The sequence below is a fragment of the Pleurodeles waltl genome, chromosome 1_2 (assembly GCF_031143425.1).
Source record: "Pleurodeles waltl isolate 20211129_DDA chromosome 1_2, aPleWal1.hap1.20221129, whole genome shotgun sequence".
Taxonomy (NCBI): domain Eukaryota; kingdom Metazoa; phylum Chordata; class Amphibia; order Caudata; family Salamandridae; genus Pleurodeles; species Pleurodeles waltl.
This window is the reverse complement of record NC_090437.1, coordinates 437,584,651-437,728,829: the sequence shown is the minus strand read 5'-3', so window position 1 is coordinate 437,728,829 and position 144,179 is coordinate 437,584,651.

Genomic DNA, 144,179 nt, shown 5'->3' with positions numbered 1-144,179 from the left:
TAACTGGGGGTGCCATCATACTTCCAGACACAGAATCAATTCGACAGTGGTGGTAATACGGTTGCATCTATATACCCTGGACATCCCATCCAATTTCACATATGCAATAGAATTATTTAACCATCAGTGAGACCCTTAGATTTTGCATGGTGACAATGTGCAACACATCTCCGTACATTGTGAGCACTGACGTGTTAACAATTGACTATGCACTAATTTCACATGTCTGACAAGTGCACTGCAGACCTATTTTCCCGTCCTTGCCAAGTCAACTCAGGTTGTAAAATGTACCTATACTACTGAACATGTTCTAGTTCAGATGGCTAACTTGGTTGTGAGGTTGTCATTTAGAGTTTCAGAAGGTCCGTATGCCAGTACATCTGTTGTGTGTGTGTTAATTTGTCACAATGCGTATGTGTAGGAATGTACACTTTCAAAATTGTCCCATCAATATGTGTTCTTCGCACAGTCCACTTGCTTATTGGTAGTGGGCAATGTGAGAGCAGGAGTGATGTGAGATATTGGTACAGCCTCAATGACTGCATGTGACCTTCATTGGAGTCATCATCATGCTATGTGTTTCATGGTGTTTGACCTACAGCAAAAAACATTACACACCCCTTACACAGTATGTATTGGTTTGAAGGGTGTTGGATTGAGTGTTATTGATGTGATATTGAAAGATTAATCTTCCAAATTGGGGCCATGTCTTTGTCATTGTGTTGTTTTAAATTTTCCCCTTGTGGTTCTGGAGTGACATCTGTTGTTATTTGGAACTGTCATTTGTCCCTAGGTGTGTCTCCCATTGGGTGAGGATATCAAACATGCCTAGCGGTGTCACAACCTCAGTGTCTTCCTGTCCACGTGTTGATGTCATGGTGTATGTGTTGTGTGTCCTAAAGGGTTCCTGTGCAGTGTGTATATAACTGGGTTTCTGTACTTACCAACATGTAGTCCATTTCCATATCGTCCATCCTGGAAGTGTTGATTGATGGTGCAGTGATGGAAGATGAATGAATCATGTACACTCCCAGGATACTTTGCCACAATGTTGGTGATCAAACCCTGGTGATCGACAATAGCCTGCACATTGATGGAGTGTGTGTGCTTCCTGTTGTGCTATAGACGTTCAGTTGCAGCAGGTGGCACAATGCGGACATGTGTGCAGTCAATGGCACCAAGGACGCATGGGAAGTCATTAATTTGGTAAAACCCCTGTTTTGTCTCCTGCTGCTTCTGCTGTGTGTTGGGGAAGCTGATGTGGCAGTATGTGAGGGAGATGATGGCATCCAGTACCTTGGGTAGGAAGGCGGAAAATGATGGCTGTGAGATCCCAGCAACCAGGGCGCCAGTGGTTTGAAAGGAGCCACTTGCCAACATGTGGAGTACAGCTAGCAGCTTGGTTTCTGGTGGAATGGTGTGGGGTGTCTGCAAGCTGGGTGCCAACTGTGGCTCAATGTTGTGTAGCAGCTGCCTAATGGCTTGCCAGTTAAGCCTGTACCTCTGAATGATGTCTTGTTGGCGGAGTCCCAGAAGGGTTGTCCTGGTGCAGAATATCCTCTCCTGCCTTCTGCGTTGCCTTTGGGGTCCCTGCTGGTGTTGTGGAAGCTGCTGTTGTTAGTCCTCTGCTCTGCGTCTGCGTGCATGCTGGATGAAAAGCACCTCCATTTCTTCCTTTTGGAGCTCTGCTGTTGCTTCTGTGTGTTTTCATTAAGTACAGGTGTGTTTGCCACATTTTTTACGCAAATCGGGCTGTGCGTCATTTTCCAACTCCGCCTCCCGGCTGTGCGTCATTTTTGTGCGGTAGCATAAATAAGGCGCACAGGAGTTTAAGTCATTTTTTGGACAGGAACGCCTACCTCGCATGTCATTAACGCAAGGCGGTTTCCCGCATCCAGAAAATGATACACATGGCGGAATTTTGGCGTTCGCGGGCAGCAAAGTTTAAATATGGTCCACGGTCTGTGCCGAATGTGCGTCTAAATTAGGCGCAAACAGAGTATAAATATGCCCCTTTGTTCTTGCAAGATAGATGTTCGCCCTTGCATGGCTGCTGCCTGTTCTGCAGATGACATCATGCACGAATTCACCCCCTCTAGGTTGGCTGCCATATTTTGCATCCCCACCCGCACCTCTTTGGCCAGCTCCTGCTGTACTCCAACTACAATCCTCTCAAAGCTGGTGCCAGTGTCGTCAGAGTCCTCAGCTTGGTTTGAGATGGCAGGTTGTACAATTTGGGTGGTGGGTGGTTCCTCTGTGATGGCTGCTACTTCTGTGCTCCTCCTTGTGTTGTGTTCGAAGGTGGGGTCTGGAGGGTTCCAAGGACATCTTGGAGGGTCTGCTGGCTGATGTTTGTCAGCTCTTCATCGATGTCCTCAGGGAAGTCCAGGACAGACATATCCCAAGGAGAGTCATTGTCCTCTGCAATGAGATATTGTGCAATTAGTGTGTTGTGGCATTTGTAATGTGACGTGTCTGACTTCAAATTAGTTGCAAATTGTGATCTTGGTTCCTGTTCATTGTTCCTGTCATTAAGATTAGCATTCTCCCAGGTCTATGCCCCACCTGCATGTCACATGTAGTGTGGGCATTTTGGTTAATTGTCTGCGTCACATTCTCTTGGTGTAGGTTCTGCCCAAATTGTATGTTGCCACCTTATTGTCCTACTCAACCCTCTGTCTACTTCCAATATTATGGTGTGGCCTTGCACTGGCTGTGGGTGTTCTGATGGCACTTGCACCACTCTTAACAATCTGGAACTGACCCAGTCTCTGATATTTTACATCCAACTATATGTTGCTGAGACCTAGCATATATTATGTATAGCATTGGCATGACACAATACAGGTGTCAACATTGGTAGTGTGTAATGTTGATGCTGGGGAATGTGTGCTACATTGGATTGCACTGATGGTCCTAGCAGGTGTGTTTCACTAGCCGGAAACATATGTCCTCCCCCTCAATGCTGTTGTCTTCGCAGTAGGACAGTTGGGATGTTGCATGGTGGCATTGCAACTATTGTGACCCAGGCACAGGGTAGACCCTTCCATGTGCAGCATGGGTATGACATTACTGCTGTGTACCTCATAATGTTTATGACAATGTTTGTAGCGACTATGGACATTAGCATTTGACAGGATTAGCACATTGTTATTCATTACAGGGGATTGATAACGTTGTCATCCTGAACCCTCTAATTTGGGTGTGTTTGATCCATGGGCATGTAACTGCCATTAGCTACTTGACCTGCACACAGCAGAGGTGGTAGTGGCAACTGTTGTCAATGTTAAATTCCACTTCCGGATATGGCCTGAGACTGTTAATTGAGCCCTAGTTCATGTAGTGACAATACCAGCTGTTGTGTGACAGCATGCCAGTTTTATGTTGTACCCTACCCTCCTGGACTGGCTTTGCTTTTCCTTGGCATGGCATCCTACCTCAATGCAAAGGTTGTTGGTGTATTGTTGTGCTGTGCCCAGGTTTGACCTGCACAGCCCATGCCCCCATGCCGTGACCCTTTGCCCTTTCCACTCCCTGATTACCATGACTTACATGCATTGTGTAGTAGGTATGTCCCCCCGCTTGCACTTAAAAATTAGACATTTTAGTTCCCCATGCTATTTACCCTGCATCTGTGTTGTATCCTGGTAGTCTGCGCTGTCCTGTCCTTGAATCCCTGTAACGATCCCCTCTGGGATGATGGCTGCCACCATCTCCTCCATGTGGTCCAGGGCCTCCTGTGGTGCTGGACTCCCACCTATAGTCTGCAGTGCTGCCTTCCTATTTCTTGCCATCTTTTCCTTGGTCCTGCACTTGCAGTCATGCCAGCGCTTCTTGCACTCGGGGACTGTTCTCCGTACTTCGGCCACAGTGTTGATCTTATCGGCAATTTGTTGCCAAGTTGCCTCTCTCCTCCCAATTGGCAATTTAGAGGTGATAAAAAGTTGGTGCTGGTGTTCCGTCACCTCTTTCACCAGTATTTCTTGCTCCTCTGCACTGAACTGACACTTCCTTTCCTCTTCTCCCTCTCCTGGGTCTTGTGTGGGTCCTCCTGGCTGGTTCCTGGTCGGTTGTCATCTTCCTTGGGTCTCTCATGGCTTCTGGGATCCATTTTGGCTCTCCTTTTCACATTTTGCTGTGTTTGCACCGCTTTTTGATGCAATTGTGGCAAAAAAAAGGCGTGTATCCGGTTTGCGACATCGTAAACCAGATAAAAGTCATTTTCGCCGCATTAACGTTGATTTTCTTTACGACGTGGCGCATTGGTTTGAGTAAAAACAAATGACTCTAACCAGTGGTTTGTGCCGCTGAGCATCAAAGTATAAATTTGATGCCCGAGCGGTGCTAAGAAATGGCGTTAGCCGACGTTGAACTTTTTGATGCAAAACTGGGTCGGCGCAGTTTTGTGTCAAAAAGTATAAATATGGCCCTAGGTGCTTGAGGTACTGGGCTAGGGTGGTGGGACCTTCCTCTTACGGGCAGGACAGGGGGGAGAGGGAAGGAAGAGGTCAAGGTGGGCAAGGAAAAGCTTCTTAGGTCCAATGGGGCGTGATGTGGAAGGAGGGATGGGAGTGGAGGTAGAGGGAGCGGTTGTAGGAGGAGGAGGTATCCTGGACTTGGGTGTAGGTGCACGGACAGTGTGTGTGTGAGGTGGATGGCTGTTGGGGGTCTGAGTGTGCGCATGTATGTGTCTCTGGGGGTGAGACAGGGTGAGGGAGGACAAACAGGATGTGTGGATGGATGTTGTGGTGGTGTCTGCAAGTAAGGTGGGTGTGCTGCATGAGGTGGTGGTGGTGACTGCACATGTGGTGTAAGGGGTGCATGTCTGCGTGTCTGCTGTTGTGGTGACTGTGGGCAAGGCTGTGCGGGTGGCAGGATCTGGGACTGTTGATGCAGTGCATGTAGGTGTGAGTGAGTTTGTGACTGTGAGGGAGGAGGCGGAGGAGGAGGGGGACACAGTGGAGGCAGTGAATGATGTTGTGTGTGCATCTGTGTGAGTGCTTGTAGACTGAAGTGTGCTGCCTTATTTGTGCGAGTCTTGTGTGTTGTTTTGGGTGCATGTTTGTCAGAAGTTGTGTATGGGATGGGTTGGGGGTGAGGAGGCTGGGACAGGGTAGTGGTACTTGGAGGGGGACGGATGAAACAGGGACACTCGCTGCTGTCAGTGAAGAGGCCAGAGCCTGAAACAATCTCTGTAGGGCTGCGAACCACCGTGGATGCCCTCCAGAAATGCATTGCATTGCTGTATCTGGGATGCCAGCTCCTGGATGGCATTCATTATGGTTGACTGGCCTAGAAAGATGGATCTCAGGAGGTCAATAGCCTCCTCACTGAGGGCAGCAGGGCTGACTGCGGCAGGTCCTGAGGTGCCTGCGGCGAAGGTGACCCCCATCCTCCTAAGTGAGCTGGCACGGACAACTCAGTGGGGGGCTACTGGGAGGGCGGTCCTGGTATGGGGTTGGCAGTTGAACCTGTAGCTGAGGTGGTCCTAGAGGGGTCTGCCACCACTAGGGAGCTCCCACTGGAGGAAGAATCAGAGGCAGTGGTATCAACTCCTGTCCCCGCTGTGGTGCTCCCCTCACCCTCCGTCCAACTGGTCCCCTTGGCTGCAGCTCCCTCACTCACCAGTGCCCCTGCTCCTTTGACAGTTGATGCTAATGGACACAAGGATAGATAGACAAAAAGAGAAAGGGGAGAGAGAGAAAGGGAGCACAGGGTCAATCAGAACCAACAGCACAGATGGCAGACACTTCACTGTCACACACTGAGACTGAGAAAGGGCAGTATGGACTACAGAGGCATACCACTGGCTAATTACCACAGCAGGTAGGAGACAAACATTGTGAGCTACACACCAACTGGGACCGGCTAAGCCCTGTCTGAGATGCGAAGCCACCTACCTAGCAATCTAATACATGCTTTCCACCCTATCAACATGAGCTGGGCTATGTAGCAGTGTCTGAATTGGCATTTTGGGGCATCCACTGACTAGTACCCTGCACCCAAATTCCATGCCAGGCAACAGAGTTGGTTGAAAAACACACTGTACTCAGCCACTTGTGGCTTCCTTGATACCCTCAAGCTCCCCGCCAGCTCTGGATAGGCCACCGCCAGTATGCGGGCCATCAGGGGGGTCAGGTTTCGATGGGCACCCCTCCCTCATTGGGAGGCCATCTCCAGTTGGGCCTCCACGGTCTTCCGGGCCCAACGTCTCAGGTCCTCCCACCGTTTAATGCATTGGCTGCTCCACCTGCCATAGACCCCAAGGGTCTGCACGTCCTATGCGATGGCATGCCACAACCCCTTCTTCTAATGGGCGCTGGCCTGCAGAGGAAACACAGAAGGTGGGACACCATGAACCAGACAATCCAGCCTGTCACACACATGGCCCACAATAGCATTATCCCCTCATCAGGCACACACATCACCCCTGCCCCTGCATTAGCACTGCCACCAGCCATACCCCCCATCTGACACACTGCCAGCACACACACCATGCAGCCATGTCGCATGCAATGTACCCATGGTGTACTCACCTGTTGGTCTGGAGGCCCAATAAAACTGCCCATACTGGGGTAGGACACCATCTCCAACTACTCTGGCGTGAAGGCTGGGGCCCTTTCCCCTGTTGCACGAGCCATCGCAGGTTCCAGACACAGGTCACACCAGTTCAAGCAGTGGAGATGTCGTCCTGTGGAAAGTCAGGAATCAAGTGAAGTGGTAGAAAGGAAATGGCAGTCACGTCCGCGGTGGTGAACACTGTCACCGTCGACGTTGATCATCATTGGTTCCCATTCTCCATAAATGGCCATGTTAGCCAATGAGGAATTGCACGGCGGTGCAGACCGCCTTCCACCATGACGCCAGTGGAGTGAGGTCGCTTCCACCTGTCCATGAATACAGGACAGGCGGGTGCCATTTTCTAATGCTGGTACACATGTACAGATTGATAAGTGCGTCATTGTAGTCGAATGTACTCACCTACACAATTCCAATGTCCAACATACAAGCATGCTCTGGGTACCCTGCTGTAGTGTGCCCATGGTTCCTGTTGTCACTGCTTTCTTACATTTGGGTCCCTTAGGTACCAACCACTGCGGAGGAATAGGAGGAAGCAAACACCCATGTACAAACCCCTTGTGGACTTGGCTACACTGGAGGACCGGCACATCATACTCACCTATTGTCTGGACAGGAACACATTCACAGAGCTGTGTGAACAATTGCAGCCTGATCTGCTACCTGCTATCCATAGCACCACAGCAATCTCCCCTCTTGTGCAGGTACTCTCAGTGCTCCATTTCCTGGCAACTGGCTCTTTCCAGGTGACAGTAGGCTTGGCTGCAGGGATGTCACAGGCAATGTTCTCTATTGTGCAAGGGTTTGGCAGTCGTGTTCAAACATGTGTAGCTACATCTCATTCACACATGTAGATGATTTACCCACTGAAAAGGCTGGATTCTATGCAATGGGACATATACCACATGTTATTGAGGCCATCAACGGGATCTATAGAGCCTTAGTCCCCCCCCCGGGCCAATGGACAAGTGTATAGGAATCAGAAGAGTTTCCACTCACTCAATGTCCAGATGGTGTGCCTTCCTCACCAGTACATCTCCCACATCACTGCCAAGTATCCAGGGTCGGAGCATGATGGTTTTGTCCTGAGGAATAGCAGTGCCCCACAGCTGATGGCACAACTACATAGGCACAGAGGGGCATATTTATACTCCGTTTGCGCCGAATGTGCGTCAAAAATTTTGACGCACTTTCAGCGCAAACGTTGCCCCATATTTAAACCCTGACGCCCGATCCGGCGCACAAGGAAAATGGCGCTATGTGCGCCAGTTTTTGGAAGCGGCACCCCGCCCTGCGTTAATGACATGCAGGGTAGGCGTTCCCGTCCAAAAACCGACGCACACAGAGGTGCGTCGTATTTATGCTTCTGGGCAAAAATCACTCCCGCGCGGCAGGCGGCGCAAAAAAATCACGCAAAGCACGAATATCGTGAAATTTGAACGCCTGGGTCAGGGCAGGCATTAAAATGGTGCAAACACACCTGTACTTAATCAGAACACACAGAACAAACAACAGAGCAGCAGGGCAGCAACACGGAGACATGGAGGTGCTTTTTCTTCAGCGTGCACGTAGACGCAGAGCCCTGCAGCAACAACAGCAGCTACAACAACAACAGCAGGGACCCCAAAGACAGCGCAGAAGGCAGGAGAGGATATTCCGCCCAAGAACAACCCTGCATGGCCTCAGGGAACGAGACATCATCCAGAGGTACCGGTTGAACTGGCAGGCCATTCAGCAGCTGCTGACAAATATTGAACAGCAATTGGCCCCCACTTTAGTGACTCCACGCACTATCCCAACAGAAACAAAGCTGCTTGCCGTACTTCACATGCTGGCAAGTGGCTCCTTTCAGACAACTGGTGCCCTGGTTGGTGGAATATCACAACCATCTTTCTCCGCATTCCTGCCTAAAGTACTGGATGCCATCATTGGACTGACACCCCGCCACATCTGCTTCCCTAACACACTGCAGAAGCAGCAGGAAACCAAACAGGGGTTCTACGCCATCAGTGGCTTCCCGCACGTCCTTGGTGCAATCGACTGCACACACGTACGCCTTGTGCCACCTGCTGCGAGTGAAAACCTCTACCGCAACAGGAAGCACACACATTCCATCAACGTGCAGGCCATAGTCGATCACCAAGGACTGATCAGCAACATCGTGGCTAAATATCCTGGGAGTGTACATGACGCATTCATCTTCCGTCACTGCACCATCAACCAACACTTCCAGGATGGACGGTATGGCAATGGACTACTTGTTGGTAAGGACAAAAATCTACTTATATACTCACTGCACAGAAACCCTCTAGGATAAACAACCCATACACCACAATAGCAACACCTAGACAGGAACACACTGAGGTACTCACATCACTAGCCATGTTTCACAAGTCACCATTGAACCTCTCACACATTGGAATTTACTCTACAGCTTAGTGTGAAGACATTAATGACTGTGGTTGCCTAAATGTCACCTTGCAAATTTGAAGGCTCACAATAACCTGTACAGTAATACAATGCATAAGTTTTAAGGGATGGGATGGCCTGGGTATGTTCATATGAACGTTTATAATACACTTTCATGTTTCAACTCTGCATGGAACTATCATCACACCACCAGTGAGGACACACGGACACCTGTGTCACAAGTCACAATGCAAGGAAGGGCACACTGTACTTGAGAAACCAATACATCCTGCTGACAGTTAGCCAACAAACACTTGCTCAGCCAAGGAAAAAAAACAATGCCAAAGTTTTCACCAACAACCATAGGTTGTCACATTAGTACACAAAATAGTCACAGACAACACAACACAACTACTGCCATCAAAGATACGTACAACAGTGCCTCCTACATCTAATTGATACCATTCTGTGTTTCTCTTTCAGCTGATCAGGGGTATGGCATCCAGCCTTGGATAATGACACCATATGGGAACCCAAACACTGCTGCTGAGCGGGCATACAATGACGCCCACAAGAGGACACGCAGCATTGTGGAGCGGACCTTTGGGATCCTAAAGTCAAGGTTCCGCTGCCTTGACATCACTGGCGGTAGCCTACTATATTCCCCAGAGATGGTCTGTAAGATCATACTCACTTGTGCCATATTACACAATATTTGTGTGAAAAGGAACATTCCCCTCCTTGAACCGGACCCAGACATGCCTGAGGATGACGATGAGGAGGATGCTGGCCTGCAACAGGAGGGGGAACAACCTAACACGGCAGCAGGAGTGCGTAGGCGCCAACAGATTGTCAACAATTTTTTTACTTAAGTTATTATAATCACTTGTATTCCACACTTGTAAATAAACACAGATAACAAACACCACATCATGCTTTGGCCTATTCATTTCAGACCACCTTTAGTTTGAAATTGCTGAAGATGAATGTCGTCTCATTGAGCAAGAATGCTATAACATTCATCACACCAAAAATAAACATCACAAATGTATGCATGTGACATGATACATTACCATACCCAGAGCCCAACAAGAGTACAAATGTGACAATTACAGATGCCGGATCCAAACAACTGAAACAGTCTCTCATCCAGCCCAAAACTGGAGATCATTTGAAAGTCACATCACACGTGTTCAGAGACAGGGTGGGACCATCCATGTGTACGTGACCATGTCATCAATGGCTTCTCTCAAGTGTGTGATATGAGCAATACACAATTGGTACAACATCAGCTGCCACTAACTCAGCCGGAGACCTTGAAGTTACAGTGACAACATACACCCAGACAGGTGATAGTGGATCCACATTCCCACACACATGTACACATATGTCATACAATCAACCTAATATTTGAAAGTAGACCATCACAGTTGTGTCCCAGTTTGAACCTAGCAGGAAGATTGTAACATGACACTAAACCAGTTTATGCAGAAAGGGACACAGACAACCAAAACATTATTATTCTCATTATCACATCGGGAACGCTGAGAGTCTTGCAAACATAGTCATAGGAAAATGGTATGCAAGTTAGCTCCAATTCATCATTACTGCAAACGTCAAATGGGCTAATGAGATGAATGAATGGTCAACAGTCATTCATACCATATGGCCTTACATTAGCCTGCTGCTGCAGGTTTGCCATGATATAATAAATATACTCCATGGATACAGTAGCTATTCTGGATGGTCAAATCCTAGGGTGCTGGGGGCCTAAGTCCACCTCTACCGCCCCCAAAACATACAAGAATCATGTACTTGTGAACTAAACACATGCATAAGGCACACGTGTGGCCTCCATGTCATAAGTCCAACACAAATCTGAAACACAAAATCATAATGGGACATGGTTAGCCCTATAAAAACTGTGAGTGACTCTTCCACTCCCTGTTAGGACTACAGATAAAAGCATCACCATCATAAATGTGGACACATTTTGGAGACGGAATACATAATGGTATCCCATCCATCATTTCAAAATAGCCATCAGCAATTACACCAAATATGTCGTCAAATATGGTCAATACATTAGTCAACGTATCCCAAACATTACAGTGTGAATGCCTTCTATACATAAAACAACGGACATATGTCATATCCAAACACAAATGTGTATCACATCGCACCGTTTGACCATGACAAATCACCTTTCCAAAGGTAAAAACATGAAGACATAAGGATAAATTTGCTCCATATTCTACGCATACAGCATGGGCGTCATAATTTGTTCACGTACATGAGTGCACACAATGCAGAGTCAAATACAAATGTATCCAAAAGTGTCTTAATATTTCGCCTTCAAAGTATATTTTACATCCAGAATATTTTTGACTCCGCATCATGTGCACTACTGTACGTGTAAAAAAATTGACGCCCATGATGTATGCGTGGTAAAATTGACGCTACATGGACAATATGTTGGTCATCTCATGTACATAAAAAATTATCAATATTCATATCATATTTTTTCACTCCGCATCATGCGCACTACTGTACGTGTAAAAAAATTGACGCCCATGATGTATGCGTGGTAAAATTGACGCTACATGGACAATATGTTGGTCATCTCATGTACATAAAAAATTATTAATATTCATATCATATTTTTTCACTCTGCATCATGTGCACTACTGTACGTGTAAAAAAATTGACGCCCATGATGTATGCGTGGTAAAATTGACGCTACATGGACAATATGTTGGTCATCTCATGTACATAAAAAATTATTAATATTCATATCATATTTTTTCACTCTGCATCATGTGCACTACTGTACGTGTAAAAAAATTGACGCCCATGATGTATGCGTGGTAAAATTGACGCTACATGGACAATATGTTGGTCATCTCATGTACATACAAAATTATTAATATTCATATCATATTTTTTCACTCTGCATCATGTGCACTACTGTACGTGTAAAAAAAATTACGCCCATGATGTATGCGTGGTAAAATTGACGCTACATGGACAATATGTTGGCCACCTCATGTACATAAAAAATTATTCATATTCATATCATATTTTTTCACTCTGCATCATGTGCAATACTGTACGTGTAAAAAAATTGACGCCCATGATGTATGCGTGGTAAAATTGACGCTACATGGACAATATGTTGGTCATCTCATGTACATAAAAAATTATTAATATTCATATCATATTTTTTCACTCCGCATCATGTGCACTGTAATGCGTCAAAAAAAAATGACGCACAACTGTGTATGCGTGAAAATATGACGCATAACGGGAAAATAAAAACGGCGGCCTTTTTTGCAGGAAGTGATGTAATAGGATATCCTGTTTACCAAATCTGTACTGGGAGTTAACTTTCACTTTCACTTTGCAGTCTCAGATTTATCTAGACTGTGTGGTTGTGTGAAAGGTGTTGTCCTGTGTTTTACTGCTTTAGTGTCCTGTGTGCCTTGTATTTTGTCTTAGTGTCAATCTATTATTGTTGTATAACATTGTCTCAGTCTGTTTAGTCTTGTTTTGTCTATACCTGTGATAGTTTGTATTGTCTGTGGGAGTCTGTTGTGGGTAGCATAGTTTGGGGGGTTAGTTGGGCTATTTTTCTCCTTCTTCTTTTTCTTTCACACCTCTACCTTTCCCCATTTCCCACTTTTACTTTCATATTTCATTTGTCCATTTTTAGACCTCTCAATATGTCAGGTAGGCCTCGCCTGTCCAGGATGGGTGAAGACGAATTGGGGGGGTTCATATGGCTAGTAAGCCATTTCCTCCCACTGATGCTGGAGGCTGGGGGCCGTGTGATACAGGGGTATCACACGGAGGCGAGGAAAATCCGGTGGGAGAAGGTGCGCCATCACCTGGTCCGGGTCTACGGGAGTCTGCGAAATGTCCATCAACTCAAGCACCGCTGGGCAGATCTGATCACCAGGGAACAGGACCTGCTGGACCACCTGGGACTCCGGATTGGTAGCCATGTTGGTGAGTACAAATCAATTACATGGGAATAATAGAAATCTGTGTGTGAACATGTGATGATTGTTAGCCAATCTGCAAAATAAGTAGCTGACTGTGTGTAATGCTAGGGAAACCTAGGCCCATGGTCATACACATAAATCCCCATTTTTGCAACACATGTACACGCAATAACAGCAGTAAAATCCAACATCTATTTGTATTTTGCTAAGTAGCCCCCTCTCTGCGTCACAAAATGATGCAAATGCTGCGATACAAAGGTATACATATGTGTCCTAATGTGTATTTGTTGCAGAATGTGTATGAAGACTTATGCTACCAGTCCGATGGCTCATTTTTGCAACACATACCAGATGCCTATAGCTGCATGTAATGTAGTGTTGCATTTGTGTCAGAAAAGCAACACGTGAACTGCTCTATTTGTACTCTACTGGTCATAATGGCCAGTGAGTACGTCATGTAGAAACAACATACCTACATATGTAGACGCCATAGCTAGACAGAAAATTGGAAACACATGATGATGCTATACATGTGTGTTGCCTTCACGTCACATGAAGTTAGTCATGTTGTCCACACATATGTCGCATGTGTGTCTGGTTGCTGTGTGTTGAACCTGTCCACATAGCCTGTTTGATTGTGAGTGGTCATGCAGTCCTCATGGAACCAGTTTTGGAATGTCTCTCTGGGATGCACATGCTGAGATGTATGGATAACATTATTGTTGGGGCATACTAATGGAGGATTAACTTGGACGACACATGACTGTCCTGGCCACTGCATGAGTGTAGTAGGGTGTGTCACTGGAGCAGGAGACTCATCCAATGATAATGTTGAATACAAAGTCATCCATGCAGGATGAGCATGTGTGAAAGTGTATCATTACCATGTCATATTCACACAGTGTCATTGTAACAGAAATGATTTGTCCGTTCACCCAGTCTGAGTATATTCTTCCTTTCATGCTTTACAGGTGGACCAGCCCCGTACACCGTGGGAGAGGTGGCCCATTTTGACGACCCCGATACCTACAGTGAGTGTCGCCTGAGTGCTATTTTCATTTTTGGTAATGAAGCATGATGGATTACTGTGTGTTCAAGAGAATTCATGATTTGATGTGCTGGCCGTTCATTGGCTTGGTTGTTTTAGTGTGATATCAAATAGGAATAATGTTTCTGTAAAGCAATACCTAGTCATCTCTCAGATTGAGGGGCTGTAGGTCATTCAATTAGGGCGGCAATTGGGAATGGTATGACTCATTTGGAATACACTGGTCAATGTTAGACTTGGTCAGGGACTTGCCATTAACTGAGTCTGCATATCAGACTGACAGTCTCCCAGATAGCTTAGGCACATGGCTTTGATGACAAGTGCTTCTTCCTAGTTGAGGATGGACTGTGTACACTGTAGGTCGGATCTTCCGGGGGCATGTACTTCCACAAGGTCAACTCGAAGTGTGTGTGACTTGAGTGCAATGGCCTAGGTGTTCTGTTGAATCATGTGAATGGGTGTTCTACCTCCTCTGTGTGTGTTGTAAAACATGCCTCACTAATAGTATGTTATGTTGGGCTAAGTCATATCATTTTGACATGTGTGGACCTGGGATGTGACAAGGTTGGGCTGACTACAACGTGTTGCTAGCCCTTCATAGGTGTTGTGTGTGAAGGCACATACTTGTTGAACTTTCTGTACACTCCTGGGTGTGCATTGAACATGGGATTGTTGGTTGTTCTTCCCACACCACCCACAAAGACTGGGATGTTACTGTGAAACAGGGTACCTAGGACTGTAGCAACCAGTATGTTACACGTACTTAACACCTTTTGTGACTTGAGTTAGTACCTAGGGCCAGATGTAGCAAAATGTCTACACGTTGCAAATGGCATAAATTTCTGTTTGTGAGTTGCAAACGTCTGTTTCCTATTCCAAAATGTATTTGGTGGTCATGTACATATTAGCAAAATGCTTTTCAAAATGCAAATAATAAAGGGGTTTACCAGACCTACTTGCAACTCACAGTGGTAGGCAATCCCATTTGCAACCGAGTACGTGGTTGCAAAGTGAGTAGCTGTTATCATCCACTTGAAGTGGATGGTAACCAACTTGCTGACTGGAAGGGGTCCTCCTTGTAAAACTTCACCTTTGTGAGTGGACCAAAATAATCCTGCGCAAAACAGCCAGTGGTCTAAGGGACCAATAATTACCGTGAAAATTTCCAAGTTGAATTGTTGTGATTTTTAACTAATTGCAGCTCATTTTCCTTTCAGGTAAACGGCCTACACTTGGGGAAAAATAACTTGCTTTATTTAAAAGCAGTCACGTCTATGGAGTTCTGCTGTTCCCAGCAGGCCTCCATCCCCGTGAGTGCCCATAGTTGCTAAGGTGGGGCAACTTGGAACCCACATCATTGATGTTCATGAGGTGGGTTTTAGGGACCCCATAGCGACTCGCAGATGGTGTCAGAGACACCGTTCTGCTTTGCAAATTGCTAGTTGATTTTTCAAAATTCCTACATCTGGCCCCTAGTGTGGACATATGATTCTGGGCCAGGGGTTCAATCTTAGCACACAACTAATTCCAAATGCCATTGAGTGAGGAGTGTGATTGTTATCACATAGAATGACATATGTAGTGAAGTCAGTATGTGGAAGAGCTGGTGCCATAATGTCTAATGCCTTAGGTATGATTTGGATGAGTAGTTTAGGGTGATGTCATCCATCATGTAGAGACATGGATATGCTATGTGTGATATGCCCTTATGTATGCATGATTCACATGTACTTCGACCCTGCGGCCTTCCAGGCATTGTCCCGAAAATTGGACAGGTTGATTTGAAAGGTTGACAACCTGACGGAGGACATGAATGAGGTCAAGAAGAAGGTGCGCTCCATCCGGCGCACACTACGGAGGGCAAATCTGTAGTCATTTTGACCTCCTGAACTTTTACCCCTCCCCTCTCACCTCTTTCCTATTTCATACTGTTAGTTGGGTTTGGGGGGTTAGTTATAGGATAAGTATAGAAAATTAGCTTAGTTAGTGTTAGGTAAGAGGGTGGGGGGTCCTTATTCTTTCTATCTTATATTTTTGTGTGGGTGGGGGGCAATGTTGGGATTCATGTTTAAAAAAAAAAAAAAAAAAAAAATATTCAAAAAAATATATGTTTGTTTAGGATAGTATAGTATGTGTGTAGGTTAGTAAGTGTTGTCCTGCATGTGTCTTGTCTCATAATGGTGGGTGGGGGGTTGATGTTTAGATCGTTGCGTTACATGTGTAGAGTAAGTTTAACTTAGGTTAGTTAGGGACAGTTGTGGGTTAGTAGTAGTCAGGTTAGATTAGTGTAGGTTTACCTTTCCCTTAGTTGCCTCTTTTATTACTACTTTGAAATAAAACATTTGTTAACCCTTTACATGATGCGTTAGGTGCTACCTTTTCATGGCCTTGACATCAGTGTAGCAGAAAGTTTTAGTACGACATTTGTGTCCTATGCTCGCTATCCCCAGGCTATTGAGGTTTTACATGCCAGCTACCCGTGTGCTAACTTGGTAAGTATCCACCATGTGGGAGAGCCACCATTGGTAGTGTGCATTGATCATCAAGGTTTGGGGTTGGTATGTATCCTACTTCACAAAGAGTGCTTCCAGACTTGTTATTGTAGGTAAATAGATAGGTCGGACAGCAGTGTGAAGTTCAGGGAGATCTTTGTAGATGAGGATTTGTTCACACTCTTGTCTTGTTGCTGTCATTGCTGACCTACATCATGTGTGTACTGATTCAGCATGACTTTCCTTCATGGAAGTATACGCCGTAAGGGTGATTGATGCTGTGTAATTTGTTTATCATTCCTTTCATTTTACAGCATAATTTCTAATTTTAGTATTGCATGGTGCCTACATTTCTCAGCCACCATTAGTTGTCTAGAATAGCTATAGATGGTGCATCATTCTGTCCAACACAGCATGATTGTGTGTGCTTAGTCCCTTCATCAGTTATTTTCCTCAGTATAGTAAAGCTATGATGCAATCCTGGCCACTGCACAGATGTTTCAGTATACATGAAATCAGGACAGTAGTATAGAGAATCGACATGGTTGCCACACAGCAACTTTGGAGTTATGTACTGCACAGTTGAAGTGTGAAATAACACAGAGACACAATAGGTGTGCAAGTGATATTTATTTTTAGGTGGTGTAGTGCAAAATGTCCATTCACAATGTTAGCTGAGTCCGTTCTGGTGCATTCTTACATGGTGATCCTAGAGACGGGGTGTGGATGATGCTCCTGACATGCTGGGGTGATGTCACAGACAGTGCAGAGGAACAGGAATTGCCAAAGAGTAGGAGAGAAACATTCACTGCCAATGGGGACAAGTCATACAGTGGATTGCCGAACAGTCATTGAGGGTAGTTGTAGTGAGACTGGCATATGTCAAAACGTAGGACCTTGGTCAGAGTAGGCCATGGTGCAGGGACTAGGGCTTCCGGGTACTCTTGCGTGTGAATGTTATCTGTTCCATGTCTTCTTCTTCTGATGTGTGTGTTGCCTGGTGTATCCTTGTTGTTGTTGGTTGTGAAGGGGCAACACACACCTCAGTGTTAGAAGACATGGAGGCAGACATCCCGGGGGCTGATCCCTGTCGAGTAATGAAGGGCAGTACTGCAGCAAGGAGGGCCTGCTGGTTTTTCAGAATGGCAGCCACATCCCGATGGTAGGCAGCCAGGTCGGCCCTGAGGGGTTCTATGTTGCATTCGTGCACACGTTGACTGGCTTGCAGTTGGAGTTGTTGTGTCAACTGGATGACAGCTGTGCAGATTTCCTTCTGTGTTTTTAAAAGTTCCTCCAAGAGCGATGTTCTGGCTTGCATTGCAGCTGCCTGATCAGCAGTTGACAACATGCACGAACGCACCCCCTCAAGGCTGGCTGCCATAGTTTGCATCCCCACTGCACCTCCTTGGCCAGCTCCTGCTGGACCCCAACGACTGTTCTTTCGAAGCTGGTGCCAGTGTCGTCAGAGTCCTCAGCTGTGTTGGAGCTGGCAGGTCTTACAATTGGGGTGGCGGGTGGTTCTACTGTGGTGGCTGCTTCTTCTGTGCTCCTCCTTGTGACTGAAGGTGGGGTTTGGAGGCTTTCAAGCACCATGTCAATGGTCTCTTGTGGGAGGTTGATGGTCTCGTCATCCATGTCATCAGGGAACTCATGGACAGGCATATCGGCAGGAGATCCGTGTTCCTCTGCAATGAAACAGGGTACAATTAGTGTGTCTGTGTTGTGACAATTTTGCACTAAGATACAAGCCTTTGGATGCCTTAACTTTGTACTCTGTGTTTGTCTTGGTATCTGCTGTCCGTCATAGGACATTGTTGTAGGCCTATGGCCCACCTGTGTGTCACATGTATGATATGGAGCTATCAGACATGTCTGCCAGGTCGCCTCTAGGTGTTGCTTTGTAATTATTTAGGAATAGGCGTGTTTTTGTCCTACTCCTCCCTCGGTGTTTCACTATTGTTATGGAGGGACATTTTGTTGGGTGGGCTCTCATTATCCTACATGTGATTCTTGGCTTTCTAGGCAGCAGGATAGCTAATGGTGTGGGGGACTAAGTTTGACCCACTTGTAAATAACTCTGTCACCCAGATATTCAATTTAGCTCAGACAGACTAGCAGTGCCTCTGGTCTCCCACATCAAAGGAATGTTTAGACATCCGAGCGCATGACATCTTTGGAACTTCTCAGGGAAGTGGTGGTCACTCAGATCCTACACAATTCGATCTTTTCCGGTATGTTCCCATACACAAATGACAAAGACAGTATTTGTTTAATATGAAGTTTCATTGTACAACTGACTTGTAGAAATTTAGGTGTGAGCCCTAATAACCCAAACAATACACGCTGTTAGAATTGAAATAGTCCGCAGGAGAGTAATACATTAGTACACAGCTATCATGGTGCCTAACAGTTTCTACTCTCCCTCTGCTTGTTCTATGTATAGCACAGCATGTTAAGTTTGGAGCTTGCCTGTCTGAATCACAGGGGAGACATCATCCCTCATATCAGAGGAATGGGCTGGGATCTGGTTGTGCATCAGCAGCAAAGCAGGCAGCATCTAGTTGTGATTTTCTGTTTGGAAACTCCCCCATGCATGTCTTGGGACGAGGAAGTGAATTTAAAAGACATATGTCATGGTGATGACAAAGTTTCCCTACGCAGGAATGCCAAACCTTAACCCCTACCACATCTATCAGCAATGTACCAGACGGTATCCTTGACTGGGGCACAGAGTGAATATGTTCTGGCAAACTCCAGTGCAGTAGTAGGCAAAACAGTGTGATTTGACTAATTGACAACACCTTAGGACTGACTATTTGATACATTAACTGATAGGAAGGGCAATGAGATTCATTTAGTGCAAAGTGCTCTGAGGCTCTTAAATGTGAGCAAATGAGTATAAGTACATTCAGGGTAAGATGCACAAAGGCCTCCAGCCTGAGACTAATGCGCAAAGTATACGTTTCACTTGCCACACTACACTTTGACTGACTGTGGGTGTTGTGACTGCCCTGCCAGCACACTTGCCTCTCAGGCCCTGCCCCATACACTTTTTATTCACATTGCATGATCTGTACATGTTACGTGGCATTACCTATGCATGTCAATGTTAGGATGTGGTATGGATGTAAACATTGTTGATGTTTGAATATGATGGGGTATCATGTGTGTCTTACTGGATTGGCCTGTTTATCGTATGAATGTCCTATTTGTTTGTCAGACTGTGCAGATGTGTTTCAGTGACCAGTTGCCTGTGTCCCCTCCTCAATGTTGTTGTCTGACCAGTATGACATTAGTGATGTAGCCTTGTTAGCCAGGCACATGAGGGACCCTGATGTATGCAGCATGTGTGTGTTGTTGGTGCTGTGTGGCTCCTTTTGCTGTTTACTTAGGGTTATGTATGTGTCAGTTATGGACATTCGGCATTTGAGTGTACTGGTACCTTTGTCTTATTTCTAGGAGTAGTTGCAGATGTCATCCTCACCCCCTAATTTAGGTATGTATGTTCCAGGGTGGGGTTCCTGCCATTTGGTACTATAGCTGCACAGAGATGAGAGATGTTATTGTCAACTGGTGTGGCAGTTACGTTGCAGTTGTTGTATTTGCTACTGCATGACAGGTAGGGACCTAGTTGATGTAGAATAGATTTTGCAATACAAGTGCCTGGATGTGGATTTGAGGTAGTGTCCTTCCCACCTGTCACTGCTTTCCCTTGGCTCTCTTGTTGTAATTACAGGATGTCCCCGTGGGACTGTTGTTGTTGCTGTATTGTGTCGTGCCCCAGCTTCGGTCAGTACTGGGCATGCCCCCCTGCCGTGCCCCTTTCCCCATGCCACTTCATATATGTGCTAAGTTACATGCATTGTGTAGTAGGTATCCCCCCCCTGCTTACAGTCCCCATTATTGCATTTGAATTCCCCATGCGACTTACCCTGCATGTGCGCTGTGTCGTGGTAGTCTGCGCTGTCCAGTCCTTGAATCCCTGTGACGATCTCCTCCGGGATGACGGCTGCAACCATCTCCTCCATGTGGTCCAGGGCCTCCTGTTGTGCTGGACTCCCCCCTCCAGTCTGCATTGCTGCCTTCCAGTTCCTGGCCATTTTCTCTTTGGTCCTACGTTTGCAGTCATGCCAGCGTTTCTTACACTCGGTGACTGTCCGGCGTTCTTCAGCCACACTGTTAATCTTGTCCACAATTTGTTTCCAGATGGCCTCTCTCCTACTGAGTGGCAATTTTGAGGAGATGAAAAGTTGGTGCTGGTGTTCCGTCACCTCTTTCACCAGGATTTCCTGTTCCTTTGCACTGAAGCGACACTTTCTTTTTTTTTAAAAAATGTCCTGGTTCCTTTATGGATCCTCCTGGCTGGTTCCTGGTCTGCTCTCATCCTCCTGGGGTCTGTTGGGGCATCTAGGATCCATTTTGGCTCTCCTCTGCTGAAAGGGCAGTTTTCGCGCAAAAATTAAACGCAATAGCGTGAAAAAAACGGCGTTTTCACGATTGCGCTGTCGTAAATCGACCCACAGTGATGTGCGTCGCATTTACGTTGGTTTCCTTTACGACAGACGGACGCTGTGTGCGTCACGAAATAATGACTCCCACCTATTGGTTGCGCCGCGGTACGTCAAAGTATAAATTTGATGCCCGCATGGCGCTTCAAAATGGCGTTAGACGGCGCAAATTTTTTTGACGCAAAACTGCGTTAGCGCAATTTTGCGTCAAAAAGTATAAATATGGCCCAGAGAGTGGCTAATAGGTGAGCTTGAGTCCCCACCCAATGTATGTCACTGAATGCCTTTAGGAGTCATAGCCTATGCCATTGTGCAGGGCTAATGTGTGTCCCTTACTTCTTGCAGGTGACTCTGGCTACCCAAACATGCCCTGGCTCCTGACCCCTGCAAGGAATCCGAGTACAGGGGCTGAAAATAGGTGCAATGATGCTCATGGGCGTACCAGGAGGATTGTAGAAAGGACATTCGGGCTCCTGAAGGCTAGCTTCAGGTGCCTCCATCTGATAGTTGGATCCCTATGCTAACCCCCTTAGAAGATCTGCAGAATTGTTGTTGTGTATTGCATGTTGCACAATTCGGCCCTCAGACAGCATGTACCATATCTGCAGGAGGAGGGGGTGACAATGCAGCTATGGCAGCAGTGCATACTAAGGATAGAGAGAAGGAGGAATAGAAGGGGGATGTGCATAACAGGTCACATTTGATCCTGCAGTATGTCCAATGACACTCAGGTAAGTCTGTTGAAGTAAACATTTCTACATTTTAGTGTTGTGCTGTGTGACTGCAGCATAAAGCAAGTCATTACTGTTGCATCTCACCTGACTGTCACCTAAGCCTTCCCTTATTGAAGATGTTAGTGTTGTTCCAACAGTGTACTGCTGTGATGTGTATAGACTGCTGAGACACATTTTTTGGATGGATCAACATGTTACTGGACATTTACACACGATCATGCACTTCATCACAGTTCAATACATTATACATTACCTGTAGAGAAAGCACTATTACTCTCAAGTTGTCTCCAAGGTTGTTCATTGGAAATTGGTAGACAATGGGATGTTCAATAGAGTGGGGTGATTGTTGGGAACAGTCCAGTGTAGTGGTCCAGTCTGTTTGTTCCACAGGTCCAGTGTCCAAGGGGCCATAGGGAGGGGAGCATTGGCAGTTCAAAGTGGACAAGGTGACACAGTGGAACACAAGGGGCACATTCAGGAGGGCCTCATTTCATGGCTGTGGTCTTTGTCTTAGCAAGTGTAGGTGGTGTCTGTCTGGGTCGCAGGGACCATTTGCGGGGTGGTTCACCTTCTGCAGGTGGAGGGTCGCTGGTGGCCTGTGGGTCCTATGGCAGAGCCTTCTGTCCACTAGCTGCAGCAGATGTGGAGGGCTTGTCAGTAGACTGGGTAGTGGAAGGGACCCACTGGTTTGATGTGTAGTCCCTCATGATGTTGGCCATTTCATCCAGCACACCTGCAATGGAGACCATGGTGGTGTTCAGGGCCTGCAATTCTTTCTTGATCTCCTGGTGGTGTTCCTCCTGCAGCCAGTGGTTCTCTTGCATGATGTTTATCACCTGACCCATCTTGTCCTGGGAATGTTGATAAGCCCCCAGGACATTAGTGAGTGCCTCCTGGGCAGTCAGTTCCCTGGGCCTGTCCTCCCCCTGGTGCCCAGCTGTCCTCCGACTGTCCCTGGCCTCCTCAGCCTGTGTCCCCTGTATGGGGTGCCCACTGCCACAGACCCCAGGACCCCCATTGTCTTGCCTGCGAGGTGTGGACTGGGGTCCCTGTACAGGTGAACACAATGCTGATTGACGTGTCCTGGGGACGTTGGGTGGCTGCTGTGGTATTGGATACTGAGGGGGATGCTCTGTGGTGGACTGGGTGTGGGCTGGGGTAGCAGACTGACCAGTGGTCCCTGATGGGCCAAAGAGTGCATCCAGATCCAGAACTCTAGAGTTTCTGTCATCACGGGGGCATCTTCTGGTGGGGGCCTGGGTAGCCGTGGCACCTCCTCGTCGCTGAGATTGGCTGAGGCACCTGTGGGGATGTAATATTCTACATCCCTAGCTTCCCCTATATTATTGCTGTTGCCCTGCCACCTTTGTTTGTGTATGGTGATGGATTATGGGATTGTTAGTTCTCCATGCTGTGCATGCATTGGTGATGGCTGTACATACAGGGCTGGAAGGGATGTGCATGCAGTAGGTATGGCATGCAGGGCTTGGCATTTAAGTTTGTTAATTTTTGTGGTGCACTGTGTGGGATGGAGTGGGGTGATAGGTGTCAGGGTGAGGGGCGGTGATGTCATGCTGGTATGGGGGTGATAGGTAGTCAATGTTGACTCACCAGTGTCCAGTCCTCCGACAACTCTAGTGAGTCCCTCAGGATGCAGGATTGCCAAGACGTGCTACTCCCATGCTGGAGGGGTTGGATGTCCACCGCCAGTCCTCTGGATAGCAAGCTGGTGCCTTGCTGCTATGGAACACACCTTCCCCTGTAGGTTGATCCACCCCTTCCTGATGTCGTCCCTTGTTTGTGGATGCTGTCTCATGGGGTTCACCCTGTCCATGATCCTCTGCCATAGCTCCACCTTCCTGACAATGGATATCTGCTAGATCTGTGCTCCAAACAGCTGTGGCTCTATCCCTACTATTACCTCAACCATGACCTACAATTCCTCATCAGTGAAACAGGGGTGCCTTTGTGGGGACATGGGTGTTGTGTATTGTGCAGAGGGTGTTGAGTAATGTGGTGGGGTTTTGGGTTTGTGGTGCGTGATGGATAAATGGGTAGTTGAAGTGTGTGTGTGAAGTTGTCTCTGTGGTTTGCGTGCCTAGCTGTTGCGGTCTTTTTGCGTTTGCAAAGGATTGTGGGTAGTGTGGGTGTGTGTTTTATAGTGTTGTTGGTGGGTGTGTGGGGTGTGTGTATTTGGCCAATGTTGTCTTGTTTTGTATTTGTGTGGCCATATCCACTGCGGCAGTGTTCACCGTCAATGGTCGCCTCTGTGGTGATTGGTGGGTCATTATTTGGAGGGTGTAGTATTGGTGGCATAACAGTAGGGGTGGCAGTTCTGTCAGTTTAGCACGTTCAGTGGGTCTGACAGATTTGCGGTTGTGGCTGTTTTCTGTCAGTTTTGTGTGTGTGTGTGTCATAATCTGGCAAACAGATTTTCGCCTCCGCAGCGGTATGTTGGTTGCAGTCACTGCGGCTTCATTTGGAATTTATCTCCAATGTCATAATGAGGGCCTATGTCTTTTTTCCAACACTCCCAAAGGTCATGCCTTGCTCCTCTGGAGAGAGGATACAAGCCGGTATCTCTAGACCTAAACATACACCTGAGGATGATTACCCATACTGTTGGGCTTTTTAGAGTCATAGGGCTAAATTCACAAAGATTTTCCTGTGGAAAAACATGGCTTACTGTTGCAGAACTACAAGAGTATATCATAGCTGCTCAAAGCAAACTCTGTGAATCGGGTCTATAGGCTGTGTTAGTGGAAACATTCAAAGGCCCTGATTCTGTGATTAAGGCCCTCATTACAACCCTGGCGGTCGGTATTAAAGCGGCGTTAATACCCCAAAAAGGCCGGCGGAAAAAAAATTGGGATTACAGCCTTGGCAGAAACCGCCAACATAGACAGCCACTTTAACACTCTGACCACCACGGTGGTAAAAAAAAAAAACAGCGCAGCGGTCACCGCCAACAGACAGGCGGGAGACAAAGTACCGCCCACCCTATTACAAGAGGCCTATCAGCCACCTTTTCCGGGGCGGAACCAACGCTATCCAAAGCACGGCAGAAACAGTACACAGAAGGGAAAACACTCACCTATTGACACCCAGTGAGGAACCAGGACACCATGAAGCCTGAATTTACACGTACTGCCCATGTTGGTTTACCTCCTCTTGTACCAGGAGTACGAACGGCGGCGACCACGGTGAGTACTACACCTACAACACAGGGGAGGGGAGGAGGAAAGAGAGTGACACACGCACGCAACACGCAACACCCCCACCCTCACCCTCACACACAACAACAGAAATACAAATACATGCAGCAACATTACATATACATCCCCCATCCCCTGGAAGAATGCAAGGACAATAGGAAATGATTAAAACCATTGTAATCAAGAAAAAAACATTATTCCAAAGTCAAAATTAAGTATATACAAATATGTACACCAACAACACAAGTCCGGATAGTGTACTAATCATTTTCCGTGGACCACTGGGCCCAAAATACATGGGCGAGGCCCACACATGATACCTGACTGGAAATGGAGAGAACACTGCTGGGGCATCAGATTGAAAATATACAGGCACCTCAGGGGTAGGGGGGGCACCTCAGCCTGATGAACGCACTACGCCACTGCTGCACGAGGGGGCTCCATGCCCATTGATGTATCTTGGGGAGTGCAAAGCCACAGTCTCTCAAGTCTCTCCAGTGGGTGGTTTGCCGGCTGCTTCATCCTGGGGAGTGCAAAGCCACAGTCTCTCAAGTCTCTCCAGTGCATGGTTTGCCCACTGCTTCATCCTGGGGAGTGCAAAGCCACAGTCTCTCAAGTCTCTCCAGTGCGTGGTTTGCCCACTGATTTATCCTGGGGAGTGCAAAGCCACAGTCTCTCAAGTCTCTCCAGTGGGTGGTTTGCCTACTGATTTATCCTGGGGAGTGCAAAGCCACAGTCTCTCAAGTCTCTCCACTGGGTGGTTTGCCCACTGCTTCATCCTGGGGAGTGCAAAGCCACAGTCTCTCAAGTGGATGTGATTCTCCACTGGTTCTGGAGTGGGCCTGGTGCCCAGAGTGCTTCATCCTGCCAAGGACTGAGGTAGTGGATGTCATTTTCCACTGGTTCTGGAGGGGGCCTGGTGCCCAGAGTGCTTCATCCTGCCAAGGACTGAGGTAGTGGATGTGATTCTCCACTGGTTCTGGAGGAGGCCTGGTGCCCACAGTGCTTCATCCTGCCAAGGACTGAGGTAGTGGATGTCATTATCCACTGGTTCTGGAGGGGGCCTTGTGCTCAGAGTGCTTCATCCTGCCAAGGTCTGAGGTAGTGGATGTCATTCTCCACTGGTTCTGGAGGGGGCCTGGTGCTCAGAGTGCTCCACATGCAGTGTGGCCAGTACAATTCTCTCACCTGGGCGTGCGTGCCATGGAGGCAGCGACATACCCCACACTGCTGTGGCTGCGCCTTCCACCTGCAGGTGTAAACAGTGATGGAAGACATGCCTCATGGAAGCTGCCCAGGGTCCAAGAACTCTTCTCCAGCCTCAGACGAATGACCACTGGGGATGGTAGCCATGTCAGCAGTTGAGCCTGTGTCCGAGGACGCTGTGGGGCCAGTGGCGGTGCTTGTGGCAGTGTCTGTTGCGGCAGTGCATTCGGCGGGGCTGGCGGCGGTGCTGGTGGCGTTGTATGGGTCAGCACCTGCAGAGGGACACAGCAGGATGTTTCCTGCAGTCTTGAACGGCTGCCCACTAAGGAGGAGGCTGGGGACTTTCGGTAAGGCTGTAGACGTGCCGGGGGCGGTGCAGGTGTCGGTCCTTGCGGTGGTGTCTGTTGCGGCGGGGTCTGTTGCAGAGGTGCTTTCGGCGGGGCTGGCGGCGGTGCTGGCAGCGGTGCATGGGTCAGCACCTGCAGAGGGACACAGCAGGATGTTTCCTGCAGCCTCGGATGGCTGCCCACTGGGGAAGAGGCTGGGGTCTGTCGCTGAGGCTTTAGACGTGCCGGGGGCGGTGCAGGTGGTGGTTGTGGTGGCGGGGCAGCTAGCGGTGTTCGCTGCCGTACAGGTTGGCGTGGTCGTGGCACGAAAGTGTGACAATGGTCCCTCAGTTGGTGCCACCATGCCCTCTCCAGACCTGCTCTTCAGCTTGTGGCTCTTCCCCAGCTTTGATGGTGCCACAGTTGCCTTGCCACTATCCCCTTTGGTTTTTGCTGAGCCCTTGGTGGCTGGTACTTTCGGCTTCTCCCTCTGGGATGTGGGCACCTTTTTCACCTTGGCAGGTGGTGGAATGTCCTTGCCCTCGCTACGTGGCACACTGGCAGCCCTGATGGGTGGCGCACTCCATGACCCCGCAGTTGCTGGCACCACTGTGCCTGGGGATTTGGTGGCTGAGGTGCTGGGCTGGGACCTGGAAAGCCTGGCCCTAGCCGAAGGATGGGGGGGAGGTGTAGGGAAGAGGTCAATGTTAGCCAGGAAGAGTTTTTTAGACACACTGGGACAGTAAGATGGAGGGGGTTTGGGAGTGGAGGTAGAGGTAGTGGTTTTAGGAGGTGTACGTCTGCTGAATTTGGGTGAAAGTGCATGGGCCGAAGGTGGATGGCTGTTGGGTGGTTGTGTGCCTGCGTTTGTGTACTTTGGGAGGAGGGCTCACAGACACACTGGGAGAGGACACTGGGGATGTGTGAATGGTAGTAAGGGTAGTAAGTGCACGTGAGCGGTGTGTGGTGATGGGCATGCTGGTGATGGAGGCAGTGGCTGAGGATGTACTGCATGCAGGTGTGAGTGGAAATGAGACAGGGAGGGAGGAGGAAGACGTGGAGTAGGGGGACACAGTGGAGGCAGTGGATGTTGCTGTGTCTGCATGGGGATGGTGCTTGTGTTAGTGCCTGTGGGATGTATGGTGCTTATGTTTCCCATGTCCACTCTTGTGTGTTGATGAGTGTGCATGCTGGTCTGATGGTGTGCATGGGATAGGCTGAGGTACAGGGAATTGGGTCTGGGTGGAGGAAGTTGGAGGGGGAGGCTGGACACAGGGACATTGGCTGCCATCAGTGCTGAGGCCAGAGACTGAAATGCTCTCTGTTGGGCTGCCTGCCCAGAATGAATGCCCTCCAGGTATGCATTTGTTTGTTGCAAATGCCTCTCTACACCCTGGATGACATTCACAATGGTAGATTGCCCAACAGTGAGGGATCTCAGGAGGTCAATAGCCTCCTCACTGAGGGCAGCAGGGCTAACTGGGGCAGGGCCTGAGGTGCCTGGGGCAAAGGAGATGCCCACCCTCCTGGGTGAGCGGGCACGGGACACACGCTGAGGGGCTGCTGGGAGGGCGGTGCTGGTGGGGGGGTGGCGGCTGTACCTGTTGATGGGGTGGGCACAGAGGTGCCCACCACCGCAAGGGAGCTCCCATCAGAGGAGGAGTCGCTTTCACTGCTGTATGCTCCTGTTCCCGCAGTGGAGCTCCCTTTGCCCTCCTGCTCCGGTGCCAATTCTCCTCTGCCTGATGATGCTATTGCACACAAGAACAGGGAGACCACATAAGGGGGGAAAGACAGAAGAAAGACACGTTCAGTGCATGCAACACCACTACCGTTGGCGACACAACACCAAGGGAGCAGCCCTCTGCACTACGCCATGCACTTACAGCTCCTAGAACTTTCAGCTGACCATGGGGTATGAGGCCTAAGACCAATTGCTGGACACCTGGAAGTCACAGGAGTCTGACTAGGTGTAGATGGCTCTTACCACTGGTGGGGTTGGGGTGCCACATAGCCTACCTCACAAGGGACCTTGCCTACCAGCTTTGCCCTGGCCTAGGGGAACCCACTGCCCACCTCCCCCACCCAGACATCTCGTTATGCACGCAGAGTCAGCTGAATGAGAGTGTACTCACCCCCTTGTGGCTGCTGTGATGCCCTCAAGCGCCCATCCAACTCCGGATAGGCCACCGCCAGGATCCGGAACATCAGTGGGGTCATGGTGCGACGGGCAACCCTCCCACGTTGGGAGGCCATCCCCAGCTGGGCCTCCGCCGTCTTCTTGCTCCAGCGGCGCAGGTCCTCCCATCTTTTACGGCAGTGGGTGCTCCGTTTGTGGTAGACCCCCAGGGTCCGGACGTCCTTGGCGATGGCACACCAAATACCCTTCTTCTGGTGGGCGCTGACCTAGAGGAATGGTACAGGGGGAAAGGAAATTACTTTCCCGTCCGAACCGTCATACTCATTGCCCCCCAGTTCCCACCCTTGCCCTCACGCACATACACTCCCCATCTGCACATGCAGGCCTCAGCCCCCCCCATGTATCTTCCATCCACACCACTCAAAACAGGCATTGCCCATGCAGCATGCTCACAGTGTACTCACCTGTTTGTCTGGAGGACCGTACAGTTGCGTGTACTGTTTGAGGACCCCATCCACTAGTTTCTCCAACTCCTCCGAAATGAAGGCAGGGGCCCTTTCCCCAGACACATGAGCCATCGTCACTTCCAGACTGAGGTCACAGCAGCACTTGCAGTGTAGGTCCTCTCCTCCTGAAGGTCAGGTATCAAGTGAGTGAACAGACAGAAAATGGCGGTCACGTCTGCGCGTACCGTCACTGCCGGCATTGGCTCCTGGGACCCATAAGGCCCAATGTTAACCAATGCAGAACAGCGCTGTGGAATTCCTATAGCCCGACGCCCAGGACATCTTGTTTGGGGTCAAGGGCAACAAGTTTTTATGTTTACTTTGTCCTTGGGACAAGTAGGCCCAACCCTCTGCAGAACAAACCCTTTGGCTGCCTGTTTACAGAGAGTGGAACTCTCTACAGTTGAGGTAATGTGTTTCCAAAAGACAATGCTGTTCGAACTTGTATTTATGGTTCATTATTTGAAAACCTTCATTATTAGGGTGAGTGCTGTAAATAAATGTTTTAAGGTCACACTTCACTACTGACGTTGGTTCCAGTACAAATAAAAAAACCGTGTATACACATGTTTGAAAAGTTTAGGCTATGAGGCTAAGTATAATGCTCCCAGAATGCTCTCTGATTAGATGCAAATGAGGTGTCATTTAGTAAAATGTTTTGATGCATGCTAGTATTTCCAAAAATATTTCTAATGGAAAATCAGTGTAACCATTTTCAACACGATTATGGGAAGCATGAAAATAAACAAACACTGACAAAGCCAACTGATCTGACATATTTTTATAAGTCTTTTAGTTTCATCAATGCGTGTCTTGTTTTGACATGGCTTTTGTAACACTTTATTGTTGTGGGAGCTACCAGGCCCTCAACATTGTAACAAACACTGGCAAAAAAAAACCAAAACGTTTTTGAACTCTAAAAGCACACGTTGCCACCAGTGGCATAACAAAGGCCCCGCAGCCGGCCTCCAGGGGGCCCCTTCAGCACAGCACCTGCCCTGAGTGAGTCTGGTGAGGGGGTTCCTTCACGTTCTTTGCAAAGGGGCACCCTCCAGTTTTGTTACGTCACTGATTGCCACTGTAGTTCCTGACACTGAACAAAACTACTTTGTGTGCCAATATGCTCCTTGTGGAAGAGAAGAATGCAATCACTCACAGTAAAGCCAGCCGAAAGAGAGAGAAATAGAAGTTTAATAAAAACAAAATGTCTTTAACACCAGACCTAATTAGGGACCAAGACCCACATGTAGGTAGCTTTTTGCATGTCGCAAACAGCGACTTTCGCTGTTTGCGACGTGCAAAAAGCACATTGCGATGCACAAACCCAGTTTTGCGATTCGGTAACCTGGTTACCGAATCGCAAAACGGGTTTGCGACTCGCAATTAGGAAGGGGTGTTCCCTTCCTAATTGCGACTCGCAGTGCAATGTAGGATTGTTTTGCGAACGCGGGCGCAAACCAATCGCAGTTTGCACCCATTTCAAATGGGTGCTAACACTTTCACAAAAGGGAAGGGGTCCCCCTGGGACCCCTTCCCCATTGTGAATGTCACTGTAAACATTTTTTGAGAGCAGGCAGTGGTCCACAGGACCACTGCCTGCTCTGAAAAAATGAAACGAAAACGTTTCATTTTTCGTTTTTGTAATGCATCTCGTTTTCCTTTAAGGAAAACGGGCTGCATTACAAAAAAAAAAAAAAACTGCTTTATTGAAAATCAGTCACAGACATGGTGGTCTGCTGTCTCCAGCAGGCCACCATCCCTGTGAGGCCGCCATTCGCAAGGGGGTCGCAAATTGCGACCCACCTCATGATTATTCATGAGGTGTGCATTTGCGAAGCCCTTGCGAATCACAGATTGTGTCAGGGACACCATCCTACATTCGGATTTGCGACTCGCAATTTGCGGGTCGCAAATCTGAACCTACCTACATGTGGCCCCAAATTCTTAAAGAAAGTCACAAAAGTGCACCCATGGTATATGTCGTACCCCTATAAAATATTTGTGAACTGTATTTTAGTATGGGTAAATACGCATGTGTGGATTTGCTCATGTGAAAATCTATTGAGCATTTGCAAGTTCATTTTCCCTCCAGCCACTTGCTTCCCAACCCTGGAAGAAGTTCTAATTCTGCCATTGTCAGGAGTAAATGTCCAACCTTTCTTATTATGGGAAAATATTAGAGAGAAGCTGGTGAAGATCTTTAAAACATGCAGGTTAGTAGGTTTGCAGACTCGAAGGCATTCCAGCCCTGGAACTATTGATTACTGCTTCCTCCAGCCCCAGTATGCAGATCTGCAGAAAGGTGGAAAAATAAGGAAATTGCTACAGTAGGGATTGAAACTGCAAGTATTCAAGCCCTACTATGGTAGTAGCCCTGGCATAATTAGAGAGGCTATTATCAGAGCTCCTACATAATGAGATTGCTGCCATAATTTGGCGCCACACTACATGGCACCAAAGGGACAAGTAGATCTTTTTACAGGACAAGTAGATTTGAGAAGCAACCTGTCCTGTGGACAAGTAGATATTTTAATAAATTCCACACCCCTGTTACCTCATATCCCCTTGTCCCACCTTACAGGTCAGGCAGCCGCCATTTCAGGAGGCCACATGGGATGGATGTTAACTGCGTCACACCTATCTAGGCCGGGAATATAGAGAGATACCGGCACATTGTGGATTAATAACGTTTCTGAAAATAAGACGTTGTGATACCTCAGTGTTGGATGACTCTCTGCTCGCTGTTCTCCTCCATAGGGCACATCCGCTGCGGTAGGTGATGAGATGGTGGCATCCTCCGGTGTACAGACACCTGGTGGACCTGTCGACAATGGAAGAGAGACACATCCTGCTCACATACAGACTTGATCGTGCAACAGTCCAAGAACTTTATGCCCAGTTGGAGCCAGACCTGATGTCAGCTATCCGCCATCGCACAGGAATCCCCCCTCTAGTGCAGGTCCTGTCTGTACTCCATTTCCTGGCCAGTGGGTCTTTTCAAACAACAGTGGCCATGGCATCAGGGATGTCCCAGCCAATGTTCTCTAACGTGTTGTCCAGAGTGTTGTCTGCCCTGCTGAAACACATGCGCAGCTACATCGTTTTCCCTCAGGTGGAGAATTTGCCCACAGTGAAAGGTGACTTCTATGCCCTGGGACATATCCCCAACGTCATTGATGCCATTGATGGTACACATGTGGCATTTGTACCCCCCCCCACAGAATTGAACAGGTGTACAGAAACCGGAAGAGCTACCCTTCTATGAATTTGGAGATGGTGTGTTTGGCAGACCAGTACATCTCCTATGTCAATGCCAAGCATCCTGGCTCTGTGCATGACACTTACATTTTGAGGAATAGCAGTATCCCTTATGTGAAGGGCCAACCTCGGAGGCACCGTGTGTGGCTAATAGGTGAGGCCAAGGTTCCAATACAGTTGACATAGGTTTCTGGGTATGGGGCTGTCCCTAAGGGTTAGTGTGTGTCTAACAGTTGTCCCTCGAAATTTGCAGGTGACTCTGATTACCCCAACCTGTCATGGCTACTGACCCCAGTGAGGAATCCCAGGACAAGGGCAGAGGAACGCTACAATGAGGCACATGGGTGAACTAGGAGGGTGATCGAACGCACCTTAGGCCTCCTGAAGGCCAGATTCCAGTGCCTCCATCTGACAGGTGGCTCACTATACTACTCACCGAAGAAGGTGTGCCAGATAATCGTGGCCTGCTGTATGCTGCACAACCTGGCTTTGCGACTCCAGGTGCCTTTTCTGCAGGAGATGGGGCAGATGTTGGTCTTGTGGCAGCTGTGGAGCCTGTGGACAGTGAAGAAGAGGAGGCAGAAAAAGAGGATATCGACAACCGAAACAACATCATCATGCAATACTTCCAGTGAGACACAGGTAAGAAGATACCACTGCTTCCCACATCTAATTCTGTTGTTGGAACTAGCATAAGTGTGTCATTTTCATTTAGTGTATGGACCCTGACCTGTCACTTTGACTTTCCATTTCACAGATTTAGGTCCCACTTTGTGCCCTCTGCTATGTTTACTGCTGGCATACGGCTGTGATACATTGGTATGTGAACAAGTAAATTGACATTCCATAGTTATTGCAATTACGCATTTGTGAAAGCCTAGACTGACTCTAGATTATTTTGTGATTGAAGTGTGTTTATTCCTGTGCAAATAAGTGGAGGGGGTTGTAAAATGGGCTGGGGGATGGTGGAGGAATGTCCATGGCAGAGTCCAGTCTATTTGTTTCACAGGTGCATTGTCCAAAGGGGCATAGGAAGTGGAGCAATGGCAGTTTAAGGATGGACAGGGTGACATAGTGGGACAGAAGGGTGACATTCAGGGGGGTCTCATTTCCTGGCGGGGGTCTTAGCAATGTTCTCTGTCTTGTTCCTGGATCTCAGGGACTGTTTGCGGGGTGACTCTCCATCTGCAGGGGGTGGGGTGCTGGTGTCCTGTTGTTCCTGTGGCGGTGCCTCCTGTCCACTAGCGCCGGTGGAGGTGGATGGCTGTTCATCATCCAAGCTAGTGTCAGGAGCCCCTTGTTGTGCCACTATGTCCCTCCTGGTGTTGACCAGGTCTGCCAGCACCCCTGCAATGGTGACCAGGGTGGTGTTAATGGACTTCAAGTCCTCCCTGATCCCAAGGTAGTGTTCCACCTGCAGCCGCTGGGTCTCCTGAAACTTGGCCAGTACCGTTGCCATTGTCTCCTGGGAATGATGGTAAGCTCCCATGATGTTGGAGAGTGCCTCATGGAGAGTTGGTTCCCTGGGCCTGTCCTCCCCCTGTCGCACAGCAGTCCTTTCAGTTTCCCTGTTATCCTGTGCCTCTGTCCCCTGAACCGTGTGCCACTGCCACTGCCCCCAGGTCCCTGATTTTCTTGGGTTGGTGGGTTTGCCTGGGTTCCCTGTAGTGGTGGACACACTGCTGATTGACGTGTCCTGGGGACAGAGGGATGGGCCAGCTGGGTGGGTGCTGTGCTGGTGTTTCCTGTGGGGGAAGGCTCTATGGTGGCTTGTGACAGTGTCAGGGGAACCGACTGTCCCGAGGTCCCTGATGGGCCGGGCTGGTCATCTTGATCCAGGTGTGCAGAGCTGCTGCCATCACTATGGGCCTCTTCTGTGGGGGGACCGGATATGTCTGGCACCTCCTGTCCGGTGACGTTGGGTAGAAGTTCTGTTGGGGTGTAAATGCATAGTTATTGCATCTGTGTGTGCCATCGTGTGCAATGGGTGAGTGACCCTCTACTCCAGTGCTTGCATTATTGGTTTGGTCCTTGTGTGATTGCTGATTTTGGGGCATGAGTGAGTCTCTGTACTGGACATGCTTGGGTGATGGGTGTCCATGCATTGGTGTTACATGCAGGGCTTGGTTTTGGGATGTGTGGGTTGTGTTGGTGGGGTATCTGTGGGTTGTTGGGGTGATGGGTTTGGGGGTGAGGGTGGGAGTATGTGATGGCATGCAGGTGGGGTGGGGAGATAAGGTAGTAAAGATTTGCCTTACCAGAGCCCAGTCCTCCTCCTCCTCCTGCAAGGCCCTCAGGATGCAGTATTGCCAAGACTTGCTCCTCCCATGTTGCTAATTGTGGGGGAGGAGGTGGGGGTCCATCGGCAGTCCTCTGTACAGCAATCTGGTGTCTGGAGACCACGGAACACACCTTCCCCCGTAGGTCGTTCCACCTCTTCCTGATGTCATCCCGTGTTCTTGGATGCTGTCCCACTGCGTTGACCCTGTCAACAATTCTGCACCAAAGCTCCATCTTCCTTGCAATGGAGGTCTGCTGCACCTGTGATCCGAATAGCTGTGGCTCTACCCGGAAGATTTCCTCCACCATGACCCTGAGCTTCTCCTCAGAAAACCTGGGGTGTCGTTTAGGTGCTATGATGTGGTGTGCGTGATGTGTGAGGTGGTGTCTGTTGTGATGTGTGAGGGGTTTGTTAGTGTGTGTTGTTTGAGGTGCGTGGATGTTGTGTAAGTGATGGTGTTGTGTGTCTGTGGATGCTGGTGTTGTTTTAGGTAGTGTCTCTCTATGGCGTGCTTTCAAAATTCTAGTAGTAAGGGTTTGTGGGTGATGTGGGTGTGTGCTGTATATTGAATTGGGTGCGTGGGTGTGGTGTGTGTATGTGTATCAAGTGTGTATTATTTGAATTGTCCAATGTGGCTGTGTTTTGTATGTGTGTGTATTTTGAGCACGGCGGTGTGTACCGCCAATGGATTACCGCGGTTGAAAGACCGCTGCGTTGATTCGTGGGTCGTGATACTGTGGCCATATTCCTATTGGCGTGACGGTGTCGGTTTTGTTATTGCCAGTTTATCACTGACCTTTGGTGTGGCGGACTTGTGTGGGTGTCTGTATTGTGGCGGATTCCAGGCTGTGAGTCGTAATACCTGTAGCAGAATTCCGCAGCAGCAGCGGTATGTTGCTGGTCTTCTGCACGGGATTTACCGCCCGGGTTGTAATGAGGGCCTAAATGTCTTGGGTCAAAAGGTGGTTTGAAAATGAGGACCTGATTTGCAGAGATTTTATTGTGAATCACTATTATAATCTTGTAGTCCTGGCTTTCTCCTGAAATTCAGGAATAATCCAAGAGAACCAGAAGTGTAAGTCACACCTACTCACAGCAAAATCATTCTGAATTAGGTCCTACACAATTGAAGAATGTGAAGTAAGAAGGAGAGTATAATATTTTTGTATGGTTCAGAGGTAAAAAAATCTCCCATTGGTATGGTAATCGAAACCTTGAGAGCAAATGATACTATAAAAAATGTGAAAGATTTATTTAATCTAGTATTCTCCTTTTTTAAGAAACCCACATATGATAGTGGGAAGAAGCAAGTTTATTATTGTCACCTGGACAGGTGACTGAGCCACCGTCATCAGTTTAAATCATCTAAGAAAGCCAAAATTGCAGGTGAATGGGTGTACACATAATATATAATAAGACAATATGTGCTTCAACTGCATTATTTATCAATTTTTATAAAGTTTAATATAGAACCAACATGTACGTTCGGTCAGTTCAAACTCAAGGAAGGAAGGGAACTGAGTTAATGAAGTGAGAGCTCCACTGGATGTCCAGAAGGTCTGAGGACCTGCATTCAGCAATCACTTCCTTTGGTGCATTGGGTTGTGCCTGGACACAGCTCAGAGATGTGCAAAGAAATACATATGTTCTGGCAAATTTGCATCTCTTTGCAGATGTTCTTCCAAGATGTAGCACCAGTGTTTGGCAACTCTCATGTTCAAGAGGAACTGTTTAAAAATACATTTGGACAGATTTAAGAAAAGTGTTGCTGCACTTAGTGCAGAGCGTCTTTCATTGCGCCCCTTAGCGCCCCCTACTGCCACCATGTATGTGCTGTATTTAAAATATGGCGCACCATGGCCCAGGGTAGGGGGCAATAGCGTCAGAATTTCTGATGCTATTGATGTGCTGTTCAAGGTTTGTGCCAAAATTTTGGAGCTAACCCTGAACATACATAGGGGCTCATTGTGAACAATGGTATGCACCCTATTAACACCTGCTCTGAGCAGGTGTTGAAAGTGCCGAAACAAATGATGCAAAGAAATCTTTTTTTGGCCATCCCTAACGGGGGAACACCCCCCTTGCATACACTATGCCTGTTGCAGGTATAATGTGGCTCAAAGGTTTACAAAGTGGCACAATGAATACATTGCGCTACTTTGTAAATGTGGTGCTGCAAATTTGGCCTTGTTGAGCAATATTAGCATCATAAAAAATGATGCTAATGTGGTGCAAGGAGGCGCTAGGTCTTCTTAAATCTAGTCCATTGTTTTTGTTAAAATCAATTTTGTTGGCACATACAAACAGCACGTATCAATCCGCCGGGCTCTGCCTCGTGCCACTTCATGTGCAGGCACAATCGCATGTCTGAGAACATATAGCTCACCTAAAAGAACATGGAAAAAATCATGATGTTTTTCAGACAGTAGTAACGCAATATTGTGGTAACACCATATTCTACCCGTCACAGTTGGCCGTGATATCAGCTTTACTTAAGAAATCTGAGCACGTGGACCTACCATACTAATAAAAAATATTAAGATTCTCTTGATACTTTTTGGAGCACAATGAAAACACATAATTGGAAACAAGAATGTCCATATTTTTAAGAACACTCGAGTCTGAATCAAAAATATTTTGCTAGTTACTCCTGTACTGCCCCTGTAGTATCCCTGACATACTGCTGTATGAAAGGAACCTTATTCACGAAGATGTTGCTGTGGCTTTTTCTTGTGTTACACCCGAAATACTCCTGGATTCCTTGACTGAGTCGAGAACGCTACAAGAGTAAATCACAGAAAAACAATGTGAAATTGATCCACGAGTGATCAGATCAACAGGTTTCAATGACTACGCTCAATGACACTGTTATGTTCTACTGTTATGTTCTACTGTAATGTTATGGCAACAGAACCTTAGGAGGACTGAGAACTCCGGTAACCTTGGGTTCTGTGTGCCAGTTTGTTGTTGCTTGATGGAAGCTGCCTGCTTCGGTTGGTGTCTATCCAATAAACTTACTTTGAATCCCAGAACAAGGAGGATTCAACTTTATAACACTGGCTATGACTTGTCTGGGAAGAAACAGGCAAAGAACACTAACCTTTCCTGACAATTACCCATGTTTGAAAATATTCAAGATTACTGCATTCTCCTTGTAAGGAGTTAGGATGGTATCTACGTTTCTTGGAGTTTTTTTTGGGACCATATCGCTGTAAGTCTACTCTTATTTAGCACCCTGCTGAAGTCAACTGCGTCTAAATTGCTCCGTGCTTCCCAGCCGGCTTAGCGTGTATTCAAGGAAAAATGTGGTGTGTGTGCTCGCGCTTCAAGAGTAAACTTCTGCTTATATACATGTGTGAATCAGACATTCTGGAAAAGAAGGAAAAGCAATATTACTAATATTTTTACACTGCCTCACGCGCTACTCTGCAGTACGCACATTCCTCTTGTTGGCTCACCGGCCATATTTCACGCCGCTGTGTGAATGTCATTCTTTGACGAATAGTAAGCAGACTTCCTGATTTCCTGATCTCCAGTTCGGCCACCATTTTGGATGAGGAAATTACATGTGCCTTGCGTTTTGGAACAGTTTGAAGAATTCAAACTTGCATTTATAAATGGAATGCTGTAAATCTCATTCTCTTTGGGAAAATATTCATAAAGGAAGAGAAAAAAACATAATAAGTCATTGTTAATTAGAATTACTCTGCTCTACATATGTTTTGGAAGTGAAGATCTTTACAACAAAGTATGGCATCTTAACCTCCTGTCTTTTTGTCAGACAAAGGAGAACCTGTGTTACCATGGAAACGTTGGAAAAACTTATGTGACTTCTATCTCTTGGCCATTGGATGAGAACAATTCTCAGCTGTTAGGAAGCAAGGAATTCTTCTACATAACTTAGGATTAGAAGGCAGGAACATTTACGAACGTTTAGAAACATTACATGTGGGAGCAGCTGATGGAGAACCGAGAGATATATGATGTGTCTGTGGCAATGTTGGCCAAGCATTTTAAATCCAGATTGAATATGGTTCTAGAAAGACATAAATGTTTTGCAAGGACTCAAGGAAAGAATGAGAATGCTGGTACCTTTATAGCTGCTCTGCCTACCCTAGCACGCACATGTGACTTTGGGGATATCACTGATTCCCTGATTAGAGATCAGCTGGTACGTTGTACCAACAGCAACAGAGAACAGGAAAAATGTTTGACGAAAAACCCTGATTTAAGAGAGGCGATTACAATAGTAGAAGGAATGGAAAGTACAATCTCTTTGTTGAAGGAAATGAATGACAATGATCCACCTGGTTGTTCTCACACTGAGATCAAGAATTCACATGATCTCGGCGTTGTATCCAAAGTAAATTCTGAGAACAGAACATCTATTTCTTTCAAAGAAAAAGACAGCAAGGAGGTTAAAACTAAATGTTTTCATTGTTGTAACCTGGGGCACTCAGCTAATGCTAGGAGTTCTACATCAGTGTGACATGGGCATCAGTTTAGACCCCAATTCTCCATGTCAGGTGATGGTGGTGAACGATATTGATAACAACTCTGACATTTTCAAGGAATTTCCCTCTGTTTCTAGTGACACTTTGGGATGTTTAAAGAACTTCGAGCAGAAGGTCATTGTCAAAAATAATGCTCTTCCTTCGGTACATAAGGTGGGGAGGATTCCTAAACTAATGATGAAACCTCTAGAGAAGGAAATACACAAATTGTTGGATTTGCCCATTATTTAAGAGATTGAATCTTCGGAGTGGTTGACACCAGTAGTTTTGGCAGTAGTTTTGTAGGGTGGGCAACACATTTGCATGTGTGTAGATCTTAGGGATTTAAATAAACATATATGGGTAGATCGTCAACTCTTACCAAACATCTCAGAAGAGCTAGCCAATCTTGGAGGTTCGAAACTTTTCATTGTTCTTGATCTATCCTCAGCTTATCACCAGATTGTTTTACATGCTGAATCTAGGCATTTAACATCTTTTGTGACACCTCTTGAAGCATACCAGTTTTTAAGGATGCTGTTTGGTTTAGCTTTGCCAGCTGCCTGTTTCCAACGCATCATGAAAAATGTATTAGGTGAAATACCTGCTGTATTGTTTTTCCAGGATGATATCCTTGTTCAAGGAAGGACACTAATTGATCGTGATGAAACTCTGAGGAGGGTGTTATGTAAGTTGGCTTCCTCTGGCCTAATAGTTAAGAAAGAAAAATTTAAGTTTAGAGTCTCAGCTCTCACTTATCTGGGGCACACTATATCTGGGGAAGGTAGTAGTATTAGCCCTAAGTTGGAACTGGTAGAGTCTATCATCAAGGCTCCCGAACCCAAGGATAAAGATGGTGTCAGGTCTTTTTTAGGCTTGGCTGAATATTATTCCAAGTTCATTGCAAATTTTGTGTGTGTAGTGCAACCTTTGAGGTCTCTTTTGAAGAAAGGATGTGAGTTTATATGGTTGGATCATTGTGCTTCAGCTTTTTCCTCTGTCAAGTACAGCATCAGCAAGATGCCCACCTTAGGTCATTTTGATGCTTTTGCTAAAACCATACTATCTACTGACACAAGTATTAATGGTTTCGGGGTCGTTCTGTCTCAAATTGTTGGGGGAGAAGAAAGAGTGATTGCTTTTGCTTCTCATTCTGGTGTGGAACAGAACTATTCAGTGATTGAAAGGGAAGCCCTGGCCTGTTCCTGTGGAGTCAAACATTTTTAATTATTCTGGTGAGGTTTGCCTTTTGTGGTCAAGAGAGATCACAGTCCCCTTGTCCAAATTGTCTTATCAAGGAAGGGTGAAGAATTGATCCCAGGATAAAAAGATTGGTAGAGGGACTGACAGAACTTAATTTGCAGGTGGAGTATTTGCCTGGAGTAAAGAATTGTGTAGCCAATTATTTATCACATGCTTCGATTGAAGGTGATGAGGAGTTTTAGTCTGGATGTGCTATCAACTGGGTTAGAGAAGAGACTATTTCAGAAGTTGAGTGGAGATTGGTGAAAGTACAGGACGAAGAATTGAAAATATTGGTAGACTTTTTTGGTGAAAGGGTGGCCTGATTTTAGGAGTATTCCTGATTCCTTAAGAGGCTATGGGACTGTGAAGAAAGAATTATATTTCTGTATCGATGAGTTATTTAGAGGATTGAAAGTTGTACCACTTCTGGGGGTAAGAGAAAACATGATTAACTTATCTCATGAGGGTAACTTTGGTAGGAATCTAACCAAATCTAGACTTAGGGAACAGTATTGGTGGCCAGGGTTAGATCGTGAAGTGGAAACAGGGGTAAAGGATTTTATGTTGTGTGCACAGGATGACAAAAGCAAGTGGATAGCCAAAGCTCCCTTATCTCCGATAGATGTCCTTGATAGGCCATGGAGGAAATTGGGTTTAGATTTTATGGGCCTGCTAGTGCGCCTGGTCATTAGTAAGTAAACTTACAAGAGGACGCAAATAGGTCGATGAACCTTTTGAATCGCATGGAGTATCCCAGTCATGCAGGGACTATTGTATCACTAATCAACATCAATAATCAAGATAAACACTTTATGAAGCCACAATATAAACTGTTCTAATCAGAAATAACCACTACTCAAGAAAAGAGTTAACAAATGTTATTCCCTATTGCTTACAATTCTAAGTCATCTGTTAGTTCAAACTTTAATCAACTCTTTATTAATTCATCAGTTAAAAGGCATCTCTTGAAGTAAACATATGCAGTAAAGCAACACCATAAGCTATGAATATCAGCATTAAAAATGCAATTCAGCAATTAAGTTTGTTAGTCATTTGTCACCGTCAACTGTACTCCTAGCAACCTACCTAACCAAGATTAGCATTAGCATGTGGGTCTTCATGCGAAAACAATTTAGAGAAAGCATCAATTTAGAACAATTCTACCTAAGTGAGAATCTCTATAAAACAGTGCAGTTGGTACCTAGAAGGAAAGGCATAAAATTGTCAATCACATTCTCATAGCTAATATAAAGTATAAGAGGCACTCATTATGACATGAAAAATAATAGTACTCATAAGTCAGTATACATAGGTAATGTTTTGTCATATATTTCTGAAAATTAATAGGATTATTTCCAATATTTCCAACATTCTCATAGCTACCTATCCAGGATGGATCAGCAACAAGTCAGTCTTCGTCTCCAGGTCATCAAATGATCAGCTATGGATCAGGCTCACAGAGTATGAGCCCAATATCAGCACCCGGACAGCGTCTTCTGACATCATCAACTTTCTCCCCACAGTTTTGATTCCTCACCCCTTGTCATGACTTTTTATTAGGGTCTCCCAGTCCATACCACTAATTGCTAATTGGTCAAACTGTCAGAAGATATGACTCTAACCTGTAGTTTTTATTTACCAAATCATATTCTCATATTTCACAAAACGCTGATTGGTTCTTCTCATGATGAGGACATCATCCGGCTCTTCAGGTATCAAAATTGTTGCACATGGTTCTCTAGTCAGTGCTTCCATTGTTCAAGTCCTGGAAAAGTACATTTAGCATATACTACACATCATTGTTTCAAATTGTCTTCATCATCTCCTGTCCATCGGTACATTGTTGAATGTTCTAGCTAAGCGACTTGAACTCTGAGCGGTTCAAGGTCTCTGTCTCTAGTTACCAGTCCTTTACAAGGCGTTCGAATTCTCCATGTTCAGAGTGAGCAAGGCCCAGTGAAACTAGGCCTCTGGTACGGCTAACTTAAACTATTGAATTAATACAAAATATAGGTTATACATCTCATCATGACACACTAGCACATTTTTCTCATATATTTTCATTGTTTCGCATATTTTATGTTATTTTAGTACATATGGTGATCATACCCCGAGGGCACATTTTCAAACGCACACATTATTTTCTGTTATTAAATTCTCTATGCATTTTTCTTATTTAATAAACACATATAGAAGTCAATAATAATTTCTTAATTAACATATCTGCTCCACAAGTCCCTCCTCTGATGACTAAATATGTCATCACACCTTTCTTGTCAACACTTTACAATTCTGTCTCAGATGTATTTTGCCCTTTCCTCAAATTTTCCCTATAAATTAGTCTCCTAGGTGGTTCTTCCCTCCTATGATCATTCTTAGATTTCCTTAATTTTTTTTTTTGCCATAATTTGCTTGTACCCCATAATCCTAATATGGAAACAATCACAATTAATATTCCTTCGACAATTTTCCACAATACCCCATTGCAAATTTGACTAAAGTAATTTCCCACAGAGGCAAATCCATTTCCAACTTTTTCCCAACCCCTGGTTCCTTCAAATCCTTGCTTGAATTAGTTAAGTTAGTAACTGACCATTCAGCATAAAAGTCCATTTACTCTGAAACAAGAACACATGTCTACATTCACTCGTTCCCACAAATAACGTGTCAGTGTGTGATTTCGGTCTACATATACAAAGCTTCCCTACATGTAATGCATCTAAAGCTAGTTTGCCTTGCATTTTAATAGCAGTGTAAGCATAATCATTCTTATAAGTCCTTTTCTCCAACCCCTCCTCTAGCTTCTCTTTTAATGCCTTCCTTCTGTCATCAGCGTGCCCTCTAAAGTTAAGGCTCTTTTCCAATGGGGTTAATAGGCAGGTTAAATTGTTTTGATGCACATAAGCAGTTCCAAATGTTAGTGTTGGCTCAATGAATCCCCTAACTAATACTATATCATGCTCTTTAGCTACCTTACTCAAATATCTAATAATAGGAACAAAGGAAAACACGAGATCATAATTAGGATAGAAATACTGGATATACTCTTGGCTATAGAATCTGTTTTGTAGCAAACTACAAGCTATGCCATAAGTTAAAGGCAAGCTATGGTACATAACCCCTTTTTCCACAGAGGAAGGAATTTGCGTACACACAAGACAATTCCTTGCATCCATCGTCTCATCATACTCACTCAACAACCAATAGAACACATTAGAAGAAAGCTCCCATTGAGCATTAGTACAGTCATGAAAATATTTTTCATCTACCTTACACATCTCTAAACCTGTTAATGTAGAAGTTTCAGGAACAAAAGCAATAATAGCCTCCTTCATTTCATGAACAGACATTCCCACAATCCTTATTATGAACATTATTCCACACATAATTGCCACTCCAACACTCATGTACCTACAGTATCTAATATTTCTAACGAGATAATTTAATTCAGCCATGATCTGTAAAGAATCAGTAGAATCAACTCTTAAATAAAGTACAATAGGAAAAATCAAAAATGAAGAAAAAGCTAAATATTTATTTTTCACAGTTCAGTTTCTCACATAGGAGCCCTTTTTCTCCTTTGTCAAAAATCAGTTAGCAGCTTGTCACATCCAGGTTTTCAAATGTCATATCAGGTTATCAATGTCTTTTCTGGTTTTATTTTAACAGTCTCTTTTTAGATTTTTTTCCAGATTAGCTCAACAACTCAGTCTATTGATTCCCTTCAGGTTGCATCAAAGTACTGATTCAGAACTTCTCTGTCAAAGCAAAAGGACATGAACTCATTTTGCCATTCACTTGTTGCTGCATATGCCCACTCAGGACCTTCGTATCTTCGACTTGCTACTCTTTTTCTTTTCAATCTTCGTTCTCCACCTAATTCTCCTTCACTTAATTCATCTTTTCTCGTAGTGTCCACTTCTTCCTCTATTGGTTCTTTATAACCAATACTTTCTTCTTTCCAATTTGCGATTCAGGCCAATTGTCTCCTTTCCTTGTTCCTTCTGTCAATATTCTCTTCAGAATTGGACTCTTCCCTTTTCCTCTTTCTATGGTGTTTTCTCTTGATTGACCTGCAGTGGGTTCAGGAGGAGTTGGACTACTTTGACCTTGATCCGTCTCAACTCTTTCACCCTCTTGATCTGGCACTTGCTCTGCTTGTTTTTCAGCACCGTCTGCTTCTGGGAGAACCCCTGCTGTGCTTGGTTCTCCTGCTATATCCGAGGAGTTGTTAGACTCTTGCTAACCCTCCTGTAATTCTTCACTTTCGGCTCTTACAGGGGTGATTGATCCATCTTCCCACAGTTCAGGATCAATCTCAGGTTCAATCTGCTCTTGTTCCGGCTCAGGTACAGCCACCTGTTTCGCTGATGTTGGTGCTCTCAACAACACTTCTTCATGTTCTTGCGGACTCACCACTCTCTTTGTATGGCTTGCGGATATCCAATTCGGCAGTCCTGCACACTTCACAGCCGTCGTAGTTGTCAGCAACACCTAGTATGGACCGTTCCAACGCGGCTCTAAACAAGTCTTCAAACATGCTTTTTGATGACAACCCAATCTCCAGCTCTCAGATTGTGACCTGGGTCATGGATGGGTGGCAGGGTGACAGCCTGCACCTGCTGAGAGAAAGATCGAACCACATCAGCCAGACCCTTGCAGTAGTCCAACACCATATCATCTGTAATATTGACAAGAGCATTAGCTAGAATTGCTGGCAACCTCATTGCTCTGCCCATGAGAATCTGATGGGGTGACAGTCCTGCCTTCCCTTCAGGAATATTTCGCATTGACATCAACACCAAAGGTAATGCGTCTGGCCATTTCAGATTTGTCCCTGCACACATTTTGGCAATTCTTGATTTAAGTGTACCATTCATTTGCTCTACAAGTCCTGATGCTTCTGGGAGGTAACTGCAATGCAACTTCTGCTCAATGTTTAATGCTGCACATAGGAGTTTAGTTACTTCATTATTGAAGTGTGTTCCCCTATCTGATTCTAAAGAGATCAGAAATCTGACACGTGGTATTAACTCGCTAAGCAACAGCTTTGCTACTGTGAGACTATCATTCCTTCGGGTGGGTTATGCTTCAATCCAATGACTAAAAACACACACAATAACCAACACGTACTTTAATCAACCACATGCAGGCATCTCAATGAAGTCCAACTGCATTCTGCTGAATGGTCCTCCTGCTCTTCCAATGTGGCTCAAATTCACCATTGTCCCTTTCCCCACATTTAGTTGCTTAGAGATTACAAATCGATGACATACTGCCTCTGCTGCTTGTCTGCACTTTGGAATAAACCAATCAACTTTAAACAGCCCAACCATGGAATCTCTTCCAATATGTGCTTAGCAATGGTAGCAGTGGGCCATCTGAGCCAACAAACTGTTTGGCAGCACCATCTGACTCCTCAGAAACCCAAATCTCATCAGGTCTTTGAACACACTTGAACTTCACCCAAAGCTTTTTCTCTTCCTTGTGTGCATTTTCCTGCAATGTTTTCAATTCTTCTAGTGTATCAATTACTTTCAAAGCAAAACTTGCACAGGTATTTTCTTCTTCAGGCATTAGTTCCCACTTGTCCTTAAACAACATACAGTTCAATGCGCTAAACCTTGTGGCTTGATCCGCATATCCATTTCCCAATGAAATGTAATCTTGCGTCTTTTGGTGTGCACTGCATTTTACCACTGCAATTTCTTCAGGTAACTGTATTGCATCCAAAAACTCTTTTATTCGGTTGCCATTTCTCACTGGGGTTCCAGTAGAGGTCAAGAAACCTCAATGCGACCACAACTGACCAAAATCATGAACAATTCCAAATCCATATTGACTGTCAGTATGTACTGTGACTCTTAATCTTGCAGAAACATAGCATCCTCTAGTAAGAGCTACTAGTTCTGCTTCTTGTGCAGAATATACACCTGGAAGCCATGAAGCTTCTAATGTGCCTGTAATTGCGCACACATCACATCCTGCTCTTAGTGTGCCTGTTCCATCTCTGAGACACTAACCATCAACAAAGACAATTTGGTCATGTTCTTCTAAACGCTTGTCTCTAATATCAGGCCTCGGTTTTTTACACAGCTCAGTTACCTCAAGACAATCATGCTCAATATTTTCCTCTTTTTCAATTTCAACTGTGTCACTTGGAAGCAAAGTCACTGGATTTAACACTGTACATCTTTTCAATGTTACATTTGGAGCACCCAAAATGCTTGTCTCATACCTTGTCAGTCTTGCACCCATCAAATATTGGGTTTTTGTCCTTGTTAGTAAAATCTCAACAGAGTGTGGTACCATGACCGTGAAAGTATAGCTCATGACTACCTCCTCACATTGGGGAAGACTTTGACCAACTACGGCTTCTGCATGCAGACAACCTGGTAAAGCTGCTGCGACCGGGTCCAAGTTAGCTGAAAAATAGGCTACTGGGGGATAAGCATTTCCATGGACCTGTGTCAAAACAGACAAAGAACAAGCATCATATTCATGACAAAACAATGTGAAAGGCTTTGTGTAATCAGGCATTCCCAACGCTGGAGCTCTGCACAAACTCTTTCTCAATTCAATGAATGCTTTCATCTGATCTTCATCTAGGGTAATGGGATCTGTAACTTTCTTATGTGTCAATTGCTGCAAAGGTTTAGCAATTCCAGCTAAATTTGGAATTCACTGTCTACAGTACCCTACCCTTCCCAGAAACATCCTGACATCTCTCTGTGAAGTTGGGGGACTTCTCTGCAGAATCATAGTAATTATTTCCTTGGAGATTCTCCTCAATCCTTTTTCAATCTGGTGTCCCAAGTATTTCACTGACTTTTGGTAATACTGCAATTTCACAGGTGAGGCCTTATGTCCAAATTCTCCCAAATGGTCCAGCAGATCAATTGAGTCATATTTACACTCGTCCCTCGCTCTGGACGCGATCAGTAAATCATCAATGTACTGCACTAAAGTCGATTGGTATGGCAATTCTAATGACTCAAAGTTCTTTTTCAAGATCTGATTAAATAGAGATGGTGTCTCCGTATACCCTTGTGGAAGCCTGCACCAGCTGTAGACTCTGTCTAGGAATTTGAAACTAAAAAGAAACTGACTATACTCATGAAGAGGCACAGAAAAGAAAGCTTGTGACAGATCTACCACTGTGAACCACTCTGCATCGCAAGGAATCTGAAACAGTATAATTGCTGGATTGGGCACTACCAGACAACATTTAACCACCATGTCATTCGCTTTTCGCATGTCTTGCACAACACGCACTTTCCCATATGGCTTTTTCAAACCCATTATCAGTGAATTACATGGGCTGCTCAGCACTTCTTTCAAAACTCCTTGTTTTAAAAAGTCTCCAATTATTTGTGCCACTTTCATTAAAACATCTTGCGGCATGTTGTACAGTGGAAGCTGCGGGAACACTGCATTGGGCTTCAAAGTGAATTTAATCAGCTCCACTCCCTTAATCAGACCTACTTCTTTCCCTGTCAAATCCCAGACCTCTTCCTTCACTGCTCCCTGCAAGTCTGCATGAAATTCTTTCACAGTAAGCATTGGGAAAAATTCAATCAACGGGTATTCTCAATTGGGATTGTTGACCATTATTTCAGTCACCTGTTCTTCCTTGTTATCACTATTTGTCTGGACTTCTATCCCAGTGTCCGAACAATTAATGGAGCATTTTGTTTTGCACAATAAGGCTCTTCCCAGCAGGGATACAGGACTTGAATCGCAAACCACAAATCTATGCAATCCTTGATAATTTCCGATTTCAACCTGCACTGGCTCTGTGATTGGGTTGGTCAACTGTCTATTCTCCACACCCACAACTTGAACTGTCCAGCCTGAAAGAGGTAGATTCAGAACTTCTATGCTTCTTACCGTAGAGCACGTAGCTCCTGTATCCACTAAGAATGAGACCTTGTAGGCCATCACTTTTCCCTTCACAAAAGGTCCTCTCTGGTGTACTAGGGAAACAGCAAGCATACAAGCTCCTTCATCCGAACTGTCACTCATCCATTCTTCGTTTATTTCATCCTCACTGCGACAGAAAAAACTATTTTGTCATTTGTGTCAGTTATGAAGAGACGTAAGGCTGTGTTCCATTCCCTTATCCCCATTAGCCTACATAACGGGGCAATCCACTTCTTCCTGGGCACCAGATATCTAGGGCAAAAGAACATAAAGTGTGCGAGTGACTCTTTTGTCTTTTGGCAATGATGACAAAATATTGAGTTACAGTCCTCCACGCTCCATCGTACAGTGAATGTCTTAAGCGGGAGGATCCCTAATCTAAACTTAATAAAAAGTGTTTTGGTGTAGGGAGGATTTATGTTATCCATATAGGCCTCAAATTTGGGGCTACATTTGTGATCCAGGAACTGTAGCGTCAGACTACCTTGTTTTTTTTTCCAAATTTGCACCAGGATGTTCTCCCAATAGCACCTATTAATACGCTCTTTTGCTTCCTTGGTCAGGTTATATGGGGCACTCCACACCTCCTCCATTTTAAGGAGTTTACACGTGTCTCTAATGTGTCTAAGCCAAGGGATCTTTAATACGCAGTCACCTACAAGAAACTCCTTTAATGCTATGTGTAGGATAGACAGGTGCTCAGAAGTCCAAAGACGCACCCAATACTTAAGTGGTCTTAGTGCAATTTCGTAGTGGATTTCATTTAAGGCTAGGTCAAATCTAAGCGGAATAAGAGGGGTGCTCGTCGGCAGTCGCAGAAAGTTCCGTAAAAAACGGTTTTCTGCCATAGTCAGACACCTGGAATTAGTATGGCCCCAGAGCTCAGCACCATAGGTTGAGGCTGCAACTGCCGCTGCTTTGTAAACAGTAATAGCAGGTGATATCTCCCCTTGCGAGGTATTTGCAATATTCCTCCCTATCACTGAAGACCTTTGCCTCAAGGCTGTCAGACTCTTCCCAATCTGCGCCGACCATTTTTGGTCATCGCTTAGTCTGATCCCCAAATAATCAAATTGGCTGACTCTCTCCACAAGTTTCTGCACAAATGACACAGTAACATGCTTTTCATTCCCTGCATGTCATTCTGAACAACCACAATCCCCAATTCCGGACCACGCATCATGTCAACTCTATGCCCTCTACCTCTCACTTGAGGCTGAAACATAACAGCTCTCCGCTGCGGTGGCCTCGGCGGTACTATAGCCCCTTGCACTTCTGTCTGTTCTGCTTTTATATGCATCACCATTGTTTTTTCTTTCAACTTTTTCTGCTTCAATTCAATCTCTTTGATACAGTATTTTGCATATTGCAACACCTCATCAATTGGTTTCGCCTGCCAGCAAATCAAATGATTCTAAATCATCTGCCCTACTTCTGGTCTCAAACCTTCGATGAACCTGAACACATATGCAACATGTCCTTCGGCTCAATTACTTCCTTACCACTGTACTCCTTAAATGCTTTCAACAATCTTTCATATTAGGTATGTATTGACTCTTTAGACTCTTGGACCGTTCTATCAATCCGCTGCCAATCAATGTTTTTGGGAGAAATATTTGTCTTCAGAAACTCAATCACCTTATAATAATTTTTCATTACCTCGGGTGAAGGTGCACCTGTTACTTTACCCCTTTTCTGTTAACTTGTCGGCCTGTCTACTGCTCTCTTACACTCAACCCACAAGTCAGCTGGTACCACTATCTCCAATAGCGTATTCAAGTCTTCCCACAAACATTTGGAAAGCTTCACAACTCTCTCTGTCTGTTGATACCACTCAACCGACTTCTCTCTCAATTTTGTATAATCATTTGTAAATTATAATATATCACTCCTGTGCCATAGAACATGAACAAACTACCCTCCTGGAATTTCTCTCATTGGAAGTATCTTATCTTATTCTCCCCTGTCGACACCTCCAGACCCTTCTTGTGATTCCCGTTTTTGATTATCTTTTTTCTTTGTCCATCTACCTTCCCACTTCTCTAATGCTCCCCAAATATGTGCACTCTGCAGCAATTCTCTCAAGTGTGCCTTCATTCCTGTTGATCTCATGTGTTCAAAATCCATGCCTTCAAAATCTAATCTGTAACTGTGTTTCAAATGCATTGTTTTCTCAATCTCTATATCATGCTTCTCTGCTAATTCTGTCAATTTCTGATTAATTTTACTCACTTCTTTTGTAATCTTTGGCCAATCAGTACCTCAGCTCTTCTTCGGTGTAAAAATCCAATCTGATCACACCCATTGTTCCCTCAACTAATGTGGTTGCTTCTATATTCAACCTTCCCCCTTGGATGCATTTTGAGGTGTATTTAAACTATCTAACCACTCACTCAACTGCTGAGCTGTCAATGCCTGTAATTAAATATTACTCGCATTTGGCACAGGTAGCTGTTGCCCCACTGCACCTGAAGCTTGCGGGGTCAAAAGTTTCAAACTCTGACTCACATTCAGGCCATTCACTACATCTGGGAGTGCTACAAGTGGACTAAGATCCATTAAAGGTCTAGATCCATTGAAAGTCTGTCCTACAGACGACATCATCTGCACAGGATCACTCACTCCCCCTCTCACAAGACTCCTGTGACATTTCATTCTGTTCTCCTGAGTCTGATTTCTTCTGCGCAAATAACAGTACCACTGGACCAACAGTAAATGGTAGTGATATTGCATCTGGAGTTGCCCTAACACTTGCACCTTGCGGGAGTGTTACCCCCATTGCCTGATTCATGACTGGTGTAATATCTGACTGCGTTCCTGTTAGTGGTCTAAACTTCAGCAAACCCTGCGCCTAGTGCTGAAGGCAATAAGATTGGTGTCGGATCTGTCTGAACCAGCATTGGCTTCGGAAGCACTTGCTCCCTTGGTACCATTATTCTCGAGACTGTCTCAAGAACTGGCACATCTGGATAAATTCTCTGGATGTATCTGTGCTTGAACTACAGTAGTAGTTCCTGCATTAGGTGTACTCTGTACTACCCCTGGTATCTGTCTGCCTTCTGCCTGTACAGCTCCCTCGGCTCCCTGGGCTTGTGCCGGAGCAGCTGTAGTGGCAGTGGCTCTAGTGCCTGCACCCCCTGAATAGGTTGCTAAAGGTGGAGGTCGATCTCTTAACAGCTGCGTAAAGAGATCCTCAACATCAGAATCTTCATCGTCAACATAAGACTTTCTCTTTTTCTTTCTTCCTGCATTCTCATCCTCTTTAACACTATCTTCCTTCTCTGCCTCATCTCCCTCCGTAATTGCAGGAAACAATTTTACATCTTGTAAGGTCACTGATCTCCATTTCTTTTGTTTCCAATCCCATCTAGCTTCAGCTAAAGATTTCTCCACTCGCATCATCCTCCTTTTGAACTTCATCTCTTGTTGCTTTCTGGCCACTAGCTCCCAAACCGCTAAAGCTTCAAACTGTGCTGGTGTCAGTAATGGCTTCATATCATAAAATGACATTCGCAATTGATCCAAAATTCTCAAATTAAACGTTCCATGCTCCAGAAATGCTAAAGACCCTTGGTTTTTACTTAACTTGCACCATTGCTTCAACCACAAACACGGTGCTACACCTCGCTCCTCCATCACAATGTAAGCCGGAGTATTTTCTGGTGGGGTCGGCTCCCCCACTGACGCTTTAATGTACGTATCACCCTTCATCGCACTCTTAAATGCCTTGAAAAACTTCATTTTGTCTGCTTTGTTTACTTTGATTCAATAATGAAATGACTTATCCTCCCAAGATTCCCTTCACCCGCTTACTCAACCAATTGCCTCTTACTGACGGCTGCCAATCCGTTTGCGACTCTTCCCAGCACGGCACACTCTGACGTCACACTCACACACAGCGTCTGACAAAGTCTTGCGGCTCGTCCTCATCAACTCGATTCACACAACTAATACAAATTATTGCGAGCACTCACCAAAACCCAATAACTAAAACAAACCTGCTGGTTTACTACAGGAAGGGACACAGTCGCTTCAGAGACTTTACGGATTTTCACCAATGGCTCCTTTGGCTCATACAGCTATTCCTCTCTCTCAGTCTCCCACATTCACAAGCAAAATTTGACCCGCAAATTTGTACTCTCAACTGATCAATGGGTCTGTCCTGGTACACATAGAACTCGCCAAATCTCAATAGAATCTTTTTTACTCGATACTCACACACACCGATTTGTTGACCACGTCTGATCAACCTACTAAACCAGACGGATTACAACATATAACCAAGTGTCTCCTACACTTGTCAATATACTCCGGAGTCTTAGTCCACGCAGGGTCAGTACATCGCCAACAACCACGTGGATAATTTTTTAACAAAAAGCGCCACACACATATGAAGTTCAACGACATTCCCTACCCTCATACCACGGAGTAGGCACACTCCTACTAACCTCAGCTGGAGTACGCAGACTCCCTACTTCCTCACATACATCACAATTCACCTGCATTTTCTTTAAGCCTGTGCCAGCGCAACCTACCACTTTCATACTATCTCAAAAACGCCGAAAACATACCCATCTTTACTCGCAGGATCCAGGATCTGGGAAAGTCATTTCTGGGCTTGGGGGGACATCTTCTTGCCATTTAAAAAAAAACAAAATTAAAATCTCATAAAATACGAACAACTAACCCTAACTTAGACTAGCACCATAAACAATAATCACCACATAACTAGTTCTCCAAGGAAACTAACCATCAAGCTGCTACCAAAAACTGTTAGTGCGCCTGGTCCTTAGTAAGTAAACTTACAAGGGGACGCGTATAGGTCTGTGAACCTTTTGAATATCCCAGTCATGCAGTAACTATTGAATCAGTAATCAACATCAATAATCAAGATAAACACTTCATGAAGCCACAATATAAACCATACTAATCAGAAATAACCACTACTCAGGAAAAGAGTTAACTAGTTTTATTCTCTATTGCTTACAATTCTAAGTCAACTGTTAGTTCAAACTTTATTCAAATCAACTCTTAATTAATTCATCAGTTAAATAACATTGGTCCTCATTATAACTCTGGCGGTCAGTGATAAAACTGCGGTAATACCGCCAACAGGCCGGTGGTAAAAAAAATGAGATCACGACCACGGCGGAAACTGCCAACATAGACAGCCACTTTAACACTCAGACTGCCACGGTGGTAGCAACAAACACTGTGGCGGTCACCGCCAACAGGCAGGTGGAAGACAATGTACCGCCCACCGTATTACAATGCACCAATCCACCAGCTTTTTTGGGGCGGTACCAACGACATCAAAAGCACGGCAGAAACAGTACACTGAAGGGGAACCACTCACCTTTCGACACTCAACGAAGAACCAGGACGCCATGGAGCCCAAGCTACAGGTCCTGCCCATGCTGGTCTACCTCATCTACCAGGGACACTAAAGACGGCGGCGAAGACGATGGTGAATACTGCACCTAGCACACAGGGAAGGGCGAAGGAAAAAGAGAGTGACACACACGCAACACCGCCTCCCCCACAATCACCCACAACACAATACACACCAACAGATCCAACAACATTGCAGATACAACCTGTAACCCCCTGGAAGAATGCAAGGACAAAAGGAATAGAGTAAAATCTGTGATATTTAGAAAATGCATATAAAGTGAACGATTGTAAACAACAGTTTATACAAATATTTACAATATGTACAGAGAGCCGTACACTGTCCATTGCAAATGTCCGTGAACCAGTGGCCCAAAAAATCATGGGCGAAGCCCACACTTGACTCCTGCCTCAAAACGGAGAGAACACTGCAGGGGCATCAGGTCGAAAAAACACAGGCACCTCAGGGAGAAGGGGAGTGGGGGCACCTCAGCCGGCTAAATGGTACTATGCCACTGCTCCTGGAGGGGGCAACATGCCCACAGCGATGTCCTGGGGAGTGCAAAGCCACAGTCTCCCAAGTCTCTCAAGTGGGTGGTTTGCCCACTGCTTAGTCCTGGGGAGTGCAAAGCCACAATCTCTCAAGTGGGTGGTCTGCCCACTGCTTGGTCCTGGGAGCACAAAGCCACAGTCTCTCTTGTGGGTGGTTTGCCCACTGCTTGGTCCTGGGGAGTGCAAAGCCAAAGTCTCTCAAGTGGATGCATCTCACCACTGGTTCCGGAGGGGGCCTTGTGCCCAGTCTGCTTCATCCTGCCAAGGATAGGGGGAGTGGATGCATCTCTCCACTGGTTCTGGAGGGGGCCTTGTGCCCAGTGATGCTGCACCTGGGGTGTGGCAGTTCACATTCCCTCACCTGGGTGTTTGAGGCACGAGATGTGCAGGGAACAGGTAGCATGATACTCCATGGAGGCAGAGCCAGACGCCATCCTGCGGCGATGTAGGCTGCAAACTGCTAGTAGTGCCAGTGCTGGTGCCTCAAGTGGTGGGTGCAGGGTCCAGGACGTCTCCTGCAGCCTCGGATGGCTGCCCACTGGGGATGCTGCTGATGTCTGATGTAGTGGCACCGGCTGGGCATGTGGCAGTGCATACGGCGGTGCAGGTGGCGATGCCTGCTGCGGAGATGCTGCCGGTGCTGGCTGTAGTGCAGGTGCTGGTAGTTGTAGAGGGAGATACCAGGCTGTCTCCAGCAGCCTTGGATGGCTGCCTACTGGGGATGCTGCTGATGTCCGACGTAGTGGCACCGGCTGGGCATGTGGCGGAGATGCTGCTGGTGCTGGCCGTGGTGCAGGTGCTGGTAGTTGTGGAGGGAGACACCAGGCTCTCTCCAGCAGCCTCGGACGGCTGCCCACTGGGGATGATGCTGGTGACTGTCGTTGTGGCAGCGGCGGTGCAGGAGGCGGTGCAGATGGCAGTGCAGGTGGCGGTGTTTGTGGCGGTGCTTACTGTGGTACAGGTTGCTGGCCTGTCAGTAAAAATGGTGGTCACCAGTCCCTCACCTGGATGCTCCGAGCCCTGAAGTGCCTTGCCATTGTTTTGTTTTCCCTTCCCCACCTTGGTAGACGCTGCTGGGACCTTGGCACTGTCCTCTTGTTGTTTGGATGAGGCCTTGCTGGGTGGGTCGTGCCTCTTGTCCATGTTGCATGCTGGCCCCTGCTTAACCTTGGCAGGTGGTGGAATCTGTAGGTCTTTTGCATTGGTAGGTGGCACCCTGACGGGTGCCCCCTTAGATCCTCTCAGACGCCGAGTTGCTGGCTGAGGTGCTGGCCTGGAATCTAGACATCCTGGCCCTCGGGGAAGGATGAAGGGGGAGGCGTACGGAAGAGGTCAAAGTTAGCCAGGAAAAGTTTTTTAGACACACTGGGACGGGAATATTGAGGGGGGGTGGGAGTGGAGGAAGAGGTAGTGTTTGTAGGAGGTGTACGTCTGCTGAGTTTGGGTGAAGGTGCATGGGCTGGAGGCTGTTGTGAGGTGGATGGCTGTTGAGTGGGTGTGTGCCTGCGTTTGTGTACTTTGGGAGGAGGGCTCACAGACACACTGGGAGGGAACACAGGGGACGTGTGCATGGTTGTGGGGTGGTGACTGCTCGTGAGAGGTGTGTAGTAATGGGCGTACTGGTGATGGAGGTAGTGGATGAGGATGTAGTGCATGCAGGTGTGAATGGAGATGAGACTGGGAGTGGGGTGGACGAAGAGGAGTAGGGGGACACGGTGGAGGCAGTGGATGTTGCTGTGTCTGCATGGGCATGGTGCCTGTGTGAGTGCCTGTAAGATGAGGTGTAGTGCTTATGTTTGCCAGAGGTGAATGCTGGTCTGAAGATGTGCTTGGGATAGGTTGGGGTTGAGGGGATTGGTACTGGGTAGAGGAAGTTGGAGGGGGGAGGCTAGACACAGGGACAATGGCTGACATCAGTGCTGAGGCCAGAGCCTGAAATGCTCTCTGCTGAGCTGCCACGCCAGAGTGAATGCCCTTCAGATATGCATTTGTGTGTTGCAAATGCCTCTCAACCCCCTGGAAGGCATTCAGAATGCTTGACTGCCAAACAGTGAGGGATCTCAGAAGGTCAATAGCCTCCTCAATGAGGGCAGCGGAGCTGACTGGGGCAGGGCCTGAGGTGCCTGGGACGAAGGAGATGCCCACCCTCCTGGGTGAGTGGGCACGGAAGACATGCTGAGGGGCTGCTGGGAGGCCGGTGCTGGTGGGGGGGTGGTGGCTGTACCTGTTGTTGGGGTGGGCACAGAGGTGTCCGCCACGGCCAGGGAGCTTCCATCAGAGGAGGAATTGCTGTCACTGGTATCCCCTCCTGTCTCCGTCGTGGAGCTCCCCTCGCCCTCCGTCCCACTGGTGCCTTCACCCTCAGTGGATTCGCCTCATGGGCCATGTGGGATGCAGCTCCCTCTGTCGCCGGTGCCTCTGCTCCTCCGCCAGATGATGCTAACTCACACTAGGACATGGTGTCAAAACAAAAAGGGGGTAGAGACAGAGGATACACTTGGCCAATGCCAGCAACACCACTACCTTTGGTGTTCACAACACACACTGAGCTGCCCCAAGCACTGGTCCAGGCCCAACCAGTCACTAAGGTAGTCACCAGCCCATGGGGTACAATTCCTTATGCCAGCATCTGCACACCTGACACCCACAGGACCCTGCCCAGTAGTAGTTGGCCACTTGGACCATTGGGGTAGGAGTGCTTCAGGGCCTGAACACAAGGGACCTACCCTGCCATGATCACCTTGGCCTAGGGGCAGCCACAGCACACATCCCCCACCCAGCTGGTGCCTAAAGCACACAAAGTCAGGAATCAGAATCTGTACTGACCCCCTTTTGGCTGCTGTGATGCCCTCAAGCGCCCATCCAACTCTGGATAAACCACCACCAGGATGCGAACATCAGGGGGGTCATGGTGCGACGGCCACCCCTTCCACGTTGGGAGGCCAGCCCCAGCTAGACCTCCACCATCTTCTTGGTCCAGCGGCCCAGGTCCTCCCATCTCTTGCGGCAGTGGGTGATCCACCTATGATAGACCCCCAGGGTCTGCACTTCCTTGGCGATGGCACGCCAAATACCCTTTTTCTGGTGGGCGCTGACCTAGAGGGAAAAGACAGTGGAAAATGTAATTACCTACCCATCTGGACTGTCATACTCATTGCCACCAGTTCTCACCCATGCCCTGACGCACATACACTAACCACCTCTCATGCAGCATTCAGGTCAGGATGCCTTAGCACCCCCCAATATGTGGCTTACATCTACACCACTTCAAACAGGCATTGCCCACACATCATGCTCACAGTGTACTCACCTGTTTGTCTGGAGGACCGTAGAATAACGTGTACTGGGGGAGGACACCATCCACCAGTTTCTCCAACTCCTCCGCAGTGAAGGCAGGGGCCCTTTCCCCAGACACCATAGCCATTGTCGCTTCCAGACTCAGGTCACAGCAGCACTTGCAGAATAGGTCCTCTCCTGTTGATGGTCAGGTAGCAAGTGAGTGAATAGCTAGAAAATGGCAGTGACGTCCGCGGCGGTGCGTACCGTCACCGCCGGAGTACATCGCCATTGGCTCCTGGGAACTATATGGCCCACTGATAACCAATGCGGAGTTGCACGGCGGTCATCAACCGCCTACCGCGACGCAACACAACGCCAGCGCAGTTACCTCATTTGCCCTTGTCCCTCCTCACAGGTCAGGCTGCCACCATTTCAGGGGGGCACATGGCATGGCACCTAGCTGCGTCACAGCACATATTGACACATCTACTGACTCTCGAATTCATACACTGCTTCTGTGACATTAACTCAAAAACAGTTGAGCCATCTCTGTGGAACATGACCTTCTGCTCATCGTTCTCCTCCATAGGCTACAACCGCTGAGGCAGATGATGAGATGGCGGCATCCTCCGGTGTACAGACCGCTGGTGGACCTGTCGACAATGGAGGACAGACACATTATCATCACATACCGACTTTATTGTGCCACAATCCAAGAACTGTGTGCCCAATGGGAGACAGACCTAATGTCAGCTATCCGCCAGCCCACGGGAATCCCCCCTCTAGTGCAGGTCGTGTCAGTGCTCCATTTACTGGCAAGTGGTTCCTTTCAAACAACAGTGGCCATGGCATCTGGGATATCTCAGCCAATGTTCTCCAATGTGTTGACCAGAGTGTTGTCTGCCCTGCTGAAACACATGCGCAGCTACATCGTGTTCCCCCAGGTGGAAGATTTGGCCACAGTGAAAGCTGACTTCTATGCCCTGGGACATATCCCCAACATCATTGGTGCTATTGATGGTACACATGTGGCATTTGTCCCCCCCCGCAGAAATGAACAGGTCTACAGGAATAGAAAAAGCTATCATTCGATGAATGTGCAAATGGTGTGTTTGGCAAACCAGTACATCTCCATTTGAATGCCAAATATCCTGGCTCAGTGCATGACGCTTATGTCTTGAGGAATAGCAGCATCCCTTATGTGATGGGGCAACTCCAGAGGCACCGGGTGTGGCTATTAGGTGAGGCCAAGGTCCCCACACAGTATCAGTTGGGGTCTGAGTATAGGGTTGTCCCTAAGGGTTAGTGTGTGTCTAACAGTTGTCCCTCGATATTTACAAGTGACTCTGGTTATCCCAACCTTTCGTGGCTACTGACCCCAGTGAGGAATCCCAGGAAAAGGGCAGAGGAACATTACAATGAGGCACACGGGCGTACAAGGAGGATTATTGAGAGGACCTTCGGCCTCCTGAAGGCCAGGTTCCTGTGGCTCCATCTGACTGGTGGATCCCTGTAATACTCACCCAAGAAGATGTGCCAGATCATCGTGGCATGCTGTATGTTGCACAACCTGGCCTTGAGACACCAGGTGGCTTTTCTGCTGGAGGATGAGCCTGGTGATGGTGTTGTGGCAGCGGTGGAGCCTGTGGACAGTGAGGAAAAGGAGGCAGATGAAGAAGATGGGGACACAGAACAAACATTATACAGCAGTACTTCCAGTGACACACAGGTAAGAGACTATAACTCAACTTCACATTTCAGTATACTTTTGGACATTGTATATGGCTGCCTCTTACCCTCTGTCTATGGACACTGACTGTTCTCTTTGGATTCCCTTTTTTCAGATCTATGTACCCCATTTTGGTTCCTGCTATATGTACTGCTGCCCACCAACTGTCATCCTGTGGTATAATTATTTGAAGATAGACGATACGATGCTTTGAGAATGTTGTAAGAATACATCTTTCCAATCATTACACTGACTCCAGCATGGTTTATATTTCAAGGGTGTTTATTTTTTGTGCTAAATAGTATGGGGGTAAGTGCAAAGGACTGGGGTGATGTTGGAGGAAGGTGCAGGGTAGAGTCCAGTCGCTTAGTATCACAGGTGCATTGTACAATGGGGCATAGGAAGTGGAGCAATGGCAGTTCAAGTTGGACAGGGTGACAGAGTGGGACAGAAGAGTGACAATCAGGAGAGTCCTATTTCCTGGAGGGGTCTTGGCAATGTTCTCTATCTTCTGCCTGGATCGCAGGGACCATTTGCGGGGTGGTTTTCCTTCTGCAGGGGGTGGGGTGCCGGTGGCCTGTTGTTTCTGTGGCTGGGCCTCCTGTCCACTAGCGCCGGCGGAGGTGGAAGGCTGTTCCTCAGTTTGGCTAATGTCAGGGGCCCTTTGTTGTGTCACTGCCTCCCTCATGGTCTTGCCCAAGTCAGCCAGCACCCCTGCTATGGTGACCAGGATGGTGTAGATTTTATTTTAGGTCCTCCCTGATCCCCAGGTACTGTCCCTCCTGCAGCCGCTGGGTCTCCTCTAACTTGGACAGTACCATGCCCATGGTCTCCTGGGAATGGTGGTATGCTCCCATGATGTTTGAGAGTGCCTCGTGGAGGGTCGGTTCCCTGGGCCTGTCCTCCCCCTGTCACCCAGCAGTCCTCCCAGCTTCCTAGTTGTCCTGTGCCTCTGTCCCCTAAACCGTGTGCCAACTGCGACTGACCCCAGGTCCCTGATCATCCTGTGTTTGTGGGGTTGTCTGGGGTCCCTGTAGTGGTGGACACACTGCTGATTGAGGTGTCTTGGGAACAGAGGTGTGGGCCCGCTGGGTATGTGCTGTGCTGGTGTTTCCTGAGGGGGGAGACTCTGTGGTGGTTTGGGAGTGTGGCAGGGTAACTGACTGTCCAGAGGTCCCTGATGGGCCAGGTTGGTCATCGTGATCCAGGCGTGCAGAGCTGCTGTCATCACTGTGGGTCTCTTCTGGGGGGGCCTGGACGTTGGTGACACCTCCTCTCCGGTGACGTTGGGTAGGGGTCCTGTTGGGATGCAAATGCATAATTATTGCATCTGTGTGTGCCATCCTGTGCAATGGGTGTGTTTCCCTGTATAATTGTGCTTTCCCTGTCGCCTTGGCCTTGTGTGAGTGGTGATTATGTGGGCTGGGTGAGTCTCTCTACTTGGCATGCTGTGGTGATGTGTGTCCATGCAGGTCTGTGAGTGGTTTCCATTCATTGTTGTTGCATGCAGGGCTTGGTATTGGTATGGGTGGGTTGTGATAGTGGAATATATGTGAGTTGGTGGAGTGATGGGAGTGAGGGAAAGGGTGGGGGTATGTGATGGCATGCAGGTAGGGTGGGGGGATAAAGTAGTAGAGATTTGACTTACCAGAGTCCAGTCTTACTGCTACTCCTGAGAGGCCTTCAGGATTCATGATCACCAAGACTTGCTCCTCCCATGTTGTTAGTTGTGGGGGAGGAGGTAGGGGTCCACAGCCAGTCCTCTGTACTGCAATCTGGTGTCTTGAAACCACAGAATGCACCTTCCCCCGTAGGTCGTTCCACCTCTTCCTGATGTCATCCCTAGTTCTGGGGTGCTGTCCACGATTCTCCGCCATAGTTCCATCTTCCTTGCAATGGATGCCTGCTGCACCTGTGATCCGAATAGCTGTGGCTCTACCCGGATAATTTCCTCCACCATGACCCTTAGCTCCACCTCAGAAATCCTGGGGTACCATGGATGTGGTGTGAGTGATATGTGTGTGGATGTGCGAGGTGATGTGTGGGGTGATGTGTTGGGGTGTATACTGTGATGTGTGTGGAAGGTGTATGAGTGATGGTGTCTGTGCCTCTGATTGAGTGTGTGCTCTTTGCTTGTCTCTCTGTGCTTGGTCTCTTTTTTTTCATTGTAAGGGGTTGTGGGTAATGTGGGTGGGTGTTTTATAGTGGTATGAGTGTGAGGGTGTGCTGTGTGTATATGTGTCAGGTGTGTGTATTTTGAATTGTCCAATGTGGTGTTGTTTTGTAAGTGTGTGTGCATTTTGAGAGCGGCGGTGTGTACCGCCAATGGTTTACCGCGGTTTAAAAACTGCTGCATTGATTCGTGGGCCGTGATACTGCGTCTTCCTGTTGGCGTGACGGTGTGGGTTTTGGTACCGCCAGTTTATCACTGACATTTGGTGGTGCGGACTTGTGTGGGTGTCTGTATAGTGGCGTTATTCTCTGTGTGGGTCATAATACCCAAGGTGGATTACCGCCGTGGTCATGGTATCTTGGCAGCCATAAGCACAGGGGTAAGCGGCATTTACCGCCAGGGTTATAATGAGGGCCATTATCTCTTGAAGTAAACATAAGCGGTAAAGCAACACATAAGCTATGAATGTCAGCATTAATAATGCAATTCAGCTATTATGTTCGTCAGTCATTTGTCACCGTCAGCGTCACCCCTAACAACCTACCTAACCAAGATTAGCATTAGCATGTGGGTCTTCATGCGAAAACAATTTAGAGAAAACATAAATTTAGAAAAATTCTACCTAAGTGAGAATCTCTATAAAACAGCGCAGTTGGTACCCAGAATGAAAGGCACAAAATTGTCAATCACATTCTCATAGCTACCTATCCAGGATGGTTCAGCAACAAGTCAGTCTTCGTCTCCAGGTCATCAAATGATCAGCTACGGATCAGGCTCACAGAGTATGAGCCCAATATCAGCACCTCAGACAGCGTCCTCTGATGTCATCAACTTTCTCCCCGCAGTTCTGATTCCTCACCCCTTGTCATAACTTTTTATTAGGGTCTCCCAGTCCATACCACTAATTGCTAATTCGTCAACAGGTAGGAAGATATGACTCTAACCTATAGTTTTTATTTACCAAATCATATTCTTATATTTCACAAAACACTAATTGGTTCTTCTTACGATGAGGACATCATCCGGCTCTTCAGCTATCAAAATTGTTGCACATGGTTCTCTAGTCAGTATTTCAATTGTTCAAGTCCTGGGAAAGTACATTTAGCCTATACTACACATAATTGTTTCACATTGTCTTCACCATCTCCTATCTGTCGGTACATTGCAGAATGTTCTACCTAAGCGACTTGAACTCTGAGCGGTTCAAGGTCTCTGTCTCCAGTTACCAGTCCTTTGCAAGGCGTTTGAATTCTCCATGTTCAGAGCGAGCAAGGCCCAGTGAGACTAGGCCTCTGGTACGGCTAACTTAAACTATTGAATTAATACAAAACATAGGTTATACATCTCATTCCGACACATTGGTACATTTTTCTCATATATTTTCATTATTTCTCATATTTTATGTTATTGTATTACACATGGTGATCATACCCCGAGGGCACATTTTCAAACGCACACATTATTTCCGGTTATCAATTTCTCTATGCATTTTCCTTATTTAATAAACACACATATAAGTCATTAATAATTTCTTAATTAACATATCTGCTCCAACAGGTCCATTTCAGTTGTTACCTGCTAATGAACGGTAAGTAATGCTTTTGGTGGACTATACGTCCAAATGGGTTGCGACTAATTGTGTGGGGGCATTAAATACAAGGGTGGTTATTGAGTTTTTGAAGGAGGAATTCTCTTGTGAGGGTGCTCCTAATTACTTAGTGACTGACAATGGAGTACAACTTACTTCTCATGAAACACAAGGGTTTTTGAAATTGTTAGCCATTATTCATTTGAGGACAGCCTTAAATTTACCTCAAGCTATTGGTCTGGCTGACCGCATGAATAGAATGGTTAAGTCTTGTGTTCAAAGGGCCATTCAGACTAGGACTTCTCTTGCGGGGATACTCAGAGAAATGTGGTGGGCACACTGTAATACTCCTATTGCTATTACCAAGGTGTAGGAGACTGGCCTGGCTTATAGTGGGTACCTTGTGGTACTTACACCTTGTGCCAGGTCCAGTTATCCCCTATTAGTAGAATCGAGGTGTTCTAGCAGCTTAGGCTGATAGAGGAAGTTATAGCAGAGCAGCTTAGTCTGAACTAGGAGACATGCAAAGCTCCTACTATACCACTTATATCATATAGCACTATATCATGAACACAATCCTCAGAGTTACTAAAAATAAAGGTACTTTATTTTAGTGACAATATGCCAAAAGTAACTCAGAGGATATACTCCCTTAGGAGGGAAGTAATATACACAAAATATATAGACACAAACCAAAATCAGGTAAGTAACAGTTAGAAAAGTAGTGCAAACAATGTAAAATACAATAAAATACAATAGGGAGAAATAGGACAAGGGGCAACACAAACCATATACTCCAAAAGTGGAACGCGAACCACGAATGCACCCCAGGCCTAGTGTAGTGTGTAGAGGGTCGCTGGGAGTGTCAGAAAACACTAAGGGTGTCCAAGATACTCCACCCCAAGACCGTGAAAAGTAGGAGTAAAGTTACCCTACTACCCTCAGAAAGACAGTAAAGTCGAGATAGGGGATTCTGCAAGAACAACACCTGACTGCAAAATACTGAAGACGGATTCCTGGACCTGAGGACCTGTAAAGGAAGGGGACCAAGTCCAAGAATCACGCAAGTGTCCGGGGGGGCAGGAGCCCACTAAACCCCGGATGAAGGTGCAAAAGGGCTGCCTTTGGGTGGAAGAAGCCAAAGATTCTGCAACAATGGAAGGTGCCAGGAACTTTTCCTTCAGTCAGAAGATGTCCCACGGCGTGTTGGAGGATGCAGAGTTGTTTCCACGCAGAAAGACCACAAACAAGCCTTGCTAGCTGCAAGAGTCGCAGTTGAGGTTTTTGGGTGCTGCCAGGGCCCAGGAAGGACCAGGAGGTTGCCCCTTTGAGGAGGAGACAGAGGGGGTGCTCAGCAACTCAGAGAGCCCACACAGAAGCAGGCAGCTCCCACAGAAGCACCTGAACAGGCACTTTGAAGATCTGAGGACAGCGGTCGGAGTCCAACTCAGTGAATTAGGCAATGCAGGACGGACTGCTGGGGACCTGGGCTAGGCTGTGCACGAAGGAAGTCTTGCAAAAGTGCACAGAAGCCCGAGCAGCTGCAGTTCATGCAGTACACAGGATTACTGTCTGGCATGGGGAGGCAAGGACTTACCTCCACCAAATTTGGACAGAAGGGCCACTGGACTGTCGAAGACACTTGGATCCAGCTCCTGTGTTCCAGGGACCACGCCCGTCAGGATGAGAGGGGACCCAGAGGACCGGTGATGCAGACGTTTGGTGCCTGCGTTAGCAGGAGGAAGATTCTGTCGACCCACAGGAGATTTCTTCTTGACTTCCAGTGCAGGGTGAAGGCAGACAGCCCTCAGAGCATGCACCACCAGGAAACAGTCGAGAAAGCTGGCAGGATGAGGCACTACAATGTTGCTGGTAGTCTTCTTGCTACTTTGTTGTGGTTATGCAGGCGTCCCGGAGAGGTCAGCGGTCGATCCTTGGCAGAAGTCGAAGAAGGAAGTGCAGAGGAACTCTGGTGAGCTCTTGCATTCGTTATCTGGTGACATACCCACAGGAGAGACCCTAAATAGCCCTCAGAGGACGATTGGTTACAAAGAAAGGTAAGCACCTATCTGGAGGGGTCTCTGACATCACCTGCTGGCACTGGCCACTCAGAGCTGTCCATTGTGCCCTCACACCTCTGCATCCAAGATGGCAGCGGTCTGGGACACACTGGAGGAGCTCTGGGCACCACCCCTGGGAGGTGCTGGTCAGGGGAGTGGTCACACCCCTTTCCTTTGTCCAGTTTCATGCCAGAAAAGGGCTGGGGGGATCCCTGAACCAGTTTAGACTGGCTTATGCAAGGAGGGCACCATCTGTGCCCTTCAAAGCATTTCCAGAGGCCAGGAGAGGCTACTTCACACCTATTCCCAAAGGGAGAGGGTGTAACACCCTCTCTCAGAGGAAATCCTTTGTTCTGCCTTCCTGGGACTGGGCTGCCCAGGCCCCAGGGGGGCAGAAACCTGTGTGAGGGGTTGGCAGTGGCGGTAGCTGCAGAGGAGACCCCAGAAAGTTAGTTTGGCAGTACCCGGGCTCTATGCTGGAGACCCGGGGATGCATGGAATTGTATTGGGGTCACAATTCCATGATCCTAGACATGTTACATTGCCATGTTCAGAGTTACCATTGTGACGCTACATATAGGCATAGACCTATATGTATTGCACGCATGTAATGGTGTCCCCGCACTCACAAAGTCCGGGGAAATTGCCCTGAACAATGTGGGGGCACTTTGGCTAGTGCCAGAGTGCCCTCACACTAAGTAACTTTGCACCTAACCTTCACTAAGTGAGGGTTAGACATATTGGTGACTTATAAGTTACTTAAGTGCTGTGTAAAATGGCTGTGAAATAACGTGGACGTTATTTCACTCAGGCTGCAGTGGCTGTCCTGTGTAAGAATTGACAACAAGTGGCAACTCATTACTTGAAATAAATGCACATTCTAAATATATAAAAAAGAACTTATGAGTGCTCATACACTGACACACATCGTTGCCTTGATGTGTAAAACCGGGTTTACAGAAGTGAACCCGTTCTAATGGTGAAGAAACAAATCAGTGGGGCACATCTACAAGACAGTGTCTATACTTTAAAGATAATATGATATCTTGATGAGATAACATGAGAAATCCTAAAGAATTCTAACTAGAATGCTTATTATGTTTTCTCCCTTTCTAGAGAAGTGTAGACAGACAATAACTAACCAAAAAATGACATATCCAAATGTAAAACTAACCGAAAAAAGAGTATGTCCTTGCAGATAGAAATTTTAATACAAAAAGAATATCTTATTATACACATAAACATATATACATATACACAAAACATATAGAATAAGAATAAAAAGCCATCAGCCGACACGTGTTTCGTCCTGACTGGACTTCTTCAAGGCTTTAATCACTTCTATGTCCATATATTCATATCCCATCTATCATCCTGTTTTGAACCACAGTCAGTCACCTATTTTCTTTCTTCAAAATCACTCTATATAATGGGCATCGCAAACCTCGTGTATTGAGGAACCAACTATAAACCCCTCTTTCTGTTCTTTTATTTCATCCCAGTTCTGTTTTCTGATATATCTCGGCAAAAAAGGTCGAGGGCTTGTGTGCCTCGTTTGAATCTTCTGACTTTTTCCTGTGTAAGAATTGTCTGATCTCCTTATGGGTGGCAAAAGAAATGCTGCAGCCCATAGGGATCTCCTGGAACCCCAATACTCTGGGTACTAGGTACCATACACTAGGGAATTATAAGAGTGTTCCAGTGTGCCAATCAGAATTGGTAAAATTAGTCACTAGCCTGCAGTGACAATGTTAAAAGCAGAGAGAGCATATACACTGAGGTTCTGGTTAGCAGAGCCTCAGTGATACAGATAGGCACCACACAGGGAACACATATAGGCCACAAACTATGAGCACTGGGGTCCTGGCTAGCAGGGTCCCAGTGACACATATCAAGCACACTGACAAATAGGGTTTCCACTATGAGCACTGGGGTCCTGGCTAGCTGGATCCCAGTGAGACAGTAAAAACACCCTGACATATACTCACTAACAGGCCAAAAGTGGGGGGAACAAGGCTAGAAAGAGGCTACCTTCCTACACAATCCCCCCCAAACGAAGGACAATAAGGCTAACCTTGGCCATTTGAGTCTTTATTGTCTAAGTGGTGATAATTGGAGAGTAGCTCTGCAATAGATTGGTTACTCCCTTTATCATCCACTATATGGTTACTTCCCTGTGGGGATGTAAACCACCCTGTTTGAAGTTTTTTAGCTAGCCAACAATGTGAAGTTATATTTTCAGAGGTCCTATTAGTATGTTTAAGTTTAGAGCAGTGGGAATTGTCCACTGGACCTATATCAAGTGATGAAAATGCCAGACAGGGATGCTGTCTCAATAAAGCCATAGCTGGGTTAAAACTTTGTCCATATGGCTGTAAGAGAGAACAGGGTTGCTGTTTCTCTTGAGTTGGAACAGGGCAGGGATGCTGTCCTATGAGCTCCACACTAGGGCAGGGCTGCTGTCCTAAGTGTTGTGAGGCAGTACAGGGTTGCTGCAGTAAGGTTTCTCTGGGAGTGTTGGAGGGATGCTCCATGTTAACTAAAATTATGCACTTTTTCTCACCATTATTAGTTATCCCACAGAGAGGTACTTCCACCTCAGGGAGTACAGCTGTGCCATCTGATGGTTCCCTTGGTACAGGTGCCACCCCAGGAGAGGTTTCTCCCACCACAGGAATGGTGTCCTGAATGGCAGAGTGGTTAGGGGATACTTTGATGCCTTTTTCACCTGTTGGAGAAGGATCCTGAGTTTTCAGGCCTTTTTCTCTCCTTTGCTTTTTCATTTCAGCTGAAATGAGAGGAAGCAATTCCTCAGGGATACCCAGCATGGCTGCATGGGTATTAAACTCTACCTCAGCCCAACCTGAGGCCTCTAGGTCATTACCTAAGAGACAGTCTACAGGTAATCTAGGTGATACTACCACCTGCTTAGGGCTCGTAACTCCACCCCAACTAAACTGAATTATAGCTAAGGGAAGAAACTTAGTGGAGTTATGGACATCAATAATCTTGTACTGTTGTCCAATGATGTGTTGTGCAGGAGACACTAGGTTTTCAGTCACCAAAGTGATACTGGCACCTGTGTCCCTGTAGGCCTGAGCCTCAACACCATTTATTGAAACTGTCTGCCTGTACTTATCCATTGTAAGGGGACAAGCAGCCAGTGTGGCAAGGCCAATGACACCAGGTGTGACAGAAACTGTCTTGGGACTGACTACCCCAGTTTCTATGATGGACCCAAAAGTGAACCCAACTACACCCTTATTTTGACTGTTGCCAGCAGTCCCGCCACTATTACCAATACTGCTAGGGGCACTAGAGTTTGATGTATTAGTAGTGGTAGGCTCAGGGGGTTTACCTGGGCAGGACTTATCCCCTGGCCTATGGCCTTTATTTTTACACGCATAGCACCAAGACTTTTTAATGTGTGTGGGTTGTGAAGAAGAGGAAGAAGATGATTTATCCCCACCCCCTAAAGAATGTTTAGGATTTGAAGAAGGATATTTAGTTGTACCCTAATCCCCATGGTTATCCTGAGATTTCTCACCATCTTTCTTCTTGCCATCCTTGTCACCTCCTGTATGAATTTTTCTGTTCACTCTTGTTCTGACCCATTTGTCTGCCTTCTTTCCCAATTCTTGGGGAGAGGTCAGATCTGAGTCTACCAAGTACTGGTGCAACAAACCAGACACACAATTGTTAAGAATATGCTCTCTCAGGATCGGATTATACAGGCTTTCATAGTCAGTCACCTTACTGCCATGCAACCAACCGTCCAAGGCCTTCACTGAACAGTCTACAAAGTCTGTCCAGTCTTGAGAGGACTCTTTTCTGGTGTCTCTGAACTTAATCCTGTATTGTTCAGTGGTTAAGCCAAATCCATCCAAGAGTGCATCCTTCAAAACTTTGTAGTTATTAGCATCACTTTCTCTGACAGTAAGGAGCCTACCCCTACCCTTACTAGTGAAAGATAGCCACAAGATAGCCGCCCACTGCCTTTGAGGGACCAACTGTACCATACAGGCCCTCTCAAGTGCAGCAAACCACTTGTTGATGTCATCCCCCTCCTTGTAAGGGGGGACTATCTTATACAGGTTTCTGGATTATTGCTCTCTAACAGGATTGCTATCAAAAACACTGTTGCTGCCACCATGGGGAACTAACCCCATCCTCTACCTTTCCATCTCTACATCCAGAGATTCCCTGTCTAAGGCCAGCTGCTGCTGTTTAAGCTTCAGCCTGGCCTTTTCCAACCTGAGCTTTCTGAGTTCCCTTTCCATTAAGTTATCCTCAGGGTGGGAGGCTCGGGAATTGTGAGACACAGAGGGAATGTGGGAATTGGTAGAGAGAGACCAGTCCCTAACTGGCTGGACCCTAGTAACCTGGCCTTTAGGAGTGAAAGGTGCCCTACTAATGTGTGACCCCCTCCCACTACCAGTGTCACTAGGTGGCCTGCTAGCTGGCAGGTCTTTGTAAGAACCCTCCCCAGTCTTTTCAGGGAATTCCTTTGAGTCTGACTGGGTACCCTCCCCTCCTACCTCCTGATCTTGGGATGGGCCAGACTGGTTCTGGTCACTTTCTAGGAGAAGGTTAAAGAGAAAGTCTTTGGTAGGATTCTTGCCAATGCTTAAACCTCTTTCAATGCAGAGACCCCCTAAAACGTTTAAAGTTTAAACTTTCATAGGTTGCCTGAACAATTTTGGGAGTGAGCTCCACTGCAGACATGATAGAAAAGGTTTAGGACAGAGAGATAAAAAGTTTTTGAACTTTTGAAAGCACAGAGAAAAAAAAAGTTTTTCAAACTTTTTGAAAACTTTTAAAAGTTTTCAGAACTTTTCAGAAACTTTGTAGAAAGTTTTAGAGAAGGAAAGTTAAACTGTTTAGTTCAATATGTATATCTTGAAGTATTTGGGGGCATATTTATACTCCGTTTGCGCCGAATTTGCATCGTTTTTTTCGACGCAAATTCGACGCAAAACTAACTCCATATTTATACTTTGGCGTTAGACGTGTCTAGCGCCAAAGTTCATGGAGTTAGCGTCATTTTTTGGCGTGAACACCTTCCTTGCGTTAATGAGATGCAAGGTAGGCGTTCCCGTCTTAAAAAATGAATCCCAGGCATGTGCGTGGTATTTATACTCCCGGGCAAAAATGACTCCCGGGAGTGGGCGGGGCAAAAAACCCTGCATTTGCGCCTCTTTTTAACGCCTGGGTCAGGGCAGGCGTTAAGGGACCTGTGGGCTCAGAATGAGCCCAGAGGTGCCCTCCCCTGCCCCCAGGGACACCCCCTGCCACCCTTGCTCACCCCAGGAGGACACCCAAGGATGGAGGGACCCATCCCAGGGAAGAAAAGGTAAGTTGTGGTAAGTATTTTTTTAATTTTTTTTTTGTGGCATAGGGGGGCCTGATTTGTGCCCCCCTACATGCCACTATGCCCAATGACCATGCCCAGGGGACAGAAGTCCCCTGGGCATGGCCATTGGGCAAGGGGGCATGACTCCTGTCTTTGCTAAGACAGGAGTCATGTTAATGGCGTCTGGGCGCCAAAAAAAAATGGCGCAATTCGGGTTAAGACGATTTTTTTGCCTCAGCCTGACTTGCACCATTTTTGGACGCCCAAACGCCATTTTTCCCTACGCCGGCGCTGCCTGGTGTACGTGTTTTTTTTTCACGCACACCAGGCAGCGCCGGTCGGCTAACGCCGGCTAACGCCATTCAATAAATACGGCGCCCGCATGGCGCTTCAGAATGGCGTTAGCCGGCGCTAATTTTTTGCCCGCAAAACTGCGTTAGCGCAGTTTTGCGTCAAAAAGTATAAATATGGCCCTTGGTATATGTTTTTCTCATGAAAAGCACCAATGACAAAGTGGTAAAGCAGTTACAAGTACTTATCCCACGCTGCACCACCAATGTAGGAGGCTGGCCTGGCTTATAGTGGGTACCTTGTGGTACTTACATCTTGTGCCAGGTCCAGTTATCCCATATTAGTAGTGTTGGAAAATGGGTTATTGGTAAGGGCAGGTAGGTACCTACACTTAGCAATAGGCCACTAACCTCCACTTAGGTCCAGTTAGGTCTCAGTAAATTAAACCCAGCTCAACCCTTATTAGCTTGGCAACGAGCGACAAGGCTTAATTTAGGAGACAGAGTGTAAAGCATTCAAATATCACAAAACAGTAATTAAATAAAACTCAGGAAACAGTTTAAAAACCCAACACCAAGTTATAAAAATAGATTATATTTTTATCTTTAAAATGGCACAAAAACGAATAAAAACGGATAATGGGAACCGGAGATGTGAATTTTTAAAGATTTATTGTTTTTTTAGCACCTAGAAACAAAAAGCGCCAATCGGGTCATCTGGTTGCACCTTGACCGGGGCAAAGTCAAAGTTTAAGGCCGACCGCGATGGAGCCCTGCTCGGCTACAGCTCGCGGGAGGCCTCGGTCAAAAGTTAACCTTCGGACTTAGGCCCTCATTCTGACCCTGGCGGTCCTAAACCGCCAGGGCCGCGGGCAACGGAAGCACCGCCAACAGGCTGGCGGTGCTTCATTGCCCATTCTGACCGCGGCGGTAAAGCCGCGGTCAGAAAAGGGGATCTGGCAGGGCTGAACCTCCATGGGGCGCCGCCATGGGGATTCCGACCCCCTTCCCTCCAGCCTGTTTCTGGCGGTTTTCACCGCCAGGAACAGGATGGCGGGAACGGTCGTCGTGGGGCACCTGGGGGCTCCTGCACTGCCCATGCCACTGGCATGGGCAGTGCAGGGGCCCCCTAACAGGGCCCCAGCATGATTTTCACTGTCTGCATAGCAGACAGTGAAAATCGCGACGGGTGCAACTGCACCCGTCGCACCCCTGCAACACCGCCGGCTCCATTCGGAGCCGGCTTCTATGTTGCAGGGCCTTTCCCGCTGGGCCGGCAGGCGCTCCTTTGGCGGGCGCCAGCCGGCCCAGCGGGAAAGCCAGAATGGCCTCCACGGTCTTTTGACTGCGGAGCGGGCAAATGGCGGTGACTGCACGGCGGCCGGCTACCGCCGCCCGCCGCGGTCAGAATGACCGCCTTAGTCTCTTTTCTGAAGATTTTCTTCAGCGGGATGAACCTGCCAGTCCAATCCAACCTCCTGGAACTCTTCTCCTGATACGGGTCGCGGGAGCCCTCGGTGGAGATTTTTACCTTTTGACTTAGTCATTTTTTCGAGGTGAAAATCCTTGGAGACCTCCTCGGATACGCTGGCTGGGAGGTCCCAGTCAACTTTTTACCTTCGGACATAGTCTCTTTTTTATAGATTTTCTTTACCGCGATGAACCTGAAAATCAGGCCGGGTCGCGGTTGAGGCAAGCTGGCTAGAGTTGCTGCTGCGGGTCGGTCCCTCTATGGAGCTTTTTTTCAAAAGTTCTCAAAACTTCTCCAAACTTCTGGGGCTTCTCCCAGATGATCCTTTAAGGTTCTTTTGGAGTCCACAGCTCTCCCCAAGGGTCCAGAAGCTCTGAGATGATCCTTGGGGGTGTGGACTACACCTCCCAGAATGCACCTGGCGCAAACTCCTTTTTGGCCACTGGGCAGTGGTCAGCTGGTTGATTTCTTCAGGAGTTGGTGCAGGGGACTCTAGTTAGCAATTTTTCACCTGCAGCAAACAGGGAGTTCCTCCTTGACCCAGTTGAAGCCAGGCAAAGTCCATCTTGTGGTGAAGCCAAAGTGTGCAGCTGGTGCAGTCCTTCTGAGTGCAGGTTCCAGGTGCAGGCCAGGGGTCCAGCAGGGCAGTCCTTCTTCTCCTTTGGTTCTTCTGATGGGGATCTCAGGTGTGGGTGCAGGTCTGCCAGTTTTATCCTTGCTCCTGGGTGAAAAACGGGGGTCCTGATTCTCTTATCAGGTGCAGGGTCCTTCCCCCTGTGATGACCACTTCCTGGGAAGTATGGCAAAAATCAATCCCAGGAGGCAACATTCTTCAAAAATCCATCATGGCTGAATCTGATTTTTGGAGGTTACATCTGGCTGAGCCCACCCACTGGTGTGGCTAAAAATCATAAACACACCCCTCTCTGGCCCTCTCCTAATCTAATCAAGGGGACACCTAGTTGTCTGGGGTTGCAGGATGTGGGGGTGTTGCTAGGTTGCTTCAAATGTCCTTCTCTGCCTTTGAAGACCAGTTTGGCAGCCCTCCCCCTCCCTGCCTCACCATCTGCTGAGGGGAAATTCCCTCCCACAGGCACATCTCTTTGTGTGAAGCCAGGCCACTTCACACCTCATTAATGCAGCCTGGCCAGGCTGTCAGAGGCTGGCCACTCAGAGCACAGCAGCAAAAACAATGCAGGGCTGAAAGTGGCAACTTTTAAGGTAAAGTTTAAAACTCTTTACCTGAACAAGTTATATTAAATCCCACAACTGGAAGTTGTGGGATTTATTATGACAATTAATTTGATACCAAACTCTTTGCATCTGTCATTTAAGGGGACTTTAAAAATTAAAATAAAGTCTCCCCATTCTAGCCCAAGAAGGCCATTCACTACAATGAATGGAAAACAAATGTGGCTGTTTTTACCTCACCAGGGCTTATAAAACTACTTTTATAAGGTCACTGCTTACAGTTACATGGCACCCAGCACTAGGGGCACATAGGGCACACATTAGGGGTGACTTATATGTACAAATAGGGTAGTTTAAGACTTTGGAGCTACTTTTAATTCCAAAGTCGAATTTGCATATAACTTTAATTTAAAAGCAGCCAGCAAGGCAGGCCTGCCTTTAAAATGACACTGGGCACCTCAGCAGTGCACCTATGGGTGCACCACCTATGCTGTGGTCCCTAAACCTACATGCCCTACCATATACTATGGACTTATAGGTAGTTTAACTTAGCCAATTATAATTAGCCTAATTTGCATATCCACTTTACACAGAGCACTGGCCCTGGGACTGGTAAGCAGTACCCAGGGCACAGCCAAGAGTCAGTAACCACTAGAACCTGTCCAAAAAGTGTGGGGGTGACCAGTGCAAAAAGGAGGACTTTCCTACACTGCCCCCCCAGTAGGGAAATGGACCACCCTAACAGTTTTGGGTTCTCCCCCCTCATTTGCATCAACCATCTGAGAGGTCTGTGGTCAGTTTGTACACGGAAGAGAGTGCCAAACAGGTATGGCCTCAACTTCTTCAGGGACCAGACCACAGCAAAGGCCTCCCTCTCAATGGCACTCCATCTTTTCTCTCTGGGGAGTAGCTGCCTGCTGATGAAGGCAACAGGTTGATCTTGGCCCTCTTCATTAACTTTTGCTAACACTGCCCCAATCCCTTCCTCTGAAGCATCTGTTTGCACTATTAACTCCTTGCTATAGTCAGGGGCCAGTAACACTGGTGCTGAACACATAGCCTGTTTTAGGGTGTCAAAAGCTTTCTGACACTCTGGGGTCCAAATTACCATCTTGGGTTGTTTCTTGGAGGTAAGCTCAGTCAGAGGGGCCACTATGCTCCCATAATTCTGAACAAACCTCCTGTAGTACCCAGTCAGGCCAAGAAAGGCCCTGACCTGAGTGTGGGTTTTAGGAGCCTCCCAATCCAGGTTAGGCTGGATCTTGGGCTGGAGAGGTTGTACATGGCCTCCACCAACAAGGTGGCCCAGGTACACAACTAAGCTTTGCCTTATCTGGCACTTCCTTGCCTTGATAGTCAGGCCTGCTTGAAGCAGGGCCTGAAGCACTTCCTTCAGGTGGACGAGGTAGTCCTCCCAGGTGGAACTAAATACATCTATATCATTCAGATAAGCTGCACTGAAAGATTCAAACCCAGACAGGACTCTATTCACCAACCGTTGGAAGGTGGCAGGAGTATTTTTCAGGCCAAAGGGCATCACCTTGAACTGAAAGTGGCCCTCTGAAGTGGAAATTGGTGACCTCTCCTTAGCTCCTGGACTTAAGGCAATCTGCCAGTATCCTGAGGTCAGATCAAACGTGCTCAGGAATTTGGCAGCCCCCAACCTATCAATGAGCTCATCAGCTCTAAGTATGGGGTGAGCATCAGTCCTACTGACTGCATTTAGACCTCTGTAGTCCACACATAATCTCAATTCCTTCTTCCCACCTTGGGGATTAGGTTTGGGCACCAATACCACTGGACTAGACCAAGGACTGTCAGAGGGCTTAGTTACCTTGAGCTCCAACATCTTAGCCACTTCAGCTTTGATGTTGGCTTTGACCTGTTCAGACAGACTGTACAGCTTGTTTTTGACAGGCAAGCTGTCACCAGTGTCAATGTCATGGGGACACCAATTGGTGAGCCCAGGGGTCAGGGAGCACAGACTAGCAAACTGCTCCAACACTTGTCTGCAGTCTTTTTGTTTCTGGTCTGTCAACTTGGGAGAGAGTACCACTCCCTCCACTGACCCATCTTGTTCATTGGAGGACAGGAGGTCTGGCAGAGGTTCACTCTCCTCCTCCTTCCCTTCATCAGTGACCATCAGCATGGTCATGTCTGCCCTGTCCTGGTGGGGTTTCAACCGGTTAACATGCAGGATCCTATGAGAATTCCTGGGGGTGCCAAGGTCCACCAAGTAGGTGACCTCACCCTTTCTCTCCACAATTGGATAGGGCCCAGTCCACTTGGCCTGAAGTGCCCTAGGAGCCATGGGCTCCAAAACCCACACCAGCTGTCCTGGGTGATACTCAGGCATGGTAGCCTTCTGATCATGCCAGAGCTTCATGAGCTCTTGGCTGGCCTCCAGGTTTCTGCTTGCCTTCTTCGTGTACTCAGCCATGCGTGACCACAGGCCCAGCACATAATCTAGCCCATTCTCCTTGGACTCTTTGAGAAGCTTCTCCCAAGACTCTCTCACCAAGCACAATGGGCCTCTTACATGGTGCCCAAACAGTAACTCAAAGGGGCTGAATCCAACCCCCTTCTGTGGCACCTCTCTGTAGGCAGACAGCAGGCATGGGAGGAGAACATCCCATCTCCTCCTGAGTTTGTCAGACAAATCCATGATCATGCCCTTCAGGGTCTTATTAAATCTTTCCACCAGACCATTGGTCTGTGGATGATAGGGGGTGGTGAACTTATTAGTAACACCACACTCATCCCACATGGCTTTCAGATAGGCAGACATAAAATTTGTGCCCCTCTCTGAGACCACCTCCTTTGGGAATCCTACTCTGGTGAACACACCAAGTAGGGCCCTAGCCACTGTGGGAGCAGTGACTGTCCAGAGGGGTATTGCCTCAGGGTACCTGGTGGCATGGTCCACAACCACCAAAATGTACCTGTTACCTGAGGCAGTTGGTGGGTCCATGGGACCAACAATGTCAATCCCCACCCTCTCAAAGGGAGTCCCAACCACTGGCAGTGGTATCAAGGGAGCCTTTGGCTTGCCCCCTGTCTTGCCACTGGCTTGGCAGGTGACACAGGAGCTGCAAAACTCCTTGACTTTTTCTGACATTTGGGGCCAATAAAAATGGTTGACCAGACTGTTCCAGGTCTTGGTTCTGCCCCACATGTCCAGCTAAGGGAATATCATGGCTTAAAGTAAAGAGGAATTCTCTATACTTCTGGGGGACCACTACTATCCTGGTTGCCCCTGGTTTGGGGTCCCTTGCCTCGGTGTAGAGAACTCCATCCTACCAGTAAACCTTGTGGGTCCCACTGGTATCCCCTTGTTCTTGCCTGGCAACAGTCTGCCTTAGGCCCTCACGAGTGGGACACTCTCTTTGTCCCTGGCACATCTCTTCTCTGGTGGGCCCACCTGCCCCTTGTAGTTCTGCCAAGTCAGGCAGAGCTTGCAGGGGAAGTGGCCCTCCCTCAGAGGTCAGATCCTCCCCCTCAGGTTTGGATTCCTCCTGATCCTTTGTACTTGTAGGGGCTGTCAAGCCAGACCCAGTGCCCCTTCTCTTCTTCTTGGAGACTTGGCCCATTGTTCCAGGGTTCAAGTGTCCAGCACTTCCCTGTTGTGCTGCCTGTGACCTTGTCACAGTACACACCCATTCAGGGAGGTCCAGCATCTGTGCATGGACCCTTCTCTCCACCTCTGACCATTCAGATGCTTCAAGATCCTTTCCCAGCAGACACTCTACTGGGAGGGCAGGAGCTACAGCTACCTTCTTAGGGCCAGTCACACCTCCCCATTCCAGGCTCACCATGGCCATGGGATGGAGCTGGGTTCTGCTATCTGCATATGTTACTTGGTGGAAGACACCAGGTAAGACCTGTTCTGGAGAAACCAGCTTCTCTGTGACCATTGTCACACTGGCTCCTGTATCTCTCAGAGCTTCCACCTCAGTCCCATTGACTTTAGGCCTCTGCCTATACCTCTCCATGCTGAGAGGTAAGGTGGCCATAGTTGCAATGTCCACCCCACCCACAGACACTAAGGTGACCTCTGTGTACCCTGATCCCAGCCCTGAGCCAACTTCCACCCCCAACCCCACACTAGCAATCCCCTGGGATTGCCCACCAGTGGGGGGCTTCTTGGAGCAGATAGCATGTCTTCTTTTGTGTCCAGGTTGATGACACTCAAAACACTAGCCGGCCTTAGCAAGCTACTGAAACTTTCCTGCTTTAACAGGCTCATAATTCTTCCCCTGATACCCTTTCCCCTTGGAAGTGGAATGGATCGGGGCTCCCCCACCCTGAGAAGTTTTTGGGGACTCTTGTGAGGACTCCTTGGGCTTTTTGTCATCTTTCCCTTGGTTCCTCCCCTGAGAAGAACCATATCCTCCCTTTTTCTGATCACCTCCTGGGGGTTTCTGGTTAACCCTAGTTCTTAACCAGTCATCTGCTGCCTCCCCCAGTTCTCTGGGGTTGGTCAACTTAGAGTCAAATAGATACTGGCGGAGCTTCTCTTGGACACAATTGGTTAGAATGTACTCTCTCATAATCAAATTGCACAGCCCCTCAAAGGTACTTACCTTATTGCCCTGTATCCAGCCTTCTAGTGCTTTTACTGAGATGACCACAAAGTCCACCCAGGACTGGGTGCCTGTCTTTTGGGTGCTACTTGAGCCTATACTGCTCTGGGGTCAGACCAAACTTTTTAGTCAAGCATCTCTTCATACTGGGGTATGAATCTGCCTCGTCCCCCCTCAAGGTTAGGAGCCTATGCCTCTCAGAGTTGGGGACCAACTCCCAAAGAAGTGAACCCCAGTACTGAGGCTTGACTCTCCTCATCTGGAGGGCCCTCTCAAAGGCCCCCAGCCACTTATCTATGTCAATCCCCTCTACATAGGCAGGACCCACCCCCTTGGGTAATCTATGGCAAAAACCCCCACCCATGGACACCTCAGCTTCTCTGTCGCTGCCACCATCTCTTTTCTCTTTCCTTGCCCACTTTTTCTCTTCTAGGGCCAGCTTCTTGGCTTCCAAAGCTATAAATGCTAGCTTGACCTCGAGCTCTCTTTCCTTGAGGGACAGGTTCTCTCCTCCTGAAGGAACCCTCTTCCCCCAACTAGCTTTGGTTATGACCCTAGTGACTGTGTGTAGGGAGGACTGGTCTTCCTCCTCCTCACTTAGGCTCAGATGCCCTCCCTTCCCTGAGTGGTTGGAGCTAGCATCCTCCCCTACTTCTTCCTCCTCTGGAGCTTCCTCTGAGTCTACCTCTTGGACCTCAGCCCATGCTGTCAGGGATTTGATCAGGACATGTTTCCTGAGGTCAGTGGTTGCAGGCAACCCTCTTTCAGTACACAACCCCGGAAGCTGGACTACTGTCAGTGTGGGTAGGCTAGCCAGATCAAGCTCCATGGTTCCCTAGTTTTGTGTCAACAAAAACTTTTTGCAAAAATTGGAAACAAGAATTTTAAAAAATCACAAAAATTCAATAATTGAAATTAATCCAAATTAAAAACACTTTTTGCACTAGGACAATTTAAAGGATTTTTAATTTGTTTTACTTAAAACTGTAATGTGATACTGAACACAAGTACAGGATCCCTCCACAGCGCACCAAAAAATGCTGGAAAATGGGCTATTGGTAAGGACAGTTAGGTACCTACACTTAGCAATAGGCCACTAACCTCCACTTAGGTCCAGTTAGGTCTCAGTAAGTTAAACCCAGCTCAACCCTTCGGAGCTTGGCAACGAGCGAGAAGGCTTAACTTAGGAAACAGAGTGGAAAGCATTCAAATATCACAAAACAGTAATTAAATGAAACACAGGAAACAGTTTAAAAATCCAATACCACTTTATAAGATTACATTTTTATCATTAAAATGACGCAATAACGAATAAAATCCGATAAGGGGAACCGGAGATATGAATTTTTAAAGAATTATTGTTTTTTTAGCACCTAGAAACAAAAAGCGCCAATCGGGTCATCTGGTTGCACCTCGACTGGGGCAAAGTCAAAGTTTAAGGCCGACCGCGATGGAGCCCTGCTCGGCTACAGCTCGCAGGAGGCCTTGGTCAAAAGTTTACCTTCGGAATTAGTCTCTTTTCTGAAGATTTTCTTCAGAGGGACGAATCTGCCAGTCCAATCCGACCTCCTGGAACTCTTCTCCAGATACTCGTCGCGGGAGCCCTCGGTGGAGATTTTTACCTTTGGACTTAGTCATTTTTTCGAGGTGAAAATCATTCGACAGGGGTAAACCTGGATCTTGATCTGACGTCCTTGGAGGCCTCCTAGGAGACGCTGGCTGGGAGGTCCCGGTCAACTTTTTACCTTCGGACGTAGTCTCTTTTTTGGAGATTTTCTTTACTGGGATGAACCTGCAAATCAGGCCGGGTCGCGGTTGAGGCAAGCCGGCTAGAGTTGCTGTGGCGGGTTGGTCCCTCTATGAAGCTTTTTTTCAAAAGTTCTCAAAACTTCTCCAAACTTCTGGGGCTTCTCCCAGATGTTCTTTTAAGGTTCATTTGGGGTCCACAGCTCACCCCAAGGGTCCAGATGCTCTGAGATGATCCTTAGGTTGTGAACTACAACTCCCACAATGCACCTGGCACAAACTCCTTTTTGGCCACTGGGCAGTGGTCAGCTGGTTGATTTCTTCAGGAGTTGGTGCAGGGGACTCTGGTTAGCAATTTTTCACCTGTAGCAAACAGGGAGTCTCTCCTTGAACCATTTAATGCCAGGCAAATTCCTTCTTGTGGTGAAGCCCAAGTCTGCAGCTGGTGCAGTCCTTCTGAGCGCAGGTTCCAGGTGCAGGCCAGGGGTCCAACTGGGCAGTCCTTCTTCTCCTTTGGTTCTTCCTTGTTGGAATCTGATGGGGATCTCAGGTGTGGGTACAGGTCTGCCAGTTTTATCCTTGCTCCTGGGTGAAAAACGGGGGTCCTGATTCTCCAATCAGGTGCCGGGTCCTTCCTCGTGTGATGACCACTTCCTGGGAAGTATGGCAAAAATTAATCCCAGGAGGCAACATTCTTCAAAAATCCATCATGGCTGAATCTGTTTTTTGGAGGTTACTTTTGGCTGAGCCCACCCCCTTCCTGCCTCACCATCTGCTGAGGGGAAATTCCCTCCCACAGGCACATCTCTTTCTGTGAAGCCAGGCCACTTCACACCTCATCAAGTCAGCCTGGCCAGGCTGCCAGAGGCTGGCCAATCAGAGCACAGCAGCAAAAACAATGCAGGGCTGAAATTGGCAACTTTTCAGGTAAAGTTTAAAACTCTTTACCTAAACAAGTTATATTAAATCCCACAACAGGAAGTTGTGAGATTTATTATGACAATTAATTTGATACCAAACTCTTTGTATCTGTCATTTAAGGGGACTTTAAAAATTAAAATAAAGTCTTCCCATTCTAGCCTAGGAAGGCCATTCACTACAATTAGGGAAAAATGAATTTGGCTGTTTTTACCTCACCAGGGCTTATAAAAACGACTTTTATAAGGTCCCTGCTTATAGTTACATGGCACCCAGCCCTAGGGGCACATAGGGCACACCTTAGGGGTGACTTATATGTAAAAATAAGGTAGTTTAAGCATTTGGAACTACGTTTATTTCCAAAGTCGAATGTGCATATAACTTGAATTTAAAAGCAGCCAGCAAGGCAGGCCTGCCTTTAAAATGACACTGGGAACCTCAGCAGTGCACCTATGAGTGCACTACCTATGCTGTGGTCCCTAAACCTACATGCCCTACCATATACTAGGGACTTATAGGTAGGTTATCTTAGCCAATTAAAATTAGCCTAATTTGCATATCCACTTTACACAGAGCACTGGCCCTGGGACTGGTAAGCAGTACCCAGGGCACAGCCAAGAGTCAGTAACCACCAGTACCTGTCCAAAAAGTGTGGGGGTGACCAGGGCAAAAAGGCAGACTTTCCTACAAGTAGAATAGAGGTGTTCTAGCAGCTTAGGCTGATAGAGGTAGCTATAGCAGAGCAGCTTAGGCTGAACTAGGAGACATGCAAAGCTCCTACTATACCACTTATATCATATAGCACTATATCATAGGAAAACACAATACTCAGAGTTACTAAAAATAAAGGTACTTTATTTTAGTGACAATATGCCAGAAGTATTTCAGAGGATATACTCCCTTAGGAGGTGAGTAGTATACCCAAAATATATAGACACAAACCAAAATCAGGTAAGTAACAGTTAGAAAAGTAGGGCAAACAATGTAGAACACAATAAAATGCAATAGAGAGAATTAGGCCTAGGGGCAACACAAACCATATACTCCAAAAGTGGAATGCGAACCACGGATGGACCCCAGACCTAGTGTAGTGTGTAGAGGGTTGCTGGGAGTGTCAGAAAACACTAAGGGTGTCCAAGATACCCCACCCCAAGACCCTGAAAAGTAGGAGTAAAGTTACCCTACTAACCCAGAAAGACAGTAAAGTCGAGATAGGGGATTCTGCAAGGACAACAACTGACTGCAAAATACTGAAGATGGATTCCTGGACCTGAGGACCTGTAAAGGAAGGGGACCAAGTCCAAGAGTCACGCAAGTGTCCAGGGGGGCATGAGTCCACTAAATCCCGGATGAAGGTGCAAAAGGGCTGCCTCTGGGTGGAGGAAGCCAAAGATTCTGCAACAACGGAAGGTGTCAGGAACTTCTCCTTTGGTCAGAATATGTCCCACGGTGTGCTGGATGATGCAGAGTTGTTTTCACGCAGAAAAACCACAAACAAGCCTTGCTAGCTGCAAGAGTTGCGGTTGTAGTTTTTGGGTGCTGCCAGGGCTCAGGAAGGACCAGGAGGTCGCCCCTTGGAGGAGGAGACAGAGGGGACACTCAGCAATACAAAGAGCCCATGCAGAAGCAGGCAGCACCCGCAGAAGTACCTGAACAGGCACTTAGAAGATCTGAGGACAGTGGTCGACTCAGAGTCACAAAAGAGGGGCCCATGATGTCAGAGTCCAACTCAGTGAGTTGGGAAATGCAGGACGGAGTGCTGGGAACCTGGGCTAGGCTGTGCAGAAAGGAAGTCTTGCAAAAGTACACAGAAGCCTGAGCAGCTGCAGTTCACGCAGTACACAGGATTACTGTCTGGCGTGGGGAGGCAAAGACTTACCTCCACCAAATTTGGACAGAAGGGCAACTGGACTGCCGAAGACACTTGTACCCAGCTCCTGTGTTCCAGGGACCCCGCTCGTCAGGATGAGAGGGGACCCAGAGGACTGGTGATGCAGAAGTTTGGTGCCTGTGTTAGCAGGGGGAAGATTCCGTTGACCCACAGGAGATTTCTTCTTGGCTTCCAGTGCAGGGTGAAGGCAGACAGCCCTCAGAGCATGCACCACCAGGAAACAGTCGAGAAAGCCGGCAGGATGAGGTGCTACAATGTTGCTGTAGTCTTCTTGCTACTTTGTTGCGGTTATGCAGACATCCTGGAGCAATCAGCGGTCGATCCTTGGCAGAAGTCAAAGACGTAAGGGCAGAGGAACTCTGGTGAGCTCTTGCATTCGATATCTGGTGAGATACCCAGAGGAGAGACCCTAAATAGCCCTCAGAGGAGGATTGGCTACAGAGAAAAGTAAGCACCTATCAGGAGGGGTCTCTGATGTCACCTGCTGGCACTGGCCACTCAGAGTCCATTGTGCCCTCACACCTCTGCATCCAAGATGGCAGAGGTCTGGGACACACTGGAGGAGCTCTGGGCAACTCCCCTGGGAGGTGCTGATCAGGGGAGTGGTCACTCCCCTTTCCTTTTTCCAGTTTGTGCCAGAGCAGTGCTGGGGGGATCCCTGAACCGGTGTAGACTGGCTTATGCAAGGAGGGCACCATCTGTGCCCTTCAAAGCATTTCCAGAGGCCAGGAGAGGCTACTCCTCCCAGGCCCTTCACACCTATTTCCAAAGGGAGAGGGTGTAACACCGTCTCTCAGAGGAAATCCTTTGTTCTGCCTTCCTGGGAATGAGCTGCCCAAGCCCCAGGGGGGCAGAAGTCTGTCTGAGGGTTGGCAGTGGCGGTAGCTGCAGAGGAGACCCCAGAAAGTTAGTTTGGCAGTACCCGGACTCTATGCTGGAGACCCGGGGTTGCATGGAATTGTCCCCCCAATATGGGGTGACAATTCCATGATCCTAGACATGTTACATGGCCATGTTCAGAGTTACCATTGTGAAGCTACATATAGGCATAGACCTATATGTAGTGCACACGTGTAATGGTGTCCCCGCACTCACAAAGTCCGGGGAAATTGCCCTTCACTAAGTGAGGGTTAGACATATAGGTGAGTTATGAGATACTTAAGTGCAGTGTAAAATGGCTGTGAAATAACGTGGATGTTATTTCACTCAGGCTGCAGTGGCAGTCCTGTGTAAGAATTGTCTGAGCTCCCTATGGGTGGCAAAAGAAATGCTGCAGCCCATAGGGATCTCCTGGAACCCCAATACCCTGGGTACTAGGTACCATATACTAGGGAATTATAAGGGTGTTTCAATGTGCCAATCAGAATTGGTAAAATTAGTCACTAGCCTGCAGTGACAATTTTAAAAGCAGAGAGAGCATAAACATTGAGGTTCTGGTTAGCAGAGCCTCAGTGATACAGTTAGGCACCACACAGGGAACAAATATAGGCCACAAACCATGAGCACTGGGGTCCTGGCTAGCAGGGTTACAGTCACACATATCAAACACACTGACAAATAGGGTTTCCACTATGAGCACTGGGGTCCTGGCTAGCAGGATCCCGATGAGATAGTAAAAAAACCCTGACATATACTCACAAACAGGCCAAAAGTGGGCCTAACAAGGCTAGAAAGAGGCTACCTTCCTACACAAGGTTTCTCCTTTTTGTAGTTTGAGAGGCAGAGTTGGTTGTACAAAAATTAATCCAGCATGGATGGGGGAAATTTTGCAGTTGGAACAATGGGATGAGGAATTGTCCAAAGGACCTAACCTTAGAAGAACATATCAACGCCAGAATAAGTCATGGTTTGATGATAAACATGGTGTTTCTGGAGTTAAATGGGTGGTTGGTGATTTGGTGTTGGTGAAGAAACCTGGTTTTTGGAAGAAAGGAAGATCTGCGTTCATGGGTCCTTTCCGAATTAAAGAAGTGAAAAGGAATGTTGTGGTATTAGAAAACAATGATGTGTGAGATATGTCTCGGATTGTGAAATGGAAATGTCCTGCCAGTGCTGATAATGTCATGGTCCTGGCAAACCAACAAAGTAGATTTGAGTCTGAATTTCCAACCTATGCAGATAGAGGTATCAGAGTACGCTAAAATCCTGGATGGTTGAAGGATTATGTATCCTAATTCTGTATTTTTGCGGTTATAAATTCCAACAATATTATTTATAATCTTATGAAACTCTAGCATATAAGGTGCTGGTGTAGAATCAACAGTTATGTTCCCTTGAATGCTCTTTCATTTATTTTTATTATAGTTATGCACTAGGCTTGTTGCATCTGTGGGAGAAGGGGGATGTGCTATGTTCTACTGTTATGTTCTTCTGCAATGTTACGGCAACAGAACCCTAGGAGGACTGAGAACTCCAGTAACTCTGGGTTCTGTGTGCCAGATTGTTGTTGCTTGATGGAAGCTGCCTGCTTCGGTTGGTGTCTATCCAATAAACTTACTTTGAATACCAGAACAAGGAGGATGCAACTTTGTAACAGACACCTAAGGTCCACTATTTTTTAGGTCTGTGATTTCCAAGTTGTGGTCTGAGGACACATGGAGGTCCACGAAGCCTCCTCGGGGGGTCTGTGGCTGTTTTGGAAATTTCATAGAATTAACAGATTAGGTCCCCAGCTTTCAGTAATGACTCATTGGGCGGGGGTCCCCAGATTTCAATAATTATTCAGTGGCGATCCCCGGGTTCCAGTACTGATAAAGTCGGGGTCCATAGAGGTCAAAAGGCTGGAAACCACTGTTTTAGGTTATTATTATGAGTCAGGTTAGTGTGGCCATTTGCCCATTACATTACAAGAATATTGTTATTTTTGTGTTTTGTTGTGGCCCCATCTGAAACATATCTGGATTTGCTTTCGATAACTCCATCCAGAATAATAATACACTTCTGGGTGTATGCCAAATGAGATGAATAAGACTAAAAGCGTGCATATTTGATGTACTGCTTACACAGAAGAGCCAAATTGCGATTCATGTTCTTACTTATAATGGTACTACAGCAGTTCAGAACACATACTTGTCACCAACATCGCACTTTTTATAGACCATCTGTCATTCAGATGCTTTAAAATCACTTTAGTGTATCCGCCAATCATGTCTGCAGGCATTCATCTTGCCCACTTCGCTATGCTGCTTATTCCATCTGTTGGGCCGGTGACACATTAAGATCTATATAGGGAGCGCGAGCCTTTAAATAAAACACATATAAGGGCAGAGTAGTAAAGTGTATAATATACAAAACAACACCATATTTGCAGATATCATAGTCACAATTAATAACCAATATTTATTGTCACTAAATGCAGCATGTATATCTACGTAGGTTTTGGGAATCATATTTATTTTTAAAAAAATAGCTTTACAGGCGAATTTATTTCTATGTTGTGTAATTTACCAGAACACGGATTTCATCATATCGAAAGATTAGTTTGTATTTATTCATTGCAAAACATGTTAAATTTTGGTTCCTTCTGAAAACAAGAAGCAAAAAAAAACACTCTCCCATCTTGAAAGAAAGGGGAGGTAAGGGAGAAATGTTTCCAATGATTTGGGTAGGTACTTTCCGCTGATTTTCTGCAGTCACAAACTCTAGTTGCCGTGGAGATCCTTTAAAAGGGAGTTTAACTAGTTCTGTATTGAAGAGTCTCCTGAATCCAATGTAATTGGGATTTGATTTTAGTAGGTATCTAAACAATTTCACAGTTTTGGACCTTGTCTCTTGCAGTGACGTTTAAAATTTAGGGGCATATTTAGGAGCCCCTAGCAGCACCGGAACGTTACTATTAGTGACGCTGTAGTGGCGCTATGCACTGCACTGTATTTACAAGGTGGCGTTTAGCCACTTTTTGTGGCTTAATGCCACCTTGTAAATACGGCCCCTTCACACGCAGCTCTTTGTATGGAAGGGGCGTGCAATGGGTGTTGCTGGTGCGTGCAGAGCAACACCCATTGCAATTTGACACTGTCCTAGATTTACGAGTTTTCGTAAACCTGAGGCAGAGCAAAAATCTAATGCCACTCCAGGTGTTTCATTTCTCCTCGTTTTTTGCTCTTTTTATGTGTGCTGCATAGAAAGAGCAAATCGCCATTACAGATTATTTTTGTGCAGGAAGGTATACCTTACTGCACAAAAACAATCTCTCTCTCAACGCAGCCATCCTTGCACAATGGTGCAAGGGTTGCTGCGTTGGCGCACAACAGAAAATTCAGCGTCAGCGCAAGGGGCAACACAGTAGTGCTCTGTATTCTATAAAATATGGCGCATCCCTGCATTGTGAAAATGAGAGTGCGCGACACTGTCAAATTTGGCGCAGCGACACACACCTTCATTTTCTCTTGAATCTGGCCCTTCATATGTAGATGCTTATTTAAATATATATATGTACATATATGACATTGAACATTCTGGTTTACAGGCGACTATATTTATGTTGATGAGAACAATGCATGCATCATTCCGTACAGTTAAAAAAAAGACAATTTTTTTTTAATTAGGAGAAAAAAATCAAATTGACTAGACCATTATCACATTCTAAAGCTGTTAATAGTTGTTTGAGATAATTGAAAAAAAAGCGGAATACTTTTTCCGATTCTCGTAGAAAACTTGACAGGGTGCCTTCAGGTTATCAGAGGACAATTCAAGTCCTCATACGGTGTAGTCGAGTAGGCACCGCAAACATTCCTGGATATTGTAAGAAGTATTTTTCACACTGTGGACTCAGTTCCATTATGTGCTGGACTGCCATTGAGATTGTTCACATGGTTTCCGGCCTGAGACAGTTGGAATGAGCGACCTTGAAAGTAAAATGCCGGCTAAACTTGAGGATTTGATTAGAACTCATTGGAATAGCTAGGCATCATTTGAGATCGAGGGCACTGATAATGAATTTAACTGCAATCAAGGTATGGTGAAGGTGAGGTGAATAACCGAGCTTTGTGCAAGACAAAAAACATTCATAGTCATTAGAATGATTAAGCATGAGTAAGGAGTGCTTCATTGTTATATACAGTCAAACCTGTTTAAAGGACTCAGATTCGCACACATGTAAGCACTGATATAAATTATGGCTGCATCACCAAGCTTGTACCAAGTGTGCTCTAAACGAGTATCTGTTATTTAGTTGTATTTAACTCCTGCGATCCTGTGATGTGCTGTCAAGCCGTTACTCTAGTAACAAAAAGGTTTCTCGCTGTTATATTTAAAATAGGTCGGTAGACGTGTTACTATGCCTAGTGATTTGTAAATATAGTAAAAGAGTGTTATCACATTGCAGATGGTGTACGTTTCCTTGCTAGAGTGTCTTAAGTATTACAGATTCCAGCAGACAAGTGAACTCGAAAGTAAACAGAAGTTTATTTAAAACAAAAAAAAAACAAAAAAACAAAAATCAGTAGACTTTGAGGACCGAGCCTCACTGGCAGAGCATTAATATTGACTAAAGATCTCTTGCCACTGTTTGCTGGCTGTGCCGCCGTGCAAAGGTTTTAAAAATTAATGATATGTTGAATTGAATAGAGGACTCAAAAGTTCCTCCATATTATAATGTTGAATGTAGATTTTCCTAGTAGATTTTGAAGGAAAGTCTTAATTTTATTAAAGATAGGAGGCGAGTATTATGCTTAGTCTTTTCTTTATTTCAAACAGCAGCTGCAGTCAAGAATAAAACTACCGATCCTATAAGGCGAACAAAAGTAGCCAATGGGAAACAAAAGGTAGTTCAATGTAATGCACCAATGACTGTCAAGTCAAGTAGTCCTAATAATACCTGTCTTTACTGAGAACAGCCCTCTTTTCCTGTGCGGGATTAATAAGTGACAAATAACTGAATAATGGAACAGCAAATATAAATTGCCATACAAATCGATAAAATCTCTTGTAGAATAAACAAAAGTCCAGAAACAAAGTCCGGAAGTCTCTGTGGATTTGAAAGCTGAATGTTCCCGAGAGCAGGTGAGGTTGGATTCCTTGTAGGTGGAGGATTGAGGAAAGGATCTCTAAGAAGAGGTCTGTTGAGTCGTTGAAGATACTGGACGGGAGGGAAATAAAACAAGAGCGCCGGCATTTGTAGAGACGGGATATACTCGCCTCCATGTCTTTAATAAAATTAAGACTTTCCTTCATAATCTACTAGGAAAATCTACATTTTATGGTAAGACTGGAGGCTCCTATTATGCTATTTCAAAGCGCATCAATAACATTTAATGAGGCATGTTGTATTGGTTACAGTAAAAAACTCAAAAAACATTATCATTAGACCAGTCAGCCAATCTGAGAATATCCTCAAGGTGAGAACCAGCCCAGAACGCTTTGGATGCCATGTCTCCACTAGCTGAATGGGCACCGAAGGTGGAGGTATCTATAGCAGCAAGGGACATAATCCAAAGGACCCAACGAGCCAAAGTGGGAGAGGACACAGAATTAAAAGGTTTTCTGAAGGAAATGAGGAGTTGGGATGCAGAGGAGATTCTCAAACCGGCTTTCTGTTGTTTGTAGACTTTGAAACATTGGCCTACACATAACTTAGGGTGATCAGGAAAAAAAAGGGATAGAAAACTGATGAAAGATTAGTCTTAGTACGTCTATACACATTAAAAGAACACCTGATGGTGTAAATTGAAGAGCCGTGATATCTAAAGCTCTAACATCAGATAAGTGTTTGAAAGAAACAAGGCACAAAAGGGTGGTGAGTTTAGCAGATAGTTGTTTTAAAGATAACATTGAATTGTCTGGCCAGGAAACAAAAAGGTTCAATACAGCATTAACATCCCGCAATGAACTGTATTTAGGTTTTGGAGGATTGGAAAAATGTACTCCCTTTAAAAGGCAGCAAACCAACGGATGCTCTCCAACCGGTTTTCCCTGGGTGTAAGAGTGGGAAGATGAGATCGCGGATCTGTACAGGTTGATAGTATGAAAGGACTTACCTTTACTGGCCTCTGCAGCCAGTAAATTGACAATCAGAGTTACATCAGTTGTAAAGGGATCAACGTGTTTTCCCACAGACCAGCTATGCCAGAGAGACCAAGCTGATCTATATGCTTTCTTTGTTCCTGGAGCACGTGCCAGGTCGATGAAGTTTGAAGCTTCTGCCGAAATAGGTAGGAGAGATTGGGATTCCCCAATATTTTCCCAAGCTGAAAGGGAAAGGACATTCTGAAGTATCAGGCTGTGGTGGAGGCTGATGAGGGTTTGTCAAGAGATCTGGAAACGAGAGAATTAAGAACGGAGAGTCGATTGAGAGTTCCAGGAGAGTAGGGAACCACACCTGGGAATGCCATAATGGAGTTGTGAGAACTAAAGTGGCCTGTTGACGTCTGACCTGCGCCAGTACTCTGGAAATCATGATGAAAAGAGGGAAGGCGTAGTTGAGGGACGATGACCAATCCTGAGAAAACACATGGGAGGCAAGAGCTAGTGGATCCGGGCGCCAACTGAAGAACTGTGGAAGTTGTGCATTGAGACGGGACGCAAAAAGATCTATGTGGAAAGGACCCCATTTGTGGAGTATGGTCTTGAACACCTGGATGTCGAGCTTCCAATCGCTGGAGTCCCGGAAGTGGCGAGAATGCCAATCTGCTACCAAATTGAGATTGCCCAGCAAATACTCTGCTTGGACAGAGATTCTGTTTTGAAGATAAAACTCCCAAAACCCTTATGCTAGTTCCGCTAAAGGTTTGGATTTTGTGCCTCCCAGATGGTTGATGGAACGAACCACAGAAATGCTGTCCATTCTGAGTAGTACCGAACAACAAACTCTGGCCCTCATTACAACCCTGGCAGTCGGTGTTAAAGCGGCGGTAATACCACCAACAGGCCGGCGGCAAAAAAATGGAATCACAACCATGGCGGAAACCGCCAACACAGACAGCCACTTTAACACTCCGACCGCCATGGCGGTAAAAACAAACACTGCAGCGGTAACCGCCAACAGACAGGCGGAAGACAATGTACCGACCACTGTATTATAAGGCACCAATCCACAAGCTGTTCTGGGGCGGTACCAACACCATCAAAAGCACAGCGGAAACAGAACACAGAAAGGAAACCACTCACCTTTTGACATCCAACGAGGAACCAGAACGCCATGGAGCCCGAGTTACAGGTGTTACCAATGTTGGTTTACCTCCTCTAATCAGGAACATCAAAGTCGGCAGCGGCCACGGTGAATACTGCACCTAGCACACAGGGGAGGGGGGAGGAAAAAGAGAGTGACACACACACGCAGCATGCAACACCCCCACCCTCACCCCCAACACCAGACACACAAATACATGCATCAACATTACATTTACACCCTGTCACCCCCTGGAAGAACACAAGGACAAAATTAAATGATTGTAACAAGTGTAATCATCGAAAATCCAGATAGGGAAACAGGTCTGTAAAAGATCAAAATACACAAATATGTACAGCAGCTACACAAGTCCGGATTGTGTTCCATTCATTGTCTGCGGACCAGTGGTCCTAAAATGCATGGGCGAAGCCCACATATGATACCTGCCTAAAAAGGAGAGAACACTACAGGGGCATCAAGTCGAAAATAAACAGGCACCTCAGGGAGGAGGGAAGGGGGGCACCTCAGCCGGATGAAGGGACGATGCCACTGCTCCACGAGGAGGCTCCATGCCCAATGATTGGTCCTGGGGAGTGCAAAGCCACAGTCTCACAAGTCTCTCAAGTGGGTGAGTTGCCCACTAATTGGTCCTGGGGAGTGCAAAGCCACAGTCTCACAAGTCACTCAAGTGGGTGGTTTGCCCATTGATTGGTCCTGGGGAGTGCAAAGGTACAGTCTCACAAGTCTCTCAAGTGGGTGTTTTGCCCACTGATTGGTTCTGGGGAGTGCAAAGCCACAGTCTCACAAGTGGTTCAAGTGGGTGGTTTGCCCACTGATTAGTCCTGGGGAGTGCAAAGCTGCAGTCTCTCAAGTGGGTGATATGTTCCACTGGTGCTGGAGAGGGCTTAGTGCCCAGTGTGCCTCATCCTGCCAAGGAAAGTGATAGTGGATGCATATCTCCACTGGTTCTGGAGGGGGCTGTGTGCCCAGTGTGCTTCATCCTGCCAAGGACTGAGGTAGTGGATGCTTTTCTCCACTGGTTCTGGAGGGGGCTTTGTGCCCAGAGTGCTTCATTCTGCCAAGGACTGGGGTAGTGGATGCTTTTCTCCACTGGTTCTGGAGGGGCCATGGTGCCTAGAGTGCTGCACAAGGTGTGTGACAGTTCCCATTCCCTCACCTGGGTGTGTGTGCCATGAGATTTTCTGGGAACAGGTAGCATGATACTACATGGAGGCAGAGACACACTCCATCCTGCGGCGACTATGCCTGCCAACTGCTGGTATTAACAGTGCTGGTTGTGGTGCCTCATGTAGTCTGTGCACGGTCCAGGACATCTCCTGCAGTCCTCAGAAGGCTGCCCATTGGGAATGATGTTCATATCGTCTGTGGTGGCACTGTCGCGGGGCAGGTGGCAGTGGTTGCAACGGTGTCTGTGGTGAGATGCTGCCGGTAGTGCATGTGTCAGCACCTGTGGAGGGAGAAAGCAGGACGTCTCCTGCAGCCTCAGACGGCTGCCCACTGGGGATGATGCTGGGGACTGTTGCAGAGGCAGGAGGTGTGCAGGTGGAGGTGCAGGTGGCAGTGCAGGTGGCGGTGCAGGTGGCAGTGCAGGTGGCGGTGGTTGCGGCGTTGACCACTGCCGTACAGGTTGCTGTTCTGTTTGGCAGAAGGGGTGACACCAGTCCCTCACTCGGAGGCTCCGTGCCCTGAGCTGACTTTCCTTTAACCTTGTGTCCCTTACCCACCTTGGAAGTCGCTGCTGGGACCTTGGCACTGTTCTCTTTTGTCGTGGATGAGGCCTTGCTGGGTGGTTGGTGCGGCTTTTCCCTATGGCATGTGGGCCCCTTCTTCACCTTGGCAGGTGGTGGAATAGGGTGATCCCTGGCCTCACTAGGTGGCACACCGGCAGCCCTGATGGTGCCGCCTGCAATGTTACTGGACTTGCAGGGATGACACTCCTCAATGATTTCGTGGCTGAGGTGCTGGGCTGGGATCTGGACATTCTGGCCCTAGGGGAAGGATGGGGGAGAGGTGTAGGGAAGAGGTCCATGTTAGCCAGGAAAAGTTTTTTAGACACACTCTGACGGGAGGATGGAGGGGGTTTGGGAGTGGAGGTAGTGGTTGAAGGAGGTGTATGTCTGCTGAATTGGGGTGAGGGTGCATGGGCTGGAGGCGGTTGTGAGGTGGATGGCTGTTGAGTGGGTGTGTGCCTGCGTTTGTGTAGTTTGAGCAGAGGGCTCATAGACACACTGGCAGAGGACACAGGGGACGTGTGAATGGTAGTGGGGGTGGTGATTGCACGTGAACGGTGTGTGGTGATGGGCGTGCTGGTGATGGAGGTAGTGGCTGAGGATGTAGTGCATGCAGGTGTGAGTGGAGATGAGACTGTTAGGGTGGAGGGGGACGTGGAGGGGGTACACAGTGGAGGCAGTGGATGTTGGCTTGTCTGCATGGGGATGGTGCTTGTGTGAGTGCCTGTGGGATGTGTGGTGGGGGAAGGTGTCCACTCTTGTGTGTTGATGAGTGTGCCTGCTGGTCTGATGGTGTGCTTGGGATAGGCTGAGGTAGAGGGAATTGGGTCTGGGTAGTGGAATATGGAGGGGGGAGGCTGGACACAGGGACAAAAGCTGCCATTAGTGCTGAGGCCAGAGCCTGAAATGCTCTCTGTTGGGCTGCCACGCCAGAATGAATGCCCTCCAGGTACGCATTTGTTTGCTGCAAATGCCTTTCAACACCCTGCATGGCATTCAAAATGGTTGATTACCCAACAGTGAAGGATCTCAGGAGGTCAATAGCCTACTCACTGAGTGCAGCAGGGCTGACTGGGGCAGGGCCTGAGGTGGCTGGGGCGAAGGAGATGCCCACCCTCCTGGGTGAGCGGGCACGGGAAACAGGCTGAGGGGCTGCTAGGAGGGCGATGCTGGTAGAGGGGGTTGCAGCTGTACCTGTTGATGCAGTGGGCACACAGGTGATGGGAGCTACCATCAGAGGAGGAGTCGCTGTCGCTGGTGTCTCCTCCTGTCCCCGTCATAGAGCTACCCTTGCCCTCCGTCCCACTGGTGCCTTCAGGCTCCATATATTCACCTGCCTCGGCCATGTGGGTTGCAGCTCCCTCCTGCGCCGGTTTCAATGCTCCTCCACCAGATGATGCTAATGCACACAAGGACAGGGTGACAAAACAAAAAGGGGAGGAAAGACAGAAGAGACATATGGTCAATGCCTGCAACAACACCACCGTTGGCAGTCACAACACACAGGGAGCAGCCCTATGCACTAGCCCATGAACTAACAGTTCAGGGGAAAAGCACATGCCCATAGGGGACTGTGCCTAGACCCATTTGATGCACACCTGGAACCCACAGGAGCCTGACTAGGTGTAGAGGGCCACTACCACTTTTGGGTTTGGAGTGCCACTGAGCCTGCCAAACAATGGATCTACCCTGGCACATTTGCCATGGCCTAGGGGAACCCACAGCCCACTTCCCCCACCCAGAAACCTTATAAAGCGTGCAGAGTAAGCTGAATGAGACTGTACTCACAACCTTGTGGCTGCTGTGATGCCCTCAAGTGCCCATCCAACTCAGGACATGCCAGCAGCAGGATCCGGTACATCAGGGGGGTCATGGTGCGACGGGCACGCCTTCCACCTTGGGAGGCCATCCCCAGCTGGGCGTCCGCCGTCTCCTTGGTCCAGAGGCCCAGGTCCTCCCATCTCTTGCGGCAGTGGGTGCTCCACCTGTGATAGACCCCCAGGGTCTTCACCTCCTTGGCGACGGCACGCCAAATACCCTTTTTCTGGTGGGCGCTGACCTAGGGGGAAAAGACAGTGGAAAATGTAATTACCCACCCATCTGGACTGTCATACTAATTGACACCGGTTGTCACCCATGCCCTGACGCACATACACTGACCACCTCTCATGCAGCATTCAGGTCAGGACGCCTTAGCACCCCACAACATGTGGATTACATCTAAACCACTTCAAACAGGCATTGCCCACACATCATGCTCACAGCATACTCACCTGTTTGTCTGGAGGACCGTAGAATAACGTGTACTGGGGGAGGACCCCATCCACCAGTTTCTCCAACTCCTCCGCAGTGAAGGCAGGGGCCCTTTCCCCAGACACCGTAGCCATTGTCGCTTCCAGAGTCAGGTCACAGCAGCACTTGCAGTGTAGGTCCTCTCCTATTGAAGGTCAGGTATCAAGTGAGTGAACAGATAGAAAATGGCGGTCACGTCCATGGTGGTGCGTACTGTCACCCCCGGCGTACATCGTCATTGGCTCCTGGAACCCATAGGGCCCAATGATAACCAATGCTGATTTGCGCTGCGGTCTTCGACCGCCTACCGTGATGCAGCACAATGCCAGCGCAGTTACCTCATTTCCCCTTGTCCCTCCTTACAGGTCAGGCAGCCGCGATTTCAGGGGGCACATGGCATGGCAACTAACTGCGTCACTGCACTTTTGGGCAGGAATACAGACAGACAGCGCCATACACCGATTACATCACAATTGTTCTAAACACCCTTGTGAAACCGATGTGGTATATGACCCTCTGCTCACCCTTCTACTCCATAGGGCATGTCTGCTGGTGGACCTGTCGACAATGGAAAACAGACACATCATCATCACCTACAGACTTGATCGTGCCACAATCCATGAACTGTGTGCCCAGTTGGAGACAGACCTGATGTCAGCTATCCGCCATCCCACAGGAATCCCCCCTCTAGTGCAGGTCCTGTCAGTACTCCATTTCCTGGCCAGTGGGTCCTTTCAAACAACAGTGGCCATGGCATCAGGGAAGCCACAGCCAATGTTCTCTAACTTGTTGTCCAGAGTGTTGTCTGCCCTGCTGAAACACATGCGCAGCTACATCTTTTTCCCTCAGGTGGAGGATTTGCCCACAGTGAAAGGTGACTTCTATGCCCTGGGACATATACCCAACATCATTGGTGCCATTGATGATGGTGATGATGATGGTACATGTTAGACCTGACAGCCTTAGGGTAGTCACCCCTAACTTTTTGCCTGCCTCCCTCCTCATTTTTGGATACTGTTTTTGCTGGTTTTTAGACTCTGCGCACTTTACCACTGCTAACCAGTGATAAAGTGTATATGCTCTCTCTCTGTAAACATGGTAACTTTGGATCATACCTGATTGAACTATTTAATCTACTTATAAGTCCCCAGTCATGTGCACTCCAGGTGCCTAGGGCATATAGATTAAATGCTACTAGTGGACCCGCAGCACGGATTGTGCCACCCACTTAAGTAGCTCCTTTTCCTTGTCCCAGGCCTACCATTGCTAGGCCTGTGTGTGCAGTTTCACTGCCACCTCGACTTGGCATTTAAAAGTACTTGCCAAGCCTAGAACTCCCCTTTTTCTGCATATAAGTCACCCTTAATGTGTGCCCTGGGTATCCCCTAGAGCAGGGTGCTGTGTAGGTAAAAGACAGGACATGTACCTGTGTAGTTATATGTCCTGGTAGTGTAAAACTCCTAAATTCGTTTTTGCACTACTGGGAGACCTGCTCCCTTCATAGGCTAACATTGGGGCTGCCCTCATACACTGTTGAAGTGGCAGCTGCTGATCTGAAAGGAGCAGGGAGGTCATATTTAGTATGGCCAGAATGGTAATACAAAATCCTACTGACTGGTGAAGTCGGATTTAATATTACTATTCTAGAAATGCCACTTTTAGAAAGTGAGCATTTCTTTGCACTTAAATCCTTCTGTGCCTTACAATCCACGTCTGGCTAGGTTTAGTTGACAGCTCCTTGTGCATTCGCTCAGACACACCCCAAACACAGGGTACTCAGCCTCACTTGCATACATCTGCATTTTGAATGGGTCTTCCTGGGCTGGGAGGGTGGAGGGCCTGCCCTCACACAAAGGACTGCCACACCCCCTACTGGGACCCTGGCAGACAGGATTGAACTGAAAGGGGACCTGGTGCACTTCTTAGCCACTCTTTGAAGTCTCCCCCACTTCAAAGGCACATTTGGGTATAAAACAGGGCCTCTGCCCTACCTCATCAGACACTTGCTGGAGAAGAAACCGGAACCAGAAACTACATCCTGCCAAGAAGAACTGCCTGGCTGCTCAAAGGACTCACCTGTCTGCTTTCTACAAAGGACTGCTGTCTTGCTGTTGCCCTGCTGCCTTGCTGAACTCTTGTCTGGCTGTGAAAGTGCTCTCCAAGGGCTTGGATAGAGCTTGCCTCCTGTTCCTTGAAGTCTCAGGACCAAAAAGACTTCTTCCTTTCACTTGGACGCTCCGTGCGCCGAAACTTTCGACGCACAGCTTGTTTCGCGGCGAGAAAAACGCCGCACACCGACGCTGATCGACGCGACGCCCTCGGGGCGATCGAGACTTCGACGCACAACCTCGCAAGGACAAAGCCGCTCGACTTTCCAGGAGAAATCGACGCGACACCCACCGTGAGTGCGAAACTTTGACGCACGGCCTCGCAAGGACAACGCCGCCCGACTTCCAAGGAGAAATCGACGCGACGCCTGCCGTGAGACCAAACTTTCGACGCACGGCCTCGCAAGGACAACGCCGCCCGACTTCCAAGGTGAAATCGACGCGACGCTTACCGTGAGATCGAAACTTCGACGCGCAGCCCCGCAGAACGACGCGCAGCCGGAAAACAAGCAGGAGAATCCACGCACAGACCCGGGACATCTGGTAATCCCCGCGATCCACAAAAAGAGACTGTCTGCGCGCCGGAAAACGACGCCCGACTTCCCCGCGTGGAAAAGACCGACGCAAGTCTGTGTGTGCTGAGGAGAAATCGACGCACACACCCCTTTTTCCACGCATCTCTTCTCCTGTGGCCCTCTGAGGAGATTTTCCACCAGAAACCAGGTACTTTGTGCTTGAAAGACACTGTATTGCATTCTAAAGACTTAAGACACTCTATATCACTTCCCTGTGATATTCCTACAATTTTCCATTGCAACTTTATTCTTTTTGACCTACAATTATCCTGATAAATATTATATATTTTTCTAAACACTGTGTGGTGTATTTTTGTGGTGTTATATGGTGGTATTGTATGATTTATTGCACAAATACTTTACACATTGCCTTCTAAGTTAAGCCTGACTGCTCGTGCCAAGCTACCAGAGGGTGGGCACAGGATAATCTTGGATAGTGTGTGACTTACCCTGACTAGAGTGAGGGCTTTTGCTTGGACAGGAAGTAACCTGACTGCCAACCAAAAACCCCATTTCTAACAGTACACATGTGGCATTTGTCCCCCCCCACAGGAATGAACAGGTGTACAGAAACCGCAAAAGCTACCATTCCATGAATGTGCAGATGGTGTGTTTGGCAGACCAGTACATCTCCCATGTGAATGCCAAGTGTCCTGGTTCAGTGCATGACGCTTACATTTTGAGGAATAGCAGCATCCCTTATGTGATGGGGCAACTCCAGAGGCACCGTGTGTGATTAATAGGTGAGCTCAAGGTCACAACACAGTCGACATAGGTGTCTGGGTATGGGTGAGTCCCAAAGGGTTGATGTATGTCTAGCAGTTGTCCCTCGATATTTGCAGGTGACTCTGGTTACCCCAACCTGTCATGGCTACTGACCCCAGTGAGGAATCCCAGGACAAGAGCAGAGGAATACTACAATGAGGCACATGGGTGAACTTGGAGGATAATTGAGCGGACTTTCAGCCTCCTGAAGGCCAGATTCCGGTGCCTCCATCTCACAGGTGGCTCCCTATACTACTCACCCAAGAAGGTGTGCCAGATCATCGTGGCATGCTGTATGTTGCACAACCTGGCTTTGCGACGCCTGGTGCCTTTTCTGCAGGAGGATGGGCCTGATGTTGGTCTTGTGGCAGCTGTGGAGCCTGGGGACAGTGAAGAAGAGGAGGCAGAAGAAGAAGATATTGACAACCAAAACAACATCATCATGCAAAACTCCCAGTGAGACACAGGTAAGAGACCTCTGTGTATGGACCCTAACATGTCACTTTGGCTTACCATTTCACAGATCTGGGTCCCACTTTCTGCCTTCTGCTATGTTTACTGATGCCCAACAACTGTCGAACATTGGTATGTGAACATGAACATTGACATTGATATTTTTCGGAGAGGTTGCATTTACACATTTGTGAAAGTACAGACTGACTCCAGATTGATTTGTGATTCAAGAGTGTTTATTTCTGTGCTATTAAGTGGAGGGGGATATGCAATGGGCTGGGGTGATGGTGGAGGAATGTCCATGGTAGAGTCCAGTCTCTTGGTATCACAAGTGCAATGTCCAAGGTGGCTTAGGAAGTGGAGTAATGGCAGTTCAGAGTTGTCAGGGTGACATAGTGGGACAAAAGAGTGACAATCAGAAGTGTCTTATTTCCTGGCGGGGTCTTGGCAATGTTCTCTGTCTTGTTCCTGGATCTCAGGGACCATTTGCAGGCCGGTTCTCCTTCTGCAGGTGGTGGGATGCTGGTGGCCTGTTGGTCCTGTGGTGGGACCTCCTGTCCACTAGTGCCAGCGGAGGTGGAGGGCTGTTCATCGTTCAGCCTCGTGTCAGGGGCCCGTTTGTGTGCCACTGTGTCCCTCATGGTGTTGGCCATGTCTGCCAGTACCCCTGCAATGGTGACCAGGGTGGTGTTGATGGACTTCAAGTCCTCCCTGATCCCCAGGTAGTGTTCCTCCTGCAGCCGCTGGGTCTCCTGAAACTTGGCCAGTACCGTGCCCATGGACTCCTGGGAATGATGTTATGCTCCCATGATGTTGGAGAGTGCCTCGTCGAGAGTGGGTTCCCTGGGCCTGTCCTCCCCCTGTCGCACAGCAGTCCTCCCATCTTCCCTGTTATCCTGTGCCTCTGTCCCCTGAACCGTGTGCCCACTGCCACTGACCCCAGGTCCCTGATTGTCTTGGGTTGGTGGGTTTGCCTGGGGTCCCTGTAGTTGTGGACGCACTGCTGATTTACGTGTCCTGGGGACAGAGGGCTGGGCCTGCTTGGTTGGCACGGTGGTGGTGTTGTTTGAGGGGGGAGGTTCAGTGGTGGTTTGTGACTGTGTCAGGGGAACTGACTGTCCAGAGGTCCCTGATATGTCGGGCTGGTCATCTTGATCCAGGCGTACAGAGCTGCTGTCATCACTGTGGGCCTCTTCTGTGGGGGGACTGGATATGTCTGGTACCTCCTGTCCGGTGACATTGGGTATGGGTCCTGTTGGGGTGTAAATGCATAGTTATTGTATCTGTGTGTGCCATCTTGTGCAATGGGTGGGTTACCCTTTACTCCTGTGCTTGCATTATTGTGTTTGCCCTTGTGTGATTAGTGATTTTGGGTCCTGGGTGGGTATCTGTACTGGACATGCTTTGGTGATGGGGTCCATGCATAGGTGTTGCATGCAGGGCTTGGTATTGGGATGGTTGGGTTGTGATGGTGGGGCATATGTGAGGTGGTGGAGTGATGGGGATGAGAGTATGGGTAGAAGTTTCTGATGGCATGAAGGTAAGGTGGGGGATGTAGTAGTAAAGATTTGACTTACCAGAGTCCAGTCCTTCTGCTACTTCTGTGAGGCCCTCAGGATGCATGATTGCCAAGACTTGCTCCTCCCATGTTGTTAGTTGTGGGGGAGGAGGTGGGGGTCCACCGCCAGTCCTCTGTACTGCTACCTGCTGTCTGGATACCACGGAACACACCTTCCCCCGTAGGTCGTTTTACATCTTCCTGATGTCATCCCATGTTCTGGGGTGCTGTCCCACTGCGTTGCCCTGTCGACAATTCTCTGCCATAGCTCCATCTTCCTAGCAAGGGAGGTCCGCTGCACCTGTGATCCGAAAAGCTGTGGCTCTATCCAGTTGATTTCCTTCACCATGACCCTGAGCTCCTCCTCAGAAAACCTGGGGTGTCTTTGAGGTGCCATAATGTGGTGTGGGTGATGTGTGAAGTGATGTTTGTTGTGCTGTGTGATGTGTTGTGGTGGTGTGTGTTCTTTTGAGGTGCGTGGATGTTGTATGAGTGATGTTGTTGTTTGCTATTCTCTCTCTCTGTGCGTCTTCAAAAACATTGGTTGTAAGGGGTTGTGGGTAATGTTGGTGTGTGTTTTATAGTTGTTAGAAATGGGGTCTTTGGTTGGCAGTCAGGTTACCCCCTGCTCAAGCAAGGACCCTCACTCTAGTCAGGGTAAGTCACACACAATCCAAATGATCCTGTGCCCACCCTCTGGTAGCTTGGCACTAAGCAGTCAGGCTTAACTTAGAAGGCAATGTGTAAAGTATTTGTACAATAAATCATAACATAACACAATATAGCGCCACAAAAATACACCACACAGTGTTTAGAAAAATATATAATATTTATCTGAATATTTGCAGGTCAAAACGATCAAAGATGCAACAAGTAAATATAGAGATATCACTGAAAAGTGATATAAAGGGGGTTATTACAACTTTGGAGGTGGTGTTAATCCGCCCCAAAAGTGACAGTAAAGTGACGGATATACCACCAGCCGCATTACGAGTCCATTATATCCTATGGAACTCGTAATATGGCTGGTGGTATATCTGTCACTTTACCACCACTTTTGGGACAGATTAACACCTCCTCCAAAGTTGTAATAACCCCCAAAGTGTCTTAAGTCTTTTAAAAACAAACAAAGTCTCTTTTTAGCACAAAGTACCTGGTTCGCATGAAAAATCTCTGCAATGGGCCGCAAAGGAGGTGAAGCATGGAAACAAAGGAGGTGTGCGTCAATTTCTCGGGCCGCGCACAGTGATGCGTCGTTTAGTTTCCACGCAGGGACGGCTGTGCATCGATTTCTGGTGCTCGGTTGTGGATCCTCTTTGGGTTGTGGGGTTTTCAGACACCCCAGGGTCTGTGCGTGGAATCCTGGGCTTGTGGAGCAGAGTCACAAGCGATGCGTTGTTACGGTGGACGTTACGTGGAAATTTCTTCTGCACAGCAGGCACTGCATCGATTTCCCCTCTGGAAGTCGGGCCGCGTCGTCCCAGGTCGGCTGTGCGTCGATCCGGTGGGCCGTGCGTCGAAGTTCCGGTCGCAATGCAGGCGCCGCGTCGATCTTCTCCTTGCGAAGTCGGGCTGCGTCGTTCCGGTTCGGCGTGCAGTGAATTTCCCACCACTGGGCAGGCTGTGCGTTTGTTTTAGCAAGCTGTGCGTCAACTTTTTGCCGCACAAGGAGTCCAGTTGCAAGAGAGACGTCTTTTTGGTCCTCAGGCTTCGGGGAACAGGAGGCAAGCTCTATCCAAGTCCTTGGAGAGCACTTCTTCACCACAGCCAGTGAGCATCTAGGCAGCAGGGCAACAGCAAGGCAGCAGTCCTTCACAGAAAGCAGTCAGGTGAGTCCTTTGGGCAGCCAGGCAGTTCTTCTTGGCAGGATGCAGGTTCTGGTTACAAGTTTCTTCTCCAGGAAGTGTCTGAGTTGGAAGGGGCAGAGGCCCTATTTATATACCCAAATGTGCCTTTGAAGTGGGGGAGACTTCAAACAGTGGCTTAGAAGTGCACCAGGTCCCCTTTCAGTTCAATCCTGCCTGCCAGGGTCCCACCAGGGGGTATGGAAGTCCTTTGTGTGAGAGCAGGCCCTGCACACTCCCAGCCCAGGAAGACCCATTCAAAATGCAGATGAATGCAAGTGAGGCTGAGTATCCTGTGTTTGGGGTGTGTCTGAGTGAATGCACAAGGAGCTGTCAAGGCACAGAAAGATTAAAGTGCAGAGAAATGCATACTTTCTAAAAGTGATATTTCTAAATTAGTAATATTAAATCCAACTTCACCAGTCAGCAGGATTTCATATCACCATTCTGGCCATACTAAATATGACCTTCCTACTCCTTTCAGATCAGCAGCTACCACTCAAACAATATATGAGGACAGCCCCAATGTTAGCCTATGAAGGGAGCAGGCCTCACAGCAGTGTAAAAACTAATTTGGGAGTTTTATACTACTAGGACATGTAAACTACATATGTCCTGCCTTTTGCCTACACAGCACCCTGCCCTATGTGTTACCTAGGGCATACCTTAGGGGTGTCTTATATGTAGAAAAGGGGGAGTTTTTAGGCTTGGCAAGTACTTTTAAATGCCAAGTCGAATTGGCAGTGAAACTGCACACACAGGCCTTGCAATGGCAGGCCTGAGACAAGGTTAAGGGGCTACTTAAGTGGGTGGCACAATCAGTGCTTCAGGCCCACTAGTAGCATTTAATCTACAGGCCCTGGACACATATAGTGCACAGTACTAGGGACTTATAAGTAAATTAAATAGTCCAATTCGGGTTATGATCCAATGTTACCATGTTTAAAGGGAGAGAGCATATGCACTTTAGCACTGGTTAGCAGTGGTAAAGTGTGCAGAGTCTAAAAACCAGTAAAAACAGTGTCCAAAAAGTTGAGGGAGGCAGGCAAAAAGTTAGGGGTGACCACCCTAAGGCTGTCAGGTCTAACAATAGTGTTGTGGGTGTGTGGATGTTGTGTTTGTATGTGTATCAGGTGAGTGTATTTTGAATTGTTGAATGTGGTTGTGTTTTGTAAGTCTGTGTGTATGTTGAGCGCGGTGGTGTGTACCACCAATAGATTACCGAAGTTGAAAGACCGCCGCGTTGATTCGTGGGTCGTGATAGTGTGAGCGTATTCCTGTTGGCGTGATGGTGCAGGTTTTGCTATCGCCAGTTTATCACTGACCTTTGGTATGGCGGACTTGTGTCGGTGTCTGTATTGTGGTGGATTACAAGACGTGGGTCGTAATACCTGTAGCAGATTTCCAACGCCACCACGGTATCTTGACGGCCGTCAGCATGGTGGTAAGCGGGATTTACCACCAGGGTTGTAATGAGGGCCTCTGTCTCTTGCCAGGATCTTGATTGCAAAGGAGCCGGCAAGCATCTCTAAACAGTTGATGTGCAACTTTTCACTCCTCTAGAAACCATGTGCCTCCAGTCGAGATTGGACCACAACGGGCTCCCCAACCCAGCAGGCTTGCATCTGATTCTAATACAAGATCTGGGGCTGATGCGAATATAGTCCTGTCGTTTCAGGCATCTGAATGGTCTATCCACCATTGAAGCTCCGAACGAGAATCTTTGTCTAGTAAGATGGTATCTGAATAAGCGAGGCCTTTTTGGAGATGACAAATATTTAGTTTCCGCAGTGCCCGATAATGTAATGGACCTGGAAAAATGGCCTGAATTGAAGAAGAGAAAAGGCCTACAATCCTTGCCAGGGATCTGAGGGCTAGACGAGAACTGCGTAAGATCAGAAGGATTTCTGGTTTTTATGGATTTTATCTTTGATGACGGAAGGAGAAGAGTGGCCAAAATGGAATCCACTAGAAGACCTAGGAACTCGATCCTTTGAGCCAGAACTAAGAGAGATTTTTCGTAATTGACAATAAAACCGAGGTCTGAGAGAAGAGTGCAAGTAAGATGAACGTGAGACAGAAGGGATGTACGATTCTGATTCATGATTAGGATATCGTCCAAGTAAATGATCAATCTGATCCCTCGAGCTCTGAGAAAGGCCACTACCGGATTCATTAGTTTTGTGAAGCACCATGGAGCGGCTGACAGGCCAAAAGGTAGAGATGTGAAATGGAATGTCTGATTGGACCATTGGAATTGGAGATATGTCTGTGAATCCGGATGCATGGGAACTGTGAGGTACGCATCTTGTAGGTCTAGCCGCACCATCCAGTCTCTTTGAAGCAATGAATCCCTGAGATGTAGAATAGTTTCCATCTTGAAGTGGAGATATACTACAAATTGATTGAATTGTTTTAGATTGATAACCGGATGCATCTTTTTGTTCTTTTTCTGAACTGGAAAGACTGAGCTGAGAAAACCTGAAGGGTCTAGAGAGTAAGTAGCAATTGCCTGTTTCTGCAGAAGAGGTTGAATTTCTAAAGAGACTAATTTTGCCATTAGGACAGAAAACTGAGGAGGATGAGGGAAGCTTGACTGAAAAGGCTCTGAGAAGAGCATAACCAGAGCATAACCCTGAACTGTATTTAAAACCCAGGGATCTGCTGTGAGCTCTCCTCATTTTGGAAGGCACAGAGAAATACGACCCCCCACAACAGGAAGATAAGAATTTTGACTTACCGGGTTGTGCAGAGAATCTGGAATTGCGATTTCCTTTGCTTCTGAAGCCCTTGTTCCTTTGGGGATAGAATTGCGGTCTGTACTCATGGTATGAGTTATTGCTGAAGAAACCGCGGGAACCTTGGTTGGGATAGGAACGGCTGGCAAAGCAGTTCCTGCCTCTGCTGGCCCTGGCGAAAACCCGTGCTGAAAACATCTTTTTCAGAGACTGTTGTGCCTTGTCGAGGGAGGCAAACGTTGTGACTTATTTACTCAGCTCTCTAATGAAAGAGTCACCAAAAAGTAAACCTTCAGCCTTAACACCAGGATCTGAGCCAGCTAGGTTAACCAATTTGTGGTCAAGTTTAAGCAGGAGTCCCTTCCTGCATTCATGGGTAATGGAAGTTCGCATTCCCAAGTAAACATAAGGCACGCTGAGCCCACAAAGGTAGGTCTACAGGATCAGCAGTAGAATGTTGCAGCCGGGCTGATTCAGCCATGTCGAAAATACGGGTTAAAGGTTCCACAACGTCTAAAAGTTTGTCTTGCCAATTAGGCCAAGCTTTGTCAACTCCTTTGTGAGGGTCTTTGCCAAATTTGGTAAACAAAGAAATTAGGGATGAGTCAATGATAGGTGTTGTAGTGATCTTTGAAGGTAGGGCTGGACGGGGACATTCAGACTTAAGTTTCGCCCGTACCTGTTTGTCCAAAGGAGTCCGTAACCTGGACGTTACATAATCCGCCACATGGTCAGCGGGAAACCACTCGGTAGAGTGCGGATGTTGGATGTCGTTATGGTCAAACATTGGAACCCCTTGTGTATCCATTGTTTTACATGGCCCTGAAAATTCTTGAGTTCTAAATTTGGCTTGTTTGTGAGGAGCAGGGGAGAAAATATCTCCAATGTCCTTGTCGGAATTATCCGAAGCCGAGTGACGGTCATGCACCTCATCGTCCGTGTCCAATATTTTAGAAATAATAATAGGAGAAGATATATGTTTTGATTTAACCATGCAATTTTTAGAAGGTCTAGATAATAATAACCCCTCCTTTGAAGGAGGTCTTTGAGGAGCCATGTCCTCTGTCCTTTGTGAGACATTCTCACCACCCAACATCATTTTTTGAAGGGGCAGGACACTTTCTGCTACCCCCCACAGACTGGGCCAGCATGGTTTTTGAGACCAACTTGATGATGGAATTTTCTAAATTTTTTGACAATTTTTCCCATGAAGCTGAAACAGCTTGTTCAATGGACAATTGGATAAAATAATTTAAATTATCTTTAAGGACTTCTTCCTTCTCCTCCTGAATTAGGTGAGAAACAGGGGAGCTGTCCATGGTGGCAGCAAAATAGTATATGGTTAGACTAGAAACAAAAAAAGGGAAGGAAAGGGTAAAATTCATCACAGGAGTGAGGAAAGAGTCCAGGCTCCGCCTATGGGTGGGGAGAATACACCGAAAACTAAAGCAAGGAGCTCCGTGAATAAACAGTGAGCCCGACGCTGGAGAAAGGCAGCAGACAAGCAAAGAAACAAAGCAATACAGGTTAGCAGTATCCAAAGTGTGTTTTCCCCTCAGCGACCGGTAAAAATATGGCGACCGCGCGATGAGGGGAGAAAACGGGCAGTTATAGATGAAGCGCGTAATGCAAGGCGCAAGTATAAAATGCGGCTACAAGCCGACTAAAACTAATGTGAACGCTGAAGAAAGCAGGCATGAATGTGGGAAGTGCAGCAGCACGAGAGACACATTGCAAATCACATTAACAGTATGACATAAATGCAGAAAAAATAATACTTATCTTGACTACGAGCAGCAATAAAGCGAGGGCTGTTCTCAGTCAAGATAGGCATTATTAGGACTGCTTGACAGTGATTGGTGCATTACATTGAACTACCTTTTCTTTCCCATTGGCTACTTTTGTTCGCATTATGGGATTGGTAGTTTTATTCTTGGCTGCAGCTGCTGTTTGAAATAAAGAAAAGACTAAGCATAATACTCGCCTCCGGTCTTGCCTTAAAATATCCAGTTTCCTGCTTAATACTATGATTATCTAGATTCCTGAAAAAGAGCTGTTAGATGTCTTTTACAAAGCAGACTGTCAAATTAAGCATTTAATAATGGAAAAACATTAGTAGGTGCAAATCTTGGCAGTGGGGTATTTCCCCATAGCACTCCACACCTTATAAAGTACAGTCTTTCTCTAACTTGGCTTTTGTAAATTGCTCATGACCTCCAATATTCAGTTTTTGTGAGAAAATAACTATTTTTGCGTGATTACTCCGAATTTTTTGTTCAGTAATGATCCTGGTGTTTCCACTCTGTGCACTGGGACAGTGCTAACCAGGCCCTGTGCAAGTGCTCTGATTCGTAAATCATGTTGAAATTGGCTTACTCCTAATTGGCCTATTTAACTTTCCTACAAGGCGATGGTATGAGATAACCCACATGGCATGGAAAGTTAAATGTCACCTGTGTCATCCAACAGTGTGACAATACAAGCATGGCTATAGGCCTACCACTTTAGCCAGGATTCTGTAGTTTTATAATTGCTACACAACCTATAAAATAAGCCTTCTTGACAGGAGAAAACCTTAATTTTACATCTTAAAAATTAACCCCTTTGTAGGCCTTGTACTAGGCAAGGTACATGATTTTTAAAGGTAGAAATATACATAACCTATGCTTAAAGACTTTGCTGTACAAATGACAAAAGACTTTGGCCCTCATTACAACATTGGCGGGAAAAAGCCGTTTACCGCCGTGCAGAAGGCCGCCAGCACACTGCTGCAGCAGTGGAATTCTGCCACGGTCATTATGATCCATTGCTCGGAATCCGCCAAAATTCAGACACCCACACAAGTCTGCCACACCAAAGGTCAGTGGTAAACTGTCGAAAACAAAACCTCCACCGTCACGCCAACAGAAATACGCTCACACTATCACGACACACAAATCCACGTGGCGGTCTTTCAACCGCGGTATTCCATTGGCGATACACACCGCTGCGCTCAAAATACACACACATTTACAAAACATTACCACATTGGACAATTCCAAATACACACACCTGAGACACATACACACACCACTCCCACACACCCATTACAATATAAAACACACACCCACATCACCCACAAACCCCTATGACAAAATTACCGAGAGAAGGCCAGAGAGAGACACTACAAACAACTACCAAGCATCCACAGGCACACAATACCATCACCCACATAACTTCCACGCAACTCACACAACACACCACTAAATATCACCCCACTTATCACTACACACACCACCCCACACATCACCCACACCACCCCATGACACGGCAAAGACACCCCAGGTTCTCTGAGGAGGCGCTCAGGGTCATGGTGGAGGAAATCGTCCGGGTAGAGCCACAGCTATTCGGATCACAGGTGCAGCACACGTCCATAGCTAGGAAGATGGAGCTATGGCGCAGAATAGTGGACAGGGTCAACACAGTGGGACAGCACTGAAGAAATAGGGATGACATCAGGAAGAGGTGGAACGATCGACGGGGGAAGGTGCGTTCCGTGGTCTCAAGACACCACATTGCGGTACAGAGGACTGGCGGCAGACCCCCACCTCCTCCCCCACAATTAACAACATGGGAGGAACATGTCTTGGTGATTCTGCATCCTGAGGGCCTCGCAGGAGTAGATGGAGAAATCGACTCTGGTAAGTCAAATCTTAACTATTACATACCCCACCATACTTGCATGCTATCACATACCCCCAACCTCACCCCATTACTCCAACTCCCCACAAATATTCCAAAATCACAAACCACACATCCTAACATCCAAGCCCTGCATGTAACAACAAAGCATGGACACCCATCACCAAAAGCATGGCCACTTTACATACCCATACACCCCTCTAAACCACCATCACAAAAGGACCCACACAGGAATGCAAGCACTGGGGTACAGGGTCACCCACCCATTGTACACCATGCCACACACAGATTAAATAAACATCCTTTTATACCCCTGCATGACCCCTACCCAACGTCACCGGACAGGAGGGTCCACACATGTCCACACCACCAACAGAAGAGGCCCACAGTGATGACAGCAGCTCTGTCCAACTGGATCTAGATGACCAGCCCGGCCCATCTGGGACCTCTGGACAGTTGGTTCCCCTGACACAGTCACAGGCCACCACAGAGCTTCCCCCCTCTGGAAACACCAGCACAGCACCCACCCAGCAGGCCCATACCTCTGTCCCCAGGACACGTCAAGCAGCAGTGTGTCCACCACTACAGGGAACCCAGGCTAACCCACCACCCCAATAACAACAGGGACCTGGGGGCAGTGGCAGTGGGCATACGGTCCAGGGGACGGAGGCACAGGAACACAGGGGAACTGGGAGGGCTGCTGTGCGACAGGGGGAGGACAGGCCCAGGGAACCCACTCTCCACGAGGACCTCTCCAACATCATGGGAGCCTACCACCATTCCCAGGAGACGATGGCAACGGTACTGGCCAAGTTTCAGGAGACCCAGCGCATGGAGGGGGAACAGTATTTGGGCTTCAGGGAGGAACTCAGATCCATCAATTCCACCCTGGGCACCATCGTAGGGGTGCTGAAGGAAGTCCTTAACACCAAGAGGGACACTGTGGCACAACAAGGGGCCCCTGACACTAGCCTGGACGATGAACTGCCCACCACCTCCGCCGGCGCTAGTGGGCAGGAGGCACCACCACAGGACCACCACAACAGCACCCCACCCCCTGCAGAGGGAGAACCACCCCGCAAACGGTCCCTGAGATCCAGGACAAAGACAGAGAACAATGCTAAGACCCCCGCCAAGAAATAAGACCACCCTGATTGTCATCCTTTCGTCTCACCTTGTCACCCTGTCCATCCTCAAACTGCCCCAGCTCCACTTCCTACGCCCATTTGGGCAATGCACCTGTGGGACTAATAGACTGGACTCTGCCATGGACATTCCTCCACCCTCACCCCTCACCATTTTACAACCCCCTCCAATATTGAGCACTGAAATAAACACCCTTAAAGCACAAAACAATCTGGAGTCTGTCTGTGATTTCGAAATAGTGTATTATCAATTACAGTGACAAAATGCTCTTTCAATTGTAATGTCAACATACCTATGCCACACAGCTCTAGTCCATGAGGAAACAAAGCAGATGTCAACTAGTGGGACCCACATCTGTGAAATCATAAGGGAAAGTGACAACTCAGTGACCATACGCTGGGTGACAACGACAGACAGTAGAGAGGTAGTAGTGTTAAAGTACATGTAGTAGGCAGGTTTGTATTCTTACCTGTGTCTCACTGGAAGTATTGCAGGATAACCGAGTAACTGTTGTCGATGTCCTCTTCTTCTGCTTCCTCGTCTTCACTGTCCACAGGCTCCACAGCTGCCACAACACCGCCATCTGGACCATCCTCCTGCAGAAAAGGCACCTGTTGTCACAAAGCTAAGTTGTGAAGCCTACAGCAGGCCACAATGATCTGGCACACCTTCTGTGGTGAGTAGAATAGGGATACACCTGTTGTATGGAGGCACCTGAACCTTGCACTCAGGAGGCTGATGGTCCGCTCTATGATCCTCCGAGTCCGCCCATGGGCCTCACTGTAGCGTTCCTCTGCCTTTGTCCTGGGATTCCTCACTGGGGTCAGTAGCCATGACAGGTTGGGGTAACCAGAGTCACCTGCAAATGGCGAGGGCAACTGTTAGACACACACTAACCTGTAGGGCTATCTCCAGACCCAGACAACCATGCCCACTGACTTGCTTCCAGGTGCTCACCTTATAGCCGCACGGTGCCTCTGGAGTTGACCCATCACATAAGGGATGCTGCTATTCCGCAGGATGTAAGCGTCATGCACTGAACCAGGGAATTTGGCATTCACATGGGAGATGTACTGGTCTGCCTAACACACCATCTGCACATTCATGGAATGATAACTCTTCCGGTTTCTGTACACCTGTTCACTCCTGCGGGGGCTACCAAAGCCACATGTGTCTCATCTGTGGCACCTATGATGTTGGGGATATGTCCCAGGGCATAGAAGTCACCTTTCACTGTAGGCAAATCCTCCATCTGACTTATGTGTTTCAGCAGTGCAGACAACACTCTGGACAACACTTTGGAAAACATAGGCTGGGACATCCCTGATGCTATGGCCACTGTTGTTTGAAATTACCCACTTGCAAGGAAATGGAGTACTGACAGCACCTGCACTAAAGGGGGGATTCCTGTGGGATGGCGGATAGCTGACATCAGGTCTGGCTCCAGCTGGGCTCACACTTCCAGGATTGTGGCACGATCAAGCCTGTAGGTGATGATCACATGTCTTTCCTCCATTGTCGACAGGTCCACTAGTGGTCTGTACACCGGAGGTTGCCGCCATCTCCTCACATGTCTCAGCGGACAGTGCCTATGAAGGACAACAGCGAGCACAGAGTCAACCAACTCAGAGGTACGTACCCATATCTTAAACAGAACACGAATCATAATCCGAAATTTGGCCTGTGTGAGTGTTGAGGCAAGGCCTAGGTATGTGTGACGCAGTTAAAAATTAAGCCATGTGGGCCCCTGAAATGGCGGCTGCCTGACCTGTAAAGTGGGACAATGGGATGTGAGGTAACTGCGCTGGCGTTGTACACCATCGCGGTAGGGGGTCGAAGACCGCTGCACAATTCTGCATTGGTTAACATTGGACCCTATGGGTCCCAGGAGCCAATGACGAGGTACACCGGCGGTGACAGTACGCACCGCCGCAGACGTGACCGCCATTTTCTATCTGTTCAATCACTCGATACCCGATCTTCGACAGGAGAGGAGCTACACTGCAAGTGCTGCTGTGACCTCGGTCAGGAAGAGACAATGGCTCGTGCGTCTGGGGAAAGGGCCCCTGCCTCCACATCAGAGGAGTTGGAGAAACTCGTGGAGGGGGTCCTCCCCCAGTACACGCTACTCTACGGTCCTCCGGACAAACAGGTAAGTACACTGGGAGCATGCTATATGGGCTATGCCTGTGTGGAGTGGGGTGGATGAAAGATGGGGGGGAGATTGAGGCGTCAATGAAACGACGGTGAGTGCATGTGGAACATGGCAAGGGTAGGGATGGGGGCCAATGACTGTGACGATGCACTTAGTAATAACTTTTCTTTTTCCCCTGTACAATTCATGTAGGTCAGCGCCCACCAGAAGTATATTTGGCGTGCTATCGCCAAGGACGTCTGCACCCTGGGGGTCTACCACAGACGGAGCAGCCACTGCTGTAAGAGATGGGAGGACATTCGCTGCTGGAGCAAGAAGACAGCGGAGGCCCAGCTGGGGATGGCCTCCCAACGTGGGAGGGGTGCCAGTCGCACCATGACCTCCCTGATGTTCAGGATCCTGGCTGTGGCGTACCCAGAGTTGGATGGGCGCTTGAGGGCATCACAGAAGCCACAAGGGGGTGAGTGCACTCTCATTCTGCTGATTTTGTGCGCAGTGGAGGTGTCTGGGTGAGCAAGGTGGGCTGTGGGTTTCCCTAGGCCAGGGCGAGTGTGTTAGTTAGGTCCCCTTGTTCTGGCAGACCCTGTGGCACCCCACCCCACCTGTGTACAGTGCCAAGTACACCTAGTCAGGCTCCTGTGACATCCATGTGTGCAGATGTCGGCCACAGCCTTGTAGGCCATGTCCCAGGGATTGAACAGTGGACCCCAAGTGCGTGGCATAGTGCAGGGGGCTTCTGTGTCTGTCGTGTCCGCCAACGGTAGCGGTAATGCATGCACTCAACATGTCTTTCTTCTGTCGTTCCCACCCCTTTTTGTGGTCTCCCTGTTCTTGTGTGCATTAGCATCATCAGGCGGAGGAGCAGTGGCACCGGAGCAGGAGGGAGCTGCATCCCACATGGCCCTGGAGGGCGACACTACAGATTCGGAATTCACCAGTGGGACGGAGGGCGAGGGGAGCTCCACGGCGGGGACAGGAGCTGACACCAGTGATACGGACTCGTCCTCTGATGGGAGCTCCCTTGTGGTGGCGGCCACATCTGTGCCCCCCGCATCTACAGGTACAGCCACCACCCCCCGCTACCAGCACCGCCCTCCCAGCAGCCCCTCAGCCTTTGCCCCATGCCCACTCACCCAGGAGGGTGGGCATCACTTTCACCCCAGGCACCTCAGGCCCTGCCCCAGTCACCCCTGCTGCCCTCAGTGAGGAGGCCATTTACCTCCTCAGGTCCCTCACTGTTGGGCAGTCTACCATTTTCAATGCCATCCAGGGTGTAGAAAGGCAGTTGCAACAAACAAATGCATTCCTGCAGGGCATTCATTCTGGTCAGGCGGCCCTTCAGCAAGCTTTTCAGACTCTGGCCTTAGCACTGATGGCAGCTATTGTCCCTGTCTCTAGCTTCCCCCCTCCAACTTCCTCCACCCAGACCCAATCCGCTCTACCTCAGCCTATCCCAAGCATACCTTCAGACCAGCATGCACACACGTCAACACACAAGGAAAGCTCAGGCAAACATAAGCACCACACATCCCACAGGCACTCATGCAAGCATTACACACATGCAGACACACCAACATCCACTGCCTCCACTGTGTCCTCCTCCTCCTTGTCTCCCTTCTCCCTCCCAGTCTCGTCTCCACTCACACCTGCATGCACTACATCTACTGCCACTACTTCCATCACCAGCACACACACCACCACACCCCGCTCATGTGCAGTCACCACCCCACTACCATTCACATGTCCCCTGTGTCCTCCTAAGATACATAAACGCAGCCACACACCCATCCAACAGCCATCCACCTCACGACAGCCTACAGCGCATGCACCTTCACCCAAAGTCACCAAACGAACACCTCCTACAACCACAACCTCTTCCTCCACCCCCAATCCCCCACCAGCTACCCGTCCCAGTGTTCGGAAGAAACGTTTCCTATCCATCCTTGACCTCTTTCCCTCACCTCCCCCACCCCATCAGTCTCCTAGGGCCCGACTCTCCAGGTCCCAACCTAGCACCTCAGCCACAACATCTCCGGGACCAGTGGTGCCTGTAGTCACCGGAATCTGGAGTGCACCGCAGTGTGGCATGGAGCCACAGCACGGACAGTCCCCCACCTGTCAAGCATCAAAAGCTGGCCAGTGCCCAGCGGGAGAGGGGGAAGACTCCAGCCACCAAAGCCGCTCCCAGAGGTACAGGTGGGAGTGTGGAGTCAGCTGCGACACCTTCCAAGGTGGGGAAGGGGCACAAGAAACTCAGCAAGTCTGGGAAGAGCAGCATGGCAGAGAAGACCGCCATCTTCCCTGCTGCCCAGGAGGCCACCGCCATCATCCCCTGCTGCCCAGGAGGCCACTGCCATTATCCCCGCTGCCCAGGAGGCCACTGCCAGCACCAGCCCTGCTGCACAGGAGGCCACCGCCATCATCCCCGCTGCTCAGGAGGCCAGCACCAGCCCTGCTGCACAGGAGGCGATCACCATCATCCCCACTGCCCAGGAGGCCACCGCCATCATTCCTGCTGCACAGGAGGCCACTGCCAGCACCAGCCCTGCTGGCCAGGAGGCCACTGCCATCATCCCCGCTGCCCAGGAGGCCACTGCTATCATCCCCGCTGCCCAGGAGGCCACCGCCAGCACCAGCCCTGCTGCACAGGAGGCCACCGCCAGCACAAGCCCAGCTGCCCAGGACAGGACCACCAGCACAGCCCAGCTGCCCAGGACAGGACCGTCAGCACCAGCCCCGCTGGGCCATAAGGGACCGCCAGCACCAGCCCCGCTGAGTCACTGCCAAGGACCCCGCCGCCACAAGCACCGCTGAACAGGACACTGCAGCCACAAGCACCGCTGAACAGGACACTGCCGCCACAGGCACCGCTGAACAGGACACCGCAGCCACAAGCACCACTGAACGGGACACTGCCGCCACAAGCACCACTGAACAGGACCCTGCCGCCACAAGCACTGCTGCCAAGGACACCGACGCAACAAGCACAGCTGAACAGGACACTGCCGCCACAAGCACCGCTGCCAAGGACACCGCCGCAACAAGCACGCTGGCCCATGAGCGCCAAGGGCACTGACGCTACTGAGTCCGTCACGAGCAGGATAAAGCACTCGGGGCACAAGCCCCCTCCAGAACCAGTGGAGATTCACATCCACTACCTCAGACCTTGGCAGGATGAAGCACTCTGGGCACAAGGCCCCCTCCAGAACCAGTGGAGTAAGGCATCCAGTACCTCAGTCCTTGCAGGATGAAGCACTCTGGGCACATGGCCCCCTCCAGAACCAGTGGAGTAAGGCATCCACTACCTCAGTCTTTGGCAGGATGAAGCACTCTGGGCACAAGGCCCCCTCCAGAACCAGTGGAGATTCACATCCACTACCTCATTCCTTGGCAGGATGAAGCACTCTGGGCACAAGGCCGCCTCCAGAACCAGTGGAGACTGTTATGCACTTGAGAGACTGTGGCTTTTGCACTCCCCAGGATGGAACAGTGGGCAACCCACCCACCATAGAGACTTGAGAGACTGTAGCTTTGCACTCCCCAGGATGGAACAGTGGGCAACCCACCCACTGTAGAGACTTGAGAGACTGTGGCTTTGCACTCCCCAGGATGGAACAGTGGGCAAACCACCCACTGTAGAGACTTGAGAGACTGTGGCTTTGCACTCCCCAGGATTGAACAGTGGGCAACCCACCCACTGTAGAGTCTTGAGAGACTGTGGCTTTGCTCTCCCCAGGATGGAACAGTGGGCACCCCACCCACTGTAGAGACTTGAGAGACTGTGGCTTTGCACTCCCAAGGATTGAACAGTGGGCATGTGGCCCCCTCGTGGATTTGGCGTTGTGCACTCAACCGGCTGAGGTGCCCCCCCTTACCCTTCCCCCTGAGGTTCCTGTTTTATTGCTATCTGATGCCCCTGCAGTGTTCTCTCTATCATGTTCGGGGATTGAGTGTGGGCCTCGCCCATGCCGTGTGGGCCCAGTGTTTCACGGACTTCAATGGAGCACTACCTGGACTACTATTCTTGGTGTATATATTTGTGTATAGTGTATATATATTTTTGCGTACTGGATTTTAATATATTACAATGGTTGCACTCATTTCCTTTTGTCTTTGCATTCTTCCAGGGGGCTTGGGGGTGTAACTGTAATGTATCATGCTGTATTAGTGTGTGTGTTGTAGTGGGTGAGGGTAGGGGTGTTGCATGTGTGTGTCCCTGTTTTTTCCCTCCCCCCTCCCCTGTGTCGTAGGTGCAGTACTCACCGTGGTCTTCGCCGTCGGCGTTCGTGCTCCTGGTAGAGGAGCAAGAAGATATGGGCTGGAAGGATCTGGGGCTCGGGTTCCATGGTGTCCGGATTCCTCGTGGGGTGTGTAGAGGTGAGCGTTTTCCCTTCGAAGTCCTGTTTCCGCCGTGTTTTTGTTCACAGTGAATCCGCCCCGGAAAAGGTGGCGAATTGGTAGGTTGTGGTACTGTCTGCGGTACATTGTCCTCCGCCAGTCCGTTGGCGGTGACCACCATGCTGTTTGTTTGTACCACCGTGGCAGTCGGAGTGTTAAAGTGGCTGTCTATGTTGGCGGTTTCCGCCACGGTCGTGATTCCATTTTTTTTTCGCTGGCCTGTTGGCGGTCTTACCGCCGCTTTAACACCGACCGCCAGGTTTGTAATGACCACCTTTGTCTCTATCTAGCTCGGCATGGATAGCACTGTGCTGATCCAATGCTTAAAAACTTTGCTAGATAAAGAGGGATTTGAGGTGAGCAAATCTAGAGTGTTGCTGGTGTTGCAGGGTGCTCCTTACTAGAGCTGCTCTCCACCTAAACCTAAACTTGGGAACTACCCAGAGTTCTCTATTCTTTTTTCCATATATATATATATATATATATATGTATATATATATATATATATCCTGCGCCAGTTCCTCCGAATTACAGAAGACATGCTCGGACAACAAAAGTGTAGTCACATATATTATTTAATTACAGATGCCCCCTCACAATGCGTTTCAGCCGTAGCCTTGTTCACGTGTGGGCTGGCTGTTCGCTACACATATTAAATACCCTTCAAGATGGAAACATAAACAACGGACTACCTAAATCGTATGTATACAATCCACAGGGAAAATGGGCACCATCTTTGAATGTCCAAAATATAAATATTATCTTACCACATATTGGAAGTGGAAATACAAATCACAATAATCATTGCAAATAGAGTTAGCACACCTCATAAATTATAATTAAATATTTCAATTGATACATAAGTTTCCTCAATTAAATAACCACGTTGTCCATGAACTGGTTTGTATTCCACATCCAGGTAATATTCATGTTCCAGTGAACATATTTTATCAAAAGTAATCGCTTCATTGAATCCCTACTTCATATTTAACATGTAAACAACCCAAAAACCATAACCCACTATCCATGAAAATAATAATTACACCACCATGATGTGCACAAAACAATTAAAAAAATCCTTCCTAGAGGTTCTAGCCAGCAAACAATTTTATATACATTTAGCTCAAATTAACATTTATTTCTTCACTTGAAATAAGGCCCTCAGGGCTCAAAGTATTAAGCCTAATTATCATTTTTGATTCCTGAATGGTTGGCTTTATCTGGTCAATGACCACAAAACTGAGCAGCCTTTCATACCCTTTATGTTTCGCATGAAAATGTCTAGCTACCGGGTAGTCATGAGTGAAATTGCATATGGCTCTGATATGTTCTAAAACTCTTTTTTTTTAGCTTTATGTATTGTACTGTCCACATACAGTTTATTGCATGGGCATTTGAGACAGTAGATACAAAAATAAGTGTTACAATTAAAATTACCCCTTATTTGATGAATCCAATGGCCATTATTACCAATTAATTCCACGCAGCAGAAAAACCCATCTGGATTACTTGATGTCTACATTGTCTCATGTCCACATGTTACCATATTATGACTGAAATCATCTCTAAGTGATCTGCTTTTGCGAAAAGTGACCAAGGGTGTGTTCGGTATATGGGTACTTAGAGCAGAATCAGTTTGTAAAATATGCCAACTTTTATTAAGAATGTGTCTTAAAGTCTGAGCCTGGTTAGAGAATGTTGTGATGAATCTTAAGCTTTCCTCAGGTTTACATATATCACCCCTGGAGTATAGCAAATCCTCTCCTTTAATATTGTCAACCTTACTTTTTGCTTGTTGAATAGTCTTGCTGCTATACCCTCTTTCCTGAAATCTCCTTCACAAAATCACACTTACTCGCTGACAGTCCTCCCATGTAGTGCAAATGCGGCGAGCTCTTAAAAGTTCTCCATATGGTATATTCATAATCAACTTAGGTGGATGTGCACTACGAGCATTCAATAGACTATTCCCAGCAGTTACTTTTCTATGTAAGTTGGTACTTAAAGTGTCCTCTTGAACTGTCACTTCCACTTCCAGAAGTTGAATCTGTTTCCTACTATATTGTTCACTTAAATGCAAATTATATTAATTCATATTTAGAGCCGCCACAAATCCCGCTGCAGACTCTTCATCTCCTTTCCAGATCACAAAGTTGTCATCTATATACCGACACCATAAAACTACTTTATCATCATAGTCTGGTATATTGATGAATATAGGCAGAGGGCTAGAATTCCCTGAAGTCCATACAGTGGGAAATGGCCTCCCTCAGGGAAAGCATGGCTGCCTGCTGCAGTGTTTAGACATCAGCAGTTCCTCCTTGCTGCAGTGATGCCTTATGTGTTCCCACAAGTAGCAGCTGCCGGGACCTTTGACTCTACATCTCTATCCCCTGATGTGTGTGTGTGGCCCCCTCAAAGTTAACAACAGCACCACCCACGACACAGAAGACAACACACACATCAGAAGATGAAGATGTAAAAGGAACAACATTCTCGAGGAAAACCACCTAGTAGCACCAGTCTGTGTCACATTGACAGTATCTCCTTAGTTCTGTGCTTAAGGTTATGCCAGTGTTGCGACAGCCAGCAATGTGCCCTCTTCACTCAACCACTGTTGATTTGTCTGCTACCGACTGTCATTGTCTCAAATCTTACCTATTGACTATTTGGACACCTCCTCACTAATGCACACTTCTCCTAACCAATTTCTCATTACATTTCACTCACCCCTGGACTCTGATTGTACAGGAAATGGCTCAGGATCTCTCATGGGTTCTGTGAACTGGAGTTTGTATAGCACTGGAAAATACACTTGCACCTGTAAATAAATCACCTTGCTCACATGTAACATTTCAGCGTTTACTGTGATCCATCAACTCAGTTAAATGTATGCATTGTGTGAAGCTATGTCGATGAGAACAGAACATAATTACATGTCTGCATTACTGTCAGACACAAAGCCACACAATAGGATCCTAACAAGAAAAAGGTGAATGATGGTGGTGTTGTGGGCTTCAACCAACGTACGGAATCTTAAATAGATGCATTGAACAGATATCCATGGAAGTTGATACATGGAATGTATGGGTCAGAACTAAGTGTATGGTAATTTACCCAGATGAGAGCACCATTACAACTAATATGTGTGGTTCAGAACAGGCAATTCTAAATAGTGTTCGACAGCTGTGAGTGTGACAGGATACAGACCCAAAAAATGGTTAACTCCATATGTGCCACACTTTCTATCAATAATAGTTCCTGACCCAAGCAATGACAGTTGACATTCCATACTTACCTGTCCAAGATACCCTATACATACACAATTTGAATGGCTGGAACTATGGATGACAAATGTTTTGAGTAGTCAATGTAATTTAGCAGCCAATCTGACAGCTCCTTGGTCACAGGGGATGCACATGGTCATGCATGGAAATAAAGACAGAAAGCATACCCTAAGCCATAGCTCCTACTTGGCAAGTGCACACATGAGAACACTCAGACACTCAAACAACATGGAGAGATAATTGTCTAATACTAACAGGATTAATTAAAACATATCAATATCATATCAGAACCTATCTTATACACTAACCTACACTTAACTAACCTAAACTAACTTAACTCACACCTACACCTCTCTATCCTATTCTAAACTAATCTTACACATGTAATGCCACACTCTAAACATTGTCCCCACACCACCCCCTTAAGAGACAAGACACGAGTAGGACAACGTAAACTAAGGATACACATGTACTAACCTAACCTGTTTCCTAAACAAATATATATTTTTTTGTATTTTTTTTGTATTTTGTATTTTTGTATTTTATCTTTTATATACATTGAAACCCCAACATAATCTCCCATCCAACCCCCCCAAAACAAATGTACCAACCCCCCCAACTATACTTACACTAACCTACACCTAAACTATATTATTTTACTATCCTGACACTACCCACCTAAAACCCACTAAAACATTTAGGGGGTCATTACAACATTGGCGGGCGGCTGTAACCGCCATGCGGCCGACTCCCGCGGTGCCCATTACAACATCCCCGCTGGGCCGGTGGGCGCACACCTAGTTTATGCCCGCCGGCACAGCGGGGATGCGGCGCAACATAGGAGCCGGCTCCTAATGGAGCCGGCAGTGTTGCGGCCGTGCAACGGGTGCAGTTGTACCCGTCGCGCTTTTCACTGTCTGCTATTCAGACAGTAAAAAGCTGCACGGGGCCCTGTTAGGGGGGCCCTGCTCTGCCCATGCCAGTGGCATGGGCAGTGCAGGGGTCCCCAGGGGCCCCAGGACTCCCCTTACTGCCAGCCTCTTCCTGGCGGTGCAAACTGCCAGAAACAGGCTGGCGGTAGGGGAGTCATAATCCCCAGGGCAGCGCTGCTTGCAGCGCTGCCCTGGTGGATTATCACCGCCGGGGCTAAAACGGCGGGAAACCGCCGGCCCCGGCGGTGCGACCACGGCGCTACCGCCGCGGTCATAATATGGGTCTCCGTACCGCCAGCCAGTTGGCGGTACGGACGCCACTTTAGCCCGTCGTAATGACCCCCTTAATATTAATAAAATGGAGAGGGAAGGAACTGGGAGGCTGTGGCACAAAGGTTTACAATTTCTTCAGTTTCTTCTTGCAGTACTTTAGAAGTTTGTAATTACAAGCATTGCCTCTTTTCAACTAATCCAGCCTTGCCATCATGACTGCCATTTCCCGTCTCATGCTGGATTCAAAGCTAGAGCTTGTGGCTGGAGCAGGTGGCTTTTGAGGTGCTTGGCTGTGGATTGGTGCTGTAGAAGTGGAGAGGGTAGGACCACCATAGGCCTCCCTGACCTCAGGTGTCTTCCTCGATGTGGCCTGACCAGTTGTGGGCTGTACTTTAAAAATTTACTCTAAACCCCAGTGGATTTCTCCCTCCTATATCTCTTCTCTATACTTTGGTACCCGGCCTGTACCGCCATTATGTGCCTGTACCTGCCAGCCCTTTTCTCAAAGGTGTGTATTTCGGCTGGGGTCATATTGGCAGCTGAAACATGAGGAGAACATGGCATCAAATACATCTTTGGGTGGAGGTAGAACAGACATGCAATTTACACAGCGTCCTCAAATGACACATGCTATCCACCACACATTCGGCAACACTGACAGACTCCAAATCTATACTAACTTCCTACCAGTCAATTACAGTATCATGTACTTGTCACTTGGGTAACGCCTATCCATTGTTGACCATCAGGGCCCAGAGGTAAGTGGACTACTGCGTCCTTGCTCAACATTTGTGTCATCAGTCTAGTGAGGATCAAGTGGCCATACGATTCCAGGATCCCTGTGCCATTGTCAATATGCGGCACAATGTATGCAATCCACCACGTTGACACCACAGGTGCTAAATCAGGCCTTGGCTAGCCATCATGGTTGCAAGGTGGAGGTCATCTGATAGGGGAACAGGAGACTTCCCACTGGCAATTCTAAGGTTTGGCAAAGCATCATTTATGTGTCCTTGGATTAACATCAGCTCAGAGAACGCATTACAAGGGGGAACACCATAGCTCACAATGGGCCCACATGTAGAGTTCAGGCTTAGTGCCCATGTAATTTGGCCAAAGCATGAACTGTACATCTATGATGTTTACAGATTTGGTACCTATTGCCACCTACCCTGTGTTATGTTGTGCAAATTGGGTAATGCAGCACACGCATGGTGACTGTATGGGCGCCCTTAGGACCAAGATTGGCACTGCACTGGGTGCAGTTACAGTATTCCTATATATTGAACAACATGTACACATGCATGTCAGATATATCCTAAGTACGAGGTACACACTCAGCATTCACATTCTATGCAAACGTGATGTGACCAGGATCACTCACAAATATCATGATGGTTAGACCATGTTGGTAAATCTGCACACATCTAGCTTGCTACATACCATAGATATGAGCCACAACCTACTTGAGCAGAGTTGTATTCTCATTGTGTCTCAAGTGACTGTTGGCCAGCACAATAAGGCTCCTTGCACAACTGCTGCCTCACTCAAAATCTGAAGAGTAGTGAGGCACCTGTGGTGCAAGTGTCTCCTACATAAGCCCTATGTAGACCTCAAAACATGTACATCATCTGTACCGTTTCCTAAGTAACTGAAAGCTACGTCTGGCACATGGTGCTGTCAAAAGTACTGTGACATATATGTTGGCAAGAGGCATGCTAATCAGATACACAACAGCTCAGACACATATCATGATTGACATCAATGTACATATGGGCATGATTTCCTATTCCTAACAACCACTATTCCATAGCAGACACGGCACTTGTACTAAAATCAACTCATACTCCATCCTCAACATAGCATCAGAAATGATGTCCATATCCTAACTCAGATGACGTAATCTCTTTGGTCACAGATTACATTTCATCATTGCATTCCACACATCAGACCCTCTCACACAAAACTCAGGAATGACACACATGAAGCACAAGGTGACACTTACTGACTGGATTGTGGTCTTCAAATCAGGACACTTCTCCAGTGGTGTATGGTGGCGGCCCACCAGTAATACATGACAGGAAAACATAGCTTAGTGACGTTTTGGACATTTGTTTGCATGAACAACAGTTCACATTTAACTTGTTAAGCTGAGTAAGCAAGTCAACTTAGTGCCAGGGCAGAACAACTGCCAAACATTTATAATCTGTGTGTGAGATGAAGGGCCATATAATGGAGACCTTGGCACCACCAAAGCATCACGTACCCTGATGCTCATCTGGTACATCTCACTGCACCATATGTACATGGATTTGTCATGCATTTGTTTATTTGTGTTACACCTCCATGTCCATATGGGCACCATGACACATTATTCTGCATTTGAGTGCCATGAAATAGTTGTTGCAGTTGCCGTCCCATTGTAACACCCATTGCTTTTGACCCTGCCCCAGATGTTGAAGATATCTTAGTCATTATCAACACTAAAAGACTAACAACTGCCCAGGGGTGGTGTGAGCATAGCAAAGAGTTGGGGAATGCATTGATACATCCTTGTTTCTTGTCACTAATACTCGTATGCCATTTCAAGGCAGACACATTAGTGCTAAAATACCATGGCAGTTTCCTCATCTTCATGTAGTTGTCTCTTCCTGCACATTGACTGAATAACATTATGGATTTCTTGCCAATACTGTGTGGGCAGCCATTGTCACCATACTAGACCATTTATGTTCAGGAAGGGATACCAGTCTGCACAAATACACTCCCCTCAACACAGACACACTTGCACTGTGGTCCAAGTATGCCTGCACTGGTGCTGGCTTCTGAGTAATGTACTAGTGCTGCCGGAGATGCAGGCCTGCACCTTACAGTCTGCAAAATGGGGCAGGCCTGTGGTACAAAATCAGCACATGTGTGTCAGATAAGAGAAACATTATGAGGTGAATGAGATACGCAATGTACAAAAAGAGGAATGTTCAAGTAGTCTGGACTTGGTGCCTAGCTGAGCTCCCTTAAATGCCTTTGCCAAAATCACAAAGGAGGTGATTTAAGGAAAATGGTGCTGCACCTAATGCCTCGCAACTGTCCTTGCACCCCTTAGCATCCCACTTTTTCCCACCATGTGTGCACCGTATGACATATATGGCACACAATGCCGCTGGGTAGAGGGCGATTGCGTCATTTAAGATAGACACAAGTTATGTACTCAGCGGGAGTTGCACCAAACATTTTGCACTACTCCTGCAGAGTACCTAGGGAACCATCATATGAAGGTATGCCTCCATTTAGTGCCTGCTCTGAGCAGGCATTCAAAATGTGGGAAAAATGGGACTAGGATATATAAAGTTATTCCCTGCCCCATTTGATTTGCCCCCCCCCCCCTTACAGGGGAAGGCACCTTTCCATACATGATGCCTGGTGCAGCCATCATGTTGTGCAAGGGTTAACAAAGTGGTGCTATACATTCATCAAAATGCTTTGTTAATGTGGTGTGGGGGGAAAAGGGTGCTTCAGCTCTGGCTTAGCGTCATTTATGAATTTCACAATGACAGCCCTAAGGTGGCGCTAGGGGCTCTTGAATCTGGCCCACAACAACCTGTGCTGGCCCTTGACAAAACATGCTGCACTCAACCTTATGTCTGCCTGTCATGCACATAAGGATGTAGCAATGAAAATGGTGTACTCTCCAACTGGTCCACCAATCTGCATCCCTTGGTGATCCAGTAGATCCAGCTCCCATGCTATTTGGTCAGCCCAACGATGTTTCAATTGGTGGTCGGTGCTCACTACTCCAAATATTCTGTGCAGGTAGTGGACCGCCTTGCCCAACTTCAGCTTTCCTGCCTCTATGGGGTAGCCCTGGATTACGTGGCCACCAAAAACTAGCATCATCGAAAGGTAATGCTGCACTACCAAATTAACCTTCCCAGTTCATCAGCTACCATCTTGGTTGCCCTCCCTTTCCCAGACATTATGTAGTATGTGCAAACTACAAATGTAGCAACCCAAAAACCAAAACTAAAAACTGCCCTACCTAACCCCAATTACCCAAAGAAACTATGTTACCCCTGGACAAACACCCCACAGTACAATCACAAATACAGGACTAAAACACTACAAAAGACTGAGTAAAAAGACAAAAAACACTCAACAGCAACAGGACACAGCACAAAACTCTCAAACAACTCCAATTCACCACCAGCACCAGCTCCACACACCCTCACACAGTCACAGACAAAAAGGCTGTGGTGTGATAGTGAAAGTAAATGCACTGTACCATGTATGCAGGCAGGAAGTCCTGTTTCATCACTTACTGGACCTGTGCGTCATGTTTTCTGATATGTGTAGCTTTTTTTGACACATGACAGTCATGTGTCGATTTTTCCCCATTGAAGCTGACATGGCCTCAAGACTTGCATTTGACGCGCAAGGGCCAGGCATCATTCTTTTTCCCAAAAGTAAGAAGTATTGGCGTTTGCGTCTAAAGTTTTGACGCATGAAGGTCATGCATGGTATTCCTTCCCATGAAGCCTGACAAAGCCTGTAGACTTGCGATTGACGCGCAGGGGGCAGACGTCATATTTGTGGCATAGCAGAGTATGGAATATTGCCGTTTGCGTCAAAATGTTTGACGCATAACGGGAATTTGTGGATTTTATTGGAAAGGCTGACAGTGCACCCAGATTCACATGCCATGTTACTGGGGCTAAGCATGTATGTAGTAAGTATGGTATGGTTGTGTGCGCATGTTCATACAGATCTTAACAGTAACATCGGTATGTGTGAGAGCAGGCCTCTTTTTGCATGGTTAGCCCCCCACTTTTTGCCTGAAGTTGATGTGTCCTAGAAGTTGTAGTGCCCAGGGCCCTGGCTAACCAGGTTCCCTGGGCCAGAGCTCTTTCCCTAAATCTGTTGTGATGCTTGGCACAATTGGATACACTGTTAAATATCACTGCAAGTCCCTAGTAAATAGGTACACCTGTATCCAGGGCATGCAATATTAGGGGTAGGCCCCTGAGGGCAGCAGCACTGATTGTGCCACCCTCCAGGGCCCTGAACCCAGATACACCCAGCACTGCCATTGCAGGGTGAGAGTCCTGGGAGAAACCTAAACAGACAAATTCGACATGGCACACTCCCTGTGTGCCCTGTCCACCCTATACCGCATATGTTATGGGTAAGTCACCCCTCTAGCAGGCCTTCCAGCCCTCAGGCAGGGTGCACCATACTATATGAGAGGGCATAGATGCATGAGCATTATGCCACCACTGTGTCCTTGCCAAACCTGAGACATAGTGAGTGAATAGAGCAGCCATTTTAAGTATATGTACTGGACACTGGTCAAACATGAGTTTCCCAACTTTATTAAAACTTTGAAAAATCATAACTCAAAAAATTCTTAACATGTCTCAACCATTTTGGCCTTAAATATTATATAAAAGTCTGTAGTGTTTTTCATAAATTCTGGTCTTGAGTTATTCATTGAGTGTGTGTGGTGCATGATTGATATTGCGAGTACAACAAATGCTCAGCACATCTCCTGGATTAGCCTAACTGCTCGACCAGCTACTTCAAAAATTGGAGCATTATGTGGTCTAATTTTTACCTCTGGAAAGCAATTTGTGGTTGCCTGGACCCCGTGCATAGTATGCCTAGTTTAGCACATTACATAGAGGACCAGCCTCCTACAGTATGTGTTACCATTATGTTTGCATGTGTGTGTGATGCATGTGATGACTGATTTTGTTTGCATATGTGCATGTGTTGTTACTAGGAGTGTACATATGTGATCTAACACACACATGTGGGTCTACCACATTGGAATGTCTGATTTCCAAATGTACATATGAACACAACACAGTATGTATGTCCAATACATGGTAATGTATGTGATACCCATGACAAACCATACTCAGGGGATGCAGTGGACAACAGCTGGGTTGATATCATATTACACCTGGCAATGTGAGTGCATGTGTGCTCTGCTACATGTGTGACATATAGTCCCCCATGCATCTATGATGCAGGAGATGGTGTACTCACATGTGTCAATGAAGGTTGGTATGTGCCATGTGGTTTGGAAGACATGTGTAGTGTCATATGTGTACATTTTACCACAGTGGTGTGTTCCTGGGATATGAAACCTCACATATCTACCTTCTGGCGTGGACACATGTTAGCCTTTGTTAAATAGCTGTGTAGTCATATCAGTCCCACCTATGTTTTCATATGTTGGAACACATCTGATGGTCATTTAAGTCTGTTAATGATCATGTGATCCAAAGGGATATTCAATAGTGGAAAACTGAATTCGTGCAGACTCCAAACACAATACCAGACCTGAGCCATTTATGTGGTACATGTGTGCAGAGATACGAGACATTTGTGTGCATGCTACAAAGTAGGTGCTTACACCGACCACAAAATGTGTGTTATGACTGTCACATACAATAGCATACAACTGTGTAACAGTGTTGCAGTCAGGCAATGATGGCAGCCTAGTGATCATTTGTACTGTGTGACTTTTTATGCCCACAAAGAGACATGGTCGCATGTTTTGATGTTGCTTTACAGTGCTCCACTCTGCTCAGTCCACTGTTGACATGCATCAGGCCCCTGACTGTGTCAAGAGTCAATGTAGCCTGAGCATTGGGGATAGGAGGTTTAGCCTCCTCATGATAGCTCTTCAGCAGAGCAATGTGCAGTCCCCAGCAGACTGAGCCATGTACATTTGTGATCAGATGGGCTGGAGTTTTCCCTTTCTTTTGGCGTACTTAATATCAGGCTTGCCCTATCACATACAGAGGACTGGCTACTTGTATGTGTAGAATATGACTCATCATTTGGCATGGTCTAACAGACATGTTAATACAGTCTTAGCAATTTCCATTTAAAGCTTGTTTAGGGCATGTATCTCTAGTGTAACCTGCAATTTTTGTATGACCCAGGGGATAGATGATGTCATCTGGCAGTGCCTTCTGTCAGAATAGTATGTGATGGGCAACTACAACGTTGTTGTTGTAGCAAACAAGAGTGGGTTATGTACTGACCTAGCCATCCTCTTTGAACAGATGTTGGGTGATCATGCGGTGACATTGGTGTGTTGCACAGTCAGTATTGGTCTATGTGTGTACCTTCTCCATCATATACAGCATATCTTGTTTAGATTAGGTCCTATATTGCTGGCATTCTCTAGGCTGCTTGCACTTTGTACACATCTACTGCAATACCGTCCGATCAAATACATTGACAGGATGCAATGTGTGGCTTGTGTAATATGCAGATGGACACATCTTCTACTACTGGCTCACTGATAGTTTCCCTCCCATTTCCAGGTTTGCAAGATTACATGACTTTCATACACACATGACAATACATCTGCCACAACACTTGTGTGGTCTCCAAATGACCTACCCATGTTTTATCTCCAAGTATCAGTGAGATTCTCTCAGCAGTCCTTCCACATCCTTTGGTGTACATTGGTTTGCAGTAAATTCAGCATTCCACAACTTATGTCTCTGTCACCATGAGTGTATCTTGTTAGCGATTGAAATCATCTCAGTGCTGGTTTTTTTTGGTCACATGAAACATATCGGTCACTTTCTACTGATATACATTTTAGGATGGGTCTGTGATGTGTTTGGACATTGTTGGACATACCTCCACATCCCACACCTGAGTGGCATGTTGGAGACCTAGTCATTTTAGGGAAATTTGTCATTGTTGGTGTCTTTCTCTTGGTCAGGCATGTGAGTATCAATGAGATGTGTGCTTTCAGGTGTAGTATGTGATGGTATTATACAGACTATACTCGATAACCTTGCTGACACATGTCAACCATTGTAGGTAATCGCAAACCCTTTCCTAACTAGGCCATACACCCATACATCTGTCTTCACATGTGTTACTTGCAGGCATGTGTCAAGACAGCAGATTTGTGTGACAAGTGTGTTAGAATGGACATATGGAGTAGAACAGACTCTGCCTACACAGCAGCCAGACATTAATTTGGAGGTGCATTCTCCCATTTTATATTTAAATCCTGACTATGGGCCAAATGTATGGAGAGTGGATCAGCACCCAATGCTGTTTCAGCACCCAATGCTGTTTCACTTGCCTAGCAACCCTTAGCGCATTCCACAGCCAACATATGTGTGCTATACATGAGGTACAGCACATCATGTGGCAGGGTTGGGGCCAATGGCGGTGCCAGAAGATAACGCCATTGATATACTGTGCAGGCTTAAGCTCAAACTTTGGTTCCTAACACAGAACAGTTAATGAAGGTCCCTAGATACCAATAGTTTCCCCCCTTGTCACACATGCTCAGTGTTTGTACTGCAGCTATCTGCCTGAGATGTGACACAGTTCAATTCCTTTTTTTCTAATCTACCATTTGGAAACAGCCTTTACCATATGTGCCCCCCCCCCTTGCATTCATCTTGCTAGGCATGGGGATGATGTGGGGAAAGGGATAGGAATTTGCACAGTGCCTACTTAAGGCCACATATTGTTTTGTGGTGCATGGATCTAGGCCCTCAAAAGCCACATGACTGTGAGTTATGTGACTCTGATGTGTGGCATGAAGGCGCTAGACCCTCTTACATCGATAACCTTTGCTCAACTATCTTTGTTACTGTTGTGTTTCTTTCCTGCTCTCTGAGGTATGAGCAACATTCCAATTGCATATGTAGTGGAGAATGAGTAGACCATGGACATTCTGGTGCAAAATTATGTATTGGTGATAATGAAAAAGTAACATTATTTGTACAGTTTCTAGGTGTAGAAGGTCTCTTGTTGTCTCCTGTGAACTCCAGCAGCAGTGTTTTGTAGTTCTCCCTCCAACTGTGCTACACCATTGTCATCCTTCTCCTCACTGGGGACATCTACCACTTCATCCCACGGAACATAGGTCCTTATACATATGTTATGCAAGATTGCACATCATCTTGCATACCTGGGATGGTGCATACAACAGGCTTCCTCCTGTCAGGGCCAGGCACCTGAACCTTGTCTTCAGGACCCCAAATGTCCTCTCTACCACATTTCATGTCCTTCTGTGCACTTCATTTTATGCCCTCACTTCCACCGTTGTCAGGTTGCCAAAAGGAGTCATCACCCATGGCTGTATGCCATACCCTTGGTCAGCTGCAAAGGAATGAGTGTACATGTATTGGTAATGCATATTTGTGGTTTTGAATGTTCCACGACAGATGTTAATTTTAGGTGAAGTGGTGACTCCAACTTGCTTCTGGTATTGCGTGTGCTCCTGTTTTGTAGTATGGTTCCAGTGGTTTGTGTTGATGGACATTTCTATCATTGGTTGTGGGTCAGGGACCTGGTGATTGTCAAATTAAACCAAACTGACAGTTCAACCATGCCAAACATGTGTTTTGTTGTCCGCATCTGAGGTTGTGTCCTATTGTTAGAGGGACCTACCGCCTCCTTGCACCACTATAGTGTTATTTGTATTGACACCATGGTAGCCCTACAAAGTACAACTCAGGCCTCCATGTTACTATGAGGTACTACGCATGCACTGAGATACTTTGTGACACTTTTTGGCAGATGAGGGCTGTGTCAGCCATCATGTGTACAAAGTTGTGATTCACACAAATGAAGGAGTAGCAAAATAGATGCAGTGGAATCTCCAAAGTTCCTACACATGATTTATCAAGACACTTTCAACACATGCACAGTGTAGGCATTGGGAGGGTGTACACCATATGTTTGCATGCGTACTTATGTACGGTGCATGAAAGGTCAGGTATGTTTGAAATACTCCTGCAGAGTCCTACTATGGCATCCATTATCTTTACAGTATTGCACCTGCTGTGTGCCATGGTGAGCCATTACTTGCATCCGGAGCACACATGGTGGCGCTAGAGGGTGCTAAGGGCCACATGTAAAGTGGCAGTGGATTAGGTGCAGCACCACTTCTCATTTATCTGCCCCATGGTCTTTCATGGTCTGTGATGTTCCTATGTGTGCAGCACAATGCAGCGAACAGATGGAGGTGTACACTACAGGTACGTCAGGAATTTGTAGGTGATATGTAGTTGGTAATGGCAACACTTGTGTGGCATTAGATATTGGTGCCAACAGAGGCTTGAACACCACGACAAATGTGGGTCTGTGCCACTGTGTGACTTTATTTACATTGACATGGCCTATGCCGTTCATATAGCTGAGCTATTCATTGTTTGGTATAATGTGTGTGAGATCTGTATTTAGTTGTCACCCAGTGGACATTTGTAGTGGTTTCGACCCAGCATCTGTATGCAAAGGGGACATAGCTCCACCTGCCCTTCACATTATGTGCCAGTCAGGTTAAGGCTGTTGTTTGAAATGAGGTCTCTGACTGGCAGTCAGTTTGCCCTTTGTCCAAGCAGGGGCCCTCACTCTAGTCAGGACGATGTAGATACACTCTTAATATAACCCCTGTTCACCCCCTTGGTAGCTTGGCACAAGCAGTCAGGCTTATCTCAAAGGCAATGTGTAAAGTATTTGTATCAACACACAGTAATACAGAGAAAACACTACAAAATGGACACCAAACCAGTAGAAAAATAGGGAATATTCATCTTAGTCAAACAAGACCAAAATGACACAAGTCAAGATATGAATCTTCAAAAGAATAAGAGCCTTATTCCATAGAGAACAATGAATATGTTGATTTTACACAAAGTACCTAGTTTGCGTCAAAAACTAAAACTGCATGGGTGAGCGTTCATCATAAAAGTTAGCGATCCATCGATTCCTTACTTGCAAGTGAGGCCATGCGTCATTTCTTCTCCAGTCGGGCCAGCGATGTGTCGATTTTCTCCCCCACAAGAGATCGATGTAACGATTTCTGGACGAGGCATCTCAGATCCCCACAGGTTGACAATGGTTTTGACATCTAACGACGATGCATGAGAATTCCGGTGGCACAATGATAGAAGAAAGCGCTGTGTGGTGTTTGCGTCGTTATCAGCAGCCACAAGCGGGTTTTGTGTCATTATTCCGGCCTCAATGCGTCGATTTCCTAGCCGCAATGCAGTTAGGGTGTCCATTTTAGCTGCTAAGCGGGTGGCATGTCATTTTTCAGCAGCGGTGCAGGTGGTGCATCAAAACTTTCCCCGCACAATATTCTGTGCATGGATTACAGTCCTTATTCTGCCAATTTCACCTCTCAACGCCCCAGTGACTGGATAGGGCCCCACTTGCTAGGGCAGGAGTCTCAGCAGAGAGTCCAGGTGCTGGCAGAGGAAGTCTTTGATTGTCCTGAGAATTCAAGACAGGAGGCAAGCTCATTTCAAGCCCATGGCGATTCTTCACACGCAGAAATATACCTCAAAGTCCATTCTTCACCCTCTTTCAGGCAGAAGCAGCAACTGCAGGCCAAAGCAGCAAAGCACATTCACATGCAATGGGGCAGTACTCCCCCTCCAGCTCTTGAGCTCTTTTCCTTGGCAGAGGTTCCTCTTGATTCTAGAAGTAATCTAAAAATCTGGGGTTTTGGGTCCACTACTTATAGCCCTTTCAGCCTTTAAAGTAGACAAACTTCATAGGAAAGTCTCCTTGCCCAGGCCTGGCTCCAGACACACACCAGGGGGTTGGAGACTGCATTGTGTGAGGGCAGGCACAGGCCATTCAGGTAAAAGTGAGTGCTCCCTACACTCTAGCTAAAATGGCTCATCAGATTATGCAGGCTACACGCCAGCTCCCTTTGTCTCACTGTCTGGAGGGGATTCACAAATAGCCCAACTGTCAGTTTGACCCAGACAGGGAATCCACAAACAGGCGCAGAATTGTTTAAGCAAGAAAAAAGGCCCACTTTCTTAAAGTGACATTTGCAAAATGACAATAAAAAAAAAAACTTTACCAAAGATGTATTTTTTAATTGTGAGTTCAGAGACACCAAACTCAACATTTCCATCTGCTCCCAAAGGGAAATTGCACTTAAAAGATATTTAAGAGCAGCCCCCATGTTAACCTATGAATGAGATAGGCCTTGCAACACTGAAAACCACATTTAGCAGTATTTCAGTGTTAGGACATTTAAAACACATCAGTACTTGCCCCACCTTTAATATACACTGCACCCTGCCCATGGGCTACCTAGGACCTCTCCTAGGGGTGCCTTACATGTACAAAAAGGGAAGGTTTGGGCCTGGCAAGTGGGTACACTTGCCACGTCAATTGGCAGTTTAAAACTGCACGCACAGAGACTGCAGTGGCAGGTCTGAGCCATGTTTAGAGGGCTACTTATGTGGGTGGCACAACTAGTGCTGCAGGCCCACTAGTAGCATTTGGTTTACAGGCCATGGGCACCTACAGTGCAGTTTACTAGGAATTTACTAGTAAATCAAATATGGCAATCATGGAAAAGCCAATTACACATACAATGTACACAGGAGGACTTGCACTTTAGCACTGGTCAGGAGTGGTACAGTGCCCAGAGTACCAAAAACAGCAAAAACAGAGTCCAGCACACAGTCAAAACATGGGAAGCAGAGGCAAAAATGGCAGGGGAGACCACACAAAGGGTGCCAGGTTTAACAGCTGTATTATATACATACGTGTGCATGTGGCATATATGTTATTGTCTGTATATCAAGTGTTCCCCTGCCCATGTGCGTTTAGTGTGGTGTATGTCTTGTTTGTCCTAAAAGGTTGGTGTGTTGTCTGTGTACTAGTTGGTATTGTGGCTTACCTACGAGGAGGTCATCGCCATATTGCCTATCCTGGAACTGCTCGTTGATGGTGAAATGGCAAAATATGTAGTCATCAAAGACGCTGCCAGGATATTTGGCTAGGATGTTTGTGAAGAGCCCACGGTGGTCCACAATGGCCTACACATTTATGGAATGGGTGTGTTTGCGGTTCCTGTAGAGGAGCTCCATTGCAGCAGGTGGCACAAGTTGGATATGGGTGTAGTCCATTGCACCCAATACATGCAGGAACCCAGCAATTAGGTAGGCACATTGCTTATTCTCCGGCTGTAGTTGCTGGGTGTTGGGGAAGCAGATGTGGTGGGGTGTGAGGTGGATGATTGCATCCAGAACCTTTGGTAGGAAGGCCAAGAAGGATGGATGGGAGATACCAGTCACTTGCGCACCCGTTGTCTGGAATGATCCTGACTCCAGCATATGGAGGACAGCAAGGAGTTTGTTCATGGGTGGGATATTAGTTGGAGTTTCCACCCTTGCAGTGATGTCTGGCGCTATGTGGTTCTGCAGGCGTAAAATGGACTCCCACTTCAAAAGGTAGGTTCTGATGACATCTTGATCCTTGAGAACAAGGATGGTTGTGCGCTGTCAGAATATCCTTTCCCACTTTCTGCGCTGCCTTTATGGTTGCTATGGTGGTGTTTGGCGTTGCTGTGCTGGTGCTGGAGGGACCTGTTGTTGTCGCTGTCATCTGCAGCATGTGCCAAGCTGGAACATTAACAGTTCCATGTTGTCCAGGAGGTTGCCAATGTTCCTTCTGTGTGTTTTTCCTGAGTAGTGGTGTGTGGGCCTCATTATAATGCATAGTCTAGCCAGGCATTAAAATTTGACGCAAATCAGAATTTGTGTACTTTTTTTAGATCGATTCCTTTCTATGCATTGTTTTTGCGTTGGACAGTAAATATGGCGCTAGAATGCTAGCGCCATTTTTTGGAAGGAAATGCCTACCTTGCATATCAGTGTTGCAAAATGACTCAAGGTGGGTTGGCGCTCCCAAAAAATTACACTAACTCCGAAATTTTGACAGTAGACGGATCTAGCATCAAGATATAAATGTGGCATTTGGTTTGCGCCTCTTTTACGTAAAAAATAATGATGCAAAAGCGGTGCAACCTCTTCATATATGTGGGGCTAAATTTCAAAAAATTTCTCAATTTCAATAAAGTAAAAATGACAGACCCAAAACCAGGAGATCAACCTGGAACCTTACGAGGCATATAACTATAACCAGTTAAGTAGATTCTGCAGGGTGTACTAAATTTGTCCTTGACAGAGCCCTAGTGCAAAGAAACATACGTTTCTGGTGGCCCGGTATGAAAAAGATAATTCCTCCCGATGATGAAGAAGATGATGCATCTGGGGTGGGTGAAGAAGATCCTGTGGATAATGGGGATGAGGGTAGCTCCTCTTCTACCAGAAGCTCTAGAGCACCCACAGAAACAGATCTGGCTGACCATGAGACTAGCTTTAGAGAGTCAACTATTGGAAATAGAGAAACAGAGAAAAGAGTTGGGCTTAGTGCCAATCCCTGGTGGCAGCATAGAAACATTGAGAGAGAGATCTTTCAACATTAAGCTCCCAAAAGGAGTTGTCCCTTCCTTCACTGAAGAGAATGTTATAGTCAAATGGTTTTCTGCCTTTGAAAAAGGCTGCATTGTGTGGGAAATTGAGAGAAAAAAATTGGGGCACACTTTTGTGGGAATTATTCTCAGGAAAGTGCAGGGGATAGGCTGACACTGAATGAGGCCAATTCTAAACCCTATGACCTCATGAAGAGTACCCTGATTGAGGGCTTTGCATTTCCAACTGAAAAGTACAGAATAAAGTTTAGGGAGGCTCAAAAAACCCAGAACCAAACCTCAGTAGACTTTGTGAACTATTGAGTAAAAATGCTAGGTGATTGGTTAGCTGGAAACAAAGTACAAGATTATGATGTGCTGTATAACCTGTTCATGAAAGAGCATCTGGTGAGTAATTGTTTCAGTGATAGACTACATAACTATCTAGTAGACCTGGGTCTACTTTCCCCTTAATAATCGGGGAGGAAGGCAGACCATTGGTCAAAACAAGGGTGACCAAGACTACCACTGGTGGGGGAGACCGAAAGAACGAGGTCAAAAAGCCCCTCAAGGGGAAAGATGGGAGCCAAAGTAAAAATAACAAAGAGTCTTCTCAATACCCCCATAACCATGCACATGATGGTGGGCCCAGAGACTCCTCACAGTTTAGGGGTGGGTATGAAGGTAGATACTTTCATCCCAGCAAGGTTGGGTGCCATGACTGCAGAAATAAAGGGCACCAAACTGGAGACTCTAGCTGTAAAACCAAAAAGAATGCCTCTAATCAGTCTGCAGTAAATGCAGTTGCCAAACTCCATACTGATCAGAGTTGTGATCTGACCATGTCAATGACCCCACAGAGGTAACATTTGTCAGTGAGGTTGGGGTGAATGTGATAGAGGGTCTCTTTTTCACATAGTTGTCCCCCACATTTTGCCTCATGTTGATGTGTTCAAGAAAGTGTAAGGCCCAAGGCCCGTGCTAACCAGGTTCCCCCAGGCCAGTGCTCTATTCCCTAAATCTGTTGTGATACATTGGCACAATTGGATACGCTCTTAACTACCACTATAACATCCCTATTAAGTGGGTACCTATGTGCCCAGGGCATGGGTTACTAAGGGTAGACCCCTAAGGGTAACAGCACTGATTGTGTCACCCTCTAGGGCCATGCATCCAGATGCACCCAGCACTGCCATTGCAGGCTAAGTGTTCTGGTGCAAACCTAAAATACAAACTCAACATGTCACACTGCCTGGGTGCCCTGTCCGCCATACACTGCATTTACTGCATTTACTATGGGTAAGTCACAGCCAAGACAGGGTGCTCCTTATTATATGTGAATGTTGCATGAGCAATATGCCTCCATTGTGTCCTAACCACTCTTGGGACATAATGAGTGATCAGAGCAGCCATTTTAATACAGGTGCTGGACACTGGTCAACACGGGTTTCCCAGCTACATGATGGCTACTCTGAACCCTGGTTTGTTTGGTATTAAACAACTCAGAATAAAAAATCCAAAATGGTGCCAGTCTTGGATTTATCCCTAAATGTATACCGGGGCCACCTTAGAGGTGCCCCCTGCAAAGGTTAACAAGCCTGGCATGGTTGCTGACTGGTCCTATCCAGCTACCACCTCCAGACAGCCAATATACAAACCTTGGGGGAGAGCCCTGCCTCTCCGGTTTGTCAGACAATGCCCTTCTTGGGTGGAGGAGCTAACATCCCTCCCTCAGGAATGTGCACAGTCCTGGCGGTGAGCTTCAAAGGGCTTCCCACCCTTTAAACACGACCCCCAAGCCTCCTGCTGGCAGCAGTTGGCATCCTCCTTTGCAGACCAACACTTTTTTCAGGAGCAAAGGCGGGAAACCTAACAAAGAATAGAAGGAGTGGCCTCACCTGACATGCACCACCCCTAAGGTGTTTCGCGGAAGGTGGACCCTTTATTTCATTTTCCACCATCTTGAATTGAAGGAAAATAGCCAATTAGGTTTAGGGACCTGCTGCACAAGAAAAAGGCACCAAACCCTGCGTGCTTCACCCAAGACCCGAAAATTGCCACTGAAGAGGGGCTGGACATGGGACTGACCTCATTAAACCCAGAAGACCTCCAGGCTTCACAAATCACCCAAGATCACCCTTCTGAGTGGAGGTACCTCTCTGCTAACAAAAAAAAATCAACAAGCAAGTGAGGGTCACTTCACTGACTTGCCAACATCCTGGATCAGAATTTTCAGCCAGATGTGAAGAAACACCAATGACCACTAGGACAAACCCTTAAAGTCTGCCAAGTTTGCTGGCACTGCGCTTCCTGGTGACCGGACCGTATTTATACCATAGGTACTGATCAGTGAACATTGGACAATAAGAAAACCAGCTTCCCCTGAGCTGAAAAAGGATCAGAAGGATGCCCTCATCAAGGGACTTCAGGAACATCCAGGACTCCCACCAGAGTGCCCCCGTTGTCCTGTAAGCAGTCCTCAAAGGGACTTACCTAGAGTTACAAAAGGACTCCATTGTGCACAGCTCCTGGATCAACAACTCGCCCTGCACCCGGCTGCCTCGCACCCTGAAATGAGAAACCAGCTCTGGCTCCAAGGTCCCACTCCCCTAGTGACCTCAACACTCCAAGGGGACCCCAAGGCATCACCTCTAAATTCACAAGGACCACCGTTTTCCAAGTAGTTCCCCTGAGTGGCCCTGCACCTGCTCCGAGGCTTTTCAATGCCCCTGCCACCAGAATCGGGAGCCGCCCGAGCCTCTCCAATAGGCACAGTGTACCCACCGATGACCTCGACCAACATCCAAAAGCAGAACCTGGTAACATAACTGTGCAATTTTATATGCATTTTTAAAGTGACTACCTATTGATTCCTATGGTGTGCAATTACACACAGAAAGACTGCATTTATTAAAACTTCAAAAATTCTGACCTTAAAAGGTACTTAACCAATTTTGACAATCATGGTCTTAAAAGTATATACAAATCTGAAGTAATTTTATAAATTGGTCTCAAGTAACTCCTTTGAATGTGTAAGATGCATGGTTGATATTGTGAGTACAACAAATGCTACGTAACTCTCCAAGATTAGCCTAACTGCTCATCCAAGCAACCTAAAAACATAGAGCATTATGTGATCTAGTTTTTGCCTCTGGAAACCAACGTGCGGTTGCCTGGACCCCTTACACAGTGTGCCTAGATTTGTACACTACATAGAGGGCCAGACTCCTACAGTGGAATTATTCTGTGCTGCCTGGCCAAGTAATATGCAAAAATACAGGCAGCACCCTTTGATTAATGGGGAGAAAGTGGAAGCACTGAGGGACCAGTGAGCTATTGCTACCACGGTAACTCAGCACTTGGTCCACTCAAATCAGTTCCTGGTAGGGAACTCTTATCCTGTCATCAGTGCTGACAATGCGATAAATTCCATCCAATGACTATGGTAACCTTTGATTGGGGGCACAGCAGAGCAAAAAGAAGTAGTTCTGCCCTCATCCATCGCTGTAGATTGCCTGCCTGGAAATGACATGGAGCATTCCCCCTGAGATGAACTGAAGACCCATGCAGCAATTCTAGGTATCCATAAGTGGGTGTGTGTCAAGAAAAGGGCACAGAGTAAACTTCAGAGAGAAAAAGAAGAGCTGGATCCTAAAATAGTGGACCAGCCTCCCAAGAGAAAAGGCAAGAAGGCTAGGGGACCAGCTTCAAAACAGATCCCAAATCAGGATCCCTCTTCCCAGGAAGTGGAGCCAACCTTCTTAGATGGAACTGAGCCTGAAGAGCTTGGGCCTTACCACCCAGAGCTCTTGGGCACAGGGGGACCCTCCAGGGAAGATCTGTGCCAGGGGCAGGGGACCTGCCCTAATCTTGAAGGCCTGGGGCAGCAAGCTGCTCAGGAAGAGTAAGGGAATGTTAGTGGTACCCACACAGTTTATTGGGAGGAGGGGCTCCTTTACACCGAGGCCAGAGACCTCAAACCTGGTACAACCAGTAGGGTAGTAGTGCCCCAGACGGTCAGAGAATTCCTCCTCACTCTAGCCCATGACATCCCCCCAGCTGGGCATCTGGGCCCAAACAGGACTTAAAGTAAGTTAGTTAACCACTTTTATTGGCCAGGAGTGTCCTAAAAGGTGAGGGACTTTTGCCAGTCCTGCCCCACCTGCCAGGCAAGTGGCATAGCAGGTGGGCACTTCAAGGCCCCCTTAATGCCAATACCTGTTGTTGAGGCAATCTTTGAAAGGTTAGGGATCAACATTGTTGGCCCTGTGACCATCAAACAGCATCAGGACACATATATTGTGGTATAGTGGTAGTGGATCATGCCGTTAGATATCCCGAGGCTATATCCCTTAGGAAAATCACTGCACCTTCAGTTGCCAAAGCCCTTTTGGGTATCTTCACCAGGGTAGGGTTCTCTAAACAGGTAGTATCAGAAAGAGATTCAAACTTTGTATCTGCATACTTAAAACACATGTGGAAGGAAAATGAGGTGACCTATACGTTCACCACCCCATACCACCCAAGAAGAAATGGGCTGTGAGATTTAACCAGACTCTATAGGGCATGATTGGAGGGCTTCCTTGCCTACTGTTTGCCTACAGAGAAGTGTCACAAAAGGGAGTAGTTTTCTCTCCTGTTGAACTTTTGTTTGGGCACCCTGGTAGGGGACTACTGAGTCTTGTTAGGGAAGGATGGAAGAAGCCTCTCAAAGAGCCCAAGAAAGACATTGTGGAATATGTGCTTGGCCTACATTTAAGGATGGCTGAGTACATGGAGAAAGCCAGCGAAGCTCTTCAGGTCAGCCAGGAGCTGCAAACGCTTTGGCATGACCAGAAAGCAGCTATGGTGGAGTTCCAACCACGGCAGAAAGTTTGGGTGTTGGAGCCTGTTACTCCAAGGTTGCTCCAGGACAAATGGTTTGTGCCCTATGCCATACTTGAAAGAAAAGGGGAGGTCACTTATTTAGTTGACCTAGGCAGTTGCAAAAATGCAAAAAGAATCAACTTTGTTAACTGACTAATGCCCTACTATGATAGAGCTGATGTGACCATGACCATCGTTACAGATGAGGGACAGGAGGATGAGAGTGAGCCTCTCCCTGATCTCCTCTCCAGCAACCCACAATATCATTCTGTGGATGGGGTGGTCTTATCAGACATCCTCACAGAACAACAGCAAGCTGATTGCAGACAAATCCTCAACCAGTATGCTGAGTTCTTCTCTCTGACCTCGGGAAAGACAAACTGGTGTACAGCCTGCCTGTCAGGAACAAGATTTACTGACAGTCAGAATATGTCAGAGAGAGTATTCAAGCAGAAGTTAAGAAAATGCTGGATTTGGGTGTCATCAAACCTTCTGAGAGTTCCTGGGCTAGCCCAATAGTGTTAGTCCGCGAACCTCACTTCAAGGGAGAGAAAAAGGAAATTAGGTTTTGTGTGGTCTACAGGGGCCTCAAGTCTGTGAAAAAAACTGATGTACACCCAAGCTGATGAGCTTACAGACAAACTAGGGGCAGCTAAATATCTGAGTACTTTTAATTTAACATCTCAGTACTGGCAGGTTGGCTTGACCCCAGGACCAAAAGAGAGGTCAGCATTGTCTACTCCTAGTAAGCATTATCAGTTCACAGTTATGCCCTTTGGACTAAAAAATGCACCTCCCACCTTCCAGAGGATGGTGAACCGAGTCCTTGCTACACTGGAAACTTTTAGTCAGGCTCATCTGGATGACATAGTTGTCTGTAGTTCCACCTGGCAGGATCACATGATCCACCTAGGGAAGGTCCTTGAGGCTCTGCAGAAGGCAGACTTCATTATCAAGGCCAGTAAGTGCTAGTTAGGGCAGGGAAAAGTTGTTTACTTAGGTCACCTTTATGGTGTAGGTCAAGTGCAACCCCTCCACCCCAAGATTCAGATTCAGACTATTCTAGTGTGGGAAGCTCCCACAATCCAAACACTATCTGTGTGCCCTGTCTACGATGCAGTGCACAAACTATGGTTAAGGCACCCCTCTGGCAGGCCTTCCAGCCCTAAGGCAGGGTGCACCATGTTATATGTGAGGGAATAGCTGCATGAGCAATAAGCCCCCACTGTGTCCTTGCCAAGCCTGGGATATAGTGAGTGAACGGAGCAGCCATTATAATACATGTGCTGGACACAGGTCAATATGAGATGCCCAGCTACACGATGGCCACTTTAAACCCTGGGTTGGTTGATCCATCCTGGTACCAGTATTGGATGTATTCCTAAAAGTACCCAAGGGTCATCTTTAATATGCCCTCTGAAGAAGCTAACTACCCTGACATGGTTGCTGACTGGTCCTATCAAGCCTGACACCTCAAGAATCTACAAACCCTGGGGGGAGAGGCCCGACTCTCAGGTTTGTAGAACAACGCCCTTCCTGGGTGGAGGTCCTAACACCCCCTCCCTCAGGAATGTGCATTGCCCTGGCAGTGAGCTTCAAAGGCCTTTGAAACTCAACTCACAGGCCTGCTGCTAACAGCAGATGGTCAACCCCTTTGCAAACCCCCACTTTTGGCTGGAGCAAAGGTGGAAAACTACACAAATGGTAGGAGGAGTAGCCCTACATGGCATGCGCCACCCCTAAGGTGTTGCCTGCGAGGTGTACACTCCATTTCATTTTCCTCCATCTTAGATAAAAGGAAAATAGCCAATCAGGGGTAGTGAAGTGTCCTTCCCTACAGGAAGTGGTCACTGTAGTGGGTGTAGACACCCAAAGGTGGGTTTTCCATTGAACACTTTTAGTTCCCCTAAAATTCCCACTAAATTCAGTATTTATTGGGACCCCTAGACCAGATGATCAGATTCAAAGGACACAAAGAAGACCAGCACCAAGAAAGATTCAAGGGACGAGAACTGTGTACCTGCTGCACAAAGAAAAGGTGCCAGACCCTGCCTTCTGTACCCAGGACCTGACAATCGCTGCTGCGAGCTGCTCGGTAACTAGACTGACCTCACGATCCCTGAGGAACTCCATGCTTCATCAATCGCCCAAGAACTCCCTCCAGAGTGCAACAAAGAAGAAACTAGCAACCCAGTAAGGGTCACTTCACTGAACAGCCACTTTCTCCTGAACCGGAAGATGCAGCTGGACAACCACTGTGAGGCCAAACTCCCCACATGCGCCACGTTTGGTGGCACTGTAACCTCCAGTGGTTGAACCATGCCAATACCCTGGGTATTGGTCAGCTTATGTCGGACATCACCAGGAAAACTAGCCAGCTTGGAGTTGAAAAATGACCAGGAGGAAGCTCTAGTTGAGGGAGTTCAGGAACACCCCAGACCTCCTGCCAGAGTGCCCCTGTTGTCTTGAAAACGCCCCTTGAACTGACTTTCCTCCAGCTCCAAATGGCATCTTCGCATATAGGTCCTGGCTCCTCGCTCACTGATTCGCTCTGCACCTGGCTGCCCTGTGCTTTGTAATGAAGATCCTGCTTTGCCCTAAGGGTCTCTCACCCCTTACAACCTCTACACTCCAGGAGAATCCCAAGGAACCACCACTATACTTACCTGCAGAGACCTTTTCCAAATGGTCCCCCGCAGTGGCTCTGAACCAGCTTCAGAGATCTTTCACTACTGCTCCCTCCAGAACCAAGAGCTGGCCAAACTTCTCCAGCTGACACGAGTGTGGCTACCGATGACCCTGACTAACCTGCAAAAGCAGAACTTGGTAAAGCAACTGTAAAGCAACTATGTGATTTTATTTGTATTTTTAAATGTGGCTTTCCACTGATTCAAATGGTGCATAATTTGTATTAAACTTCAAAAATTCCTACCCCAGAAAGTACTTAACCAATTTTGTTAATCTTGGTCTTAAAAATACATTACAAACTGAGGTATTTTTATAAATTAGTCTCAGGTAATTGATTTGAGTGCGTGAGTGGCAAGATTGGTACTATGAGTACAACACATGCTTTGCCCTTTTTCAAGATTGGCCTAACTGCTCGACCAAGCTACCTTAAATATTAGAGCAGAAGGTGATCTAGTTTTTACCCCACTAAACCAATGTGTGGTTGCCTGGACCCCCTGCACAGTGTGCCTAGCTTAGTACACTACATAGAGGGCCAGCCTCCTACACTGAACCTCACTGAAAAGGTATCCATACTTGTGGATCCCTCTTCAGATACAGCCTGCATCCCTGCTCAAGACAGATATTCTGAGCTCTGAAAAAAAGAGACATCGGTCCAGATTTACTATGAAATCAAACAGCACAGCAAGTAAAGTTGCTGGTCTGCATTGAGTGAACGGGAGAGAACAGAGCAGTGCCATATCTACGAATGTGTGGCACTGTTCTGCTCTCTCCCTGCACTGGCATGCCTAGGCCTAATTTACAAAGACTTTGCATGGACTTGCATTATATTTTTAACACTATCCCAATGCGGATTTGTGTTGGATCTTTACTAAAAGTTACATAAAGCTGCAAATTGCATTGCCTCCCATTATTCACATGTAAAGGGCACTTCAGGGTGGTGCATGTGCATTCTCATGAAAGCACCCATGGTTATTCATTCAAATCCATTTTTATAAAAAACAACTGTAGACATGTATTTGCCTCAAAATACTCTGCCTTCTTGAGGCTAATGTAACAAGAAGATTTGTTTTAATTTCTCCTTGTTTGGCGTTCTTAACACATATGCTCTATTCTACAGCACAATGCAAAGATGGGAGCACCTTAAAGCATAGTTTTTGTACATCAAAGGCCCCCTTCCTGCAGAAAAACTATGCTTACCACAACTCAGACACAACCCAGATGCCATTAGGCTATGGCACATGGGTGTCTGTTTAGGCGCATGCCAGCATAAAAGGGGGTCAACACAGGGAGATAGCAGATTAGTGCCACACCTTTGTAACTATGGCACTGTTTTACTCTCTCTCTGTAACAAAGCACAGAGGGCCATATTTATACTTTTTGACGCACAAGTGCGCCAACGCAGTTGTGCGTCAAAAATTTTAACGCCGGCTAACGCCATTCCAAAGCGCAATGCGGGCGCCTTATTTATGGAATGACGTTAGCCGGCGGAGCTGACTGGTGTGCGTAAAAAAAAATGACCCACACCAGGCAGCGCCGGCGTAGGGGAAAATGGAGCTTGGGCGTCAAAAAATGGGGCAAGTCAGTCTGAGCCAAAAAATCTGCCTCAACCCGAGTTGCGCCATTTTTTTTTACTCCCACCCTCCATTGACATGACTCCTGTCTTAGCAAAGACAGGAGTCATGCCCCCTTGCCCAATGGCCATGCC